The sequence below is a fragment of the Rhipicephalus sanguineus genome, chromosome 5 (assembly GCF_013339695.2).
Source record: "Rhipicephalus sanguineus isolate Rsan-2018 chromosome 5, BIME_Rsan_1.4, whole genome shotgun sequence".
Taxonomy (NCBI): Eukaryota; Metazoa; Arthropoda; class Arachnida; order Ixodida; family Ixodidae; genus Rhipicephalus; species Rhipicephalus sanguineus.
Window position 1 is genome coordinate 25,882,992 of NC_051180.1, and position 128,345 is coordinate 26,011,336.

Sequence of the window (128,345 nt, forward strand, 5' to 3'; positions counted from 1 at the left end):
CAGCAAGAGTTCATACCCAAAGCGTGCTCGACACTCACCAGCGCCTCTCCTGCGTCGAGCGATGTCTTACAGACAAGAAAAATGACCTCTACATCGCTCATTCCCGTGAACATAGCCATCTGATCGTTCCAGTGGCTTAGAACCTGTAAGAGTGCCATGACGTCTTAAAGAATCCGCGCTATACAACAAGGAGTAATAATTCTATATTCGCATTGTTTGTACTTATCAACACGAAACTTCAGATATCATTAAGCGACCGAGCGATGCTGGCCGGTGAAGGGCAACAAAACCTAATAGACTGATTGATTGTTCGTGCTTCAACATATTTATCAGGCGGAATGTGGGGCCACATAAATGCGGACAACTATTGACGTGAGTATATGTACACACTTCCGCTTCTCACACGAACTACTTCTCGCTCCCATTCATATTCACGTTCACTCACAGCTTTGAAATAAGCATGAATTAGTATAAGTGAGGCCGCTCATGAATGAATGAGACAACAGCGGGGCAATTAGGCAGCGCACAGACTCCTCCCTGCACCTCCCGCCGCTGCTTCACAACAAGCAACGCCAAAATCGGGAGAAATTGTTTCGAGGTTTCTAAAACATTTATTTTATCAAAGAACGAAGGCATTGTTGAGTGTATGTCCAACCCTCAATTTCAGGTAAATTTAGTTAACTAAAGCAAGTTATAGCTCAAAGCATGCTCGCAGGCATACTGATCAGGGGCGTAGCCAAGGGGGGAGGGGGTTGGGGGGGTCCAAACCCCCCCGAAATTTTTCACTTTTGCTTGCGTATACATACACGCACACATACAAACGCACGCACGAACATACGTAAAATATGGTAGAACCCCTCCACTGAAAAAAAATTTCTGGCTACGCCCCTGATACTGATTAAAGTACCTGGAAGATATGGTTGCAGTAGGCTCGAATCGCGGGTTGAGAAACTACTTACCAACTTCAAGAGCGGACTATTCAATTTTTGCTCACTTTTTTTGCGTGTAGCGCGACTACTACAAGGAAGCAGAAGAGAGAAACAGACACACACTAAGGCGCTCACTTCCAACAGCAATTTTCGCTGTTGGAACAGCCCATAATTACCCAGCATTCCCGTTACAGGCATGTTTCTACGAATAATTCTAACAGTGCTAACAGAGTGACATTCTGATTGTAAAAACATATGGCAAACAACACTAAGCAGTGACTATTACATCCCACGTTTAGCATGTTTATACTCAAATGGTGCCGCTCTGTTATCCCTGTGAGTATATACCCATGCCTGTGACGGAAATGATTGGTATAAAATTACCGCTTTTTCCACCGAAAAAGAAATTGTCCTTGGACATTAGTGTATGCATCTTTCTTCTGCGTCTTTGCGCTATAGTAGCGCTACGTGGAAAAATTATGCAGAAATGACACATTAACAAGCCTGCATATCTACATTGATGGATTATTCAAGCCGAGATATTGCCTTTTTTTTTTAAAGACAAAAACTTACCTTATCGGGCATATCGGCGTGCTCCTTTGCGCAAGTCACGAGTGTGTCCACCTCGTGGGAGTGCATCACTGAATAAAAAAGAGTGAAGATGTATGCACCCTGTATTCTACAAAGGGAACTGTTCGCTCCACTAGCTTGTCTATTTATTCCACACACTACCGTTCTCGAAAATGTGTCAGCAGTTCAGAAAAACAACGACAAGAAATTTCTTTCCAGCGTAAAAAAAAGCGGAGAAAGGATGCGTAGAAAGGTAGAAAGATATAGCATGGAATGGCAGTTCTTACTTAACAAAGCGGCACACTTGGCTCGTTCGTACATTTCAAACTAATACACTACGAGTGGAAAACACCACAGACCAGGTGAGGACAACGACTGCACTAGCTGAAACTTGTAACTAATAGCTACGTTTGATGGACTAATTGATAGCTTGCAGTTGACGTCACGGACGCGCAACATGGCTGCAACATGGCGGCTTAGATGACGTCAAAGCAGGATAATCACGCGGCGATTAACCTGCTTCAGTGTTATAGTGACGTCGCTGGAACGTCATTGGGCCTCTGCGCATGAATAGCGAAATAATCAGCATGCAATGTACTGATAACATTAACGTGACATCACAAAGTTCGCGTCCCACCACGTTGCTGCTCCAACGTGGCCGTTTGAGTGACGTCACTGCAAGCCATCTGCATATAAACCCACCGGCAAACTACGTTGCACATGTACAGATCTGCCTACAGGCAGGACACCGTTTCTTAATCTATCAGTGGTCAACTGTGACACTAAGGAACTTCCTTTTATCAGTAAGGCACAGACAGTACAGAGGCATGACAGTTGCGTAAGTGATTTTTTGTCGCATTATGTGAAATGCCTTCATAATTTCCCTTGCACTTATCGTTTTTCCGCGACCAAAAATCTTGCTAAACGCAGGTCCAGTCATCTTCGTCCCGAAGGCTTTCATCATTTTCGCTGGTTTTGTTTTAGTTTGAGCTAGTTCTTGTTGGTCACACCGTACATAAAGAAAGGGTAAAGGGGCAAATAGGCACGGTAACACTTTCTATGGGCACAACGAAGATCATTGCGCCTTGAAGCAATGCACGTTAGAATGCTTATCTTCACAACCGTAGTCTTGTGTGTTTTTGCCCAGCATTTAAATACGGTGAAACGCCAAGTACAGTCCTTTAGTATACGTGCGTCATAAAGGCGGCTAACGGGATCTGCTACGTAGGGACATTTGTACGCACAGTTTTCAGCAGTCTCTGCGAAATATAAACACAATCGGAGCAACTTTAAATTATATCAATACTCGAAAATTGATGCCCGTGTCACCTGGAATATTTTTTTATGTTGGCATTGCCGTCATGAATGGTATATTAAGCACAGCTTTTAATATTCGCCCCGTAACTGGCATACGAAAGTTAAACAATAATTTTTCCCTCGTCTTCTCCTCAAAGATTCATACGGCTCAAGTAAAACGTCTTTTTGTATAACTGTAAATTAGGGCTCCACGTTTTCGCATAAATCTGAAAAAATCCGATAAACACTCGCCCGTAAAATTTTTGACAATTTTGATTTATCCGATAAATTCCGAAACCAAAAGGGAGATACCAAATGGGAGAAGGAGCATTTCTTATGAGCCTGTTCCGCCATCTCGTGCATCGATGGGGCACCGGAATAAGACAAGTATAGACGTAAGGCGCCATCTAGCAACAATCGACGCAATGAACTTACTCGTCATGGCCTCCGAGAATGTAGTTTTATGGTTGGGCAAAACCGAGTTCGCCAAACAACGCCAGCTGGTCACGCGTTGGGTTTCATACTAAGGTTACTAGAAAGAACCCTGGCGCTGCGATCGTTAGGCTACCACGGAAACCGTCGCACAAAACACATGAAATTGTCTGGTATTCGCCTTTGCGGGCCTACTAGTGGCATCGACTGGAACAACCTTACTGACGACGTTATGATTCAAAACACAATGCTGTCCTTTGAAGCGCAATAAATCGGAATTGAAGTGTGCTTTAAGGCATATTTCAAACTGGCTTGTATTACTTTCATACGCTTTTTTTTACCTTTATGATAACTGCACCACCCTACCACTCATATCGCAGTATGCGCACATTCATTACTTTATTATTAATTAAAATGCGTTATTTTTGTCTTCCTTCACTACTTCTTATCAATTCCTCACTGGCTTAAATTTCCAAGCAGTCCTAGCAGTTTTCCGAACGAAGAGTGCAATATGGACGTTACTTTTGTCTAAGACCGCTTTATATCTCATTTATATTTGCGTAAAGCTTAGTATGCCGAGCTCTGGTTTCTACACAGCACGAATAATTGGAAAACTCTGAGGAGACCACTAAGCTTTCCCTGTTATCATGATACTAGTCATTACGAAACAACACCGATTTCATCCATCGATAGCGAGATAGCGACTGAAGCAGCCAGCAACCCTGCAGCAAGTAATTATTAATATGCCGGTTCCAGCCATAATAGAGCATTTTACGTTATTAGCATATAACGCTCAAAACCCCCTGATAAACTAACAGGGTTTCTGTTCCAAGTTTCTGCGCAGGTTAGAAAAGAAGAGAATGATGCAAACTATCCAATCACCTAGTCACAAAATTACGAGAGGCAGATTGTCGCGTATCAGCTAGCCTTGCAAGCGCATATTAGCAGAAAAATGTAAGGCACATGCTGTAAAACTGCGTTATTCCTCATATTGGGAACATTTCTTGGGCACTTCTCCATCATCTGCACGTGATCATCAGATGGGGTTATTCGTCCTCATCGCTTGTGGATACTCATCTTGAGAATGATCTGTGATTAAGTGTGGTCCGCCACGTCTTCAGCGCGTATTGAATGTCGCGTGAACTAGTGCGTCAATAAATTCAATTTAATGCGCGCGTCTGTAGAGTATTACGAGGAGATGTGCGCTGTGTATGCGAGGCTTGTTTGAAGAAATCCTCAACTTTATACCGGCACGCTGTCGTCGACGTGGCGCTCGTGATCTCGGGGGCCGTCCAAATATTGATCCGCATTCTCCACCAGCGGATGCCATCTGGCATCGGCTATAACAACTTTGCAACAACCTCTGAGATTGCTAGCCTGTAGTCGCAGCGTTTCAGAGGCCATATCTGTGCGCTTGAAAGAGATACTTTTTTTTTTTTTGATCGGAGAGAAACAGCCTCTAGCCTAGCCATCAGAGCTTCGGGAAGGACAGCGGTAGCCCCGGATGAGAGGTCCTGTGCAGAGTTCTTCAAAGTTCGAGAAACAAAATTTTCATCATTCTGTATTTATAAAAAAATGGCATGCGTGACGGCCGCACGTGTGAGCGTTAAGCGTCGGCTTACTCGCTTTGGCGCGGCGTCTGATTCTCTCATATGAAATTGGAGCACTTGTGCCAAACCGCCTGAAATTATACATGGGTAACGTTTAAAACAACTTTTAAAAACAAATTTGGGTCTTTTACGTGACAATAGGGCATTCCGTGATGAAGGGGTTTGGATTAATTTTGACAACTAGCGGTTATTTAACGTGCACACAAATCTAAGTACACCAGTGTCCTTGCTAATAAAAACAACGCAGTGGAAACGGAGCCCAAGGAAAAGTAGACGCAATACAAACGCTGTCTCTTCTTCTTCTGGTCTCTTTCCAGTGCGCTGTTTTTACTAGCCGTTAGTCCATACTACTCAGCCTAGTGTCCTATTCTGTTCAGTATTTTTACATTTCGCACTTATCGAAATTTATCCGCTGTGGCCGGGAGTCGCACGCGCGCCCTCATGCTGACTGGCGTGACACCACTGCCGCTATGCAACCAAGGCGAGTATCCAATAGATGTTAGCCTGGCTACAAATCTCTGAAGGAATGCCTATCGATTGGCGCTGCAGGATTTATCGACATGGCCCGTGTCGTATACGCACTTGTACTTACGGCAAACGTTAAAAGGTGCTTCACCACCGAAGACAAGCGATACGATGTGCATGATTGTTAGCACGAGCCTGGTCTGTGTCATAGCCGATATCAAGTTCTTGTCGGCGGTACTTCCAGGTAACCAGAAATGAGCCGTGAGTGCACCCTGCCGGGCTGACATGAGGCGACTTAGAAATTGCCAGCCGAAAATTTTACTGCACAGTCTCCTCTGCTGGGATCACTTGCCGTTGTAGCTAGAGGTACTTAATTAGGCAAATGCATTCAGCATAATTAGACAGGAAATAAGCACTTCTCGGCGTAATTATGCAACCGCTGCGGACCAAACAAGGTCAGAATAAGGAATAATTAGTGCGGCAGCATGTCTTCAGGTGGTGTTTTACCATACAAATGAACCAGTTAGTCATTCAGATTTGCGTACGAGGTACCCTTCAGTAACAGAAAGACTGTTTTTCTCTCTCGTTTTCTGTAAGTGCATGCGCGGGCGAGGGTGTGTGTGTCTGTGGGCGATGCTCTCTACTAAAATTCAGCATACAGGCACGAGCACTCTTTCTTTTAATCCTAGACTGACGAGACCATTGACGACACCAGTAAATTCAACAAGGCGTGACACTGCGTACAAAGTTGAAGGCGATGTTTTACTTTCTTGGTTAAAGAGGCGGAAAAGAGGGAAGTCCGGGAGGTTAGCCAGATGCGAGTATCAGTGGTTTGCTACCCTGCACTTAGCTGGAGAAATAGAGGTTGAGAGGAGGACGAAGAGAAAACGAAAGAGAGGAAGGTTACCTAAGGGAAGCGAATATCGAGCTGGCACAACATATAGAGAAATGGGTGGGACGGAACTTAGTCGTTTTTGTTTAGTCATTCGTTATCAAAATGAGTATCCACTGCAGAGGCCGCATTGTGGCCGCCATTATCAAACGGTTGCCCTGCAGTTGGAAGTGAGAGTTTCATTCCTAACAGCTCACTCGCCATCTACTTTATTTTTGTGGCTTTAGTGTGAACTTTCCTGCCACGCAGTCATCGTGAATGCGTTGCGTCATGAAACATTTCTCACAGGTCATAGAGGTGAAACAATCCCACCCCCTTGATAGCCATAACTGTAAGCACTAGCCGATATTTCCTTTCCTGGACTTTCTATCCTAGCGCAGCGAGTAGGGTCAGTCTGGCGGGCCGGGCTCAATAGGCGGCAATCACCCATATAGTTTCCTTGACTACACGAAGACCACCCACACCGAGCTGGCATAGATTAGACAATACTGCAATAACACCAGTCTATCGGCCCCGCCACGGTGATCTAGTGGTTATGGCACTCGACTGCTGGCCCGAAGGTCGCGGGATCGAATCCCGGCCGCGGCGGCTGCATTTTCGATGGAGGCGAAAATGTTTGAGGACCGTGTACATAGATTTAGGTGCACGTTAAAGAACCCCAGGTGGTCGAAATCTCCGGAGCCCTCCACTACGGCGCCTTTCATATTCATATCGTTTTGGGACGTTAAACTCCAGATATTATAATTAACATCAGTCCAGGCTACAGTGCATCAGTCTAAGATCTACATCAGTCCATGGTCTAGTTCACCTGGACTGGATTAGTACCCTTTTCTGCAGCGCTTTAAATAGGAGACACGTGAGGTTCATAATAAAACTTCAATTTTCGCGTCCGTGGATATCGATTTCTTTATATGATCATAACAAGAGACTGTCACAACTTTTAGCTAACGATAGTTATTGCTTCTGGAAAAATGGCGGTAGCCGCCCAAGAAAACTTATTTAAAACAACTGATCTCACTCGCTTAGTGCCTCTTTATGTTGGCGCGGTTTGCGTTCGCTTATTCAGCTGAGCCAGCCGACTTGCCATATGCCTCTTTTGCAAGTGTAATGTTCCCTTAGTGCGCGTGCCTGAAGCTACTAGTTATTTGAATAAAGGACGACTGTCAAAATATCTGGCGGCTTCTACATACGCCTCCATTTTGATGAGCTCTCTCACTTACGTTAACGTCATCATCATATTCAAATTTATGTTTGGACCATGCCTTACTCGAGTTCTGACTTTCTCTTTCGTTCTCTCTCTCTCTCTGTCTCTCCTACTCACTCACTTACCCACCCGCATAATCTATTTTGTTCACGTTTAAATGGACCGGCGACTGATGCGAAAAAGCAGAAATTGATCCTTTTTTTCCTATTTTAGTACATATTGCATCTTGGTGTGTCCTCAATTGATACCATGGTGCTGTCTTCGCGAAATAGTTAAACGAACGCATTAAATGCTTGTTGCGTATGAGCTTCAATTTCTTGTCTACCTGAAACTTGCGAAAGTCCTACATGCAATCCGTTTGGAAACAAAATGCTATAAACTGAACCATGTCTGCAGTAACACGTGACCTGACGTAGCTGGGATTCAATGCACCCGTTGGTACCCCTGCATCGACATATGCAAATATATATACAGACAATGTATCCTGCGCCCATTATGCACGGCATTTGACCAACGAACGCTTTAAACGCTACATCTCCTTCGCTGACCACTTGATTGAAGTAACCCGAAGAAACGATCCGGATACCACCCGAAGAACGATCCGCAAGCTGGACATGACAAGAATATGGATTTTGACATCGTTTCTTTTCTTTCCTAGTTTCAGCACAGCACAGGAAGACTTGTTCTTCAACATATGCCGTAAGTAAAACTTTCACGTTGCAGTTTCTCGTTGCATCAGAGCAATAACGATAGTCTTCATGGCATACCCCTCCTCTGGACATCGATGCACTTCATGTGACCAAGTTTCTTGACATCCTGCATATCGGAAAAGTACCGCATCCCGTTTTGAATACCGGTACCAGTGTGTACGCCCATGTTGTTTTATTCTTACCCTCTTAGAGCTAGATAGAGCAATATAGATAGTTTTCGAACGCGCCTGTGTGACAGCTAACATTCTTCGAAGGGTCGAGAATAGTGCGCAAAGAGGTTTCACGCGTTCTGTTCGTCACTTCATCGGTGAGGCTTCTTTTATGAGTTGGCAACTGTCAGCCCCAATCTAATGGCTAAGACTCAGACTGTTACTGTTCTTAAACCCACCGCGCTATCTTTCACTTCTCCGTTGACCAGCAAGCATGTGTCGTTGGAGATGTTTGTTTGCGTTGTCGCAAAATGAAATTTCGTGGTGACTTTCAGCTTCAGCCTGCTAGAGCTGTCTACCCACCTCGACGTGTGTAATAGAGGCATGTTCGTTGAAGTCAGGCTGTCACTTTGCTTAAGGCTTGTCACGAAGATGCGTTCAATTTAGGTAGCAACTGATACAGAATGATCAATCCCACCATGTCGATGCTGAAAATAAACTATAGAATCTAGGCTGTCACGAAGGGTGTCGTGAAGACTAACACCAACAGCTTCAGTGAAGTATAAGTCAATTCTCATTTACGGGAAAACTGATGTAGGTTGTTGAATAAACACATGTCAATGTCAGCATCGAACACCATATATGATTCGCACAGCAAGCGACGCTGTCGGTATAGTTCTTTAAATGCATTTGTTCTTGGCGATGAATCGTTGTACGCACTTCTCATATTGACAAGTTCTTAAGCTCAACCGCTGCGCATGAGCCTCTGTTCATATAGAAACTTCCTACGATTCCCTCACTGAAATTGACAAAAGCGGTGCCTCGTAACGGTGCCGAAATATATAAGTTCTATGATTTGGTTTTTGGCACAAAAAGCCTGCCAATTGCTTCGCTTCCTTGCCTTTTTTTTTTTTTTTTGCAGTGTACACCGAGGAACAACTCCAGTACTTTATGTCCTGCATTCATGAGCGTGCATCGAAAAAAGTAAGCTGCTTTAAAGCACTGATAAAAACTATGCCTATGTTTTATTTATTTACAATCCAGAAACCAGAAGGAAAAAAAAAAACCAGTGGCACCCTCGATAATATTTTAATGTACACTATCGGAGCGCTGCTAGTTCGATAATGTTGCACGCTCAATAATGTAATGAATTTCAAAATAAGCATTGTAAAGAGTAAAATCTCATTGTCTTTATTTTTAGCATTTCGTGTTGACTGTATAAACGTTCCTGCTAACTGTATAAAATTTCGTGTCAGCTGTATAAACTTCAGTTGTTAGACAGCCCGTCTCGTCTTGTGTCTCCGTCATGTTCGCATTGGTTTTCCAAGTATATGCATCGTTTCCAGCTTGCCCACCTTTCTACCTTAACTGTATTTCGTAGACAGAATTAGGCTGCAGCATTTACACTCTAGTTAAAACATCTTCGCTAAGAAGCAGTAATAGAACTTTCGCCGGTAATGCAACTGCTGGTTTCGTTATATATGCCGCGTTTGTTAAACCATGTTTTACTGATTACTGCAATATGTCCTGCCCACAAGGTTATCGAAGTGTGGGCCAGCCACAAAGCCAACTTTGGAGGGCTCGAGGAGTGGGAGCTCATATCTATGCTTTGCAAGGCAGCAGTCGACGCAGGTGACGCCTTGGTAAGAAATTGTGCACATTCCGTAATTCACATCTGTCAGGTTTCCCTGAGAATTGCATGCTGATAGAATTTGTTTTTATTCTGTTCTTTGCTCAGGAAAGCCATCAAACGCGTAATACATAGCTAATAATATACACACAACGTGATGTGCAAACATTAGAACATTGAATATATAAAAACGAAGCGCATGTACACACATTAGTCTAGACAGAGAGAGAGAGAGAAGCAAGGAACGGCAGGGTGGTTAAACAGACACACGTCCGATTTGCTACCCTGCACTGGGAAAGGAATAAAAGGGCAAAAAGAGGGACAGAAGAAAAGAGAGAGCTGAATAGAATCACGCGCACACTTGGAGGTGCACATCAAGTCAACACGCGGTCGCACAGACCTATTGACCTTAAATACTCCAGTAACGCTTTCGTTCTCTACTGCGCCTTCGAGGTACATATCCATGGTGCTGGAATCCAGAATCACTGTATTCCCTGGGTTGTGCGGTATATACAATGGGCCGTTCGTGTCATAGTAGAGCGAACTTACTCCACTGAAGAAAACAATAACCTTTTAAAATGACTTTAAATATAACCCATGTCGACACTCCGTTAAAATGCCTTTCTAGCTCAAACTGTTCTCAAAGTCTGAACTAACTACGACTGTCGTCTTCCTTGCAGTACGAAGAATTCGCCGAGTTGCTGCCGGTACGTTTAAAAACTTTCACGCAGGGACTAATAGTCCAAGATAAGTGCTTGGTCTGTGGTACTTGTGGTTTTGGTAGTTCTGTGATATTTGGACCATGAATAACATGGGAGAAGCTGCTATTAAAGCGTGAGTTTCTAAATACCCAAATGCATGTAGTCTGTGTCTCCACTGTTTCAATATTACCATTTCTGGCATTCCTTTGTAAAATAAAATAGCGCATGATTTCATTTGAATTTAGGATAATGAGAAGCCCCTTCTTGAGCAAACAAAGACGCAATGCTCACTGGAGACAAGGCGCAAGTATTATGGTGAGAGCTACCCTTACATTTATTATAATGCATAACATTATTTGCTCCATTTTTTTTTTTACCACTGCTCAAATGATGGTAGCGCACATGCAACGCAGGCTTCTTTCGGTGTTATCGAGTCTTTCTGTCATGATTTATTCGGAGGCTGATGTAATTTCTGTTAGCTACCTTCGATTTGCTTGTGAAGCTGCCACAGTGACTGCAGTGCGCCACAAGACAGGGTTTATCATGTTCACTAGATGGCTTCTGTCAAGTAGTGAAATAAATACTTTCATTTTTCTCCCAGGTTACTGACCCTACTCTTGATCATACGAGGTCCACTTTTCAAGAAATACCTGAAAATTACCGTGGCGATTATCGTTAACTCTAAATAAAGGCTCCGAGCTTCAATGGCAAAGGAAGTGTTGTGGTCCTTATTATTGCTGTGAGTAGTAGTAGTAGTTGAAAAAATAGATGATTACGGGTTGAAGTGATCCGAAGTGGTCGAATAAAGAACGTGGCTGGAAACGTTTTGACAAGGAAACCTAAGCCCCCTTGACGAAACGTTGGCTTTTTTATGTCATTTATTATTCTATTATACATTAAAATGGGGATACACAAAAATATATAGACGGGCTTCTTCGATGATTTCTAATCATGGTAGCGGTAGGAGCAGTAAACGATGACTACTACTACTACTGCTACTGCTGCTGCTGCTGCTTTGCAGCAGCAGTAGTAGTAGTAGTAGTAGTAGTAGGAGTCATCGTAGCAGCAGTGACTACTACATCGTAGCAATAGTCATCGTAGTCATCGTAGCACCACCACCACCAGCAGCAGCAGCAGCAGCGGCGGCGGCGGCGGCGAACTATCTACTAGCCACATTCTTTACATACACATCATGAAGACGAACGCATTGAAGGCAACCTAAAATTTTACTGCTACTGTCACAAATGACGTACTCTTTGTACCATCCCTTAAGGCCTAGGTGAAAGCCGTGTGTTGTATCTTTCGGAATGTAAATGAGGTGAGAAGCAAAGTAACTGTTAGGGACACGTGCGTCATACGGCCGTTCCTACGCTGCATATTACACTGATAATTTCCGCCTCGTCATACCTAGCACATTTTTCATTCCCGTTTGCCCTTGCGGCTCCAGAAGTTTACAGCGGCAACAACATTTACATGCCACAGTATTTTTGCATATACAACGACCACGCGGTGTAAACAGAGCCACGCTTCGTTTACACTGTTTGTAAATGCAACGCACCACTGCGCACTCGCGATCGCACGCTTCAGCGCGTCCTTGTTTCAGCTGGTAACGAAGATCCGGAGGCAGCTGAATAAGCTGCGCCGGGTTATCAATGCCACTATCGCTTCGAGTTTCTGCGGATGGGGGCTTTTTGTGATCGCGGCGGATGACTTTATTGCAAAATACCAGGAATCCTTTAACATTTTATGTTTCTGTTACTAAATTGTTCCTATTACCCCATCCATCACGTGTGTATGTTCCGCATTCGGAGCTTTATGACAGGTGATCTACAATGTATAGTGTCCTTTCCTGATAAATAGATATTGATAATATTGAGTATCTTATTCGTTCCAAACACAACATATTTGCAGAGAGAGGAGTCAACTCGAAGGAGCTACAGAGTAAGACATAAGGAAAAAACAATGCAGTTTATAAGAAAGCCTGGAAGAAGCCTAACAAAAGCAGGTGTACTTGGCTAGGATATACTCGACAATTATAGAGGCAGAGGTATATTTATATCATACGCGAGCGAATTGGTATACAACAGCTGCATCTTACCGGTACTTGCCTACGGAGAAGAAACCTGGAGGCTTACAAAGAGGTTTCAACATAGATTGAGGACGACACAGCGAGCAATGGGAAGGAAAATGATAGGTGTAACCTTAAGTGACATGAAAACAGCAGATCAGATCAGGAAACAAGCGGGTGTTAAGGACATCTTAGTCGAAATCAAGAAGAAATAGACATGGGCAGGGCATGTAGCGCGTAGGCAAGATAACCGCTGGTCATTAAGAGTAACAGACTGGATTCCAAGAGAAGGCCAACGTGCGAGGGGGAGGCAGGAAGTTAGATGGGCAGACGAGATTAAGAAGTTTTCGGGTATAACGCGGCCGCAACCAGCACAGGACCGAGTTGATTGGCGGGACATAGGAGAGGCCTTTGCCCTGGAGTGGGCGTAGTCAGGGTGATGATGATGGTGATGATGATGATGATGATTATGACGATGAATTGGTTTAAATGTGAACACTAACGAATAGCAACACATGGCACTGGTCGTGTTTGTCATGTCTGAGGTCTGGCCATGCATGTGTGATCGCCTGGGAGATAGCCCTAGTGAAAAAGCTTCTTGAAATGTCGATAAAGAGACCATGACGAAGGGTTCAAGGCTTGGAGCTGTCGAGTTTTAACACCTGTGTTGTTGTAGGTTGACTAGGTTAAACCCGCACCATGCCTCCTACTACCACGACGCATTAGTACTACATTATAGTGCACAGAACAGCTGCTGAAAAGCGCCTCATAAGTCTTAAATGGAGAGGCAAGCATATACCTACTGCTGCAAGGGCTTGTCATGCTACACAGAACGTGTGTGGTTATTCAAAACAGAGCAATGTTAGGAAAATAATGCACGCGCACACGCACGCACACAACTCGCAGCGTATGGGTGGGGCTGCTTGAAATATTTCCCGCAAATGAAAACGTACCTCATATTTTATGTAGTACATTAAATTTGTCAACACATGGACGAGAGTCACGCCCGTGCGTTGGAAGCATGACTTGGAGAATACAGTGAGCGGCCGAAAACTTCCGCGATGACCAAAGAACAAGCTGTCTTCTAATTACGCTCGATTGCCGTACATCAGCCACCGCGCTGATGTTACATCTTAAAATAAGCTTCCCGAAGGCCTCGTCACGTGGCCAGGTACCACGGCCTGTGCCCTGGCCAATACAGTATGAAATTGGTCTCGATCTTAAAACATGATCTGGATACACAGTCTGCACGTGGGATCTGTTCACGTGGTGGCTGCATGTATGTCTCCAGAAGGAACTTCAAGGAAAAAAGGGTACAGAAAATTATCAGTGATAGGTACATTGCACTAACCGCAACTGGTATCTTTGTGGAGCGTATTCAAAAGGCTACTACAGCCCATGCGTTTTTTGTGCTTAGTATCTTAGTTTTTTGTGCTTAGTATCTTAGAACGAGTATCTGTTCCTGTGAACCACGAATCCTCAAGTAAGAACTCTGACGCCCTACTAAGGACAAGCGTTACGGACAGCGTGCGACGCAGTTGCTTTTCACTTTGCTTTCTCCCTCCTCTGCCAGGGTTACAACCTCCATTTATTACAAACGTCGCCCGTCAGATATTTCCGAATGACAAATGACGCCGTTGAACAGTATACAGCGCATGCCTATAGTCCGAGCGCTTTCGGACTTCCCGCGCACGCGCCGACAGTACGGCTGCAAACAACGCGGGCTCTAAATGTGTTGTTACAGCTGCCGGCAAGGGAACCCCTCTAGCGACGTCGAGACCTCGGAGGCTGCCTACGTCATCCGGCGTACGCCTGCATGCCGCTGGTGTTTCTTCATTGTTCGCCTTCAGGCCGGCAGCTGTGCGAAGTCGCTTTTATCATCTCCGTTGCTTTTAACGTCTCCTTCCTCTCTTCCCGCTACGGAAGCCCTCTCGCCTTCTTCCGCTGTGTGTCGGCCTTCGTAGCCAGTTGAGCCCGTCGGAAGGCAAACAATTGCCCTAGCGAAGAAACGAAAGAAAGCCAGAGGCGATGATGCCAACGCCGAGTCGGAGCTCCCCGTAGCTTTGTCAGGGATGCCGAGGAAAGCATCGTAAACGCCTGCGCCCACCCCTGGAAAAGCGGCGGCCCTCTCGAGAAGTGGAGGCCCGGCTGGAGAATTCCGAGCGGTTTCGGGCGGTTTCCAGGGCGTAGGTTTGAACAGCGGATATCGGGAGGTAAGTTTGATTCTTTTAGTTTTTGTATTGTTTCCCATTCAGTTCAAGCTCGCATTTGTGTAGAATAGTGTGCTTAGAAAAACTTCTGCGTTTTTAACGAGCTGACATTCTCGGAGTTTCTTGTGAAGTGCATGAAGTTCATCGTCACGGTATATCAGCTTATTTTTTTTCTTTTTGCGGAGAGTATAGAAAATTTTGGTATGCTTTCAATGAAACAAATGTTTTCTTAAGTCCTCTTACGACGTACGAAAATTTTTGGCAAATGCAGGATAGTTGTCGCACATTATTTTTTCTACTTACCAATGTTACTTTGTTTCTTCGAGTAGGACCGCGTGTGGCTACGAAAGAGAACAATCCTGACAGCTACAAGCTCATATGACGCTAAAAAGCAGACATACCAACGTTCGAAACGGGCACATACGGGAGCAGCGCGAGCGCTCTCTGTTTCTGTCTAGCATCAGCGAAAAAGTCAATTTCTAATGTGAATGTTTCTACGTGCCAGTCGTCAAAAGAAGGAGGCGTAGTAAAAAGAATCTCTGAGTTCCCAGCCGCATTGTTTCTCTTGTGCATGCATGCACTTTATAAATATGTCATAGGGCGCTAAATAACTACGCCCCGTCGACAAACATGCACAGTCATTTTCACGGAAGCTGAGCCACTCCTGCTACTACAGACTGACCTCGAGCCTTCGGCTAAGGTAGCACTCACGATATGCGACATATCAAACCGACGTGAACATAGCCTTTGTCCGCACGTGCTGCTAGCGAGAATCGTATTGGCGCCAAGCCAGCTCGTGTCACTTGGACATTGCACCGACATACCCCTACATCTATTCCCATCGACAGTGTTATTGTTGTCATTCGCATGCAGCTGGTCACTCACCCCACAGTTGGTCAACCTAACCTAACCAAAAATGAGAGATAGTAAATATGCATTTTGTAAATGTAGATAAAAAAGGTGATTTATGAGGTCACCGCAGCCACCGACGATAACAGACTGAGTTAATGTCGCATATTGGGGCAGTCATGTAATCATGATGTAATCATTAATTATTGCATAATACATGATTCGTGGTGAACACCTGACAGATATGACTGAAGTAACGGATCTCAGCTTTCCTGATAACTCGGGGCACACTTCTGCCACCGTGCGTACATACATTATATTTGAGTGTATCTAGTCCTGGCTCTGTCTGGCTAACGTTGCCATCTGGAGTTGTAGAAAAGCGTAAAGGGCCCCTAATTACACAATTGTAGTATCTAGCCCGACGAAATTTTCTGAGAATATTAATCTTAGAAATTTGTTCCGGAAGCACTTCAGCTGTTCACATAAATCTCGCTTTCCTACCACCTGGCTTCTGGCTAAACCACCAGACGCGAGATGCCCCGCGCGATTCTCGAGCTGCGCAAAAGCACCCGCTGTCGAGCCAGAGCTGCCTGCATGTATGCGTGTACTGCGTCAAACGTCGTGCGCACGCTCAAGGTATTGCTCACCCACATGAAATTCCTATAAACGCGCTGTCAAAATATGTCTCTGAGCTAATGCGACGATAGCCCTAGCAACAGTACGATGACTCGCCAGCGTGAGGTGATGTTGGCAGCCAAACTTGACATATTCTGTCGAAACCGACGTAAGTGCGGTCAACGACCTAAACTAGTAACAAATAACATGTCATGAGTGTGCGCTTATGGCTGCCTGCACGCAGCCATTAGTATTGTATTGAGTGAACTCACCAAGTTCAGGACTGTATATATGTATATATATTCTTTTCCTTTCTCATATTTTATTTTTATCTTAACAACCAAGTCGAAAGGGGCAGCCGTCACTAAGAAATGGCAACAACTCCTCATTTATTGTTTATTTCAATAAAAAAAATCAGTATAATCGTTCCCGCACGTCCCAGCCAAACTGACATAGAAATTGTCGATGAGAATGACTCAAGCTAGCGCAAACAAATGTATGGAGTGTTTGAGCCACGTTCTATATGAGCAATTGGCAATTTCAGGTACGTTCTCTGAAATTACTAGTTCTGCAAAGCGTGCATTGGAAACCATGCAAAATACTCAACAGTGCGCCTTCTCAGAACTACAGGGCACCTGTCGCGAACACCTTACAGGAATAGTCAGTCTTTTATGAACAAGCAGTAGCAGGCACGTAGGCAAGGGCCCCTCCCCCCCCCCCCGAAATTCGTCCTACCTTTTATATTTCCGGGCAACTTTTTCTTCTTTTTGCCATGGAAAGACTTTCTTTCGAACAATTAGGCCTCGCCCCCCCCCCCCCCCGAAAAAAATATCCTGGCTACGTGCCTGAGCAGTAGATACTTCAAGGTATTGGCTCCTGTTTAAGTGAGTTTAAACCCATTAACGTTTCTTGAACATGCCACAATCTCGAGACCGTACAGCAGCTCATTGCTTCTTTGATTTCAAAACAAAAACTATGACGAGCTAAAAAGTTGGAGTAATCCTACTTGGCCAGGCCTTACAGTGAGAAAGCTTTTTGAAATGCCGATAATAAATTTCTTATCACTTATACTATTAAAATTTACCTTACCGTCTTATTCTCAATGTTCTCTCACAAACACATTTCAGAATGACGATCACCTTTGATCGAAGCGGCACCAATGGTTTCGTCAGCCTTGACTCGTACTGCGCAGAAAACGAAGTTCTGCGCCCACGAAGCTGCAATTCCGTTTCTCTAGAATGGAAGAACATAAAGTACGAAGTGCCAGTTGGAAAATGTAAGTTGGCCACACATAGACAGCGACTTCAACAGGAACTTCACACGCTGGACTGTGAGCGAACGTTTTCGATGGCGAAAATACTCGGGTCATGGCCGTCTAGTATACACCGCAAAGCAATGAAAGTGCTTCAACTGTTTTTTTTTTGAAGAGACCGTGATTTGTGATGAATATTGAGCGGACTACATTGAAAGTGCGATGAAGGCGAAATGCTAAAGGCCCGTGTACTGTGCGATGTCAGTGCACGTTAAAGAAAACCAGATGGTCGAAATTGCCGGAGCCCTCCACTAACGGCGTCCCTCATAATCTTATCGTGGTTTTGGGAAGTAAAACCCCAGATATTATTATTATTACACGGTAAGTGTGCACCACGATAGTATGTTTGCTCCATTCAAACGAGAACTTTTGCACTTGCCAAATGTAGGACTATATATATGTATATGTATATTATTTTTGTTTCGTGTTTTTTTATATCCTAACAACTAAGTGGAAAGGGGTAGCCGTCGCCAAGTAATGGTGAGAACTCCTTCATTTATTTTTTATTTCAATAAAAAAATATTTGGTCACTTGTCATATGTACGTCATAGTTATTAGGATGTTGTCGGTTATGGTGCCTACATGGGAAGATTCAGCTCGATGCTCACTGCAGGGACATTATTAGGGACAGTATTATTTGCATTCCGGACGTTGTGTTTTGCACTATCACGATCTTACATGAATTGTCTATCCCATGTGCAGCGCATCATTTATGTTCTCATGTTATTGTGAGAACACTGTTTTAAATGTTTTTTTTGTCCTTGTCTTACAGTGAGAACACTCACAGTTTTTTAATCGCCCTCTCCTGTTACTCATTTTAGTACTGCGAGAAAGTTGCGAGTTGTATGTTCGATCCCTTCATGAGCTAAGGAGTAGCCGGCGCCTTATTTTTGCGCTGACAGCTCACATCATATCAATAAAAAAAAACAAGTTTCCCAAGTAAACAAACCCCTGTAGATTCGCCTTCTCTCTGAGTCAGAGCTCTTACATTCAGTGTTGGTGCCGTTATAAGATGACTTAAAGTACCTAAAATAATGAATCACGATAAATTACTAATTCTAGCAAAGTAATAAACGCCGATAATAGCATATATTCCACACAGAAGATGCCGAAGCTGATCCAAGAACAGATTCAAGCGCAGTTGATCCAAGCACATTCCCCAGCAGTCAGAAACGAGAACAAATTTAAAAAGGAGATAGGGGGGATTTCTCGTTGTGCAAAAAAATAAAATTACACTCTTTTCCGAGCTACTCATTTCACGCATTCAATGAATGTTCAACGAAAGCTCTTATAAAGCCAACTGTGCAGGGTTTATCTTGTAAGTTTATCTTCGTAAGTTCATCTTTGTTTACTTCTCTTTCTCAATGGTAAAGCATCAAAACTGACCATAAGACGCGCTGAGTTGCGTGCGGAGTAAGGTTTCAGCAACCCTTCTTTACTATATCGAAATGCCAGGCCAATGCTTTTTAACTGCTATGATACAACTCAGAAATATCGCTGTGGACAAAATTATTTGCATGTCGTATCTCCGAAGAAAGTGTCCACGAAAACGCGACGGGGCGCCACCAGGCCATGTTGTTTTTTCGCTGTCACTGGAGTGGTCGACTCTCAATTTAGCCGTCACGATATGTCGTGAAGCTTTGCCAACTTCCCATGCCTGTTCTTTTCATATTCTAGGCAAGAAAGTGCTTATCAATCACATGTACGGAAGGTGTGCTCCGGGAACGCTGACTGCAATTATGGGACCTTCCGGTGCAGGAAAAACGACGCTCATGAATATCCTCTCGGGTCATATGTAAGTTGGCTTTTTTTTTACCAGTAAATAACATATATACAGCAAACGCATATTATGAATGCATCAAGCTTACTCTTAGATTCCCAGAATCTTGTTCGATTGACGATAATACTACTGTCATGGCTGTTCTGGTGTCGCTAGTATTAGTACTGCGACGGGAGAAAGCTCGTTGCAATAGGCATAACCTATAAATATGGATTACGGCCGTAATAAAGACGCATACAGCAATCCACAAAGCGAAGCAAGCGTAACATAGAAAATGGCTCGTTTCTATCCCACCTGCGCTAGGTTTATTTTAAAAGCGGAACTCTCCTAGGGCTAGTCCTTATGACAGATGAGTGTCCGTGTCGCATGTCACGCTCCCGTTCCCAAATACACCCACAGATGGCGTAACTGCCTCGGTCCAGAACGAAGCGGTAGCCGCACAGCGAATAGGGCCTAAAGTCACTGTAGCAAGGGCGGGTGTGGCAGGGGCTGCCACACGTGACTTCCCGTGCATCTCCGCTATACAAATAACGTAATCCCAGACGCGTATCACAAAACATCACATAAAACCACAAGGTAAGCACAGCAGGAAGGCAGCTCCGCTGTTTCTGCAAATTTCACACTGGGCGGAACTGGGGTAAGTTTTTTCATTCTCTTCCACTTCTATGTTTTATTGTTTCTACGTTGAAATTTAACTTAATCTACGCTTTATCTGGTTACATAATCTACTTTATCCATATATGACTCTAAATTTATATATGCCTAGCCCTTTGGGTCTCATCTTTTTTTGCTCACTGCCGACATCGAGCAGGACTAGCACCTACAAATTTGCTTTCTGTAATAAACGCTTCTAAAAGCAGTATTTTTATGGCACGAAGTCTATATTAGTGACGCATGTAGCATATTTTAGCTTCGAAGGGCTAAACAGCACATATACTATTAAATGAAAATCTATTTCTGGTAATCGTTACGCCGTAAAGCGTCTTCTCAGTAGACACTAAAGTATGTCTGCGGGTTCTGATCGGGTTGCATAATACTCCAACAATATCATGCAGCCCCAGAAGAATGGGCCATAAAAATCTATATTCTTGTTATAGCTACGATGTGACGTTAGCACAATAGCAAAGGAGCAGCATAGTGAGCTGTGTTCTGACGCGGTGTCACGATGCGGTTCCTTCGTGACAAGAGCCTGACTTGTTTTCTTGGGCTTGTGCCAATGCTTGCCCTCGTCACCCACCAACACGCGTAGCGGTTTCTGTGACTCACGAAGTCTGATAAACATGTATGAAGAGGCTCTGGAGGCAACAGACGTGTAGCTATAGGTGCAGTCAAAAGAACCTTCGTTCCTGGGACAAAAAGTTGGCCAATTCCAACCTCGATTTATTTATTTATTCGTAGGGATACAGTTTTAAGCAACGCCTTAAATGAGAGCCGCGATTGATCCGAAAGTGGTAGAGAATATTGGCGCAGATTTTAGTGTTCAATTCCTCACAGATTAGACGAGTAGCCTGGCTGGTGATTAACCCAGCGGAACCATTTAGCCTCCACAAATCCGTGTTTCCGCGCTTCTTCTACACACAACATATCTTGTGTGATATCTGGCATCCCAGTAAAACGAGCCTCGCATGGAGGTTGCCTCTATTCACATTCGGAGCAATACATCTTCCCTGACAAAAAACTATTCGAATTTGTTACACAAAGGCTTATCTTTTACTACAGATATGAACATGAGGAAAATTCACAGGTCTCATTGGCACCAAACCAACGAACAACGATTACAGTGGTAATTTTGTTGACCGCAGCAGTGGAGAGGGAAAATATAGTGCTACTTTTATTGTGAATAAGTTTGATAATTGCGGTACGACTTTTTGAAATTGGGTCGCTTCGGTCGTCATCCATGGCGCTAATGATTAATCTTATTGATTTTAAAGGTAATATTGACGTGACAATGAGAAGGCGAGATAGAAATGACTAGTAAAACGCAGGAAGGCATACTAACCAGACTGAGCCTTCTTGGCTGAATTATAGAATAGTTAGGTTATTAATGTCACATGACATAACTGAACTTTGTGTGGTGAGGAGAGAAGAGGAATTTAGTTCCTGTTCGTTTTTTCTTTTATTTTTTTTTCAAACTCAGCGAGAAGGGCTACGAAGGGGAAGTACAAGTCAACGGCTGCGTGAGGGACACGAAGCTTTTCAATATGCAAAGCTGCTATGTCATGCAAGACGACTGCCTCCTACCAGAACTGACGGTGCGAGAAGCCCTCAGCATGAGTGTCCAGCTACGGACGCCATCAACAGGAAGTTCGATTAGGCGTGAAATTGTAAGTTACGACGTCGCATCTAAGATTGTTTGTCATTGTGGCACTCTGGTAGTCATTCCATTGTGTTTCATTACTAATTACATGTTCTAGTAACCGCATGTCCGCCACGTTGGTACAGTGGTTACGGTGCTCGGCAAATGACCCGAAGGACGCGGGTTTGATCCCGGCTGCGGCGGTATTATTTTCTACAGAGGCAAACTGCTAGACGCCGATATGCTGTGCGATATCAGTGCACATTAAAGAACACCGGGTGGTCTAAATTCCCGGAGCCCTCTACTACGGCGTGCCTTACAATCACATTGTGGTTTTGGAACGTAAAACTCCGGAAATTAATATTATATTAACCGCACAGTGTAACAGCATGCATTTCAGTTAGCTATACGGGTTGCACTACTTCCTTAAAACATAACCCTAAATAGAGATATACCAAACAGTCGATCTGTAGGTGCAGACAGGTTTAAAGTGATGAGTTGGGCGTGCTGGTACATCTCAAAATACTACATCGCAAAATACTCATCCTTGTAATCCTATTTCATCCTTGTCTGTTCATTGTGCTTCCGTATTTTTAGCAGACCAATTGCTCTGAATGGCAGTAGTCATAGCATGTTTCAAGCATGCTAAGGATAAATTTTGTAATGTTCTAAAGTAGCGTACGTATTAGCGCAATTTAAGAACGTTGCTGAATACATTCTGATTTCACTGAGACAGCGGAAGACGTTCTAGATGAAATGACAGAGCAACTTTTCTGGGTAATGTAAAAAATAACAGAAAAAAAATAAGTCAGCGAGGTCGAATTGCCGGAGAGTACCTAATGATAACTTATCCTGTTTACCCTTTCTCTCGCTAAGCGAAGGTCGATGACGCCGTCCATCGATGGGGCTTGACAGAGTGCCAGAATACAAGGGCCAGCTACCTCTCTGGAGGTCAAAGGAAAAGACTCGCCATATCACAAGAGCTCATTAGTAACCCTCCCGTCATCTTCTTAGACGAGCCCACCAGGTAAGCCTGCAACGCTCATAGCAACGACAATTCTTTAATTTTTAGCGTTCAGCCGACACGCAACACCAAATTGAATTTCTATCTCAACTGCGGGAGACAAATTGCAACTAGATAAAAGTTTGGGCTAGTTGGTGCCTGATTCGCCCGTCGGATGACATGCATTTTATGACCGTTACGAAGGACGGGCTTTTTTCCCCCTTGTTTCCTGTCGAATACAAACAAAGCGTAAGAACAGTGGTCTAAGCGCAAAGAACGCCGCCACAACACCGCTCGCGTCTCGGGGGCTCGGGCTGGTTCGGGCACGTCATGCGCTCGCGACCAACGCACTCGTTACACTGTGTGCGCATGACGTGTTCATGCGTGCGTTATGTGATAAGGGCAGGAAAGGGATATGGCTTGCGAAGGCTACACGGGGCGAGCGGCAGGGGTTTGCAGCTCGCCTCCTCGCATCATGGTTTCGCGCCGCTACAAATTATTGTTTTAGGGGCGAAGCTCCTTAAGGCGGCACCCGTTCGTCCCTCGTAGTCGTAGTAGTGCGTAACCAGTCGTAACGCTAGTACCAGATCTTGACCTCCAAGGTGGTGCCGGTGGGAGATTTTTCCTGTGCGTTGTTGAACAATAAAAAATTCGCAGCGTGCGCGTTAACTAAAAGCCGAATTCTTCTGTCTCTCATTCCCCATTAGCAGCCATTGGCATGTTCCAGTAGGAAACGTTAGTAGAAGTAGAAGTGTAAGTGTTAGCTAAAAGCCGACTTCTTCTGTCTCTCATTCCCATTAGCAGCCATTGTTTACCTCCAAGGTAGTGCCTGGTGAGATTTCTCCTGTGCGTGATTAAACAATAAAAATTTTGTTCAAAACGCCGTTGATTGATGAAATAAACCAACGAAAGACGCCAGATGTTTTCTAAAAGCAAAACGAAAGAACGCCAGATGTTTCTAAAGCAAAACGAAAAGACGCCAGCTGCTTAACGAAAGACGCCAGATGTTTTCTAAAGCAATGGTTTTCTAAACAATGAAAATTCACAGCGTGTATGTAAAATTAAAGTGAGCTGCAAGTCGTCATAACTCATCGAACCTTTAGTATAAACGCGCCCGATCTCACGTCGGTGATGATGTACTGGGCAGAATTCACGGAAGATTCACGGTTTACCGATGAACCTCCGCCGCTTCGCCCACTCATCATCATTCACTCCGTGGATATGCTGTGATTTTTTTTCTCAGCTTCTAACGGACCGATTAGAAAAATTCTTGTGGCATAATGCTCTTTATTTGGCTCGCAACATCTTCCAATATCTAACTAAAATTCGCTATGTCATCTGGTGAGGAGCCCTTTAAGCGGCGCAGTGGCTATTAGGCCGAGTACGTGAAAACTTCTGGTGCGGGAGCCGGCAAACCGAGGATATTTCTTACGCAACGCTTTATCGCAAACTTCTGACTGAAGTCCCAATGTTACAATTAGAATTGAGAGTTGGGCGATTTGGTGTGGATCCATCTAGAACGAAGAAACATCGCGAAAAGACAAAAACGAAAAAGAAAACGACAAAAACTGGCGACAAACAGCGCCCGTCTTTGTCGTTTTCTGCCTTGTCTTCGTCTTCGCGCTGTTTTTCGCTCAAAGTGAGTCACAAAACAGTTGCACATGCGTCGAAAAGCCCTCACACTGCCGCGGTTTTGCCACACGTGACAACGCACGAAATCCGAAGCTTCATCCGACAGTTATTCTCGTGGCTGGCTGCGCGCTGCAATCCCACAGTGCGTACAATTTTCCCTGGTGATGCACGACCCAGTACTCGTACGCCGACCGGTTTCGCCGGATGCCATATGGAGTGGTGTTATCGCGATAACACCACGTCGGGCCACTGCCCCGCCTCCATAGCGATATCTCCTGTCCCGAGCAAGAACCCAACAGCGCGGGTTCGCTTTTATCTAGAGTATCGAAAGAGCCTTGGCACATGTCCGACCCAGTGAAGCAATCTTCTCTTTTGCTCTTTTTGTTGGCGGACGTGTGAGTCGGTGATCTCGGTGTCAAGGCTGGAAGGGTGCCGACCCCACGTGAATGTTACGTGCTGCAATTGTTGTTACCACACGCTGGAAGTGACGTCCATGGAAGACACAGTTAAGCAGTTTCACATGACAAATCAGTTCTTCGGAAGCCCACAAGGTCTAGGAAGGTTAATTAAAAGGCGAAATGGTTATTCATTCGTTTGTGCAGATTAATTTTATGAACAGGGGAAGTTCACTCAACAGGACCGACACCTTCGCCTGTTCATCAATTCAACTGTCCTTTTTGTTTCCAACCGTCGACTCCCACCTTGACTTTGGATTTCCATTTATTTGCAGCACGAAGCCAAAGGGCAATTCATATCGATTATCAGAAAGAACACTTCTTGGATGAATAAAAATTCATCGTGGTCCAGAAATTTTTCGTCAGTGAAAAGGAATTCATTCTGGGAAATCCGCATGGATTTGCTTTGTAGTCTCACGCTACAAACGAATGAATGACAATATTTTTTTTCCTTAATAGCCCACACCTATACACTTGGTTTCAGTAAAAGCAGACCGATCAATCACAGCACTGAGAAGATTCACAGCTTGGAACAAACCGCAGCAAATTGCTCACTATCCTGAAACAGTCAGGTCTGCGTTATTCGATCAGAAGATTTGACTTAGTCTTAGTTATGCCTTAATGGCCTGGTAATTAAACCTACTCGGTGCGGTCATTCAAGGTGACCGCCGGTGGTTTCGAGGGTCCATTTTATCGACAGCCATTTTAGTCCTTCCGCGAGATTAGTGCTAAAGAATACTGCTTCTTCTATAACAATTCGACAGCCTCCTTTTTAAGCGCTTCCTCACCCTTCTTCTTCGATGTGTGGTAATAAAGCGAATTCACCTGAAAGCTCTTAAAGCTATGCATCCCTAAACTTCGTCGCCTAATACTACGAGACGATGTCCCGTCTTCTTTCTATGTAGCTGTACGCCTATGCCATCAGATTACTACGTCTATGTCAAAAACTATAGGCAGGTTGGAATCGCGCAAATGATATTCTAACTATAGCCCCAACATAATCCTTAATCTAGGCACAGGGAAGCATGTTATTCTACTCGTCGAACAAACGCGGCAAAGCTGGCTAGTGATTCATACAGCTGTCCGGCTTAAAACATCAACATTAATCTCGGATAGCGCATATTTTTGATGCTGGTTTTAAATATCGAAACCCTGAATCATTACTTTGGCCGGTAAGTGTTATTGCAAGCTGAACCTGCAAAGTTTTATTTCTCTGTTTTTGCTTACAGTGGCCTCGACAGCAGCTCAGCACTGAGGTGCGTTCTGGTGTTGCGGTCCTTAGCCGCATGCGGGCACACAGTACTGTGTTCCATACACAATCCGAGCGCTACTCTCTTTTCGCATTTTGACAAGGCAAGTCGCTGCAATTAAATTCTCGCTAGAGCGCAGTAGTCGCTCCGCGTCCAAAAATAATAAGGCATTGGCACTGTGTACATAAGCTGCCGTGGTGTAATACAGTATGGATGACAGGTAGCTGAGAAGGGAAGGGTTGACCTAATGCACGAACGTTTTATAAACTATCGTTCTGGTACTGACATAACAAACGTATAGAATAAGAGCCATCTTTGTGCCCGGAAATAAATTAATAATACAGAGGCTGCTCACTGGCTGTATTGCCCTGTTCATGTGAGGAGACTTAAATATTGGCTGTTAGTGGACTATAGAGAGAGAGAACGAAGTATGGAAAAGCAGGGAGCATAACCAGACGATCCGGTTTGCTACCCTGCACCTGAGGTAAGAAAATGAGAACAACAATCTCTTGTATTCTCGTATTCTACCATCATTTGCATAGTCGTGAACAATAATGAAGATTTCGAGGTAAAACGTCCTTACTATATCAAACATGTTGGCTTTTTATGCTCGCTGCTGGCCCATACTTACTGCCGTTAGTGTGTATCAGGTTTAAGATATACAGGGTGATTCATTTAGAACTGACCAATTTCTTTGGGCTGCGGCTTTGTTACAAATTCTCTGATTTTATTGCGATTTGCGGCAAAACGCTCAGGAAGAATGGAATTTAAGTGGCCTGTCCCGTTTTTGATGTGTTACTCTGAAAAAAAAAAAAGAATAAATACGAAATAACGAAACCCGCGACATTCCGCGCAATTCCATACAATAGGGAGTGCATAATGTTAAGTCAGAACAATTTGACTTTTTGCCAACAGATGTATACCCGTGTCGCCTCCACAGAGCACGTGATCTGCTAAGGCGAGCCTTTACTAACCCCGTTTGGTATGCCGCACGGTAATCAGCGTCTGTAACGATGTTTCATAGGCGCAAGCCAAGCCATCTCTCCTTGTACAGTATTTTAGAGTTTTTGTTAATTTTTAATTATTCTTTTTCTTCCGCATTGCACGTAAAGAGACGGGATGGGCCATTTAATTTTCGTCCTTCCAGAATGTTTTGCCGCAAAGCGCATTAAAATCGGATATTTTGTAACAAAACTACAGCCCAAAGAAATATGCCAGTCCTAAAAGGATGACCCTGTATTTGCTTCGGCGCATGCGCATAGACGCGTCATGACATGTATTAGTGGAAAAAGACAGATTTAGTAACAACGCACGTTCACCTTTCAGCTGTACATGATCTCGGAAGGCATGTGCATTTACAATGGTCCCGTCGACAAATTGCTTCCCTTTCTGGCCGCTCAGAATCTCAACTGTCCGATACATCATAATCCGTCCGATTTCAGTGAGTCATACTTCTGACAGCACAAAAGCCTCACTTGAATCGCTTTGGGGAGACCCACTCGCACTCTTTTTTTTTTTTTTCGCACATACTGTGTAAAGTGGAGAAAGGCTCAGATATGCGCAGTGCTCTAATCTTTTTTTCTTCAACACAACGAGCACGTAGGCCTTAGAAATAAAACCTCAAGCAGCTTGAAGTACACTCACAACACAGGGTTAGGTACTGATAGAGTCCCTAGAAATTGTACCCATGTATTATGAATACAACCTCTTATACTCGTTCCTTCAGTAGCTTCTGGTTTATTCGCGCTGTTTTACATATTAGAAAGCTTAGAACAAAAGCTTCTCTTTTAGTGCCAGCCACAACAAAACAAAATGCGATTTCTTGTGATTTTCGAATTATTTCTACAAAAACACAGATATCACTACGCTATTCTTTGTCCGCAGTTCAATTATAAATAATCGAAGCACATCGGGCCTCTTTCAGTCGTGACGTTACGCTGTTATGCTTTAATTTAACTGCACCATATAATTCTTATATATCTCACAAATGTATTAGGACACATGATTATATTGGATGTAACGTCTCCTACCTGCTCGCTTGATTCCAAAAGAGCTTGCCTGATGCACTTTCTTGCACGCATCCCAATCACGACGCCATTGAACAATTGTTTGTTAATCTTATGCCCCCGTTCAATAAGTGAAACGTACGAATCATGCTTTATTATCTATATTAAGTTACAGAAATAGCATCCGGAGAGCATGGGGAGTTAACCAAACAATTGGCAAGGTCCTTTAAACCTGGTTTTCTTATTGACAACGGCGTAAATACGTTTGACCACCCGGAACTAACCCAATATGGCGGGAGAGTGATGACGGAAGTGGTAAGTCGACGCACAGAAAAAAAAATGTGCTAATTTTTGTCGCATCGCGATGTGACAATGACTCAGTCACAATTTACTAAACTATAACATTCTTCTGCTGTGCCAAGTTCGCAAAGGTCTCAAGCTCGAGCTGAGAGCTGTTCCCTATAATGAATGGTACTCAGAAAACTAAAATATGGTCTGTTCTTTTGAATAAGAGTGATTTGCAATAAGTGCCACCAACTAACTACTTTTCCGAATACTTTTCTCTTTTTTCCTTTTTTTCTTCTTTTTGAGGAGAGTTGAGTTTCGTGTTTTCTTTTTTTTTGTACGTTTTCCTCGGAGGAATAATTCGCGTTGTACTCATCCTACACGGAACGGTTTACTTTGTTTATCCTTAGTACGAAATTTGGAGGTAAATATGCACATAATTGAAACCAAGAAAGCAATGGTAGTACATCAACAAACTGAGATAACCGTTATACAGCTATGACACTGCCTGAGAAGTAGATAATCAGTGAATAGAGGCAATGATAGGGGCAATAAAATATTACACTGCAAAGTAATTACTTTCCTGCTCGTTCTCATCTGGATGCACCTTGCGATAACGCAGAAAGATAACTAATATATAATCGTTAAATTATTCCGGCTAGAAGTTTGGTTATAGCTACATGAACTTCATAAGTATATTTAACAAACAGGCGCTTCATGAGTTAGGATAAGAGTGATTTCATTTAATTATAGCGAATGCAACTATTTCTGCAAACCTCCACTCGGCATATAATCAGAGAATTTGTTCTAAGGGCACATTCTTTGGCGTAATATATTTCTTGCAAATACATAGATCCTCGCAGTTTTCTTTTAATTCAGAGAGGGATGTCGTTGTTCCAGGAGAAGCAACATGAACGAAACTTGTACAAAATAAACGCCAGCGCTTTTCTGCAGTTTGGCGTACTGTTGAAGCGGTGCTTCCTTTGCCAGATCAGAAATAAGGTAAGTTTAACACCGTATACTTCCTTTACTGTCCATATAATATGACATACTTAAATTGCGCAGCAAGTGTACACAAACTAACTGCGACAGCATGGGTAACTTACGAGACAATGGGAACGTACGCGTAAATATACAGCGAGGGCTTAGCTAACGGTGACGCATTTATCTGCACAATAACAGGATATAGAGAACGAAACGACTAAACATCTTGACACTGTCTATAGGTGCATTGGGTCGTCGTTTCTAGCAAAACGTTAATGTGCGAAGTAAGGTGCAACCAGACGCAATGCACAACTAGCGGAACTATACCTCATTATATTAACACAGAGCTGCAGCCAATTATATCTAGCCTCATTTGTGAGCAGTCAAGTGGAAACTAAAATTATATAATTAGGCCAAATGAGCTCATGGCACTGATGGACATAAATGTAATGAAAGACACCTCAGGGAAACTGTCGAGCACTACCGCAAGAATGTTTACACAGCGCACAGGATACGTAGTACGTGCGGTTTTTAAAAGCTATTGAGAATGATATAACCTATGTCAAACAAACAGGAAATGCCAGCCAGGAGACAATCTTTCTTTTTTTTTTTGGTTTCTACCCCCAAGTATGCTTTGATGCAGGCCCGTAGCCAAGAATTTTTTTCGGGGGGGGGGGGGGGGGCACTTCCTGAAAACCTTGACTATTTGAGAAAAACACCTATTTTCATTATTTAGTTTTGGTAAAAACACCTACTTCACCAAGATTCCGGGGGGGGGGGTCTCGTAGCCGCCCCCCCCCCCCCCCCCCCCGCTGGCTGCGGGCCTGCTTTGATGCTGCTGAAGAGATAACAGATTGACGGTCACGTAAAATATAACACTTTTTCGTTTTCCTTCTTTTCCCTTTCCCCATTAGGTTGCGTCGCAGCTCCGCCTAATAGCCTACTTGTTCTTTTCTGCTCTGCTAACTATGATGTACTACGGCATCGGCAACAGAGCAACCCGCGTCATGAACAACGCCGCCATGTTTCTCGTAGCTCTGGCAATCATACTTTTCCAGTCCATCATGCCGACCGTGTTGATATGTAAGTATGCATGCCTCGTGCTGCCATAGCTTTCGTTGCGTCTCGTCTTGACGTTCGTACTCTCATTACGCCCAAGAGAACCTGATTTTAACTCACTTTCTGAACTCATTTAAATTCATTTAGTCCCTACAGAACTCAGCGTCTTACTGAGGGAACATCGAAACTGTTGGTACAGTCCAAGCATGTACTACGTCGCTAGAATCATCACTGAGCTACCTTTTACGGTAAGAAAACACATTAAATATGCGCGTTTTCAGAACATTGTATGGGTCTTTCGAACAATATCAAAGTTACACTGTGCAACTTTCCTGTAAAAACCTACAAGCGGCCCAAATTATGGCTCAGGACGCGAAACCATTGTGATAAGACACACTTAGGCAAAACAAATAATAAGTATTTTCTTCCTGTTGTAACGACTGTATTAACCTAAGATGGCGACGTGTAGGAATTTGAAGACGTGAGGGCCGCTGTTTTAATATATGACATGAGCTACCAGGAGTAATATTATACAGTAAATATGTTAGAAATTATCCCACGGGGAATATTTTAAAGCACTAAAGCGTGTGCAACTTTGCGGGATAGTACATATAGCTATATTACGTTGCGATTAGTTATCTTACTGAGGTACGCTACGGATATTACGTCACTGAGTTACGCACATCATCGTTTGGAAATTAATGGGGCAATAGGTTTTCCAAGCGGCTCTTAACGCATATCCGTGACGTAGTTCAGGGTAGTTTTTCCGAAAGGTGAAGCCAGGGGCGAGAAGGCGAGGCGTTATTGTTTGTAAATTATCCCCTTACTTTTACCAGAACGCCTACATTTGCTTCCCACTGTTAAATGCAACAATCAAGTCAGCAGGCTTCCAATAAATGCTACAAAATGTCTGTTGGCACAGACAATTGTGTGGTGAGCCGTAACATGAAACATAAAGTTGCAAAGTTTGGACAACAGTGAACGTTGCGACATCTATAATTGAATCCTTCAATCACAATACATTCATGAAGTTGTTCCTGCATATGCATCGATAACTACATGAGTTGGTTCTACGTGAACATTTTTTTTTTCACTTTTTTAATTGTTTATCTTGTGCTCCACACAGATTGGCGGACCCCTTGTCATGATGTGCATCCTGCACTGGTCCACCGCGCAGCCATTTGACTTCCATCGCGTGGCTGCCGTTGTCCTGCTGGCTGTGCAGACATGCGCCACAAGCCAGGCCATCGCGCTGGTCGTCTCAGCCGCCAGCAGTATGCAGGTGAGCGCGATCGCGTAGCAACAGAGTTTGTAGACACAGCTGCGCATATAGGCGCTTCGCGTCGTTGCAGTCGTAAAGGCAAGCGCAGTCTCGAGTCCGGGGTGAAATCTATCTCTCCCTGGAAGTAAGTCAATAGCTCGAGATACTTCCCGCTCTGGCTCCCTGCGCGCGTGCCTCAAGGACACGAACATGCACGTGAACTGACGATCTACGATCTGCGATTGATCAGAATAAGAAAAAAATGCGACGAAATTTGGCACCGTCGTTCGGGCCATTCGAGAAGGATATAAAACAACATCAAGAATAGAAATCCTGAATCCACCGATTTGACAAAGGTGCTTCGTTCGCGTCTCTTCTCGCAGGAATTGAATTCTATCTCTTACTGAAAAAATAAAACGGTCGCGCTTATTTTTCTGTTTTCTTTTTTCACCAACTGTGCTTTACCCACAATTATACTTATCGCGGCTATTGCACTGGTCTATAATCTTTCGGCGCTGACTCTGTAGTATGGCAAATTGGTGCGGCAAAATTTTATTGGCCTATTGTTTCTCTGCGCTAACTACATGGTGCAATTTTCTGTTGTAGCAGCTGTACTGTACTGCTTTCTTACTATATCAGAAGTTTTCTGCTTATCTATAGTTTGTTAGTTGGCCAACACCAGAAAACATAGACAGCGCAAATCAGTGCTGGTAGCTCCGACTTCATGGGATAGTTACTTGTTGCGGAAACTGTAGAGGTTCTGTATGCTTTCCTAAACAAAGCCAATTAAATCTCCTGTTGGACTCCTGTTGGCACGTCCTTGTTCACGCACCCTTACACACTCACACATGCACACGCGCATAGACTCATAAAAACACACGCACGCGCGCTTTTTCATGCAGTTCGTGCCAAAAAATTGTTTCCGTATTAAAAGATAGTCGCAATAGGTCTGCCAAAAGTATATAGAGAGTAGGACAAGGAACGTAAGCAAGCAAAAAACGGGAGACCACGGTTGTAGCTGTCGATCGTGTATCGCCAACCATATAGACAGGCTGAGTAACAGCGTGAAGGCACGAGGAAATGCGAGTGCGCGCAAACAACACGATGCAGCCGGAGGTGCCCTTACGGTTGCTTCCACTCGCGTCAGTGAAGGGCCCTGTCACATAACTGTCTTTTGTGACAGCTCGCGGCTGTGTCATCAGCCGAGCTTGAGGACAGTTCAGACAGACGCTGGCACCGAAGCGCTCGCAGCAGCATCAGTATAACAAATCCAGCCAGCACGAGGAAAAAACGCTTGCTGTTCACACCGAAGTGTGTGCCCGGAGCGATAACCTGCCCACTGTCATATCTCTAACTCATCGGACATTACTCGCTCCACTGCTCCCCACAAAGGCATGTGCACGTGTGCATTCAGCCCCGCATTATGCGGCCCTAGAACTTCACAAGCATGTTACGTCTAAAAACAAGCTGATAACGAATTAACAAAGCACCACAAAAATACCTTCCTAGACGGAAGCAGAAAAAACATACGATGATGTAAACGAAAGTCAACACTACAAGAAAAAAAAAGTTGCTGTTGACTGTTGCACCTACAAAGCACTATTCAGTCAAGAGACGAAGGCGGCATCTGCCGGGAACGTCTCTCCACTCAACGTTCCACCTTGACTGGAAAATGGCGGCAGCGCCTTGTCTAGACAGAAACGGAAACTGCGTATGAGCGATAATCGGCAGCAGTAGTTCATAATCGCGGCGTCATTTCCAGTCGGCTGATGGCACTCTGATCAACTCGGTCGAGTAAAGGATGTGTATCGAGGCTCATGTGAGACTATTTATAGGGATATATCAATAAAGGGCAGCTGAAGCACCGTTTAAAAAAATGACTTTGGAGTGTGTAGTCATAGGTTGATCCCTGCTGAATTCCAAAACCAATGTAAGAGTTCACATAAGTGAACGCAAATAGCATTTCTTAGCAAAAAACAGCGGCTGCAGCCGCAGGGCTTCCTGAGATGCTGAGCGAACGTGGCGACGTCATCTTCGGTGGGCCGCGTCGTCGGCAACATCAGCACTGTTAAAGCATGGCCTTTGCGATCAGTTCCACCAACGCGCGCAGCCGGAACTAGTCATGGAGGCCACGATTCAAGATGAGACAGTGCTGCGCGGCTCCGCCAAAGCTACCAACGATGACGTAGTTCCGGTTAGTTCTTTTCCACGCGCGCACTTTCGGCGTGTTCGCGTGGGCGGAGCAAGGCGCACTTTTCTTTCGCGTATTTTTAAGCTCCTGCTGCCACAACAGCGGAAAAAATTACGCCATTATCAACAATAATGTCGGCCCGTGTTCACAACAAAGTTTTACCGAATTCTAAAACCACTTCAGCTTCCTTTTAAGATACTTTTAAAATAGAGGCTAAAGAGAGGGCATTCCTACTATAGACAAAAGATTTCATCGCTTGAAGGGGGCAGCCATATTTGGCGGTTTGCGAGTCAGCTGGAACCAGCGGACAAGATAGCACCCGTCCTGTCTTTATCGCGTTCTTGACGCTAGTGCCCGCTCGCCATCAGCTGTTAAGTAACCCAGCACGCAATCCGTACGCTGGCCTCGCCGACTAGATAATTGCAGTCAAGATTACATACGCTTTCTCTAAAAAGGGTTGTGCGAGCAAAGGAGTATTATTTATAGAGCATAACGACCCAAGTGACAGTAGCGCACTGAGCGGTAGAAAAGAGAACTAAACCCAAATACACGTTTCGGTGCTACGAGCGCGCAGTTTGACGCTAATACATATTGCGTCTGCATGCGGTCGTCGGCGCTCCCACAGCGCGTTTTCTTATTTTGTTGCTCAACTGCGTGCTGTTGGTCATTTTATTTCTCTGTAAAAAAAGGTGCACCAGCTTACTTTTGATTCAGTAAAACGATAAAAGAGTCACGATTGCTAGTTATTTTTACAAGCCATCATCAATGATCCTTAGGTGCGACGTAAAATTCAGAAAAATGAACGCGAGAAGCACTGTTAACTAAACTACAAAACTTATTTATTGCTACATCAAAGCAACAGGGCCATCGTTTCTTGCGAAATACAAGCAACGCTGTTCCTCTATAGTTGCGCCGCGTTATACAAAGCGGCATCGTTGCCGTACGAAGCTTCATCGGGCGCCCTCGGCTGACAAGCGTGAACTACAGGCACTTGTCTCATTTTGGTATTGCAACCTTACCGAAAATACCCTTTCCACAACACAGGGTACCCAGCCAGCATGTACATTGGTTGGGCTCTCTGCATTTCGCTTTCTTTCCATCCTTCTGGACAGCTTGAGCATGTGCAGTACACTTTGCGATACCATTCAACTCTAAACAGTTAACTTTAGTCCGGCCAACATCATTCCTTTAATGTTGCCTTTTTTTTATTTTTGTCACGCAGAAATTAACCCAAGGCCGCCGTCTCAGCGCCCCCTTTATTGACAAATAGCCAAACACAAACCGTCTTTGATTTTGCGCTTCCACTCACACGCCCAAGGACGTCCGCAGAACTTTGTGCAAGGGGGTGCATCTGCAAAAGTGGAGTAAGGGGGGGGGGGGGGAGCATTCAGCACAGACATCCTTTCTTTCACTGCCGTTACATGTCCGGCAAGATTAGTCAATAGTGAGTAACGTGCGGCGTTGGCAGGCATCCTGAAGCCCGTTTCACGCGGATATACAGGACCTGATTGTGCTAATCAAGCTGTGTAGCTTATTGCTACTGCACATACAAATATTATCCGAAATTCCAGGGTGGGTGAGGCAGCCCCCCCCCCCACCCTCCTGGCGCCCGTGCATACACCTGCCCTTTTTTAATGAGTAGCTGAGCGCTATGCTTGTACACCTAACCACACTTCTCGTACGTATGGGTGTATTTCTACTCATCGTCCTACTCCTCTCCCTCTCTGACCCTTTGTTGCTTTTCTATCTCCCCTTACCCATGCCCCTGTGCAGGGTAGCAAAATGGATATTTATTTTCCGGTTAACCTCCCTGCCTTTAGGCATTACATTTCTCTCTCTCTATCTCAGCCGATCTAAGATGGCTAACCTTTTTGTCTTTCCGCCTGTTCCTCTCTCTCTCTCTCACTTGCCGGCATCGCTTTCTTGCAGACTGCCCTGTTCGTGGCCCTGCCGGCGGCGGCGCCTTCGTTCCTGTTCTGCGGTTACTTCGTCCAGGTGCGCCACCTGCACCAGGCCTTCGCCTGGATCACGTACACGTCGCACGTCTACCACGCCCACCAGGGAATGCTGTACGCCATCTACGGGCACGGACGTGAAGAGCTCGACTGTGACGACGACAGCTTCTGTTTCCTGAGTGACCCGCGCGAAATACTGGCCAAGCTGGACGCCGAACACGCCTACCTCTCCGTAAAGTTCGCCATACTGCTGGGCATGGACCTCTTGCTCAAAATCATCGCTTTCTTCGTTCTCAAGTGGCGCCTTCGACGAAAACGATAATGTTACTGCTTTAACTGAAAACTTGTTCTTTTTTTGTTTTTTTTACGAAACAACAAGCACTGTTTTTTTTTCTAAAGCCTGTTCAAAAACTCATGTTGTTATTACAGCCAACGTTAAGGTTGTTTGCTATCAAGGTGAAAAAAACGCCAGGCCTGCGCTGAAACCGCAGCACAGTCACAGCGAAAGCTGGAAGAGCGGCGTTTCTAGAGCCCGTTAAGCTCTCTTGGGGCTACAATACAAGTACACTAGAAAGGTACCCACTACGCCACAAATCAAACTTTTTGTGAAGTTGGGAAGCACCCACTAAGCCATTATTCGTCATTCTATGGAGAAGCGAGGCACCAGCTACACGTCTGTAAGGCATTATGTGCACTTTGTTGACGTGACGACTGATGACGATGAAGAATTATGGCTCAGCCCTTTGTAATGGGTTGGAATCTTTAAACGGCCCACCAGTTATGTAATTTGCATTGGGTGACGCCCGGTCGCTATTTCCCTCTCCCGTCATGCTGTATACGTTGACGTGGAAGAGAGACGGGGGGGGGGGGGCGAAGAACGTTATTGGGACCCCGAGGTAATGGATCATGCGCTTATGGGCTTCCTTGGCAACCAATACAAGTGCACTTGCGAGGAACCCACTACGCTATAAATCATTGTAATCTTACTGAGACCCCGAGGAAGTGGATCATGCGCTTATGGGCTTCCTTGGCAACCAATACAAGTGCACTTGCGAGGAACCCACTACGCTATAAATAATTGTAATTTTTTAGAAGTAGGGCAGCAGGCACTGTGCCATTTTTCGTCATTCTACAGAGAGCGTTGGTACCTGCTAAATGCATGTAAGGGATTATGCGCAATTTGTTGATTCTGCGCCTGATGACGATGAAGAATTATGGCAGAGCCCTTTTGTAATGGGTTGGAAGCATTCAACAACCTACTCGTTGCGCAATTCGCAATTGTTTGACGCCTGGTTACAGAATTCGCGTTGTGCGACGCTTGGTGCTTATTTTAATCTTCTACCACGCTATATTGCATATGCTAATGTGGTTCCTTCCCGACATGAAGCCTGTATAGGACCTTTTTGCAAAGCAGTTTCAAGCACCGGCATGGCTCAGAGGTTGAATACTGGGCTCCCACGCAGAGGGCCCAGGTTCGAACCTCGTTCCATCCTGGAATTTTTTCTTATTTAGTTTTTTTTTTCTTATTTCGAGCGATACTGGTTACGGACACCGGCGGCGGCGGCGGCAGCGGCGGCGGCGGCAGCGGCGGCGGCGGCGGCGGCGGCGGCGGCGGCGGCGGCGGCGGCGGACAACTACGGCGCCAAAAACGGCCGGAGAAATGATCTCATAACAGCTTTCGCTGTAAAACAAGGGCACCTGGAGTTAGAGACTGACCAACGTCACAAAACCGAGCGCTCATCTTTCCCATATCGTGCGCAAGCGACCTTGCATCATAAATTGCTAGCACCTCACCCAATCCTACGCATTTCGAACTTACGAAAGCAGTAGGGCATTTTCTAATTCTAGGGAGATGCCACCCACAGGGGCTCAGGAGGCCCTTTACAAGTACATTAAGTACATCGGAGCTGATCATGGGGGTCGCTGCTGAGTAGCATAGCCTCCCACTGGTCAGAAGCGGCAATGGTGAGTGTAGGGTAGGTGCCATGTTCGCGAGTGTGCGTAGAGAGAACACGCAGTCACTCGTTCATCTGGGTGACGTAATGGACCGCCGTGCATCGTTCCTTGTTTTCCTGCTACCACGGTACGCCTTCCAGACAGCAGTAAACGGCTCGCACGCAAACCGAGCGCTGCTGAGGGGCCGCTTGGCACTTGCCATCTGAGAACGTGACTCCAAAGTTGGAAAGGTCAATGACCACCGTAGCAACCAATGCTGCCCAACCTCAAGAAGCTCAGATATTGAGCAAAAAGTTATCAGGCGACCGCTACAAACCGTGGCAAGACTCTGTAGCAGTGACACTCTCTTCACTGCTCTGGCCGATTTTACTTAGCGCCTCGCTAAGTGTTTGTATTCCCCAGGCCATATGCCCTACAACGCAAGTGGGGCGGCGTGACGTACATAAATTTGCGAAGTTACGCCTTCCTATGCAGGATGTCATGGTACATCCAAAGACGCACAGGTCCTTGGCCAGAAATTATCAGAGCTAGTTCAGGCTCTCAGATAAGAGTTGTAACAAGGTGTCATAACAGGCATACGCTTCAATGCTCGGAACTGGCGATGGTTATCTTTATTGACATTCCCTTCCAAACGGCGCGGGGACCAACACTCTCCCAGCCTGTCTACTCAGAATAATTTGTTGTTTCTTGTATTAGGCTCGATTATCTCTTTATATTTATTTGGCTTAGATTAGATGGCACCCTCGAAAGCCAGCTGGAGGGAACCTTATCGGTCAGTGGAGTCTGCGTCTATGTACTACGGGATACGTAATAACTGTTACTTGGCTGGGTGACAACAATCAGCTAGATAACTTGGCGGAGGCCGCACAACTTAAAGAGAGATACATAAGAGCGATGATAAAGTCGATGACATTAACCTAAAGAGGAAAAAGAAATTCTTGATTTCGCACAAATTGTTTAAACAAGGAGGAACAGAAAGACGGAGAGAAAGCGGAAGACATACTTGAGGATTTGTACAATGTGCGCACAAATGAAGATGAAGCAGAGTGATAGACTACATAGAAATACGAAAAAATAACACCATCTCCCGCTAAAGGGGACCATGAGGCGATGCGAAGCAGCGTTTCCGCATGCCGAGCCCGAGTTTCAGAGGGGGAGTGGAAAGGAGAGTGGGGGAAAGATTGAGTGGAGAGGGGGAGGGGAGAGGGAAAGAGGAGAGGGGGAAGGGGAGAGGGGGATGGGAGAGGGGGAGAGGGATTGCGCATGCGCAGTAAGGGTGGTCACGCCGCACACCACCACCACCACCGGTTTGAACTCCGCTATAAGGTGCTTCGCATCTAAAAGAACGAGTGTTCATATTACTTTGTCCGGCCATCCTGCCCGTGTATTGCACTGTTCCATCTCTGAAAACAGTACAGAAATCGTCGTACATTTATAACCTTGTACGCAAGCATTCCGTATGTAGCTACCAAGTCTTAAAAGAAAGGCCCCCTGCGCTATAGTATCGTGTGTACTCTCAGCAAGTTTCGTTCTTTCAGTTTTTCGTATTGAAGATTATGAAGGTATGTATTGAAGGTTCGTACGGAAGGTACGATCAGTGAGCATCATATATGAAGTAAAAGTTCGTTAATTCGGATTTCACAGGACCGGCAAGACTGTCTGAATTAACTAAATGTCTAATTATTGGAGGTATCAACAAAATAATAAATAAATGTCTATTACATCAATACACTTTAATCTCCTTGAGGAATTCGTAAATCCAGTAAATATTTTGCATGAGAGCAGCGCAAAAGTCGCAATTTTCTTCAGCTGCAACATCGTTCACATTACGAACGCGGCTCAAGACCTCGTGTCTTAATCCGAAACATGCTCTGAACCGTTACCTTATTACGTACAAACACAGTAATTGAGGATGGCGACCACGCCTTTCTGAAAGCCCGCGTTCGTTTCGGCTGTCCGTGAACGCCGTTTTTATTCCTGCGCGTCGCACATTTGCGGCGCTTGCTTCGCGCTCGGCGTGCTTTGACGATCGTCCGAATTATCCGATATATATATATATATATATATATATATATATATATATATATATATATATATATATATATATATATATATATATATATATATATATATATATATGGAGAGGAACAATGTGCCGCAATGGGACACTGCCTTAGCAGGAAAAGCCGAGCGCGAGCGAGCTGTTGGCGCCAGCGCTGTCATTCTTGTGTCGGTTGTTGTCGCCGCCCGCTTTCAGCGTGTGCTCATGCATACACTACCACACTGCGCTTCAGCAACACGGGAGGCGGAAATTCATAGCTTCGGCCGCGAACACGTGTAGGCGTTCCACGTCCCGCTGGTCTCTGTCTCGCTACTAACGGCCGTGGCACGACATTCGCCCGTCGACATAGTTGCCTTTCAGCGGGACTTATTGCAGCAGTTTTATTAGTCGGTGCTACTACACTCGAAGCAGTAGGCGGCGGAGAAACACCGTTGGTGCATGTGGAAGCTGCACCACTCCGACAACAAGCCGTAACACGCTAACATGAAGCGAAAGGCAAAGAACATAACTGCGTCTATAGGGCACGGTCTAGGGCGACTGACTATGTGGCATCGCTGGCATCGAGACGCTTTATCTGCATCGTCGCCAAATCGCTCCCTATCGGCGCTCGTTAGTGTCATGACGCAGTATACTTCACCGCTCAGAGACAGCGGCACCGCCCCGCCATGCCTAGCCCCGCCAACAGAGAGCACCGTGCGAGAGAGAATGTATTAGATAAAAGGCGCGTTTGTGAAACCTCGCGCTTGAGGTTGTTTGTTCCGTGGAGTTATCAAAACTTTTTATGTCGCAAACCAGATACTAGTGAGTATGTCTTTCTGGAATGCTGGGTTCTTCTGGGATGTCCTGCAAAGGGCATTAAAGAAAGACTTCGCGTTGGACGCACAGAGAATAAGGTACCGGATGACTGAAGATGAGGATGGTTTTCCCTATGATATTGGAATGTTATTGGCGCTGCACAGTATTTGGAGGTCCCGAATGGCTGTACGTAATCCTGATGTGTTTGTTCGACGAGCCAGAGAGTACTTTCGCGAGTCAGCGACTTGGTTTCATGAATTGCCAAAAATGCAAAAGGATGTGTCTGATTGGGTATCTCGCTTGGAATCTCGTTGTATATACAGCGCCTGTCCTGTGCCTTCTTTTACTTCGTCGTCGTCTAGTGAGCGCTGTTTCAACAAAGATGAACGCATACCAACTCACTCAAGCTTCCATTCTTATGCATTTTCAGCGCAGCTTAAGAAACTAGGGTCCATAAAATTACGTATGTATGCATTTTCTATTAAAGGAACACGCCACCTAATACTTACCTTGTGATGTTGCACCTCAAATATGCATGATATTTACTTTCTGATCGACAACGTTCACAAGTATGAACAGCCGTACCAGTTCAAAACGGCTGGCCTTGGGCAAGTGGTTCAACTTTGGCCGAGTGGCTGAATCGAGGGACGTGCCGACAAACAGAAAGACAGACAGACAGAAAGACAGACCAAAATTTCTGCGTTTAAGTTCCCCAAGAAAGACTATTTGAGTGTGGTGGGGTCGCGCGGGGACCCAGGGGGCCTGGGCGGTCCTGAATTCCCTCGCAATAAAGTTTTTTCGACTCGACTCGAAACAACTGTAGACAGAATGTGCTTACATGCCACTGTTGAAAAGTGAAGCCCTGCAATAAAGGCGAAAAAAGCGTCGGTGTCATAGTCAGTAGAGCGCCGGGCACCTATCGTTGCGGACAGAGAGGCCGTGGGTTCGAATCCAGCAGCCGAACTTTTTCTTCTGGTTTTTTCTGCCTCATCAGTTAGTGTGTAATTCACCAACGTCATATCCGTGACAGAAATAAGTCAAGCGAAGTCTTGGTGGCTACCGGCAAAAAACACTCTGGTATTAAAAAACATGGTTGATCCCTCCGTCATAGGAATCGGAATAACACGAAAGTAAAACGTGCCCTTATAGAAGTAACTGAATGTTTACTGTACATTGATATAAGAGAGCTTGCACAATGTATATTGATCTCTTGCAGCTATAGCACCGTTTAACGTGGATGCACCCACTTTGATGCTTGGTGGTACATCTCCATGCCGACGACTAACGTCCATGTTCAATGATTAAACAAACCCTTGCCGTAGCTGTAGAAGTTAGCGGTGAAAGCGTAATCAGAGAACGAGTTGTGATAGCCAGAAGAGCGTCGCATATTGAACGCAGAACTTGGTCGCCATCCTGCGGCATGTTAAAGTGTGATTGAACACTACGGCCGCACTAGAAGGAAACGCAAAGCGCGTCGTGCGGCCCGGTAGCCCGGCCGCAATTTTTCTCGGGGCGAGCGCGTAGGCGGGGAACGCGGTGTTACAGCCAGGTGAGGCAGGCGCGCGTCGCAGAGCTATTTTAGGGGCGCAGCTCCTCTTAGTCTAACCTTGTCACGTCTCCGTTGTCCGGCGTATCTCCCGGCAGCCGGCAGTAAACGGCAGTATCTGTCCAGTGGTGGTGGTGGTGGTGGTGTGCGGCGTGACCACGCTTACTGCGCATGCACATACCCTCTCCACTCCCCCTCACCATTCCCCATGTCCTCTACCCCTTTCTCTCTCCCATTTCCCTCTCCCATAACCAGTCTTAAAAACGGAGGGGGCGTGCACACATGAAGGCTCCCTAAAGACAATGCGCTGCGACAGTACGTGATATGTATCGCCCTCTCCTCTCCTACGCTTCCCCCTCTCCTACGGTCCCCCCCCCCCCCATCTTGCCTCGCGGCGCAGCGGCGCCGACGCAGGCAGCGTCGCGAGGCAGCGTCGCGGCAGCGTCTTGATTGAAAAAAACCGACCGCTCGCGCTGCACATCCGTTCACTGACCACCCCGTATATATAGGCACTGGATTTTGACCTCCAGGGTAGTGCGTGTGTGCGATTCCTCCTGTGCGTGATTAAACAATGAAAATTCACAGCGTACATGTAAAATTAAAGTGAGCTGCAAGTCGTCATAACTCTCATCGAACCTTTAGTATAAACGCGCCCGATCTCACGTCGGTGATGATGTACTGGGCAGAATTCACGGAAGATTCACGGTTTACCGATGAACCTCCGCAGCATCGCCCACTCATCATCATTCACTCCGTGGATATGCTGTGATTTTTTTGGTTTGGATTAGCGTGGTGCTGTGAGCGAGGCCCACGCTTTTACGACGCTTGCGCTAAGGTCGCCACCTCGCGGTGTGTTAAGGCACTGACCAAATTGAACTTAGAAGTTCAATTTCAAAACGCGCCGAATGGGACGAACATGTAACGCGTTGCAGGTACTAATCGCGGAAGCCACAATAATGATGAATTACTTTACTTTGCCGCTCCCAGAGGGCAACACCACCCCACCGACCGGGAGAGTGGTAGATATAAAAGGCGCGTTTGTAAAGCCTCTAGAGTCTGTGACCGTGGCGCAGTGGATAGCGCGCCCGGCATCTGTTGTTGCGGACCGAACGGTCATGGGTTCGATGCCCGGTGACGCAATGCCGGTTCGATGCCGGTGAACCCCGGCATCAAACACTTTCGCGTTAAAAAAACTGTTGTACCATCTAAGGGCTTAAAAACGATGGCGCACTGTACCCATATTCACTCTGACGAAGACCGGTCCACCGGCCGCAACGTTAGTTATTAACTACCAGTTGTTTTTGTTTGTGAAACGTGCGTATCTTCAATTGGAAATATTTACTCGGGTTCAGTGAGAATACTTCCGACTGTATACATGCGTGCGCACGCTCGTTTGTGTGTGTGTGTGTGTGTGTATGTTGCTCTTATTGCAGATAACATGCTCTTCAATGCGGAATGCGCGATTGAGCCTCTGTAGCACAACTTGTTCCCAGCGCAGAGCTTGCAACGGGTAAAAAAATAACGCTTTTTCCACTTATTTTCATGTTTCAAATGGGCCCTGCACCCAAATTTCACCAACGCAGTTTTACGTTGCACCTCGTTCCTTGTATCGTCCTGAGATTATTGCAAGGATTTTGGAGATAGAGGCACGCAAACAGAAGTTATTGAGCTTCCAAATTCAGAATAAAAGCGGACGACAGAAAGTGGCATACCCTTTCATATTTTGCTCACCCAGCCTGGTTATGGCATGCTTCCAATCAAAACGTGGCGTACATTTTGCTATGTCGGAACGATGCAGCATATGGTGGCCTTCCTGGCGGAAGCAGGCCCCGCACTTTCTGACGGATTCGGTGCTGTACTAATTAGCAGACGACTCTATGTTGACAAATGGGAGGTCAAAACGCGCCAGAAACGATGAGCTGCTGCGAGTGCACAAACTTTGAACGCGAGCTCCCACGAGGAAGCAACTTGCCATGCGTTGTTACGTACGACGAGAAGCCGCTAAAAGCTCCATGGACACCGCCGTGATCGATGCCTCACGGAATGCAGTGGATTGCGCACACTGTAGACCAGGGGTTCTCAAACTTTCTGGTGTTGGGGAACCCCAACGGCTTTTCCAGAGTACCACGAAACCCCTAAGTTTTTGTTGAGCATGAAGACAATCCAATGGGGGGAGGGGGAGCGGGAGGGGGGGGGAGGGCATCGCAAGCTTACGCAGTACATTCTTTATTTTCAACCAGTCTAAGTGAACAGCGTTGACTTGAGCGATACCTGACTTCCGGCAGCAGAAATCGTTGATATACGACGCTGCAGTCGGCGCGGAAACCCATTTCGGGAACCATATAAAATATCAAATGCTTTTTTTTCTCGCCGTTTTCATTGGTGCTACAGCACTCATCAATACTCATGGCCAGCAAACGGCTCATAAAAACGATATGCGTAGTGTAGGGTGCAGGGCCACTTTAAGCTTTGCGCCAGCAACAACATGTTTCGCAAGGCTATGTAACTGGTTCTTCTATTTCTGTGAAACATCTGCAGTGCAAGCACCATTTTGAGTTTGCACTGTTTTTCTTGTAACGCTAGCTTCTAAATTGGCCCTGGAACGTAGACAGAAAGTAGGTAAGCGCTTTAGCTTCTTAATCATTGCTCCAGGGGCGTTTTGATTAATGCACCCCGTGTATTGCAGACAGCGCCAGATGTCTTCAGCTCTTTTTCTCTCGTCCCGTTCTACGAAAGGGCTCTTATCGCTCCGAGGTAGATAAGTAGGCGGTCAACGTTCTGTACTTAAGTGGGTATACATATACACAAGTTCAGAGCGGAAAGACACGCACGCAATAAACGGCAGTGGTCCAAAGGTTTCTCGCTCTAAAAGTGGTGACAGGCCAAGTGAGTATTGTTCTTTTGTTGTTGTTGTTGCTCTTGTATATATCAAATGTTCTCAACGGCGCAAATAAGCGGCAGTGCACGTAACAAGAAAGCACATTCTGACTGCGGCCTCGTTGTCACTCGTATGTAACGTGCAAATCATCTTTGGGTATGTGAAACAATGTTTAATTCCCCTAATAAGGCAAGCACAACACACGGAAGGAACACAAGTATGTAGGCATGGACATTGTGTGCGTCTTATTAGCGGCAGTCTTGTCTTAAAGCCATTGCCTACTAGGCTGAACAAGTTCTTTCGAGGTCTAAAACAAGGCCGTGGTTGCAGGCTCCCAATTTAATTGCACTTTTTCCTTAATGTGCAACCGATACTTCTCAGTAGAATGTTCTTGCATTCTGCTTCCATCGTATTGCAGCCCGCAAGACAGGGAACGAGTGGAGCAAAGGATAACTTTTTTTTTTATTCGAAACCTATAGCGCAAAAGATTTTAAAAGTGGTGCGCTTGCACGAAGTTATTCGCATTGGTTTCCAGGTCCCTAAAACACAGGTTGCTATTTATTCCAGCTTCCTAAAACCATTCTAAAGAAAGAGAGCTTGGCATTTGGTGAGAGTTCTGGCACTCGGCATGTCAGTGATAAGCGATAAAAAATGTCAGTGATAAGACGTACCTGTGACAGAGAATCTTTTAGAAATTCGTGCCAGGACATGGAGTATCAAACAAAGAATTTCTGTAGTCGCGTTTGCTGTATTAGCTGTTGTAAGGGAGTTGAGATAGTGGAAATCTGCGTTTAAGCCTAGTATAATCGTGTCCAGTTGCATTAATTATGGTCTTTAACGAAATAACTAACATGTTGCGCATTTCTGAACCAAGGTGAAAGTCCGCACGCACTTGTAACTTTAGTTCCATGTTGGTCAGATATAGAAGAGCAGAAAGTTCGAGCAACTTGGCTCAGATTCGTGCTTTAGATTCATGACTGTAGGAAGCGCAAGGAAGAGCGTGACCGAAAGTGAGACTACAAACATTCCGCTGACAAACACGACAAAAAAAGCAGCATCAGCAAACACGACTGCAACGTCTTTCACCAGCCGTGTTAGCTTAGCAGCTACGGCATGGCGCTGCAAGCTCCTCGTCTGTAACGCACTCGAGGCGATACTAATGCCAAACGTCTTTTGAATAAATAGTTTTTACTCTTCGCTCATCTCGCGTATGACACGACCTGTATCCTTTGCAATGATGCTACAGTATGTGAACTTAGGTGTACAACCACGCGTGCTACAACAGGCAGAAAAACCAGCCTTTGCTATTGTCTTTCCATCAATGTCTGGCTCTCTCTCTCTTTCCCGCTCTCTCTCTAGTGAGTGAGTGAGTGAGTGAGTGAGTGAGTGAGTGAGTGAGTGAGTGAGTGAGTGAGTGAGTGAGTGAGTGAGTGAGTGAGTGAGTGAGTGAGTGAGTGAGTGAGTGAGTGAGTGAGTGAGTGAGTGAGTGAGTGAGTGAGTGAGTGTGTGTGTGTGTGTGTGTGCGTGTGTGTGTGCGTGTGTGCGTGTGTGTGTGCGTGTGTGTGTGTGCGTGTGTGTGTGTGTGTGTGTGTGTGTGTGTGTGTGTGTGTGTGTGTGTGTGTGTGTGTGTGTGTGTGTGTGTGTGTGTGTGTGTGTGTGTGTACGTGTGTGTGTACGTGCGGGCGTGTGTGTTTGTTTCTGTTATAGCGTCGTGTTACAGCATTTCTTCGTTCCGCGTAGTCTCAGGTCTGCAAGGTTTCGTAAACAATTCACAAGCACGAACTTCTTAGCAGGTTTCCAGATAAAATAAAAGAGAAACATCATCCGCGTTCATACATTCTAGAGTAATCAAGGCCACCGCAGATAAGACAGAACGTTTAAAAACAGCCCCCTGAGGCAGTTTAGGCACTAGTACTATATATGTACTAGCCGCCGAGAGTCAACGGCTTCGCATTTGATAGCAAAAGAAGCAAAACTATTTTCGGAAATCTGCCTTCCATTATCCTTGCCGCCTTTTAAAAAACGTCAACACGTCGCTGCATCTACAAGCAAGCAGTGATAGTCCCAAGGCAGTATATGGCATAAAATTGCCTGTTTGTCGGCGGGTGACGTAATCCCGCGTATACGTGCCGGCCTTGGCGGCATCAATATCGGTTAAATTCCTTCACCCGTTAGAGAACCTAGCACAGACATATGCGCTACAGAGCTGGAGGCTGTCTTTAGTTGTGCTGGCGCTTACACTTGTTGTTAGATTTAACGCAGTGATGCAATCGTGAATAAGAAAGCATACCAGAGTGCAAATCGGCTTTACAGTGTCAACATTTCTTTAAGACAAGATACATAGGGAATGACACAGAACAGCAAGTGACTGAAGGGTATTTACCGAATTAATTCGCTCATTAAGCTACTATACAGAAAAAACGAGTCTCCTAATCCTTGTCTTGGCTGTAATTATAAATAATATGCGCTATGAGCGTAGTAATAGCGATCGTACAGGTAATCATGTTGGAAAGCTGTACCATTAGTATCGCTGTTATGTGTAATAGCAACGGGATTGCAGTTTGGAAGTATTATTGACTATTACGCATGAAGTGCTCTTATTTCCACCTTTCGACGACCTACAAGTGACCTTGAACCAAAAGACCAGGGGCGTAGCCAAGGGGGGGGTTGGGGGGGTTCAAACCCCCCCCGAAATTTTTCAATTTTGCTTACATATATATACATGCACACATACAAACGCACGCACGAACATACATAATGTATGGTTGAACCCCCCCCCCCCCCCCGAAAAAAATTTCTGGCTACGCCCCTGCAAAAGACATCCGTTATCTGCGCACTCAAACGAGAACATCCAGGCATCGTTGCAAGAACAAAACTAGCTCATGCGGGCAACCAGTGAGCACTCAAAAGTTAAGAAAACGCGTTTTTTTCTTGCCCCGAACCCTTTGTACGGGACCATATTACATGCGCTAGTTACTGCCCAAACAAGTTGCAAAAAGTATTGCTTCCGAGTTTTTCTTGGTGTTTGTTCGCAATATCCCTGAAGCTGTAACTTCTAGTACGATGAAATACTGTCATTTTCAATAGCGACGTTCTAAAGGCAGATACAGGGCCAAAATATTATTGTCATCTTTTGGCGCTGAGAATGGGTTGCCCGTGCTCCTTTTAACGCCAGCAGTCCGTGAGTTTTGTGGCGCAGGTTTTGCGCCGCCTCCTTCAAGAGATGGCGTCACGCTGCGTGACCAGTTTGCATGTAACCATTCCATCTTTCCATCCACTTTCAAATACGCGAGAACCAGCCACTTTTAATCTTGAAGTTTCATAGTTATTAACACAATCGAACATTTAGGGCTCATACATTTTTTCACGGCACATCCAATGAAAATCCGAAAAATATGCATGATTATTACTTTCGCCACAACATAAAAAACCTTGCAATTACTGCAATGACCTTTTTTTGCTTTTTACTTATAGAAATTTGTGCTAGCTCCGCAATGCTCACTTGTAAGAAGCTGTTAATATAGTAAACTCGTGAGTGAAATTTCATACCTCATCCCGTTAGGTCGCAGGTTCAGTCCGTGCCAGCGGCAAGTTGTCTTTTCGTGCATTATGGTTAAAGCAGCGCAAACATGGACGAATAAGCAGAAACAACGAGCGCTGAGTCGCGAGAAAGCGCTCGTTGTGTCTGCTTCTTCGTCCGAGTTATTTGCGCTGCTTTAACCATAATGGAACCTTACCAACTAGCCCAATTGTCCACCTTGCTGCAATATATGTCTTTTCGTACACTTTACTTTCTTCACATGTATATCACAATTGTTGCAATGCACTTAAAACTGTACAATTAACGTCCCCCTATACTGTCATTGGCTTCATTATGTGCTGGTTTTCGTTAAGGTTGTGTCAAACAAAGAAGTGAGCCCTCACAAATTCCCTTTCTTCATTCATCCTTCGAAGGTAATAGGGTAAGGCGAGGCAAAATGCGACAAAAATTTGAAAATAGTGAATACTTTTTTTATTTCACTCGTTACCATAAAACATCAATGCATTAACTTTCTTTTGTGTACAAGGTATGTGCTACATAAATATGGCGATGTTGCCACTGTTCAAAAGTTTATTTTAAAAAGAAACAAAAAATGCACCAGATATCTCATTTTGCCCCAACCTGCGGGGCAAAACGAGACGCTGCTTGGGGCAAAACGAGACAGTGTGAAAAAATTTGATTCCTTCAGTTCTTACAGTAGAGCACATGAAATTCACTCCGTGGGCCCCCACGCATTCTTTGTGAGCCCACTCTTTGCACTCCACGCATTGAATCGAGACAGAACCCGGCGCTGTTTTAATCCAATACTCCTGAACAACATTCAGCGTTTTTTTTTTCAAGCCGAATTCCGCTCAGGAAGCTCTAGATAATATTCTCGTGCACGTCGGCACCATCTTAAACAAAAATATATTATACATATTAATTGTAAATAAATGGTTCACTTAATAAGACATATTCTAAGGCAGTTTAATGCCTTTTTGTTGCGTTTTGCCCCTCTCACATGCCCGAATTCAAAAACATCTCCTCTTTGGACCACGGCACCAGGTTGAGCTAAACTTTTGGTGGCATGTAGCTATTAGTATAAAGTAACAACATAAATACTTGCATTGTTGTACTGACGCCGGAGTAGCTTCGTGCACGCATGCGAAAATTTGGCCGAGCAGAATTTCGCCCCATTTTGGCGGGTCACAAACACACCGACATCAGCCGCGCAATTTTTCCCGCGTGAGTGCTGTGAGCAATCGTCAACTTTTACACAAAAAACGACGAATAATACCGGCACCTATCGCTGAAATAGAGAAACAAAGAAAAGTTACTCTTTGTATTAGCTATAGAGGGCAGCAAAGTCAAAGTGTCGCGTTTTGCGCCGCGTCTCATTTTGCCCCTCCTTACCCTATATAACGTATCAATTCGACACTAAAAGAAAAACACTCGGCGAACTTTTTTGACTTGGCACCATTACTCGACTACAGCCGATTCACGTAAAACTATATACGTGCAACATAAGGAAGCTCAAAATATACAAGAATCTGGCGTCAATTTGCCACTGTTTCAAGTTTATCTTCCCGGCCAAAATTATCACACGCGCAGCCTTCTTGCGTAAAACCAAGATGGCCTCGTGAAACCACGGTCTCGTGAAACCAAGAGCTCACATGTGAATTGCCGAGAGCTCGTCGTGTACTAGCCACCACAGGAAATACGTGTAATGTTACGTGAAGAAAATACGTGCCCCTTTCGTGATCCCAATGTACGCTGCATAATTAAGGAAGCGATCGTAACGTGCACCGCACACAACGACTTTCAGAAGGCATCTTGTCTGTGTATTTTCTTCCCCTGTCAGCTACAAAAAACATACAGTTCTTGTCATTTTGTCTCGAATGTCAGCAACAATTCAACATGATCCTCGATGCATAGAGGATAAACGAAACTAGCAACCTAGAATCCTTTCTCTCTCTCTCTCTCTCTCTCTCTCTCTCTCTCTCTCTCTCTCTCTCTCTCTCTCTGTTTTGTACGCTTTACCATTTTTAATGATGTCAGAATTTCAGGCAGTTGCTTGCTCATGATTCAGACTGCAAACGGCGTAAAATACGATAACGTAGGAAACGCACAGAAAGACACGCGCATAATAAGAGACAAAGAATGTGAATTCATGGTTGTTCAGTTTTCTTAGTATGGGTGACCAATTACAAATTCACCTTCTCTATGTTTCTTTTTGTGTCGATAACGCTATGTGTGTGTGCTTTTGTGTGCCTTTTAAATATTTTGTGTGCCTTTTAGGTATCGCTTAAACTCGACATCTGCGCTTTTATAAGTACGCCGCTCGTTTTCCCTTCTTTTGTGATTGCCTTCCCCTGGTGCTTCCTATTTAGAGACCGTTGTTGGGAAATAGTGAGCCGCCAGCATCTTCTGCAGCCCTTTAAGGTAGCTAGACTCGGCGTCCTCTGCCGGTTTTCCCAGTTTCTTTGATGCTCCGCTCTTTTCTTAGTCGTGCTTCTCGTTTTGTTGTACCGCTTCTCCCTCCTTCCCTCTTTTTTTTCTTTTTTGTTTTCCTTTCAGCTCCCCGTATCTCTGAGATGAGATGCCTGAGCACCGGTGCAAACTTTCTTGAAATGTGGCATCGGTTACACTCTTCTGCTTTATAGCTTTTCCAGGCAGCAATTACCAACAGCGACACGCGCCACCGCTGCACATGACGTCAACACTAACCCCTTAAAACTAACACGCCAAGGATGACAAGGCGCCTGTGACAAAGATAGGTCCTCCTGTCGAAACGTCGGCCAGCCTGCTCTGAGGCACTTTCTCCTGTTTCTTCAACTTACCCACTCCGTGTTTCCATATGTCGGCTCCCATCGTGATTTTTCTTCGTTATCGTATTTTACGCCGTTTTCAGCTTGAATCACGAGCAAGCAACTACCCGAAATTTTCACTGCTGCTTGTGCTTCTTGCAATTTTAATTGCTATATTTTTCTTTCGTAGTTTTTCTCGTAGTTTTTTTTTTCGTTACGTTGTGCTGCAGCGCATTCGCGAGAGCTCGTCGTAAACATGTGTGCTTCTACTGCAAACTTGGAACTCTACGCTTGTGGCATACAGCCGGTAAAAAGGTAAAAACAGCTGTTCAAAGTTATACGCCATTTTAGGACTTCGGTATCACTGGAAAAGCGCTCGTCCTTGACGACTAAAACGAAGCTGAGTGCTCGGAGCGAACGCGACAGGAAAGTGCGACCGCATAATCAAGACGTGTTACGCAACTCTAAGCCCTATCGCCCCCCCCTCTCCCCCCCCCCCCCCTCACTGTCTCTCCGCACTCTCGTTGCGGACCAGCAACTCTTGCCAACGGAGATGAGTGCCAAGAAAGTCATGGAGCTCACGGTGCAAAGACAGAGTGAGTAGACCTTCGTTTTTTGCCGGACTTTCGCGTCGCTTCTGATGCCTGACTTCGTGTAGTCTTAGGCAGAATTCATACGGGCGACTCACAGTAGTATGCGACTGGTGATCGAGCAGCTGCTCACGGCGACCGATGTTTGCACCGGCGACTGCGACGGGCCTTTCCCCACACGATACTTGAAATACGATAGCGCAACAAAGCAGCGGCACAAGAAGACAGGGACAAGCCCATGTACTTGCCCTCTCGTGTCTCCTGTGTAGTTACGCGCTCGTATTTCAGGCGTCATGAATTCCCAACTCGCCCAATCAGCCCATCTGACTTTCCTCGCACCCGCTATTGGCTTCTGTTTACATCTGTTTCTCGTGTTCGTCGTTGTTAGCCCAACCGTGGCCACGTAAAGTAATATTCGGCGTTTTGTAACAGGCATTCGGACGTCGTGCTTCTGTCCAGCAGCATTGCGACTCCGGTCGTGGAGCCGAAAGAGTAGAAAGTGGACGACTTCCCTTAAAACGGTCTATTGCCTGCCAACATGACCATCCGTGACCAATTTGGTCACGCGAGACCTGTCAGTGACGGGTCCTAACGCACCTTTACACTTTGACTGAAGCAGTGCCAACCCAGACAAACACAGAACACAAGACAAAAACATACATCACACGTTTACATCTTGTCTCTTTGATGGTGCTCCCTATATAATGATGTTAATTTCAGTGATTCTATATAATAGAACTACTGAGTCTGTACTCTTAAACGTTCCCTCACTTAAAGCGGCAATTCAAATTCTGAAAACAGGGGGTGGCGCTGTCACTTCAGTGAAGAGCTTCGTAGAAGGGACACATGTTAGCGCAAAGAGAGAAAGAAAGAGCTGTAAAAAGAGAGATCTGCTTCCTACTCTTTCTTCCTTTGCGCTACTGTATTTCTTCGACGTCGATTAACGCGCCCCGCAACGGGCCTTATTCGGCTGCGTACAAGTTGCTCGGTAATTAAACCATGTCTATCTGCATATAGGAGCAATTTCTCCTCATAAGCATTTCCAGCGGGAGGCCAAAAAAAAATTGCCCACTTGAGAAACACGTGAAGCACGTATTATCGAGTACCGTTGTGAAATACTGCGGCTAATAAATATATTGGACAAGTGTTCAGGCATGCACTGCGTTCTCTGAGCCCTCGCAGCTCTGATATTATTCAGCGCACGCACGCTCAAATATTGGAGGCTGTCGCTTTTACTAGCGCTCAGAGAATAACGAGGCGTTCTCCAGTTTTAAGCGACTGCTACTGCTGAAAGTGCCCCACGCTCTAACGCATCTTTTACTATTACCCGCTTTCCCGTTCACTGTTGAGTTCTTAACACGGAGGATTCAAAGAAATTTGTTTGGTTTAGAACAGTCCCTGCTGGAATAAACACGCATGATTTCCACGTGGGCAAGTTCCTATGCCGCTGTTGCGTCCTATTTTTATCTTAACCCGGCTAATGAAAGCACAAAGAAAAAGCTTGCTATTCTTGTGTCGTTCTTTTAGTAAAGAAAGCAGTGATCTACTTGGCAGCGTTCCCACGCTGCCCGTTGTAGCGCAAAACAGATTCGAATGAAGCTGGAACGTTTGTCATAATTAAGTGAGAATTATACGCGATATTGTTTTTGTCTGAGTTTTGTCGTGAGCTATTTACACGAACATGGTGCGCATGCGTAGTTTCTCTCACCTCACGTGATTTACGCCTCCTACCACACCGCTACAGACCGCGAGCAAACGTTACACAGCACGCAAGATGACGCAGGCATAAACTCCATTATTTCGGGCTTTTATTGCATCCGCTACACGCGACCAAGATTTCGTAATACTTGCAGGTCAGCACCTGCGTTGTCCCCGATAAGGGCAAGTTATCGCGTCAGTGTGTGCAAAAATTATCTTTCCGGAACACGTACGGTGTTTCTCTCTTTTCTTTTCTTTTTTTTTCTCAGTATGTGCACTTTCTGTAGGATAAGCGTGAACTTTCCATACCTTTTTGTACTTCCTTGTCATAGTTGGCTGTCGGTTCTTCCTCTTTCTCAATTTTTAATTGTCACGGTCTTGTGTAGTGAAATTCATCTATAATTCACGTTCGAAAGCTATTAACATTACTCTTTATGCATCACAGCGTATGTTAGTGTTAAAGTGTTTTGCAATATAAGCGCACGCAAACTGCATGCTGGTCCTTATACGCCTAGGCGCTCGTCCATGTTGGTACTAGCAGTTGGCGCCCGACCGAGTTGGTTCCAGATGTTATCTTTGGTCTATGAAAAACTTGACAAAAACAATTGGTCGGAAATATGGCTCCTAGCTAGAAGAGTGAAGCAACTATTACCTATACCTTCACTTTGGCGCTCACTTTTGGCGCTAAGGCTCGGCTGGCAGCTTCAACTTTCTTTCCGGACATAACACGTTGAGAGCTTGTGCCGGGCGTAACGCATACTCATCTTACCGTCCGTTATCGGAGTATTAGTAGTCAAACCCGGCAATAGTGTCGCAATTTGAAACAGAGCCAACAACAGAACGAGTTCTTTAGTTTCATGCATTGGTCATTGTATGCGATGCTGGCGTGAAGAATGATTTCACGTGTAAGTACGTCCTCTATTCATTTTCATTTCACTCACCACACAATGTTAGCGACAGACTATAAATGCAAGACTAAGTATAAACAACATGACAGAAAATCAACACTAATCTGAACATGGTACGTTTCGTTCCGTTCAAATACTAGTAGCACATTAAAAACGCAAAATAAATATCGAAAACGAGAAAGAACTGCAGGCATCGCGAAACGTCTACAGGGAAAGCGGCTGACGAGAGCTTGACGCAGCCGTGACGTTTGGCGCTCTAGCAGCGTGGAGGCGCACTTATAACCAGTGTGAATACCTTTCAATTAAAGCAAAGGAAATTATGAGGTCACTGCAACTGGCGTTTTAACTTCACGGCGGTTTTAGCGCTGAATGTTTCCGCTCTTGCTGCAGGTGCATGCGTAGATAAGAGAGCTTTTGTTTGACGTCATGTGATTGTTTGTGCGATGTAACTTAAACAACTGCGAGGTGTGCTGCAGCCACAAGCTCATTTCACTATTAAGGTGAATTCATTTAAAACCGCTGCACTTCTTTAAGGATTCCACAATTTGCGGCTTTGAGATTCCTGCGACTTCACTTCTCGACAATCATAATTCTGTTCACACGAGCGGCCTTGTCAAATAACTTTTCCTTTTCATAATTATCGCTTTCATATCCCTTCCGTCACCTTGCGGCATTCCGGAGAACGCATTTGCGATATCGTGCGTCCATGTGCTCCGAGTTGACTATTTCGCCCTTGTGCTGCCAATTGCTAGCATCCTGGTGTTAGCTCAATAGATATAGCGACCGCCCCGTGAATGCGTTGGTCCCGGGTTTTATCCCTGGACCAGTACGAGTTGTTCTGCAACTAAGAGGCTTTTCTTTCTGAAAAATCTATATGGATTTCCTTGTGGCTTCGTGCTACAAACGGGTGAGAGAGAGTAACGAAGAGGAAAGGCAGGGAGGTTAACCAAGCTTTGGCTCGGTTGGCTACCCTACACTGGGGTGGGGGAGAGGGGTGGCTGACAATTATCCCTTTCATAAGATCACCATTGTGAGGCATCTGCTTCTGCTTACGAGCCGACCATTTGCTCTGTTTTTAGGCCCCCATCAAAGATCACAGAACATCATCGAGCATGCCAGCATCTTCAATGGTGGCGCGTCGCCGCGGAACCTGAACGGTGCCGTGAAGAAAGTCACAACCTGCTTATACGCCGGTGTCAATGGAATGGAAAACGGTGACAGTGCCCCTCTTCAGCCTGAAGGCCCTCGTAACAGGGTCACACTGGAGTGGAAGAATGTTTCATACGCCGTCACCCACGGAAAAGGTAGTGGAATTTAGTTTTACAGGGGAAAGTTTACGTTCAATCAACTGTTGACTTCACAGTTTGGTTTCTTAGGAATGATACTCTTAAAATCAGCGTTTTATAATGACGCTAGAAGATTTAAAGCGGCACTGAACACTCACAGCTACCAATTTCTGGTCTAGTCTGAGATGACCTCTGCGTACTAAAGACAGTTTCTCATTGTGTTGACAGCAGGGGCACTACTGTGGACAAATGTGATGACCAAAATTACAGCTGGCTCCTTTTACACAAATCCTTTTACACAAATAAACATTTTGAGCTGTATATTAGGTTATGTTGTTTTAGTTTAGGTTACGCTGAACTGGCGATAATGTTGTACATAAAGGCTGTACTCAATAATTACCTCAAGCTAAACTTTACGAATTTCACCTACAGCAGCTTCCAGCTACACGTCCGCCACAAATGCTTTTCGAATGTCGACTTTCGTACTCTTTCTTCGTTTTACTTTTGTACTGTCGTGGCGTGCCTCATTTTACTCTTCATCTTGCTTTTCTTTTATGTGTCTAAGCTTTAAATGTGTGATGAAGCTATGTAAGCATAAATAGGCATGCATCTTGACGCCACGGTCTCGCATGCCTCGGACCATTCTTCAGAACAGAATACATTGTTTTTGCATCGCGCGTATATCGATGATCTGGCCCTTTCTTTTCCTTTGCTTATCGCAGGAAAGAAACCACTTGTCAAAAATATGTACGGCAAAGCGCTCCCCGGAACTATGACTGCTTTAATGGGACCTTCTGGAGCGGGAAAAACAACATTGCTCAACGTGCTTTCCGGGCATTAGTGAGTACCTCGTTATTCGCCAGCGTTACTCTACACTGCGATCGCAACAATTGGAACCTGGATAATAAGGCTTCCGGTTACAGTGGCATCTCCGAAAACGAACCGAATAAATTTCAATAAACTTTACCGTTACCGGCCGTTAAAATCAGTTAGTACCCAGCAAAAGCTCTCGCATTTCTACTTCACAAGTGTAGTAGACGTGCACGGGTAACGTGCCCACGTTTTGAAAAGAAACAGTAAAGCAACGCGATAATTACAAAGCCTCTGACGAGGCACAACTTGGACAAAGAGTGCAAGAGTTGTTGTTGTTGTAGTTTTTCTGTGGGAGATATCTGATAAGATCAGAGATTACCTTGTTGATGCCGACGTTTTCTATGACTTCGATTGCAGTGACAAAGGCTACGAAGGTGAAGTCCAGGTCAACGGCTGGATTCGGGACACAGAGCTGTTCAACCGACAGAGCTGCTACGTCATGCAGGACGACTGCCTTCTCCCAGAGCTGACCGTGCGAGAGTCTCTGGACATGAGCGTGCGCCTGCGAATGCCTTCTCTCGAGTCCGCCAAGCGAGCACACTTGGTATGCAGATCTTTTGAGGCATTGGTACTTCACAGTTCAGTATGGGCTACAACGCGCGAGTCGTGGCTGCAGATGCAACGTTCCAGAGACACAAAGTGGATAGAGTTGAGCTATTCAAGCGATGCGCATACCCCAGCGCTTTTCGTCGTCGTCGAAGCGATAGCGCTATAATGCAGTGGCTCGCCGAGCGGCGCTGTCGTTCTTCAGCTGTAGCGCATGCAGCACGCTTCGTCATGATGTACAACTGCTTTAGCGCTGGAATAACATTCCTTCTCTCTGTCGCTCGCTCGTTTGCTCTTTCTCTGGATGGTGGAGCGATATCTGCTCACTTGGCCGGTGTTATAATGCTTCGCAAAAAAGAGCGAATGACGGAAAGCTGGGCGTGAGCGTATTACTGTGAAACAGCAAAAGCAGGTCCACCTTTTTAACGAGAGCGCCATATTCAACACAAAATGTAAACGTAGATATTATAATATTAGGTAACGTTCCGCATGTCCTGGCAATAAATATATAAATAGAGAAAGAAATGCCAAGTGGAAGGCATGGGAGGTATTAGTGAAACCAGTAAAGGTTGGGGGGGTCAAACACCTTCCGAAGTTTTGCAGTTTTGCATGTGTTTCGCATGCAGTCTTCCGTATTTTCCGTTTGTAATCGCTCAGCGCAGGTGAACGAGGCGCTGTCGCGGTGGGGGCTGGAGGATTGCCGGAACACGAGAGCCGGACAGCTGTCCGGCGGGCAGCGAAAGAGGCTCTCAATTGCTCAAGAGGTCGTGAGCAAACCTTCCGTGATTTTCCTCGATGAACCAACCAGGTTGGCGACTTGCCACTTCTGCCACTTTGATACGTTTTAGCTGTTTGTCAAGGTTGCTTTTTGTTTCCTGTTGAGTTTCTCAATATAGTCCCAACTCAGACGATTACAATATATGATCTATAGTAATATATATATATATATATATATATATATATATATATATACTATATATATATATATAGATATATATATAATATATATATATATATATACATATATATAAAGAGAGAGATATTAAGCAGAGGCTGTCTTCAGTTGCCGTAACACCAGTAGGAAATGGAGGATACACGATAGGAAGGTCGACAACCTGGGCTATTGTTGTGTTGTTTGTTGTTTGTGTGTGTGTTGTGTGTGTGTGTGTGTTGTGTTGTGTGTGTGTGTGTTAGTGTGTGTGTGTGTGTGTGTTGTGTGTGTTGTGGTTGTGTGTTGTGTGTGTGTGTGTGTGTTGTGTGTGTGTTGTGTTTGTGTTGTGTGTGTGTGTACAGTCCAGCTTGCTACATTCAGTAGCACGGGGCGTTTTCCCTTTAACCACGGTAGCATATAGGGATACATATGCTGCAACATAGCTCAATTAGTACCACGAACTCGTATTACCTACACGCCGAAAGGAACTGCAGTTCGAAGACCAATTTATTTTGAGCGAATTGTATTTCGAATCATGGCTTAGCCAGCGATTTTTTTTTTTTTGTTACGTGGAAGGCCTGGTAAATAGCAAACTAGAATTTCCAGACCGGGTTTCGGACCGCGTGCCGACTCGAACTTTAGTAATTTTAGGTCGTAGTTTAAATTTTCTTCATTTTCTCATGTGCGATTATCGTTACACAAACGACTCCCGTGATGCTATACATAATACCAAGGGCCCAAATAAAGGAAGGGCTTACCCCGCTACACGCACCTCTGAAACTTGGAGAACGAGGGGGAAGACGCACTCTGCCTCCTTTTTAGATGTCATCGTTTCAAAAATCAAAGGGGAAAGTGCTTCAATATTTTATTCAAAAAGTTAGGAATACCACAAAGTACTCTAAATATCCTCTCATTTGGGGCTGCTTCATTGGAATGTAGTTACAGGAACGTCTGCGGGACCCTCTCCGAATTCCTGGACGACACAAAGAGATTACCTTGCTAGTTCATTGTCTCTCAATTTATTCTTTCCCGTCCCCTAAAAAAACCTTATTCATTTCTTTATTTCCCATTTCCGTATCACGACAATCGCCTTATTCTATTTGAAAAAAGCCACTTTTCCCTTTCTCTGACTTTTGCTTTTTGTTCCAATTTACATTAACCACCGGCTTCTTGGCCAATCCCCCGTTGTGGGTACGAGCCAAAGGCAAGGAACAAACAAGCAAGCAAGCATGCTGTTTCTCTATTTAGGATAAGGCAACGAAATTTCAGTGATTGCCGTAGCATCCCGATGCCTCGCTTTCAAGCCACTGTTCTGATCACAACGCAACCTACCTAGCTAAAGAAAAGGACATCTAGTAATGCATGTTTAATGCATGGTTGAGATGACTGAAAACTTTAGTTTAGATAGCCCCATATGTGGTCAATAAAAAGCTTCGGCGTGACAGTATCCACTCAAGCGAAACAGGAGAAGTTTTATGTTTGGCTACCACAACCTCTTATGCCACACTCAATCACTGATCTACATAGTTTTCTATTCTATTCTTAACTATTCACTCCTTAACAGTGGCCTTGATTCAAGCTCTGCTCTTCGCTGCGTTTCTGTGATGAAGAGCCTGGCTGCATCTGGACATACAGTGATCTGTTCTATTCACAATCCGAGTGCGACGCTCTTTTTCTACTTCGATACGGTGAGAACGGCCACGCTATTCGAGTTTATCACTTGTGAGGGTAGAAGAAACATAGCTCCACCGCTATTTGATATCCCTTGCGTGCTTTAAAACACAACTTTTCTTTTTTTACTTTTCAGTTGTATATGATATCAAGAGGAAGCTGTATCTATAACGGTTCTGTGCAAACGCTTCTGCCGTTCCTTGAATCTCAGGGTTTGAACTGTCCGGCGCATCACAACCCAGCCGACTACAGTAAGTGTGGAGACACGGTCAAGTCACTGTATGCAAAATATGAAATATATATTTAACACAAGGCGTGTTATCAGAAGACCTGTGTTTCACGATACATCGCGATGAACTCTATATACACGGTCCTTAATGCTAGACACAACTGTATTAAGTTTAAATAAAACATGGCAATTGTTTTCGCTTATCTAATTGTAGATCATGCAGATGTTTAAGCAAATATTTTCACGAATATCGCTGAAAGATATATTAACATATAATATACAACATATAATAAAACGCAGATAATACTACACCTGCGCAGATACCGGTGCTGCTGCAGGTTATCCACTTAGGAGTTCAAGCATTATTAAGTAACTAGTCAAACAAACATCGTAAATATGTGTGCAAATCAATACAAACTACGCTAGACAGAAGCCCACTTCCACATTTTGGACTTACAATATATTTTAAATGAAGGCCTGGAATTATTCTGCGCCACAATCGGCTGGTGCATCTCTCGGTGCCTTAACGCAAGCGTACTCCTTTTATCATTGTTACCTGTGGCTCTTTTTTTTTTTTTTACATAGCCACTGTTTTTGAAGGTTCTTATCATCCTCAGTCACCGAGATCGCTTCTGGAGAACATGGCGACGTGCAAGCCCAACTTGCGGCACACTTCACGCCATCAGGCATTGACGCTGTGTCTGAGAACGTGGTACTTTCTTCGGAACGTCGAACTACACGATACGGTGGTCGTATTATGACCAAGCAAGTGAGTTAACCTAGTTTTTTCTTAAAGTTTCATCATGGTTCACACGCGAGGAAAGAGTTGTAAAGGAGGGGCAAGGTTGTAATGTGTCACGCTAGCTGTACAATTAGGTGCTGTAACCATAAGCATTTAGCTAAGTCATCAACAATCTAATTAAGAAGAAATACAAGAGTTCGGCCAGTTTAAGTAAAAATACGTTACCAAGAATGCTGCACATTTAGAGCCTCTGTAACAGCTAATAAGGGCTGGTACTTTTTCATAGCATAGACTACACCTGCAAAACTCGTGCTGTCCCAAGACAGTTGTGGATCTGTATTATACTATTTAGCCTAGGAGGCACAGAAACGAACTGGTATATATACCGACGCATGAAGACACCCTGACTCCTTCACATTAGCAGCAAGTGAATACAATTCTATGCATGTATGTTGTTCATAGATACAGCATAGCGATGAATAGCTCACATGCATGCTTGGTTCGGAGTTGGAAGCAAAGGCAGTATGGTTAAATTTACTTCCTCTCACACATTTATCTTGGCACTAAAAATTTTTTCTCACAGTTATATGGTGTGCATGTTCTCAAGTCCACCCACTTGAAGTTTATTATTTCATCTTCAACATGATGTACACTGCATTGACTTCCGAAACATTGCCAGTAACCGGACTTTTTACCGAATATAACTTATGCTTGAAATTTCCAAATTGCGTTGCATCGAAACCGCATAACGAAATTCCGTCGTCCTACATTTTAAGCATACGTTCCTCTCATTTAAGTTGTGCGTAGTTAAAATTGAATTGCACTTATCTCCATCGCAGCGCTGATAGATTAAATATATTTTACGGTAGATGCTTGATAAAAAAAGCTAAATATGTATTTAATTTTCTAGGAACTTGAAGACGCACTGGCACAAAACAAAGAAAACGTTAACTACGCTATTCAGTTCAGGGTGCTCCTGTGGAGGTGTTTCCTCTGCGTTGTCAGAAACAGGGTAAGTCGGCTGTGCATGTTTACTCCTGATATTTGAATTCTCAGCCCTTATATATGCAACCTAAATGTTATTTAGACGAGTGATAAGTCTCCTCCACTGCAACTGAAAAACATATGTTCATTTCGTAAGCTTTCGCTGCCGCTACTTGAATGCACTGCACAATCTCTGCAGCACATAACATTCGTCAAGTAGCTTGAACTTTTCTCGTGAGGTTCTTGGCTGCATCGAGGTTCGCATTGTTCACTTTGGTAATTACAAATGTGTTGCACCACAAGTACGTGTGTTAAACAGCTAGTGTTCCTATTTTAATACTTGATAATAAGGCATGTATTGTGCAAATACACAATTATCGGCTTGCCTTTTCTGGGCGAAATATTCATTTTAGTGTAAAAAATGTCATGTAGTTTCACCCTGAAGGCGAAGTTTTGATAGAGATAACAGTGTGTAATTTAAGTGCATGAACTAAGTTCAATAATATTATCCCCCATATAAATTGCGTTTCACGGTTTGAGAATTCTTACGGCAGCAACACTTGTATAATTAGCCTTTAACGATTGTAACACTAAAATAAAACTAATAATGCTAGCTCATAAATAGGTATAATTAGTTATTTGTGAATTAAAAGTGTTTGCCGCTCAGCGAGAAACCTAACACAAGCTTTCCTTACCGTACGACAGGTGGCCACACATATGCGCTTCGTTGCCTACATTTGCTTTGCGGCAATGTTAGTAGCACTATTCTACGGCATCGGGGACAACGCATCTCGAGTAATGAACAATTTGTCCTTCATTATACTGATGCTTTCCCTACTGCTTTTCCAATCAACAATGCCCACAGCTATGATCTGTAAGTACCACTCATGTGTTTTTCTGTTGTGTTAATGGTACTGAACTATGACGCTCACCCACTGGGAATAGGGTGATTCGATAAAGTAGTAACTAAGAGATAAACAGTGAGCCGGGAAAAAAAGAAACTCAAAGGGCCCCTCTTACAGTCGCCTAAGACGTCTCGAAGGCAAAAGCCATCTTCTCCTTCTCAGTCGATGTACTGATCCTCCCCAGACCCCTTCCAAAAACTTTCTGCGCCGAACGTGGTTTTGCACTGCCTCCGTGATCGGCCGATCTTTGACCAAGCGATATCATGTGATGACTTCACCATGGGACCTCACGTTACGTCACGTCGTGAGGACATTATAGTGGCGCCACAAATTTTGGCGATCTGTGTCGTCATGATGATGTCACGTGGTGACGTCATCACGTGATGATTTTTTGACACCCGGGATGACACCGAAGCGGCGGGACGCCGCCGATGCCGGCGGTCAATTTTCCCGTTTGATAAGGCATCTAAGGCTCTCTCTTTAATAAAGACGCTTAAAAATAGCTAGATATAAGGAGATAAGATGTTTTATAGTATTCGTTGTGATAAGGATTTCCCATAATTGCGAATTGGAGGTAATGAGTGCGCCGTTTAAGACAAAGAGCGTTTGAATGGTGGCAGTTTTATATCCACATTCTGCATGAAACAACGCACTCGAGTGGCTATTGCTCCAGTTTGTGACCCCGAGCGACCGATGTAGATGTAGTTTTTTGTGACCAATGTCGCGTACCCTTTCTGGCATGTAGTTGAATAACATAGTGGACCAATGCAACTGGAGTAAACCAATGTGTAGGAATAAGTGGGTTATGATATATCCATTTAACTTGCGTTTTTGTTTCTAAGGCTTTCATAGAAGTTTCAACAAACGCACGCTGTGATGGATGCACGCTGAAAGGGATTCAAAGAACACCTAGACGCTAGATTTAGGGGTCCGTTAAACAACCAGAGGTGGTCGAAATTATTCCGAAGTCCCCCTCATGGCGTGCCTCATAATGGTATCGTGGCTTCGGCACGTAGAGCGCCAAGTTTACATATAAACAACTGAATAAACAATCGACTGCACCACTGCAAGCGTACGTTGTCACTCATGTGGCGAACATCACATCACATTCTAAGCGCTGCCTTTTCATTTCGTTTTTTTTTTTGCAAGGAAGTTTTAATGGAAATAAAAAAAGCACGTATGGGTATTTAAAATGAGATCAGGTGCTTTGCACCATCTTGGAATTATTTTCAGAATTTTTCTTCATGGTACTGTAGAAATCAAATGTTTAAAGAATTATGACGACCTTCAAACATTCGAGGTTCATTGACGCTTTTACTTTTCTTTTTTCATTGCAGTTCCAACTGAACTGAGCGTTTTGCTGCGCGAGCACCGAAACTGTTGGTACAAACCTGTGATGTATTACATCGCCAGGTTGGCGACTGACGCCCCGTTCATGGTAAGCACGCTCCGCGATATTGTTAGCCAGTTCGCAGTATATTAACTACCCACCGTGACAGCTTAGTGGATAATCTGGTGCTCTGCTTAGTCCTAGAATGTGGGTTCAATACTTAGTCACTACGGGCCTTTCAATGGGGCGAAATGCAGAAAAAAGAAAAACGCTGTGTATTTTGATGTACCAGCACGCAAAAGAACCCCAGGTCGTCGTAACTAATCTCCAGTCTCTCACTACGGCCTGCATCATAGTGATATTGTTATTTGGGCACGCAAAGCCAAATTGTTTTTGTTTATTTTTACGTCGCATCCTCGGTTTATGGCAACTTCTCTTTCATTCAGCTCGATTCAGAGTAATTAACAAACGGGCAAATAATTTCTGTGTAGCCTGTTCTCATTCCCGTGGTACTAATATAGTACAGTGAAATGTTGTTTCGTTTCTGCTACAATAAAAGTATTATTGTTGCTTAAGAATAAAAACGCTCAGAAAATTTTATGCCTTACAGGAAGGCATGAATAATATATTTTCCATAGTTTACAGCAACCTTGTTAATCTGCCTAACAAGATTAAAGAAATTTATTCTATTTTTCTTCTCCTCTCATCAACGGGACAAGGAAATTGGTAGAGATTGCTTCTATACACGTACATCAGCAATGCTTTTGCGTGGCGCCGCCTGTTGATATAAGCGAACCGTACAGAAACACCCCCAGTAAATCACCTCTTAGCTTGTGTTTTGGAAAATCATCGGTAACATGTACATACATATAACTAAGAGGGCATTTTCTTTCCTAAAGAGAAGTTTGCACTCGCCATTCGAAGTATTAGCACATATCCGAGATGTGAATGTTAGCCTATGTGTAACAGTAGGCGGTCTATTCTTGTAGCTCCTTGGACCAGCCACAATGGTTGGGATCGTCTACTGGGCAACGTCACAACCGGCTGAATTGTGGCGACTAGCTTCCGTGCTGCTCTTGTGCCTTCAAATGTGCTCAGTCTGCCAAGGCTTGGCTCTCGTTGTGTCAGCCTCATGCAGTGCTCAGGTGAGCTGAATGGGCAACATCTGTTACGCACCCATATGATTTTCCTATATCTATAAAGCCAGTCACTGAACAATCGAGGTATTCAACAAATGTGTCTTCCAGCTACGACGGGCTTCTGTGTACGACCCGATGACGATGCGCATCCTCATTAAGCTGTATGTGTACGTATACTTCTGAGGCAAGTACCTCGGGGTGTTTAGATAACCTCACTAAACCTACCGGCCACTACAATGTGTAAAACTTTCTGGGATACAAACGTGTCACGTACATTCAGCCGTGCACTCTTACTCATTTGACATACATTCCACTAAGTGAAACATTGTCTCATATGTGCTCTATTTACTTGCCGGAACGTATGTTGAACAAGACGCGTTTTATGTGTTAGATTTCCAGGCGAGAAGCCTGGCACACCATTTACGTTTTCTTCATGTATTTCAATTCCAAGTGATTAGCATATATCACAGACCTCTGAAACGCGCAGTATATGCCTCATTTCGCTGTGGTGAACGTATCGCAGCTTTTGAGTGGTGCAAATTGCGGTTCCTTAAGTTCAAACGTTCTTGAAGAACACCTTGCAAGGTATTCTTCCACATCCTTGAACGTACACACATGTAAACCAAATAATTGGCATGCTCTTTCAGACGGCTCTCTTCGCGGTGCTACCTGTTGCATCACCGCCATTCCTATTCAGCGGTTACTTCATGCCTCCGAAGCTGCTCCACCCAGCGGTGTCCTGGCTGACGCGGTTGTCCCAAGTCCATCATGCACTTCACGGCATAATGTACGCGATATACGGCAATGGTCGTGCCGAATTGCACTGCGACGAAGATACGTTCTGCTTCTTCGCCGACCCCGAACAGGTCCTCGTGGAAAACGGCGCTGAGGACGCCTGGCTATCCGTGAAGTTTGGTATCCTACTTGCCATGGATGCCTTCTACAAGATCGTCGCTTACGTCATTCTCCGGTGGCGTCTGCGAGTGAAGAAATAGTTTTCTCCTCGAGGGAGGTTTGTGCCGTCAGCCCTCGTGTCTGCACTCTAGCTATTGCTGACTCAGAAGGCACGCTTTGGAACGGTTGTACATTAATGTGATATCAGTTTCGAGGAACAAACTCTACATTCGTCGTCAATTCTTGACAAAGGTGAATATGCCGAGTGGAAAGCTGTACGCAAGAATACGAAGAAATAGAGACTGCAATTTTTTTTACAGCGACAGCAATTACAAGGAAATACCGAGCGAATTTTCGCCGTTGTCGTGACGTTCCTTATATCTCCATAGGTGTATATACGTAAGTAAATAAATAAATAAAAATGTTTCGACCGCTGGATTGTAACTGTGGCCTTCTGCACAGAAACTAGGTGGTGTAACCACTAAGCCACAGGCTTTCTTTCTTTCTTTATTGCCCACTTGCGTTACAAAACAATGTACAAGAAAAGTTACAAGACATCAACCAAGCTTTGGTTAGAGACTAAAGTTTAAACTCGCTTCAGTTTAACTAAATCATCGAGAATAAGCATCCACTCAGGAGGCTCACTTCGCGCACGATATATTTTCCGTATGAACGCGACACTCTCAATGAAGTTGAGTTCGCATCGTATGGGTATCAACATCCGCACTGTCATTCTCTCTTTTCGCACACTAGTGAGGCCTTGGGACATGAGCATATCGTATGGTGCCCATCCTTCAGTAACTTCTGGCAAAAAACGAATGCCTAAAGAGGCAGTACGTAGTTCATATTTTAAATAAGCGTTGTAGGATACTTCAATGAACCGTACGATTAGTGCAATTAAGCAGAACATTGGCAAAACTGCCACTTACAAAAACGAGAATAATTTTTAGGCCCTGGCCCTAACTATGGTCAACTGGAACGGCTCTAAAAGCGCTAGTGTGTTCTTAAAAGCTTCTTGACTCAATAAAATACGGCAATGTGCGCACAGGTTTCCTTTTTCTTCTCTTAGACCACCGGACTGCTAGCATGTTAGTCTTTGTGCATTCCTCCTCTCACTATTTTTTTCTCTCTCTCCGCTTTCTCGTTCCCCTTTTTAATAGTTCCCGTGCTCTTCTCGTATTGTCTGCTATTAGTCCTCTGAGCCGGCGTCACCTGCTTGCAGTCTGTAAATTGTGTAACTTCTAACGAGTTTTAGCTAGCACCAGCCCTGTATCACTTTGCGGTCGTCTATTTCTTCTATTGGCTCCAAAATGGCAGCGCATGCTAGTTCTCACTGCTAGCGGAGCTAAACAAATTCCAGACGTCTCTCAAGAAAACTTCCTGACCCCCTATACTTTTTATTATTGTTAACAGGTTCGTGAGAGAAGTGTTCAAACAAACCAGAATGAAGTCATAGATTGAGTGGTACTCTTCCAACCGTTTTATTTACACGTGGTTGTTTGCTCTTCACTAGCTTCTAAGTTCGCATACATCGGCAGCATAACGAACCCTGTATATTTACTCAATTCATTACGTTAATAACATGTGTGGGAAAGTAACGAAAATCGTTTTACAATCACTCTTCCTGGCCTGAAGCAGCAGCGGTTTGTCTCCGTGACACTTTGAATGTAGTTACTCATCCAATCAGATTCCTCCGAGGCGCCCTCAGCGGTTCCGCCACAGCCTCCACTTGAGGAGACATAAGGTGGCTAGCTTCAGGAAGCCGTCTATCGCCAGTAACGCTCCGAAATTCACGAACAAATTCACGTCGCTCGCACTTAACCTGTCCAGCACGTAATTGCCGTCGACCGGCACGCAAATCTTGTCGTTTGTGGACTCGTCGCACTCGATCTCACCGCGTCCACCACCGTACACGGCGAACACGATGGCCCGATGTGCGTAGAACATGTGCGATACGCTCGGAAGCCACGCGACCGCCGGGAGCAGGTACTGGATCTGGACGAAAAAGCCGCTGAACACGATGAACGGTGCGCACAACGGTGACGCCATGAAAACCACCGTCTGCGTTAAGGTGAGAAAAAGGAAAACGCTTGCAGATTAGACTGTCGTGTCTTACGTTAAGCGAACTTTTCTACGAGAAAACGCGTCTGCTGTCATGAGAGATTTCTGCATCACCTTCTGAACCTGACACTTGCATTGTTGCTGCAACTGCCACATTGATTACTGCCACCTTGACGCTTTGTGATTTCGAGTTGCCATTCATCTCTGAGCTTTCATCTCTCTCTCTCTCTCTCTCTCTCTCTCTCTCTCTCTCTCTCTCTCTCTCCTCTCACTATTTGTGTTCGCAGTGCAGAAGCACCAAGTGTTCGGACACGGTCGTACAGTAAACTTCTGTACGGACGAAGCATATTGCATTCAAGAGTGCCTATTTCTTTCTATAAAGTCAGAGAAGCGGATTGTATTGTTTGAAACGCCAGTGTACAAGGCACTGTACGATGGGGAGCTTGAAAAGAATACATACATACATACATACATACATACATACATACATACATACATACATACATACATACATACATACATACATACATACATACATACATACATACATACATACATACATACATACATACATACATACATACATACATACATACATACATACATACATACATACATACATACATACATACATACATACATACATACATACATACATACATACATACATACATATACAAGGATTGTTCACATGAAAAGATACGAAACGTCGTAACAACATGATCGTTGATATAGATGCATATGCCGCTATGGGAGAATGTAACGAGACATCTAGGGATGCGATTAGAGTCTCTGTTGTTGATCGGAGCATGCGGGGGCGCCCGCATGCGCAGTAGAGAGCAGAGCCTCTTATAAAGAGCGCCGTCCAGTTGACGTGACAGTGCGTGTGAGGACAGGATGACGTTCACATTGCAAAATTCGTCGATAGAGGAGTAGTGGGGACTTATCCGATTTCTGACAGCGGAAGGTGTTAAACCGACCACCATTCATCGCCTGGGATTTCCACATGTTTGGTCCCCTGAAAAAACGCCTGAAAGGTAAGCGCTTCAACTAGGACGACGAACACAAGGACACTCTGAAGGACTGGATCTTGTCACGGCCACAGGAATTCTGAAAACAAGGAATCCTTCGGCTTGTTCATCAATGGGATCGTTGTGATCAGGCACATAGTGTATACTTTGAATAGAGTCTTCATTTATACCCGCAGTGTTGTTTCGTACCTTTTAATTTGAACAACCCTTGTATGTATGTATGTATGTATGTATGTATGTATGTATGTATGTATGTATGTATGTATGTATGTATGTATGTATGTATGTATGTATGTATGTATGTATGTATGTATGTATGTATGTATGTATGTATGTATGTATGTATGTGTGTGTATGTATGTATGTATGTATGTATGTATGTATGTATGCATGCATGCATGCATGTATGTATGTATGTATGTATGTATGTATGTATGTATGTATGTATGTATGTATGTATGTATGTATGTATGTATGTATGTGAGCGAGCTATCTGGGGAGCACAGGTCAGCACTCACGGAGGAGACAAATGGAACTCCTTATAGTGAATATGTATACGTGCATGATAGAATAGAACACGCCCAAATGCGTTTATAGAATAAGCTTACACAGCAACATCGCTAAGAAATTTCTCACTGCCGGCACGACAATAAGATGAACAATAAAAATCAAGTTAGTCATAGCTCATTCAAGCTTTCAAGTTTAACTTCGAAATAAAAGCTTTCAAATTGACGTCCGCAGTTCAATTTCAGTAATTTAAGACCCTGTACAGTAGAAGTTACATACAGCTTAGAAATTATCTTGAACAATAAGGCATATTCTTCTGAAAGTTGAGCCGAGATGTGTACATGAAACTCGTGGAACATGGTACATAGCAAGATAGATTGACAATGCAAATCCGACAAAGTAGCATTGACAACAACACTGTTCATGCATGAATAATTTTTCCTTCTTTCCTGTTTCGGTTGCACTGCCCAATTACCTCGAGACTAAATATTGTCGATGTGACGTAGCTGATGCTTTCGCAGGCAGAACAGAACACGATGGCAAATAGCACTACGACGGCTATTCGATAGAATTCCATCGGTTGGCAAGTCATCCAGTGCACGATGGTCATTATGAACAGGGCACAGCCAATCTGCAAAGATGTCATTCCGGTTACCTGCTAACTTTCAACTAACGCAAAACTAGAAGTATATTACAGTTGCGTTTTAAAATAGGCAGCGAGGCACCTGGTTGAGTTGAGAACTCATAGTAAACATACTATACTGAAAGCCGCTCTAAAAGCAATTATAGCGAAAGAAACCACTTTGTTAAGTCCACACTAGATTATGTCTTTGCTGAAGGAAAGCGCTACGTTTTGTCCGTTTTTCTGAACAGTAGTATATGACACTGAGTAGCAAGGCGAAACAATTTCGGTTGTTTCATTCCCCATGTTGCGTTCCGGGGTTGTGTGCTGTTTATGTAAAAAAAAGAGGCGCTTAAGCTCACTCGAACCAAAATCTGTGCTATAATGATCATCGTAGTTGGGTCTTTTCGTTAAGTTAAGACCCCTCAGGTTGATTATTGTGCGCCACCATACGAGAAAAAAAAAAGCCACTGCATTTCAACCCAATCGAAATCCAGGTGCCGCACTGGGAAGTTAAAGCCGTTAAACGTCAACAGGCGTACAATTACAAAATATATGAGTATAATAATCGTGCTTGATACGCATGTGGGGAATCATAGGTTTTGTTCAATCGTCAATTATTTGATTGGCCAATAGGCAGCTGCACCAAATCAATAACTGAAGGTATTGAGACGCGAGGAATACGTAGAAGGCAGCGCTAATGCGTGCTGTTATTTCTCATGTGCCTATAGTAAAAAAGCAGGAATCACAGAGCACAACACGTCTTTCTAAGATACCGCAAGACGCATACAAATAAGCTGAGTGAAGAAATACTCACCGTGAAAGGAAGTTCAGAAATTATTCTCGCACTCAGGTACAAGCTAGGACTGTAGCGGCAGTTTCGCTGTTCTCTTAGAAGGACTTTAATCTCCAAGGGAACTGAAAGGCATGACATTTAAATAACAGTGTTGTCGACAGTGCAATGAGAGTCTTGGTAACAAGCAACACGGCACTATACACTAAGTTAGCGTACAAAAACTTAACCAGCGAACTACGTATTTATTTGTTCTGGAATACTCCCAGGCCTTGTCGATTGTGGGGAGAAAACAGACTGCTCGACCATCGCAGTTTCGAATGAGAATAATAAAGAATAATTCACTCACATGTCAGCAGAATGGGCGTTACAGACTGGTACATTAGTATGATCAGGATCGCAAAGTACATGGCAAGTGTGTCACGAACCCGCTCTGTCCGGTTTCCTGAGCAGTAGTACGTGACACTCAGCAGCAAGGCAAAGTACAAGCTCGCACCCACTCGAGCAACAGATGTGAACTGTTTGAGTAAATAAAAAAAAATTGTCAGGCAATATTCATCGAAGCTTGTAATATATATCTTGTAAGCAATTTTAAAGTGTCCAGAGCCCGTCGAATAAACGGGTCTACTTGTGCTGTCTCGCTTGGTCATGCACCATCTCACCAACTTTAAATAATAATAATAATAATAATAATAATAATAATAATAATAATAATAATAATAATAATAATAATAATAATAATAATAATAATAATAATAATAATAATACATTGGGGGACGCTTAAGCTTCGCCTTTAAGAGTTGAACGCGATAGCGATGTCCTGCCCCTAGTGCTTACTTCGACCACTTAATGCATAATTCTTATTGTATGTTGTTTAAGAGCTTTTTCGAAGTATCAGTGCACCCACTACGTGTGTGTAACAGAATGAGCGCACTAAGGTCTGTGCCTTATGTAATGGGTAGCATGCTTTCAACCAGGAGGAATTATGCGCGAGGAACTCTTTCGAAGCTGCGATGCACCCACTACGTAGTCTTAAGGGAACACGCGCAGTAATGCGTGTGCCTTTTGTAATGGGTGGCTGCCTTTAAACCACCAAGTCGTTATGATATTCACATGGTGTGACGCCCGATAGCAATGTACGCTTGTACCGCGCAATATTACTGCGATATTACATCTCCTACCGTGACACCTGTATACAGGACGCGTGAAGCATGGAAGTAAGTTTCAGTGCAGTTCCAAGCAGAGGCGTGGCTTTGTGGTAGAACACCTGCTTGACACGCAGACGGCCTGAATTCGATTCACACTCGGACCCAACATTTTTATTATTAAATGCGAAGCATTTCTTAGCGAACCTCAGGCACTTTGGCCGTTTCTATCTACGTATCTATCTATCTATCTATCTATCTATCTATCTATCTATCTATCTATCTAGCCGCCTACGTCTCGGCGCTCTCCTGGTCGTCTCCATAACTTGTAATATGCCAAGATTGGCGTAGCAGGGGATCAGTGTATGACGAACACAATTCACTGGTCATGACATGAATAACGCAAAATACCTGTCGCATACGTCATGAAACCCTTTCTCTCAGTCACGTGTGGCACATACCCGTACACCAGAGTTCATGTTATGCGGGTATGTGCCACAGGTGATACAAAGTCTCAACCAACACAGTAACCACGAACACACACATTGACACGCAAGGAAAGTGATAATATTAATAATTGTTGGGCTTTTATGTCCCAGAACTACGATATGATTATGACAGACGCCATAGCGAAGGGCTCCAGAAATTTTGACCATTGGGTGTTCTTTAACGTGTACCGAGATGTCTCCATCGAAATGCGACCGCCGCGACCGGGATCGAACCTGTGACCTTCGTGTCAGCAGCCGAGCACTGTAACCGCTACACCACCGCGGCGGACGCAAGCGAAGTGAGGAAGCTGAAGACAGAACACCCGTGGAAGACGCTCAACTACCATCCACTCGTCCAAGTCGTCCGCAACGTGGACCACGTGGATTACGCAAAAACCTGGGTCAACGATTTCTACAATAAATCTGCTGAGAAAACTGGGCCTCTCATCATTACCGGTGACTGCAACATTGATTTATCAAGACCCAACAATGATTGGTGCTTATACTGTGTGAAAGACGGCCTGGATGTGGACAGGGCATCAAAAGACCTCGCTGCCACGTCCGCGACAGAAGGCATCATAGATCATTTCATCGTAAGAGGAATCCAGGATTTCCACCATCTTCACAATATCTCGCACTTCACTACACTTAGATTCCTCATAGCCGCGATCACGAACGGATCCGATTAACAAGTCCGGCCCAGCTGCTGGTGCTCACTGATCACTGTAATGGTGACCTTGTTCAAGAACTGTCAAGAACCCTTTTACACATACACGCGGGTTCGCGAAACGTGCGTGCGTTCTTCGCCATAACAGAAAAGTATAAGCATAACAACTGTAACTGTGACTGTAACGTACGTGCAGTGCGCCTGCGCGTGGCACTCGGCTATGTATATATCTAGGGAAACTATCCTGAATGAAGCTTAGTTACGAGTAACGCCTGTCCTGTGCATCTGTGTTCTTTCTTTGTCCTGTTCGGATTCGTGCTATCCAGTATTGAAGAATATAAGCTTACCGCGTCTGGTGTTGGTAACACCCATGTTGCTGTTGGCATCGTTACGCAACTGTAAACAACGGGTTATATAATACATATGCTACTCTTGAACATATGAGTGTGCGTATACCACTTCCACATTTTTCTAGCATCATTCCGTAACGTTTCGCTCAATGTGAAAAGTTACGCCACAGTCACCATCTTGCGCATGCTTCGCATCATGTCGATTCCCACGGCAGGTGGGATCTGCCGAATTTTTTTTTATTTTATTTGCAGCTTTCTTGATTATTCAGTCACGGACGAGATGAGGATTTTTTGCTCACAACCGACGACGCCGACACCGACGTCGGAATTTCTCAGAAACGAGCTCTTTAACACTATCGCTTTAATAATTGTTGGCGTTTAACGTCCCAAAGCCATGGTATGGCGATGCGAGACACCGTAGTGAATTGCTCCGGAAATTTCGACCGCCTGGGGTTCTTTAATGTGCACCAAAATCTAAGCACACGGGAACTTTAAATGAGTTCATCGAGTTTAATTTATTACAATAAAAAAATTGCTCTGTAGTAAAAGAGCTGAGACCGTTCGTTCACCGCCTCCATCCATGGCGGATTATGCGCGTCGTAGTGGATAAAGAAAGCCAGCGGTGACAAAATAAACCTATCGGTTTTTGATTTGTGACGAAATACACGGGCCAATCCCGAATTACAGTTGAGATCAACAAAAGGCAGACTTTCGAAAATAAAAAAAAGAACGCCTCATTAAGTCACGTGACTTCAAGTACCGCTTTTACTTGCATGCTACAAGGACTCGTTCAAACTGGCAAACTGTGTTAGCTAATCTTGGCTAACGGTAGCTAAATTATTGTTAAAATTCTCTTTATTCAATCTCAATGCAATGATTGTGTTTTTACAAGGAACCAACGCTTCAATAACATTTTCTTATGTATTATTTATATGCAGTCGGAAAGAATTGCGTGATAAGCCCACCTTATCTCTTATATGGCAGTACCAAAACCTTTTCATCAATGTCATAAATAGTCGGAGGGCCTTTGCATCAACTTCGTGTTGACGTCTCTCGTTATCACTTTCCTGCAAGAAAAGAAGAAGGGCTATCGAACGCTACTGAAATTCTATGCTTAATGAACAAGGAGTGAACGATGTCTCTTGCATGAGTGTTTTCACATTAATACCAAACCCGGTATAGTTATAACAGCAGAAGTTAGCCACAATGCCCTATAGATTTTTGTAACGATAGCTGTATGAACGATTAGTACATCAAAGTGAGGACTATTTCGAAACTCGAATAAAAATAAAGAGGGACGCTATGTGAAGTGACCAATAAAGTAGTGAGTATATGGTACTTAAGCGATCCTTTTAGATGCGAAGGAGCTTTTGCGCTGGGCTTTGTCTGTAGTTCCATTGGCGACCGTCCGCTTTCTAAAACCTACCATCGCCACCTGTAACATATTGAGCGCGCGCTCGTGCAAAGGAGAAGTCTTCTTCGTCTTGTTCTTCGACCGACCTGATAATGATACGTGCAGATGACTTTAGGGGCCCGGGCTGCCTTATGCTGTCCTAGCTTGGCGTAACGCAGACAAAACCACGTGTTCTGGCACGCGCTAGCGCGTTCGGGCCTATGTAAGGGGCTGAGTAAGACGCTGTGGCCTCTCCCCCTTACACTCTCTCAGCAATCACATGATGGCGTCGGGGAACGAGATTCTGCAGACGCGCGACGAACCCGCGTGGCGTGCTCCAACAAGAGTTCGGGACGAGTAACAGCAACAGCAACTACAGTGAATTCATGGTGTGCTCCACTTGCAAGGACGCGTTAACACCGGGCAAGGTGCCCGTGATACACGGAACTTTAAGTCGACCCATGCGCTCCTTCGCATCCCCACATGGTTCCCTTTAGTGGGAGATGGTGAAATTTTTTTAATTACATTCATAATTTGGCTTTCAATAGCACCAGTTCAATGGCACTTATCTGTGTGATAACGCAACTGCATGTTGTATTGCTACACACGCTGTTTTAGTTTGCGTCACATGCTTTCTTCAGCAATGTCCTGAAGTTCTTTAGCTTGTATGTGGTACAAAACATTTTTCTTCTCTGTACCCCGTATTATCGTCCTGGTGTTACATTGAGAATAGTAACTGAAAGGCTATTTTGAACACAGTACGTCTTATGTTTTATTCTTCAATTATGTGCCAACATCTCCTTATTTAATAACAATAATAATAATAATAATAATAATAATAATAATAATAATAATAATAATAATAATAATAATAATAATAATAATGTCTCAATATTGAACTTCGTTAGAAACGCCCTTGTTTGTAAGATGTGTATTGGCAAGGTAGATTATCAATTGTTTAGATGTGCTATTTGATCAATGCGATATTACTGAAGCATTTAATCCCTTGAAGCTTTGGGAGTCACGTGAATATATTCAAAAAATGATGTCAGTTAACTCAATGAAAATTCTCAAGAACACAGTTTGGGGATCATTCTGCTAAAAGAGAAACTTTACGGGCATTTGTACTGAGAACTATAAAAACATTTGAAATTATTTTGCACGAAGTAGACCGCAACGTTGAAAACTTGTGTGAATAAGAAACCTTGCGAGACATGAGGCGTCCGCCGTAGACCGTCACCAAGCTCTGTTCGCCGTGCTCCTTTTCCTTGTTCTCGGGACAGTCTTCAAGGGACATAGAAGCTTGAAAGCTTAACTGTCAGCTCTCCGTGGACGCCAGAGGCAACATCTGTGACTGCGCAACGTGGATGAGTTAAAATTTCAAAAAAAAAAATAAAGAAAAAACTACTGCGGCAGTGACTGACCAGTGTCAGTTGTCACTGCGAACAGCATAACGGCGACTCGGCGACTTCATCAGTGTGCCTAAACGCACGCGCGCGCGCGCGCGTTTCTCTCTCTCTCTGTGTGTGTGCGTCTGTGTGTGTGGGTGTGCGTGTGCGTCTGTGTGTGTGTGCGTGCGTGTGTGTGTGCGTGTGTGTGTGTGTGCGCGCGCGCGCGCGCGTGTGTGTGTGTGTGTGTGTGTGTGTGTGTGTGTGTGTGTGTGTGTGTGTGTGTGTGTGTGTGTGTGTGTGTGTGTGTGTGTGTGTGTGTGTGTGTGTGTGTGTGTGTGTGTGTGTGTGTGTGTGTGTGTGTGTCAGGCCCGTAGCCAGGGGGGCCTAGGGGCCCGGGACCCCTCGAAATTTTGGTGAGGTAGATGTTTTACCAAAAATGAATAATAAAAATAGGTGTTTTTCTCAAACAGTCAAGGTTTTCAGCAAGTGCCCCCCTCCCGAAAAAAATTCCTGGCTACGGGCCTGGTGTGTGTGTGTGTGGGGGGGGGGGGTAGGGGGGGTCGCTACGGAATACAGCTGATGTCATCAGCTGCATCATGGAATTAGGCATCGTAATTATTCGCACATACCTGTAAACACAATGCTCCACAGAGGCCAAGGACTTCAAGTTGCGATATGCTTCTTCGTCAATTTCATCAATGGAAATATGTGCCACCTGCTCAAGTTTTACACAATGATTGGCTACATTGGTCGAAATTTCTTACAGTGGCCTCACTCTCACACCCTTACATCAGTGTTGCCATTTTGTTTTGTGACAGCAAGGGACAATGTATTCGAATGGTTGTATAGGCGTTCATCTGTGTTTTCAGCACAAGATCGAATAGCAGTTCAAGATGAGTGCAGCATCTGTACTTACTAAAGTCAGATGGGTTACTGAAGTCTGGGCAGTGCAGGTTTAGAGAGTTGAGAAACGGAACCAAATGCTCCGTGAGGCCGTTATAAATGCACATTCCATTGGAGAGCATATACAGCTGTGAGGTGAAAGTTGAAAAGGTTGCGGTTAGCTGTAGCGGGATAACTTCAGCGAATAAACTTTGCCGAATAGGCGAAATACGAAAATTTTCTCCATGGCATGGAAACAAGTTCATTCACAAAAACATCAGTGTCATATTTGTATAGGAATCGGAAACATCATAAATATACTAAGTCAGATTAAAATATTGCTCCCATGGTTATTATTAACCGGCTTTCTCGGCTACATGTTTATTATATTGGATCGTTCAGCATTTGTTTCTGCAAACGTAACTGTTGTAGTTAGAGTGCGGCACTTAACATGCAATTTGAGAGTGCATAATGATTTGCTGTGAGAACATCTGGGGGAACTTTTATGTTATGTGTGGACATTTTTTTACAATAAATCTATTCCATGAATACAGTGTCGCCTATGGAAAACATAGGGAATCGTCCAACATTAGTTCGGCCGGATGGCGTCGTTGCCATAAGCAAGTTTTACAAGAACTGAAACTTTAGACTCCTGAAAAACGTGTAGTGACCGCCCGTCGGCATATTGTTTCTATACGCTGTAGAACCTAATTTTTTTCTAGAGCCTAAACTGTACATTTATGCTTCCAGTTTAACAGCACTGAGGTGGCATTGATAAATCTCATTCTTGCACATCTCCGTGTCAAAAGTGCTTACCCTGTCAAACTGCGAGAAGACACTCGCGCTGGGGTTGTGCAGCGAGCACAGCACCGTGCGCCCATTGTCGGCAAGTGTTTTCAGCACCCGCACACAGCGAAGCGCCGAGCAACTGTCCAGTCCACTGCACACCACAACCAAAACTTAGTGAATTGCCGAGAGAGGTACATCCCAATTATATAAGCGTTTGACTCATGAGACAATTTCTCATGAGAAAGTATGCCGCTACAAGAAACTTAAGAACTTATAAAAATCCATCCGATAGTTTGCCAGTGTAATCTGGTAATGACTAGAAACGGAATACAATTAATACACCTAAAACTCGATTTAACAAAACCCTATTTCACGAAGTCCTCACACTTATGAAGGAACTTCCATTCCCCGTATGGACCTTTAGAGTTCGATGTTGTCATCAATCCGAACTCAATGAAATAATTGGAGCGTGGTCATCTCATCGTTATATCGGAGTTGGACACATTGAGCTAAACGTCCCCGTCACTTTCATCACCTCGGCGCCGTTCTTCCCGTCCGTCAACGGGAAGCATATAACAGAAGAGCTGTTCTAGGGCTGGGCTTGATGTCAGATGAGTGTCCGCCTGTCACGCTCCTGTTGCCAGATACACCCATAGATGCCGTAACTGCCTCGGTCGCGGACGAAGCGGTATTTATAGGTGGCGTTCGCCGGTGAGGCGGTAACCAATGTGAGGCCGCGCTGGGCGCGAGGAGGAGAGGGGCGGTGGAGACGAGGCGACCGACTACGGGTGTAAAAGCGGGGGTTTATGTGCACCACGCACTTTCCGAAGATGGGCAAGACTTCTCGTACTCCCGAGGAAGAAGCCGCTCGTTGCGAGCGCCAGCAGCAGTTGGCACGAGCGCTCCGCTGTTTCGGCAGCTGTCACTGCGTGAACTGGCTTTATTTTATTATTTTAATTTTTGCTATACATTATGCTTTACGCTTCATATTCCGACAGTCAGGGCCTCTTCGCTGGGTAATCCGAAGTGACTCGCAAGCCTCATTACTCTTTACAAAAGATATCAGCTTAGGAAACACACAGATAACACACTGACATATAAAATTCAGAAGAAGTGCACCATAGTTAAAGACTGATATCCCAATCAATTTTGTAGTGGATTTCAAGTCACTGTGAAATCGTAGCAAATGCCACAGCTTATCGCATGGCACATGCAATGCTTCAAGAGAATGATTTGTCTCTAGTGCTTCTCGCGGCGAGCGATGCGCGATATTTGTTAAACAGACAACGCGGTTGATTGTCCAAGGAAACTTGGTTCGTAAACGATTCGAAGAACTCCCAATTATAAAGAATTGATGCTGGCTGTGGGAGTGTCCCGTCCAGTACCAGAATGTTACCACCGAGACCCTCTCGTCGAGATGGTGCGCTGCCCTGCGCAGCTCCCACCTCGACGATCAGCTATGGGCCATCCAGCAAGCCCGCGAGGCGGCGAAGAGGCAAGGCCTCGACGTCCCCACGTGGGAGGCCTAGGCCAAGGCGCTTAAACTGCTGGTTGACAATAAAGTTTATTCCTCCTCCTCCTGGAATAGAATTTAACATTCCCATTAAAATTACCCGATTTGTCAAAACTACAATTTGTAGCCTTCGAAGAAGTAATGCCTATACAGAGAGAGAGGGGAGGGGGGATAATAAAATGAGGGAAAGGCAGGGTGTCTATACTAAGAGCTTCCTGTGTAGGATAAGGAAAACTAACAGTGCAACATTCTTATGTGAAAAGGCAGAAGGAGACATAGAACGTCTTCTTCCACGTGGTAAATATTATGATTTTTCCCTTTAAGAAACCCTTAGAAAAACTGAATGGTTGATGGTCGCGCAGCGCGCATGCCCGCGCCCGCGCGGGACTGCCGCGTCTTCCGCGACAGCCAGCGCGGGCAGCACCTGTTCGTACCTGTGCGCTTGCGTACGTTCGGATCAAACGTCGCTAGGTGAAAGTCGGTTTGCAACAACCGCACTCCACTACATTGCAGGCTAATGGGCCTTGGCCGGGACCACAGAAAAATTCGTATCACCCCGAAATTCGTACAGGCCGTGATCATATAACCGAGGTTTTACTGTAGGTTGGATAGACGGCCACTATCATTTTGGGCCCATGACCAACAGTAAAGTTTTCCAAATAATGCTGCGCGCGAAATCAGAAATATTAGAAAAATACTAAACAAGTTAAAAATTATTGTTCGCCAGTAGTATAGCCAGACATTTTTTTCGGGGGAGAGGGGGGGGTGGGCTGAGGGGTCCACCATACTTTATGTTTGTTGCCTGTGTAATACACATGCAAAATAGAAAATTTCAGGGGCGACGGGGGCGAGGGGTTGACTGGCGTAACGTCTCTGGCGTCGCCTCCCGGCGTAGCCTCCCTGGCGCTCTACGCCAGTGTTGTCCAAGTTGTTAATTATTAGCAGACATTCCTGTTCACGTGTTTTCCATGTTTTTCCTGTTTTTGTACCTGTGCGGCATTTTGTTTCCGCGATCATGACAATTGTGCTTAAAGTGCGGGCAAGTGCCCAGTGATTTGTGCGATCATCTTGATGAACGTTTCGTGATTACAACTTGAAGATGTCAACCATTCGTAAGAGAAGAGGAGCAGCCGGGGCCACACATAGGCACGAAACTCTCCTTAAACACATTTATTTAAAAACAAAGATAGGTAGGCGGAAGAAAGACAACTGAGCTCGAGATGAAAACAACATCTGTTTTACATTTTAGACAGAAGCGAATGGAAGTTGATGATACGAAGGCGGTAAGTTTTATAGCGACATTAGGCAAAAATGCGTGTCTTGCCGTGATGCACCAAGCACGCCAACATTGAGAACTAGCACCTTAAGTTCCGCATAATCATTTCTTTCAGTATTTCTCAGAATGAAAAACGCTAGAAGAAATGTGAGAAACATTTACAGGACCGTACCTTCTTTCTTCAAGACCTGTAAACACTCATCTACCAGGCTTCCGGTTACGCTGGACTTCTCGCGTGAACAAATCGGTGAGCTCTACATTGGATCGCTAGATGCGATGTGGAAAAAAAAACATTTCACGCCTGCCTTCAACGGTTCTGGCGGTTATCATTCTTAGCACATTTTAATTGTCATTACGTCTCATCTTTCTTCAACCGTACCACAAGGGCCCGGGCAATGACTCGCGAATGGCATTGAGTAGTCCGGGCATTACCTTGTAGGTTCATCGAGAAAAACCACTGGTACATCGCTCATCAGCTCCTGCGCAATGACCAGACGCTTCCTTTCTCCACCAGAGAGAGATCTCGCCAGCGTGTTTGCGCAACCTTGTAAGCCCCACAACTCTAGGGCGTCTTCCACCTGCGATGGAGATAGACTGTGCAAACATCCGGTTGTGCAAACACAATTGTACAAACACAATATTGGAAACACAATTGCAAACACAATTGCAAACACAATTTTTGCAAACACAATGTTGGAAGGCCAAAGCCTTAAGTACCATTGTTTCAAGGTTGCGTGAGGCCCTAAATATATGGACCAAAACGACAGAAGCGTAGGTGAGCGCGCCAGTTTCGCGTCTATTTCGTGCACTTCGTCATAGCGCCGTTAGCGTGAGTAGCAGCGCAGTAGGGGCGAGAACTAGGGCGAGACGCATGCTTCACACCATAGAGTTTCCTAAAATGACCTAGAGGGAACTCTGGCGCTGCGATCGTTCAGCCACCATGGGAATGATGGGTAGTACACGGATTTGCCTAGTCTTCGTGCTTGTTGGCTTCGAACGCACTTGTGACTTTGTTTATTGCTATGTTTTGGTTTTCTTTCGGATAAAAGAATGGATCGTTGTGAACTTTGTGACCAGATTTGAATTGGTGAGCCTAAAGAAGTTAAAGTGGTGAAGTGAAACTGCTGACTTTTGCTGAACTTCGTTTTGCGACAAAGCGGATGGAGGCGACGCGGAGCCAAACGGAGCCGAAAGAACGAAGTTTAGACAAATCCGTGTACTACCCATGATTCCCATGCTGGCTGAAGCGCGATGTATTGCAGCTCCCATAGACACTAGCGCCAGAGTTCCCTCTAGTAAGTATTGTAGGAAACTCTATGCTTCACACCGGTCCTACGGGCGCGGCCATCGCTATTAGTTCCGGCAATGCGCCGCTGCGGGAGCCAGTCGCAGAGGTCACGCTAGATATATATGGGAATGGCCCTGCCAAGTATGCACGGTCTAGACGTGGGGAGACGTGCGAGTCGCGTTCACTTCTAGTCGGGGTTGGGCCCAATTTTGCTGCTTCTGCTTGCTATGCTGTGGGTTCTTCGCATTTCGAAACGTCCATCGTACGGTGCCCATTAATCGATGCGTTGGCTCAGAGCTTCATTCCACATCGTTAAGGGTGCAACTAGGCCTTCACTGTCACATTCTTAGAAAGGTGTAAGAATCCATCGTAATTTTTGTAGCGCCAGCTACATTGGCCGAGCCAGAGCGGTTTCGCATGCGCGTACAAGAGCTGTGCTGCGCATGCGCGAGGAGCAGTGACGTCACACGGCGCACCGGAGCCGCCGCCGCTCGCGCCTCGGTGGTCTGCGCATGTGCATTTAAGTGCACTCGGCGTCCCTTCTTCACGAAGAGACGCAGACGTAGCGAAGTCTGGGTAACGTCGCCGGCGCGGAATGCAGCACGTCGCATCTCGCGCCGGCTGCAGCCGGGGCGCGCTGACGGACGCCGGAGGCGTCGGTCGCGCCGCGCGTCGGACTATCCGCCTCGTGCGCTGCTGCTTTGAGTTGTACTGGTGGCGCCACGAACGGCGAACGGTGGCGAAAGGTGGATACGCGCGGCTCATAGAAGCCGTGGGCAAAGCGCCCGTTACTCGCCGTTTTTCTATTAATTTTTCATTCTGGTTTGATATTTGTACTGCCGACGCTGCTCCACTAGACAACCATGCCCAATGCGTTGGCTGGGGCAAATGGCTGGGGTACAGCTGGGGGAAGGCCAGTTACGATCACGTGATCAAACATGGCAGCGCCCGTGCGCCGCTGCGGAAAATCGTCTATAGAGTGCTGCGCGTTTGTTAGCGTATACCGTCGCTGTGCCGAGCGTGCGCGCGCGTCGACGTTACGATGTTAGGAATTTCTGTAACGGCGACAATTTTTGACCGAATTCAACTTTATTATGTCCAGTAGATAACCGAATAGGCCACGTTTATTGCTTGCTCAAAAAAAAAAAAAGACTTACTTACCATCTCTGATATCTTTCTCCGTCCGCGCGTCGATGTTCTAAGCTCGACGCTCATCGCGAGGGTCTCGCGCACTGTCAGGTAACCGAGAAGACAGTCGTCTTGCATCACGTAGCAGCTCTGCAGGTTGAATAACTTCGCTTCTCTTACATAGCCGTTCACTTGAACTTCACCTTCATAACCTCTGTCGCTGCGCAATCAAAGAACGCTTCAGTCAAGCAATGAACAAGATTTCAGCGTATGCGTAGCAGAAGCAGAGCTGCTTTCTTTGTTGTTATAACGCAGTGAATGCGACCTATAAGTAATTTACTACTTAGTGAGATGGTCGCTTCTTGCCTGTGTACACTTGTCGAGCGTTTATTTTATTTTATATTTATTAACATTCATGTGTTATTGTCAAGAACACAGTGTCCGAATTACTACAAATTCAAACCTGCTCCTGTCAAAACTCTTGTTTTTATCACAGTACGTCGAGTTCTCGCTGAGGTCGTATTCTTCTTCAATTAAGTAGAGCAATAAAATCTCGCAAGAATCTAGCAAACATAACTTCAGTAGGGAAGCTTCGAAATGAATAGGTTCCAAAGAACCTGCTCGTTTAATCAGGCAGCACGAAATGCAAAGTGAGTAGCCGAAATCTGTTGGTGTTTTTCACTGGGATATAATGTGGCCGCCAAAATCCTGGAGAGAGTACTCGGACTGCATAAAGCCGATTTTACCAGTGGAACACGGGAATTCTCCGCGTGAGATCCCGCCACAAGTTGTTTACGCACACGTCACGTAAAACGGTTCCGGAAACTATTTCTGCTTCCGCTGCGTATGTCTTCATGGCAACCTTGGTCGCCGCTGCAATGTTTCATCACAGCAGCAAACGCGTCCACTTTCCGCAGCTGGGGCCTCGCACAATGTCCGAAGCGACGTATGTCCTATTTCCGCCCTAATCCGCGAATAGGTGACCGGCAAAAGAGCGAGGGATCGTGGGTTGCGTCGTCTGCTGCCGGTTTCTGATCCGAGGCATGCAGACGGCGAACCGCTCCGCCGTAGGCCTCTGATTGTTCGGCATTCTCGCACGCGGCATTATCGCCCTGCAAAACCATGGTAGGCTGTTCAGCCGTCGGCTGCTCCAACTCGAGCGTTAAAGGCGAACGTATGTATAAGTTCCCGTGGAACGAAGAAAGAAAAAAATATTGGGGCGCGGTGAGGCATCTAGAGAAGGGTGTTTCAGCTCCACTAACGTGAAACCTGTGGAGGGGCGAAGCATGCAGTGTGCGCCGGTGTTTACCACAGCAAAATCACTGCTAATGGGCAATGAGAGACAGAAGAAAGATTAGACACAGAGACCCGCAGTCCGCTTCTTGTTAAGGTGCACACTGTGAATCTTTATTGTTTAACTACGCACAAAAGAAATCTCCCGCCGGCACTACATTGCAGATCAAGATCCAGTGCCTATAGGGTGGCCGGTGAACGGCTGTGCAGCGCGAGCAGTCGATTTTTTCTTTTTTGAATCGAGAAACTCGCTAGTAGACGCTGCCTGCGTCGGCGTTGTCTCCCGCTGGCGAGGTTCTCGTTCTTTGCGAGCTGGTAGTTCAGCGTTCGTCGCAGAAAAAGCGTTTCCATAGTCAACGCACGCCGTTCGCTCTCTCTCGCCACGCGGCGAGCGCTGAGGCGGTGTCGCCCTCTCTCGCGCTCAAGCAAATGGACCGTCCCGACAGCAGACGACGATGCACGCCGTGACAGCAGACGATGCACGATGCACGCCGACACGCTTAGACCCTAAGGTGCTTCGCCCCTAAAATGAAATGGGCCGTGGCTGTGAAGCTAGCCACAGCGACTGGTAGCCTTTGGATACCGAACGTTGGAGCCAGAGTGTGCGAAGACCATTTCATCACTGGTACGTGTGTATTCTGCGCTAATAGCAAGCTTGCGCATTTATTTTTTGCAAATATTATATCGAGAACTGAATTCTCGCGGAGGCGCACCTAGCAAAAACGTCGATCTTTCTTTTTCCTAGCGTGACACTTTTCTGCGTTTTTTTGTTGCTCACACCCGGGTTCCTTTCTTTTTTTTATTTTTTGGCTTTGTTCTCTTGCTCTGTGTATATATGTGTGTGCGCTTTTCGAATAAATTTTAGTTGGAAGAATGCGCTGCGTCCTTGTCCTCTCGCTCGTCTTTTGTCTAGTGTTTATGCTCAATACCATTATGAATGACATGTTCCAACTCGCCCAAATAGCAACGTTGTTAAGACCTTTAAAATGATGCTTCTCACGTGCAGCAATGTATTATGCAATAAAAACTATTCTCTGTATCGACTGATCTGATAGCAAAATAGTTACTGTACCCGCGAACAGCAGAAAAGCATTGCATACTATTTGTGTGCAGCAAAAATATCCTTACCTTTCATGGCTTGCGGGACTTTTCATCGTCGCAGTCACGTTTAACCAAAACTCAAAATCATCTTCTAAAGCGCTCACATCGCTGAAACGTCGACAGAGATGTAGACTTTTTTTTACGGAACGGAAAAAGAAATAATGATATCTGAGGTTTTACATCCCAAAACCACGATATGATTTCAGAGAAGCCGTAGCGAAGGGCTCCGGAAGTTTCGACCATCTGGTGTTCTTTAACGTGCACTGACATCGCGCAGTACACGGGCTTCTAGCATTTCGCCTCCATCAAAATGCGACCGCCGCAGCCGGGATCGAACCCGCGACCTTCGGGTCAGCAGCCGAGCACCACAACCACTGCTCCACCACGGCTGACGGAGCGGGAAAAAAACCGTGCGTGCCGCTGTTCACCCGCGTGGTGTGTCGAAACGGAAGCCACTGCATCCCATAGTTCCCTGCGATTGCTTATTTTACAGGTCACCTACTGGCGGCGGAGCAAGTGAGAGCGATTCGGCGCGGAGCGAGTTGCTCTGAAACCAGTGACGTAGCCAGAGGGTGGCACACCGGGAACGTGCCCCTCCCGAAATTTCTTTGAGCCATGGTATATGCAGAGCACGAAATGACACTCGAGCACACTTGTCTGCCTAGCCCCTATTCAGGATCAAGGGTGTACGCCCCCCCCCCCTTCCACCGAAACAAATTTCTGGCTATGCCACTGTCTGAAATGACCGATGAAATGCGCGAACCCGCTCCAGATTGACCATTAAAATAAGTATTCGCTGCCGCGGAGCAAGAAATCCTGCTCCAATCGATCAGTGAAAAACGCCATCAAAATTTTATACCTACAATACAACACTTGCAGATCAAAACGTCAAATAAAACTTTGCTGTTTCCGGACACTGTAATTGAATTAGACCTCCTAAAATATATTCCACGCGAATAAAACTGAAATGAGATGAAAAATGTTAGGACTCACTAGTGACCAGAAAGTATGTTGAGCAGCGTAGTTTTCCCGGCTCCTGACGGCCCCATGATAGCCGTCATTGTACCTGCATTTGCCTGCCCGTACAAGCGGTTCAACAATGTTTTCTTTCCTGGAAATTTCAGAACACGTTGGAGTATTTTATGACGGAGCTCTATTAAAAACAGCCAGCATCTAAAAACAACAAAGGCTGTAACAGTGGGCAGAACACTAGTCGTATAGATCGCTTAGCAATTATTCGGCTGGCTAATGCATGAGATATAATTCGATGGACCCCGTCAAAGAACTTGCCTCAATGAATATTTACATTTAAATCTATCTTGCTTCATTGAAATGCCTACTCCCACATCATCGCTAACTTTGTTCTTCACCTCCTAAGTAAGCAGGCATTGGTGAGCGAAGTTGAAATTGCTTGTTTTTCTTCCTCTCTAGGGTTATATAGCCCAAAAAAATTAAAGCAATAAGGTTATACAATATTTATAACGAAAGGAAAAAGGCAAACCTTCTTCGATGGACATGCTGCTTTGGTCTCATTAATAAACACACGTACAAAAATACGAAAAGATTCGGACGAAGAACGCAGAAATTTATTTAATCACGATTTTTCTACCGGTCAGAATTAGCTGTGGGCACAAAATGTCAATGAGTAAATATGTGCAATTCTGGGGTCTCGATTTTCGTATTAGTCATAACCGTGCTAAGCAAGATCTGATGAAATCAGTGAAAGAGTAGATAAAGATAGGTGTCATGGCTTCTTGAACTGTTTAGGTAAATATAAACGAGAGAGGTCAAATACATAATAACCCTCCCTAGGAGGACCGAACTCACGTCTATACCAGCTTACATGCATGGCACTTTGTCAATTAGGCCAACGAGGACGGCATCCTTCCGCCCATTTTCTTTGAGCGTTGATGTATGTGTACAACTTAAGCCCTAAGAATGAGTGAAATTGCCAGCGCCGTTCATAACCATGACGGCGGATTAACGTCCTTTTAACAGGCGTTTTTCGGGATCTATCTATCTATCTATCTATCTATCTATCTATCTATCTATCTATCTATCTATCTATCTATCTATCTATCTATCTATCTATCCTTCTATCTATCTATCTATCTATCTATCTATCTATCTATCTATCTATCTATCTATCTATCTATCTATCTATCTATCTATCTATCTATCTATCTATCTATCTATCTATCTATCTATCTATCTATCCGCTTACGTCTGGGTGCACTCATGATCACCTTCTTAACTTGGTGTAGACCGAAATTGGCATTTGGAGGGTAAGAGGATCTGACGAATATGAATGTCGGGTCTTGACATGAATAACGTGAAAATCCTGTCACGCACGTCGTCAAACCCTTTGCTACGGACACGTGTGGCGCATAACCGTTTACCACGGGCCACGGCACTCGGGTATGCGCCACAGACGACTGAGAGTTTATATCTACCCAGGAACGGCAAGAACAGACAATGGTAATTTAAATGCAAGAGCGTTAAGAAAAACCGACACAGCTTTGACTTGGCGAATGCAAAGATTAAAAATTAGGACCCCAGCAGCAATCGAAACCAAGTATTCTGCGTAGAAGTCAGGTATTGGTACCACAGAGCCACGCCAGGTTTAGAAACTGCTTTGGAAAAACACCTTATGCAGGCGAAATATCGGTGCAACGTCAGGAGTGGTTGGGGTGTTGGATATCTAATCTTATGACAAAGCAATAAACTCCACACATATACTCCTACGAGACAGTCGTCATCTCTAGTTAACATCTGTGGTTCCAGCGTTGGCTCCGCTTTTATAGCAGTCTAATAAACATTGCATTTGTATCGCTATGATTCAGCAAGCTAAATTCAAGCGTTGCTCGACCCCGGATGAATACGCTAACTAAAGTTACGTATGATATTCAGGTCATCGCACCGTCGTTTCAATAATACTAATGTATGGGCCCTAACGTGAGTGCTCACGTTACGTCACACCATAAGTTACCCTTTAAACGCCAGTGTTGTCGACGTGCCTGGTAAGCCCACGATGTGCACACAACTTCTACAATTACAAAAACACGTCGATCCACCTTGTAACGCTTCGCTCAAAGCCGAAAAATGCAGCATAGAACTATTCGCTGACTGCTCCGCATGATACCGATTCCCACAAGGCGTGGGATCTGCCGAATTTCTTTCTTCACAAACAAGAACAGGTTAGCCACGTGGCGGCGGGGCGTCTTGGTGTTGGGATCTTTGTTTCGTTACAAAGAGGAAGCATCGTGGGTTGGCGTACAGTACTCACGGAATGAAACGCGACATCATTTTTTTTTCCTTTGGTATTGGGGGCGAGGAGTTACGGACTCGACCTGAATCGGATGCTTCTCGATTGCGTGCTATAGTTAGGATACCGCCGGCGCGCTCCCCATACGTTTTGCTGTCGGCGCTCTACAAAAACACCCCGCGGAAGCCCTCCAGGACATTTCGGTAAGCACTTTCGAAACGGAATATGTCATTTACTGTCAAAATAATAATTTTCGGTGAACAGAAAGCAGAAGATAGTTTACAGTCGCTGTTCCTTTGCAAAAAACATAGCGCCCGCTTCGCGCGGTCACCGCGATGGGGACCCCTGAGCCGGCTACTAGCGTCAAAGGTAGTCAGTTGTTGAGTGCAAGCTATGCGAAATATCTTGTTAGAGTAGACTGCCTGTATAACCAAATGGAGCACAACAGAAAGAAGCCTCAAGGCAGCGATCGCACGGGTTCGCGGCGACCGACGCTGCTTCTGTATGTATGATGCGTCTGAATGTATGTTCGTACTGATGGTTTCGCTTTCATACGAACGCGTTTTGGCACCGTGCTGTGAACTTTAGGCCACAAAATATGAGAACTTGTGGGTACACAAACAACCATAAGCGTGCGCAGGGTTCCCTATCAGGGGGGGGGGGGGGGGCAAAGGTTAATCGCAGCGCCCCCCCCCCACCCTACTAAGTCAATGTATGGGGCAGATTTTGCGCCCCCCCCCCCTCTTAGGTGACTAGAAGGGTCAATGTACGGGGCAGATCTTGCGCCCCCCCCTCTTAGGTGATTAGGGGTAGGCGGCCGCCCCCCCCCTGCCCCCCCTATGCGCACGCCTATGCAAACAACTGTTGCTGCGCGGACGCTATCAGAGCAGTTCAAGAACAATTTCTTTAGACCTACGACTTCGGTCTACGACCTACGGCAACGACCTACCGCAGCTTGTGATGGGCCGTCCTGTCGATTAAATATTTTTTTTCTTTCTAAATTTGTGTACGTTTCAGTGTCATTTGACAAGTTGCCTCGCATTGCATATTGCTCGATCCTCTCAGCGAGCAATTGCCGCTGCTTCTGTTTCTTATTTCAGTGCGTTCGTTTCGTTTGGTGCTCACACAAAGCGTGAGCAAGTTCGGAGCTTTTTTAATATGCTCCTTAATTATCGTTCCCTTTGCATTCCAGTGAACTTGCCGCTCTCTGCCGTCAACAAATTCATAGACCATTAAGTTTTGCCACTTCGAGACTGCTGGTGGAAGGAGAAGCGATCTATGAGGCCAAGCATGTAGGAGCATGCAACGCGAATGAAAAGAAAGAAAATACAGTATAACTGTCGCCGGACTTGTTCTGCAAACGTCGGCTGTGAAGGAAATGAACTTGAAATAGCGGTGAAAGAAAGACAAGTTATTGCAGCAACCTGCAGCTGCAAAGCAGGGAAACAACAACGCGGATGCAAAATTTTAATGCGCAGCATTATTTGGCGAGTTGCACAGCAATTTAAGTGTCGTGCCTAACGTCAACAGCGCGGCATTTTTCCCGCATAAATTAATAAGGCTCCAAGAAAATACATGGGGTTGGAGAAGCCCAACGTGAGTTTGAGAGTGGCACAAATCAATTTGGGCTTTTTAGCACGTAGTGTTTGCATAGGGAGAACTCAAGCTTGACTGCAAGAATGTTATTGCCAACATAAATGCAGCACACATCAGCCGCAGCATTTGACTTGCTCGCTCTGTACATCCACCAGCAAACGTCGTGTAGCTCATGAAGTGGAAAGCCTTAGATACCTCATCAAACGGGAAGACTGACCGTCAGCGTCCCGTGTCGGCGGCGTCAACACGAGGGATGCAAAAAATAACCATCACGTGATGTCGTCATCATATGACGTCATCATGCCGTCACAGATTGCCAAAATTTGTGACGTCATTTTGACGTCACTATAACGCCACATAACGTGACATCAAACGATCACGTATTCTCACACCATGGTCGCTATGCCCAGCCACCGTGATCGGTTGGCCGATCACGGAGGCAGCGAGGAACCGCGTTAGGGGCAGAAAGCTTTTGGAGGGAGGCGGGGGAGAATCAATACATCGACTGACAAGAAGAAGACGGGGAAGATGGCTTTCGCCTTCCAGTCATCTCAGGGAAACGCATAAGCTACCCTGTGAGTTTTTTAATCCAACGTATCTAAACAATGACTTAAGTATCTGCATGCATCCGATTTTGTTGACGCTGAGCATGGAGTCGGCGATCAAGAGGTCACACGTGAAGGTTCTGAGATGGTATCGCACCGGTTAAAAGGTAGCGCCTTTTCCATCCTGCGGGAGATGAGCACCATTAGCCGGCGGGAAGCGCACCCGAACGATCGTTTTAGTGCGCGCTTTCTGATACACGTCAAACATCGCAACCCCGACGCAGTATCTATAGCGAGTCTTCGTCGCGAAAGGGATTGTTCCACACACGACTCGTAGCCCGTGGCTCCTTGCCGGTTCTTAGCTTCAAAACCCACGCTTCACGCAGCTTCTGGTCCCGCTGGTACCGGTGCAAGCTGATATACCAAGCTCCGTTGCGTAAGTCCTGCGCTGTGGCATCTAGAAGTAGAGCAGCGTGTTCGTCTCCTGCGGAGTCAGCCACTCCTATTACAATGGGTTCAATTGTGTTCAAAATGCGAGAAAACCTCCGCATTTGAACAGACCGCAGCGCAGGTGGAACTTGAAACCCGTTTTCAAAGCACGCGGCAGTGCTCACAAGCGGCCGACGCGGCCGCTGAGACCACGTGATCCTCCCAAGTACGTCCCGCAGACGGTGGCGCCGGCGTTTCCAGTGGTGGACCTCGCTCCCAATAACGACAGCTATGAGCAATTGTGCGTGATAACCATGCCATGTCGCTGGAACGTAATGATGGCTCGGATCTAAGGGTTTTAGTCAGAATTACTCCAATATGGCACGAACTGCAGACAAAAGTACGTGCTTACTTAGCCCTAAATTTTCGCGTTTCAATTCGTGAGTACTGCACAACGCACCCGACAGCCGGATAACGGGTTCAAGTGAGAAGTAAGAGCGGGGGAAACTTCGCGGTATTGTTCTAAGAGAACGCTGTGTCGTCGAAGTGGCGGCCACGGATACTCGATTTCTCTATATAAAGGAGCGACAGACGGTCGATATCCATTACTTACAATGAGAAGACTGTATACATGATTCCTCTACAAGGTACACGTAACATTATCATTATGTTTGGGTGCTTAAGGCTTAAATTAATCACAGAGAGAGGAGAAATAGAGCTAGCTGGCAGTTGCCACCAGAACCGGCCCGACACATTCCGTCTCTTTAGAATAAAATCCGTGTATGTAGAAGTGATGACGATTTAACAAATGCACAGAGCATGGAAAATATATGACGTGACTGCCTTACTCGCGTGAATGCCCTAAGGGAAACGAATAACAATGGCTGCGTCATTCTTGTACATGCATGCCAGGAAACAGCTGCCATGCCACCGATTTTTCGAGATACATTGAGATAATACTCACTATTGTTCTCTTGCAAGGTGAAGGAGATGTTCTTCCACTCAAGTTTGACAGCTGATGAATGGCGGGGTTGCGAAAGACTTTCATCCTTATCACTAACATGCAAATCGACGAATTCGCTTCCTCCGTTCTTCGCGAACTCCTCCTGATATTGCAACCTAAAACAAAAGACATCACATGCTTAAAACACTCGCATAGATAAAAAAGCCCCAGCAATCGCTCAGTCAATTGTGTAGATAGCGACACATAGATATAGAACTACACGATGAAAAATGTCATGAATGTGCAGTCTTCCATGAAGAACAATGCCGCGGAAGACAGTAAAACTGCAAACGTCCGCACTCCTAGTCGTGTATATTAATTACAATTGAGGTGTTAGCTTTAACTGTGTATTCACCATAGGCGTGCGCAGGGTTCCTCATCAGGGGGGGCGAAGGTTCATCGCAGCGCGCCCCCCCCCGCCCTACTAAGTCAATGTATGGGGCAGATTTTGCGCCCCCCCCCCCTCTTAGGTGACTAGAAGTGTCAATGTACGGGGCAGATTGCGCCCGCCCCCTTAGGTGATTAGGAGGGGCGGCCGCCCCCCCCCCCCCCCCCCTGTGCGCACGCCTATGGTATTCACTCATATTCAGATCCAGGAAACGAGAACTTTCCATCCGCTTTCTTGGCTATAGAGAGAGAGAGAGATAAGATTCTTTAATGAAATGCCCGGAGAGAGAGAGAGAAAAGGTTTGTTAGCCTGGTTTGTCGCCTGGCTTGCTACTCCAGGTGTCGGGTGATTATGGTATATACAATGATCACATATACACCATATACACACAAATAGTGCATACAGTCACAAACACACATATATACATAAGAAGAGTCCTTCACAGGCTTTGGTTAAGCTGAGTGTTCCTCAAAAACGCCAACAGCGCTTTTGTGCTGCGCATCGCACAACTGCTGTCTTGCCACGGGCCGAGAAGGTGCCGCAGCTCCAAGCTCGAGCAGCTTGGCTATAGGTAGCACATTAAATATGTCCTGAATAAGCGTGTGCGGCTGGGTTCCTCTACAAAAATACTTCCCCAAAAACCAACTTGGTGTGAAATAATCGCAAAAAAATTTAATTTTGTTGCACCTCAATTGTAATTAATATATACGACTAGGAGGACGGACGTTGGTTGTTTTGTTGTGTTCCGTGGCATCTTCCTTCATGGAAGAATGCACATTCATGACGTTTTTCATCATGTAGATCTATATCTATGTGTAGTTGTAATAATATTCTCTATTCTTGACTGCACATTGCAAATGTAGGTTCAATAGTCCACACATTCTATGCTTAACGCTAGCTCCTGACACTGACCCAATTTGGTAGCATATAACAATAGCAGAACGCAGTCATCGTTTGCTCTGTCCTGCTTATTATCTATTTATTTCTTATCCTTTTGTTTCGAACAGCAATATTTATCGTATAAACGACCATTTAAGCGGAAATATGTGAGACAAAAAATACCTGGTTTCCTCGAAAGACGAAAGAAGCCTTCATTTAGAGACACTCGTTTTCATGTTAAGTGCGCTATTTGGTACGAGATACCGATATGTGTTAAGCAAATAATGCGAGCAATTGAGAAAAATAACACACGGCGTGCTACAATAAGGAATCACGAAAGTTGGGAAGTGTTGAAAAAATAAACAAGCAATTCAAGAAATGATTCACAACTTGAGTACCAGAACGACAAAAAAACAACAAATATTTCAATCGGTAAACAAAAACATCATTCGGTAATTAAACTTATAAGCTAGCGTTTCTCGATAATACCGCGGGTCAAAGTCTTATCCTACAGAAAATAGGGATTACTGCTCAAACAAAGGCCGCCCAGCTTTGATGTCGAAACAGTTCTTGGCTCATTACTGCGTCAACGTAGGTCGTTGTATCACGAGCTAGCATGAAACATTCTCGAAAGTTTTCTCCTAGACCACGTCGCCATGGTAAAGCCACAGTATCGGCCTTGAGAATACTACGAACACAGCTTGAGCATTATAACTGGTACTGAACAAACAAAGGCTAGTGTGTCATATCATAGTGGATACAATTCCGTTATATTGAGCCCGATGTCGTAGACACTTGGTAATGTAGTTTCACTGACCCATTTGCATAGTCAAGAGGTAGTCGAATACAACAATAATATTAATTTCCGGGGTATTACGTTCCATAACCACGATAAGATTGAGACATGCCGTAGTGGAGGGTTCGGGAAATTTCGACCATCTGGTGTTTAAAGTGCACTGACATCGCACAGTACACGGGACGTATAGCATTCCACATCCATCGAAATGAGACCGATGTGGCTAGTATCAAACCCGCCGCTTTCGCGTCAGCAGCCGGGCGCCATAACCACCGCATCACTGCGGCGGACAGGCAGACGAATATGAGCCTTGTACTTACATTTAACTGGGCGATACCATTCATGGTCACAACTACTGATTTCAGAATCGCCCGTCCCCATATGCAATAATACAAGAAGACAAAATCTTGTTCTGCTTTATATATAGCTTTAACACAGAGCCTCAGGTTAAGATTGGACTCATAATGAAGATCATACTGCTGTTAATTACATGCACAGACTAGCCACAATTCTTGCAACGATAGCTTTAACTGACCACGCGTGGGCGCGTTTTAAATGCGAAGCATGCGCCCATGCGCATTTTGAGCGTTCCTATCTATGTATCTATCTAGGCGCCTACGTCTGGGTGCTCTCGTGATCGCCTCCTTAAAGGCACACCGAGCGCGGATCCGGAAAACGGCGAGGCGGATCCGGAAAGCGGACGCGGATTATCCGCAAAAGCGAAAAACCCGCGGCCGCTTGCCCGGATAGCGCCCGGGCCGATTTTCTCCGCGCGGAAAAGTTGGCCACTTTGGCCGCAGCCAATCAGGGTTCGAGACGCGCGCGCGCAGTGCCGCGTAGTGCCGCAAGATGGCGACACGTCCACCGTCGATTGGTGGATTGCTCCGCTCCCGCGGTGGAGCGGCAGAAGGCAACGCGGTCGGTCTGAACAGCCGCGCGCCTACGCTGCCTCTCCGCTTTGAAAATCCGCTCGCCGGCTTGAGTGCTCCGCATTCGGTGTGAACACGCCTTAACTTGGTGTAGACCAAAACTGGCATGGGAGGGTAAGAAGATTTGACGAATATGACTGCCGGGCCATGACATGAATAACGTGAAAATCCTGTCGCGTACGTCTTCAAACCCTTTCCTCCATACGCGTGTGGTGCATGCCCGTTTACCACGGGCCGCGGTGTACGGGTATGCGCCACAGGTGATTGACAGTTTATATCTACCCAAGAACGGCGAGAAGACAGATTGGTAATTCAAATACGAGAGCTTTAAGCGAAACCGGCATCGGCAGCGTTGACCCGACGAATGGTAAGAATAAAAATTAGGATCCCAGAAGGAATCGAACCCAAGCATTCTGTGTGGCAGTCAGGTATTCTACCACAGAGCCATGCCAGGTCTATAAACTGTTTTGGAAAAACAGCCTATGCAGGCGTAATGTCCGTGCAACGTCGATTGTGGTGGTGGCGCTGGCTATCTAATTTTACAAGAAAGCAATAAACACCACATATGTACTCCTACGATACAGGCGTCATATCAGATTAATGTTCGTGGTTACAGCGTTGGCTCCGCTTTTATAGCAGTCTAACAAACATTACATTTATATTCCTATGATTCGGCAAGCTATATTGAAACATTGCTCGACCCCGGCGGAATATATTAACGAAAGTTACGTATGATATTCCCATGACTGCACCATAAAGCGCATTTAGTTTCGATAATACTGATGTATGTACTCTAAAGTGAGTGCTGACGTTACGTCGCACTGCAAGTTACCCTTCGAACGCCAGTTTGTAGACGTGCCTGGTAAGCCCTCGATGTGCACACAGCCACTACACTTACAAAAAAACACGTCGATCCACCTCGTAACGCTTGGCTCAAAGCCATAAAATACATAATAGAAGTACTCGCTGACTGCTTCGCTGAAACCGATTCCCACAACGCGTGGGATCTGCAGAATGTTTTTTCGTTTGTGTACGTAAGGTAAATCGTTTGCAACACAGCCCTGGGCGTTGAGAACAGCAATAACAGAAGCAAATGCGTACGAGAAAACACACTTACGGTGCTTGCACGTCCATTTTCTCTTGGCTTGAGCGCCCAGTGCAATAGTGAGTCGGGCTTCTGCTGCTCTTTGTGGCACAAAGGTTTTAACAGCGAAGCTGTTCTTAGTCGAGGCTTTCATGTCCGGGTTCGGCGTAGAACTGATAACGTGGCCTTTGGCCTTACAGTGTTGCGGGAGTCAGGCTCGCTGCGCCGTGCTGCGGGAGGCGAGGGCGTGTTGTGAGAGGCGAGGGCGTGCTGCGATATGCGAGGGCGAGGGCGGAGGATGTCGAGGGGTGAACCTTCCAGAAACGAGCCAAGATGGGGTGACGGTGAGGTGCATTGGAGTGTAAAATAGAGTGCTAGTGTCAGCGTTCAGGAGTTTGCGCTTTCAGAATGGCGAACATTTCTCGCTCTCCCGCTGACACGAGAGCGGGCATGTCGTCGCCGAGCCAACCGCGATGTTCGCGCAAGGGAGGCCGAAGCTAAGCGCCAGCGAATGGAAGACTTGAAAAGCACAGAAGTACGATATAGCCTGATGAATGACGGGCATAAGCTTCGGTGTTTCGACAGTGTTGGCGAAGTGGAGCTGGCTGGATTTCTTTTGCTTGCACCAGGTATTTCCTTTCGCAGAGACCTTCTCTCCACACAAATTCCGATGTGCTGTTCTTTTTCAGGCACTGATTACTAGGCTTTTATCATGTGCTTAGGCTGCCCATCTCACAGACAACGCCTCCGCGCATCCCAAACATGAGCAAAATCAACAAGCATTCCCTTAGTAAACACTTTTAGTTATTTCTGGAGGCGTCCTTTGACTCTGAGCGAAATAATGGCCCAGCTTATCTCAACGTTAATCTGCCCACAGGTTTGATTTAGTATGCTAAGTACTGATAACGCCGGTGGCGTTGGTCACTCAGCCTTTGTAACCTATTATGTATAGTGCGAGTGAAAACAAAACACACAGATGTCCAGTGGCCGTCAAGTTAGTGACAGAACAATTCATATGCAAAACATTACTTATACTGATCGCTGCTGCATCTTTTATGTTATGTGTTATGGGGGGAAGGGCATATCACACGTGACAAAAAATTTCTATTTCTTTATGTCGGTTCCTATGGTTAATGCGTGGGGTTTTTTCAATGTGAAGAATAGTGGGAAAGGTGAGAGCACATCGAATTTCTTAATGTATTTAGATAAGCCTTAAATTTTCTGATATTGTAGTATACGCTACCGCTTTATCACAAGAAGCGTCACGTGACTCGCGTTCTTCCGTTGTAGTTGATTTTTCTAATTTTTTCACATCATCGCGGCCATCAGTGAAGGTAGGCAGAAATATTTTTCACGGCGGTAGGGGGGGAGGGGATGTTCACCTCCATGATCTGAAGTGGGGGCAGGGCAGGCAGATGTGGTCGGGTGTCCTTTTGTGCTATGTATGCCATGGGAAGAAAAAATTTCGGGGGGGGGGGCACGGGCCCGGTGTGCCACCGCCCCCCCCCCCTGGGGACGCCGCTCTCATCAGTATACAATTCATTGCCGCGCAGAAAAAATGTGGCATGAGGTGAGACCAAATTACACAAACGAAGGCACGAAGTCAAACAAACAACCTGAGTTTTAATTTCTTTTTTCAGCGCACCATTTATTTCTTCAAGGCGACTGCATGGCAAATCATGGTAGGAGGCCATTCACAACTAATACCGTCGTATATTGATCAATCAAGAGCTTATTTCGTCAGAATGTCACGTGAACTGTCACGTGAGCTGGCGTCACAAATTGTGCCGAAAAGACAGGAAAACGCTATAGGAGAGAATAAAGCCCTTGTTATTTGTATTTTTATTTGTATTTTGTTATTTGTATGTTGTTTAGGGGCCCTTTAATGTTCACTGCATTCTTGTTGTATTGTCTGCTATTGTTTCTGTAAGCCGGCGTCATCTTCTAACAGTCAACTTCTAATAAGGAAGTTTTAGTAAGCACCCGTCTTGTGTCGCTTTTTGGTTGTCTCGCTCTGTTGGCTCCTATGTAACCGCGCATGCCAATTCCTCACTGTAAACAGAGCTAATCAAATTTCACACGTATCTAATGTAAACTTTTTGACCCTGTACGCTTCTTATTAGTGTGAATGGGTTCAAACTAGCAGTATTGAACTCACAGAGAAAACGGCTGTTCTTTTGCAACGTGGTACTTGTGTGCTCCTCAAGAACTTTCAAGTTCGCAAGCACCGGCAATATAGCGCCCCCTGTGTCTTCGCTCATTTCGTTATGTTGATAACACGTGCATAAAAAGTCACCGTGAAGTTTCCTGTTCGATCAGCCATTTTCATTTCCGTGTGCTTTTTCTGGTGCCAAGTAGCAGTGATGTGTGCCCGTGACATATTAACTCTAGTTGCTCATTCATTCGCATTCCTCCGAGGGCTCCGTACGAGACGCAGGTTCATCGCTTCCGCCAGAGCCTCCACTTGAGGAGACAGAAAGCAATTAACTTCCAGAAGACGTCTAACGCCAATATCGCTCCGAAGTCAACGAACAAATTCACGTCGCTCGCGTCTATCACTTCGAGCACGTAATATCCGTCTACTGGTACGCAAATGCCGGCGTCTGTGGAATCGTCGCAGTCGAGCTCGCCGCGTCCACCACCGTACAATGCGAACATGATCGCCCGGTGTGCGTAGAACATGTGCGACACGCTCGGGAGCCACGCGACCACCGGGAGCAGGTGCTGGGGCTTGACGTAAAAGCCGCTGAACACGATCAACGGTGAGCACAGCGGTGACGCCACGAACACCACCGTCTGCGTCAAGGGAATAAAAGGCGGTAAGCGTTTGCAGAGTCGACTGTCATGCCCTACGTTAAACGAGCTAATCTTTGAAAAAAAAAAAAAAAGTTATATTTGCTTTCGCAAGAGCTTTCTATGTCACCGTTTTAACCTGAGGCTTGCAAAGTTGTTCCAGCTAACACATTAACTACCGCCACCTCCATCGATGCTCCGCCATTTCGAATTTCCGTTCACCTCCGTGCTTACTAAAAGTTCAGAACATGACCGTACGCTACAGTTCTGGCCTCATTGAACTTTTTGCATGGCAATGGCCTATTGGATGGGCGATAGTACTCCTGATTCGCACTTCTTTTTCCGCACACCTGCTCTCCTCTCCACTTTCCTTTCCATCTTTCTTTCCCTTTCCCACTCCTCTTAGTGTAGCGTAGCAGACCGGATTTCATAATACTGGTTGGCCTTCCTGCATTTCATTTTATTACTTCTCCCTTTGGACAGAAAAAGTATTCTGTATTCTGAGCATAGGTTGGCAAACTCACTCTTGAGTCGACTCACTCAGTCTCATTGAGACTCAGATCGGGCCGTGAGTCTGAGTGAATCCGGGTGAGTCATATTTTGGTGAGTTTGAGTTCGAGTGAGTCCAGCTGAGGAAAGTTTTAGTGAGTCTGAGTCCGAGTGAGTCCGGTTGACAAAAATATTTGTGAGTCTGAGTCCCAGCGAGCCCTAAGTGCAAAAGATACTTCTTGAGTGAGTCTGAGTGAGCTCCATCTTTCTGTAAGAACATACATACATACATACATACATACATACATACATACATACATACATACATACATACATACATACATACATACATACATACATACATACATACAGCAGTGAGCTCTCTGGGAAGCACACCCGAGCACCTATCGACGACACTCATGTAACCCCTTTTAGAACCTATGTAGACGTGCGTGAGATGATATCATACGCCCAAATTTATTATTACATTAACCTTTCACAGCAACATGATGCAAGAATTTCCTAGTTCTCACCGGTAATCGGATGTACAATCAAGATTAATTTAGCCGTTTAAGCCTTCAAGTTCTATGTGCGAAATAATATTCTCGCCGCAGTTATCTTTCAATAATCCACTACACCGTAAAGAAGAAATTATATATTGCTACAGAAATTATCTTGCAACGTAAGGTGCGCTCTCCTCATGCTGTCGATGATGGATTTTACAGCGAAAGCTGTTATGAGATCCTTTCAACGGCCGTTTCGGCGCCGTAGTTGTCCGCCGCCGCCGCCGGTGTCCGTAACCGCTATCGCACGAAATAAGAAAAGAAAGGTAATAAGAAAACATTTCCAAGATGGAACGAGGTTCGAACCTGGGCCCTCTGCGTGGGAGCCCAGTGTTCTACATCTGAGCCATACCGGTGCTTGAAACTGCGTTGCAAAATGACCCTGTACAGGCTTCATGTCGCGAAGGAACCAGATTAACATATGTAATGTAGTGTGGTAGAACAGTAAAATAACAACCAGGTGTCACAGAAACGCGAATTCTGTAACCAGGCGTCACACAACGCGAATTGCGCAACAAGTGGGTTGTTGAATGCTTCCAACCCATTACAAAGGCCTCTGCGATAATTCATCGTCATCAGCCACAGCATCAACAAAGTGCACATAATGCCTTACAGGTGTTTAGCGAGTACCACCGTTCTCCGCTGAATGACCAAAAATTGCATAGTGGCTGCTTCCCTAATTCACAAAAAATATGATGACTTATAGCGTACAGGGTTCCTCGCAAGTGCACTTCTACTGGTCGCCAAGGAAGCCCATAAGGCTCCCATGATTCACTTCCTCAGGGTCTCAATAAAGTTAATTCTCTCTCCCTCTCTCTCTCTCGCTCTCCGTTTCTCCGGTTAACGTATGTTATAAAGCGTGATGGGACAGTTAAATAACGACCGGGCGTCACACAATATGAATTACGTAACTAGTGGGTCGTTTAAAGCTTCCAACCCATAAGAATTGGCCCAGCCATAATTCTTCATCGTCATCAACCGTCGCATCCAGAAAATGCACATAATGCCTTACAGATGGTACCTCACTTCTCCGCAGAATAACGAATAATGTCGTGGTGGGTGCTTCCCAACTTCCCAAAAATTATGATTTGTGCCGTAGTGGGTACGTTGCTAATGTATTAGTAGCCACAAGAGAGTTTATAATGGGCTCTAGAAATGCCGCTCTTCCAGCTTTCGCTGTGACTGTGCTGCGCTTTCCGCGCAGGCCTGGCGTTTTTTTTGTTTTTTTTTTTTAACATGCCGAAACATAAAACTGAAAAGTCGAGTCGAGACGTGGGTGCAGAACATAACATTGCACGCCACATAACAAACAGAGTGACAATACAAATTTGACAACGTGACGTCGACTACAACAATGATTACGGCGCGAATAATTTTTCTTCCCTTCTTGTTTTCGTTGCATTGTTCAATTACCTCGAGACTAAAGAGTGTCGATATCACGTAGCTGATGCCTTCGGAGGCAGAACAGAATGCGATGGCAAACAGCACGACGATCGCTATCCGAGAGAATTCCATCGGTTGGCAAGTCGTCCAGTGCACGATGGTCATCATAAGAAGGGTACAGCCGATCTGCAAATATATCATAAGGGTTACCTAATCACTCGAATCTAAAACTATATAAACGTTTCACCTTAAAAGAGGCAGCAAAGCATTGTGTTGAATAGAGAAAATCATAGCGAGCCCTTACGTTTACAGCCATTCTTAAAAGCAATTATGTATAGCGAGATAGAAAAAACCGTTGTTGAGTGTGCATTAAGTTGCGTATCTATACGGAAAGACACGTATCATTGTCTTTACGCAACTTGACGTAAATTTTCATTTGTTTCATTCCCGAAATTGCGTTCCGGCATTTAGTGGTGTTTAGCTAAGAATTGGAAGCACTGAAGCTTACTTAAAGCAACATTTATGCTGTAAGGATCGTCATGGTTGAGTCCTCTGATTTTGTTTAAACCTCATGAGCTTCATTATTGTGAGAAAAAGAAATAGACGCTGTATTTTGACCCAGTCATAATATGGGCACTGTGCTCGTGAGTTAGTTATCAAACTTGTGTCTAGACGTACACTTGTATGAGTGCTGGATAAAATGTTGGGTACAATAATCGGGCTAGGTACGCAGGTGGGGACTCGTAGGTTTTGTTCAATCTCCGTCACTTATTCGATTCTCTAATAGGTAGCGGCACCATATAATAATAATATCTGGGGTTTAACGTCCCAGAACCACGATATGATTATGAGAGACGCCGTAGTGGAGGGCTCCGGAAATTTTGACCACCTGTGGTTCTTTAACGTGCACCTAAATCTAAGTACACGGGCCTCAGACATTTTCGCCTCCATCGAAAATGCAGCCGCCGCGGCCGGGATTCGATCCCGCGACCTTCAGGTAGCGGCACCAGTCGATAGCTGAAGGGGTTGACACACGTGGAATGCGTATAGGCCAGAGCTAATGCATTGCTGTTATTCCTTAACTCCGTCTGCAAAAAGCAGGTGTCACAGTGTACAAGACGTCTTTCAAAGATACCGTAAGACTTAAGGCCCGAACACACGTACGCATTGCAGCGCGTCAACGCGTGACTTTTTGACGCGGCGCTGCGCCCTCTCCCTATGGAGAGGGAGGGCGCGCAGCTGCGCGTAGCCGTGCGCCCTCTCTCCCCATAGGGAGAGGGCGCGGCGCCGCCTCAAAAAGTCACGCGTTGACGCGCTGCAACGCGTACGTGTGTTCGGGCCTTTACTAATAACCTCCCAGTGAGCTCGTACTCACCGTGAAAGGGAAGTTCAGCAATTATCCTTGCAGTGAAGTACAAGCTTGTACTGTAGCAGCAATTTCGTTGTTCTTTTAGAAGGACCTTAATTTCCAAGGGAACTGAAAGTGATGGAATCAAAATAAATACGTTGCCGCCACTGTAGTCAGAGTCTTGGTAACAAGCCACAAGACACGATACGCTAGGTTAGCGTAGAATTTATACGTTCTGCATTATTTTCTGTCTATTTAAAATATGGGAGAGTGTCCTCGACAGCCATATATTTGAATAAGAACAATGAAACATAACGCACTCACATGTCAGCAGAATGGGAGTTACAGACTGGAACAGTAGCATGAACAGGATCGCAAAGTACATGGCAACTGTGTCACGGACTCGCTCTGTCCGGTTTCCTGAGCAGTAGCACGCGACGCTCACTAGCAAGGCGAAGTACAAGCTCGCACCCACTCGAGCAATAGATGTGATCTGTTCGAGTAAATATAAAAATTGCTTTTGAAACAACTTGAAACCGTAATGGTCATCGACATTATAAAGATAGATAGATAGATAGATAGATAGATAGATAGATAGATAGATAGATAGATAGATAGATAGATAGATAGATAGATAGATAGATAGATAGATAGATAGATAGATAGATAGATAGATAGATAGATAGATAGATAGATAGATAGATAGATAGATAGATAGATAGATAGATAGATAGATAGATAGATAGATAGATAGATAGATAGATAGATAGATAGATAGATAGATAGATAGATAGATAGATAGATAGATAGATAGATAGATAGATAGATAGATAGATAGATAGATACGTACACGAACAAAGACGAACGTTTCATTCGACATTGTGGCCAGGAATAGGCCTTGAAGATACAGGTCTGTGTTCGAAAAAATATACTACTCATACGCCAAGGTTTCAGAACACTCCAAATAAGATCTTAATAATCACTGGTGAATATAAAATATGATGGTTCCTTTTCATGTATATGTAATGTTAGTACTGGTGCTACATGGTACAGTCGCAAAGAAAACCAGGCAAGTTGTGTGTTTGGAAAGTCTACCAACAGGGAAGGGTCTACTATTACATTGGAATTTTTTTACACGTTATGATCGCAGCAATTCTCTATGCCAGCTGCTCCCTTTATGCGTGGGTAGAACTCGCCTGCTCTCTGTCAAAATTCGTCACAGCATTCCTTGAAAGCACTCAAAGCTCACAACGTAGTCAGTTTTGTGTCAGGTTACCGTTTGATTTTGGTGTTACACACCTTTAATTTATTGTGTTCCCTTCCGCCACCTTGCGGAATTCCACAAAACTCATTTGCAATATTTAAAAAAAAGGACCTGCTGCAATCAGAAATTTGCTGAGATTGTTCGTTCGCCACCCTCAACAATAGTAGATTACGCACATCGGATCAGATAATGAAACTCAGCGGGGACATATAGAAAGCTACAGAAAATGTTCAAAACTAGAATATCAAATGGAAAGCGAGCATGCAAGCTGGCAGTGTGGATATTTGCTGGCAATCGATATTCATGTTCTAATAAAACAACACAGTCTACCAGTCTTATTTGAAGACTTGCTTCTTCCTCTTTTTTTTTCTACACTTCCTTCTTCTCTTTCAACCACGGAGTATGACTTCTGACGAAAAATGTGGGCCAATACCGAATGGCAGTGCTGTTAAACATATCGCCTCACTTAATCACGTGACTTCGACTACCGTATTTGCTTGCATGCCACAAGCACTCCTCCAAAGTTACAATTATTGGCAACGTAGTCAAGAGTTCGACGAAAGTTCGTCTGGTCAGGCATTGGATGAGATGATTCATGGTCACTGACCAAGTCGGAAGAGATGATCTGACGTTTCGGAACCGAATACGGGTTCCTTGTTGACTGAGCAGCACTCGAAGTCGTTGTCAATTATATAGGCAGAACGTGACGCAACGAGCATGCGTAGACGGCAGGCATCGTTCCTGGTGTCCTGTTCATTGTAGCTGGCGTCGACTGAATGATTAGTGATTCCAGAAGCCGGCGTTATAACACGTTCTTTTCCTTGGCGACGATGGCAGCGTTATCCCAGTCAATGGCATGATCATGTGCATGCGCATGCGCATGCTCAGCGATGGCGTTTGTCATGTGATTGTTTTTAGTCACGTCACGTTGGTGCTCTTTGAGGCGTCGAGAAAACTTTCCTGTTTTGCCAATATACACTTCACGGCAATCCGCGCACGGTATCGTATACACGACACCTGGAAACGATTCACTTGGCAGTCTGTCTTTCACATTGACGAGCTGGTTCCGGAGCTTGCTGGTCGGGACGTGAGCAATGCGCCAAGTGAATCGTTTCCAGGTGTTGTGTATAAGATACCGTGCACTGATTGCCGTGAAGTGTATATTGGCGAAACAGGAAAGTTTTCTCGACGCCTCAAAGAGCACCAACGTGACGTGACTAAAAACAATCACATGACAAACGCTATCGGTGAGCATGCGCATGCACATGATCATACCATTGACTGGGATAACGCCGCCATCGTCGCCAAGGAAAAGAACGTGTCATCACGCTGGCTTCTGGAATCACTAATCATTCAGTCGACGACAGCTACATTGAACAGGACACCAGGAACTATGCCTGCCGTCTACGCATGCTCGTCACGTCACGTTTTGCCTATATAATTGACAATGACTTCGAGTCCTGCTCAGTGAACAAGGAACCCGTATGCGGTTCCGAGACGTCAGATCATCTCTTCCGACTTGGTCAGTGACCGCGAATCATCTCAAATATTGGCAAGTGCTAGCTAATTTTAGCTCACGGTGGATAAATGATTGCTAATATTGCAGTCGTTCAACTTCACCCCAAATGCTCGAATTTTCCTAAGCTATCACCGTCTCGCTAACATTATCATATGTATTATTTAACTGCAGTCGGAAAGCATTGCGACGTAAGTAAAAATCTTGCACAAGGTTAGCTGAAACCTCACCTTGTCTCTCATACGGCAATATAAAAACCTCTTCATGAGCGTCATAAATAGTTGGAGGGCCTTTGTCCCATTTGCGTGAACTTCGTGTCGTCGTCTCTCCTTATTACGTTCCTGTAAGGAGTGAAGAAGCGATATTGAACACGACTTACCCATGATGCTTTGTAAATGAGGAGTGAACGATATCTCTCGTATGAGTTTTGTCGCATTAATACCGACCCCTGGTGTAGCTATAACAGAAATGTTGAACCAAATGTCTTTAAAACCAATATAATGCTAGCTGTATAGATAATCAGTAAATACATGAGAGCGAGAACTACTTCTAAACTCGAATAAAAAAAAAAAAGACACGGACACTATGTCAAATAAGTGACCAATTTCCCACGTTATTTCGAACACTGTGCGTTCTATGTTCCACATACACAAATGCCAAAGTGTAGTCGGCGAACGATTTCTGTGCTAACATCTCCGTATATTTTGTCCATATAATAATACCATAGTGTCATGACATGATTTCTGACACTGACGGAAATTCCCTAGTTGATTAGCAGTTGTTGGCATGCTCGAGTAACAAGGGAAAGTTTGAAGGCGTCATTTTGCCTTTTAATATTTTTTAAAAAGAATTTAGTGCTATGAACTTTCGTGAGAAAAGATGAAAATCTTTGTGCAATGATGTCATTTAGTTTCTCATTATTGTGTAACAAGAGCACAACAGCGGGATAATTTCGTAAACGTGAACCTTTGCAAGAATTAGGTTGCAGCAATACTTCTTTGCAGATTAGTTGGTTCATATTTGTAAACTCGACTTGCTGCGCAACCAGCAGGAAAGAAGGAGGGAGACAGGAAAGAGCGCAGACTGCGCTCTTTCCTGTCTCCTTCCTTTTTTCCTGCTGGTTGCGCAGCAAGTGAAGTTTGCAAGAATTAGTACTGTGAGCTATAAACGTTATCGGAATTCTTTTGCACGAAACACATATAAACGGTGAAAACTGGCGTTGTAAAGAAACCTTGTGGGTCATGAGCCGTCCACCGTAGATGGTCACCATGCCCTGATCATCACGCTCCTTTTCGCTGCTCACGGGACAGCCTTCAGGAATAAATAAGCTTGACAGCTTCACTGTCAGCTCTCCGTGGCCGCCAGAGGCAACTTCTGTGACTGCGCAATGAGGACGCGTCAAAACATCTGGAGTCCTCAGCACATGATGGAATAGGATTTCAAGATCTGCGCAACATTTGTACTTACGAAAGTCAGACGGACTACTGAAAGTCAGGCAGTGCAGATTCATAGAGTTGAGAAACGGAACCAGACGCTCCGTGAGGCCACTATAAATGCACATTCCATCGGAAAGCATATATAGCTGTGAAATGAATATTGAAAATGTTGTGATTAGCTTTAGGAAAACGAATTCATCAAGTTCACTTTCCTAGTCAGGATGAAAAGCGAAGAGTTTCTGCATGGTATGGAAAGAAGTTTATCCACTCAGGACTTATATACTTAAATTTTTTTAATTCTTGTTTACAGTGAAAATAAAGATTGAACTTCCCATGTCACCCTCATCGCTGGTGAAGAAAGTTAGCATCGTTCAATGAAATTCAATCCCCCTTTCAGAATGTTCTTTCTTTTTTCGCTCTCACCGCTCTACATCGCACATAATCAGAGAAGCAGCTTAAGCCCGTATTATGTAGACGGTGTTTTAATTTAATCTTTTTTTTCTGTTCTGCCATTACCCCACGAAATAGCAAGATCAGTCCCTCAGCACGAGGGATGACGGTAATTACAAAAAAAGTAATACATTTGGCTTTTTTCCTGTAATTCTCTTGCCGTGGTAAGGTGCTACTATGCTGAAGACAAGGGCTACATATCTAAAATGATGCACGATTGGGTTTGATGCTACAGCATGCTTTAAATTTCAATAGAGAGCGCAATAAAAACAGAGGGAAGAGAGGGTTTTGTTCTTTGTCTCCTCTGTACGTACTGCGCTCCCTGTTGAAATTGAACTCATGCTGCAAATCACTTTTCTTGCTACAATATCTGTTACCAAACGTTCTTTATGATTCCCATTGTATTTGTAGCAAAAATATGCACGGTATACCGCTACCGAATAACACACAGTCCATCGTACCCAGTATGTCCGGTCAACTGTTACCCCAGTGAGACCCTTTTGTACAAGGAATTACTCCAGATTAAAGCATAATTGTTAGCGTAGCATGCGCCAACAAAACGAACATTTTTTCTACTTAAAACGCTTTGCTGTCGATTCCATGTTCGGGCACCACCACCTAGATTATTGGCTCGGGCCCCTGTCGGACCCGATCTGCTCTGGGGCCAGGCCGGGCCGAGTAGGTGAAATTTTTTCTCGGCTTCGGGCCGGGCCTGGGTCTGGCTTTTGCATCACCGGGCCGGGTTCGGGCGTGTAAACTTCAACGAGTGCCGGGCTCGGGCCGGGCCCGGGCCGAGAATCACGGCCCGTGCAGCGCTCTAATCGATAGATCTCATTCTTCCACATTTCTGTGTCAAAAGTGCTTACCCTGTCAAACTGCGAGAAGACGCTCGCGCTGGGGTTGTGCAGCGAGCACAGTACCGTGCGCCCATTGTCGGCAAGTGTTCTCAGCACCCGCACACAGCGAAGCGCCGAGCAACTGTCGAGTCCGCTGCACACCACAACCAAAACTTAATGAATTGCCGAGAAAGGTAAATCACAGTTATGTAAGCGTTTTTCTCACGCTAAGAGTGATTGAAAGCGTTACACTAGAGAAGATGGGGCTACTAGGAACTGAAGAAGCCATAAAACTCCATTGCAATAACTTGCGAGAGTAAACTGACCATAAATAAAAATTAAATAACATTATAATTGTTATTTATTATTATTATTATTAGATATGAAAGACGGGTATGAAGGACCAAGATGAAACACGAAGAGAGCAGGCTGAGAACCATCAGCCTGCCACTCAGAGAACAGCGTCTGTTCGTTATCCTTAGGAACGAGCGAATGACAGTTCATGGTATGAAAAGGAGAGTTTAATAAGGAATCTGACTGACTGAGAACGTCGAGGTAGTATAATGCCTGTCTCTCTCACTATGGCTCATGTTGTCCAAGAAGTCTGGTCCCGATCGTATAATTTAATTCATTATTAAGTGTACAGCAGCCTTTCGTCTTCAATAGTTACAGAGGGGGTAACATGCAGGGCTTAAAGTCAGGGGGCGCCCAAGGGTCCCGGCCCCCCTCCAATATTTAAGGGAGGGCTCCCCCACCCTCCCCCCTTGGGAGGTCAGCTGCAGCACTGCGGCACCCATGGATGCCCGGGGCGTCAGCAAAACAGAAAAAAAAACACGTATCGTCGTACTGCTGAATGCAGTCTCCCGGGACACTGCATACCACGGATCACCACCTTGTTCGACTAAGCTTCTTGGCGCCGCATATTGTTTCACGAGGCACCTGAGCCTGAAGATCGTGAAACAGTGAAGGTTCACCTTGGTCTCTTTAGGTTACCTGTTAATTTTCATTCGTTTAGTGGTGCACTACAAGTCTGGTGTAATGCCAAATACGCATGTATTTTGCCTAACTTTTTAAGGCATGTAGTGAAAAAATAAAATGTAGCATTAGCGACTCGCAGACGGCAGTGAGAAATTGCACGAGGGCTTACATAAAAAAATCGCACTAAGAATATCGGCTGAACACAAAGACTAGCGAACAATGGATATAATCTGGGCACCCGCTCACTTGCAGGATCCAAATAAAGTTTTTCAACCAACCAACCAACCCGCTCACTCCTCTTTGCCTGGCAATGAGGCTGCACACCAGACAGCTCGAGGACTCACAGACCGAGCACAGACCGAACACGGATTGCCGTGTTCGAGCTGGGAGGAAGGTTTGAAAGGATGACCAATTACAGATAAATCGCGCAGCATTATAGGCTAAGCAGGAAAACTTATCCTCCAGCACACGCGTCATTGAACAAAGGACAGGAGGTGGTGTGGCGCCTACTTCGGACACATACATTCCCTAGTCCGGTAACGATGAACCACTGCGCACCGGAACTTTATTCGGACAAGTGCAAGTTTTGCAATAACAGGGAGGACTTGAGCCACATGCTCTGGGCGTGCCCGGAGGCTCCCATGAGGGGCGAATTTCCAGACGGGCGCGGGTGGAAGGCCGCGCTCCTCAGCTCCGACTCACAATTACAAGCACGCTTAGTACGAAGACGCCGCCAGGGCCCACGGGATCATGGCCGACGTCTAAGTTGCCCCCCCCCCCCGAAAGGGGGTGGAGAATCTATCTGCTAATTAAATAAAGTTTGTTCATCATCATCAGCATTGCCGTACCTGAGGTTCTCAATGGAGTGGGTCAACTAATGTTCTTTGCTTTGAATTCCAGCATTGAGCTCACACATCTATATCCCTTTAAATCTCGAGCTATTTTTGAAAACTCGTTTCTAAAAGGCCAATTTCCTTTAGTGCCTGACTGCGATCGACAGATTACCCGCCACGGTGGTCTAGTGGTTATGGTGCTCGACTGCTGACCCGCAGGTCGCGAGATCGAATCCCGGCCGCGGCGGCCGCATTTTCGATGGAGGCACAAATGCTCGAGGCCCGTGTACTTAGATTCATGTGGACGAAATTTGCCGAGCCCTCCACTACGACGTCTCTCATAATCATATTGCGGTTTTGGTTTGCATCGATCAATGCATCGACTGAGAAGAATAAAAAGAAGGTGGCTTTCGCCTTCGAGTCATCTTAGGCGAGTGCCCAAGGGACCCTGTGTGTGTTTTATTAAAGGGGCCCTGCAACACTTTTTGGGCATGGTTAGAAAACGCTGCTGATCGGTAGTCGAGGCTCCCGAAATCACGCGAGCCAAATGTTATAGCGCAGCACGCGGCCTGAAATTTACAATTAGTTCTCAAAGCCAGCTAGAAATCGCTCCTTCTTCTCTCTACAAATGATGCCATATACCCAAATTATTGCACCACATGCCGAAGTCCGCTGCCGTTGGCTGATTTGAGCATCGTTAGCTGCATAGTTACCGTGGCCGCCGCGAGATGCCGTCACTTGCCCGCAGGCGCGCTCGCGATCACACTGAAAGTAAGCCGCGCGTTCGAAGAAAAAAAAAAGAAAAGAAAGTGTTCAATATCATGACGCACGCTGAAGAAGGTACGCATCTTCTTACCCCCTTGTCATCCCTCTTCCTGCGTAGCTTTCAGCGCGCTCGCTGGTACGAGAGGAGAGAGAAAGCGCTTGAAGCGTGCGACAAATCCCTGTAACACCGCTTGTACTTGACGGATTCTAAAAATTTTTGCATCATGTGATTCGTGAAGCGTCATGCTGAAATAGTGAGAGTATTTCATTATAATGAGGGAAAAAAACTAGACGCCTAAAACACCGAAAGAAGGACGAAGAAGCACAGGTAAAGAGCGTCATGCGCCACGCGCTCCTTTAGCCACGCTTGAGTGGTCACGTGCTTTGTTCGATTTGGTGTGGGCGCCTTCTTTTCTCTCAAGGCCAATTTTGCACGAGATTTACAGTCGCGCTCAATATGACTTGCAGCACGGAAGCGCGTGGCCTCTTGAGTTCAAAGACTGCGCATGGCTTCAACTTGTTCTCATTTCCCCAAATAAATAATACTTTCTTATTTGAGATCATCCCCAAGTGAGAGAACAGTGTTTAGTTGTGGAAGCCATGAACAGCCTTTGACTCGCGAGGCCACGCGCTCCCGTGTGGCAAGTCATATTGAGCGCGACTGTACATAAGGCTTTCGCCCCAACAAATGCCGCGAAGGCATTAGCGGTGCGTGTATTACCTCGTAGGTTCATCGAGAAAAACCACTGGTACGTCGCTCATCAGCTCCTGCGCAATCATCAGGCGCTTCCTTTCTCCACCAGAGAGAGATCTCGCCAGTGTGTTCGCGCAGCCCTGCAAGCCCCACAAGTCTAGGGCGTCTTCCACCTGCGGCAGTGATATGTTGTGCAAACATTTAAAAAAAAAAACGTCGTTTGACAGTCGTATTATTTTTGCACTTCCTGACAACACCCTAATTAATACAATGGCTTCCATAGTCTTTTCCACTGACTTTCTGTCAAGTTATATGTTGACGGTGGCGATTTCTCAACGAACTCAACTAGTCTCAACAAGAAGCTTTCCTTATTTATGCTCTAACCAACAGCAAAGTGAAAGTGCTGTAGACCGGTGAGCAGTGCAGGCCGGAAATGAGCAAACTATAATGGCTATTTGTCAACTATAAGAGCATAAGATCAGAAACGGAAACCGGTCGTTAAACTAGGGCAGGAAGTATGTTACCGAAAGATAAGTGTCGGAAGTGATGTCAAATTGTTGAAGCTGGCGCGAAGTAACTGCAGCGTTGTCTTCGTTCCATCTACATCTGAGTTGTTGTTGCACACTGTCATGCAGAACACTCCCTGATTGTCTCCCTTTAATGTTAGGAAAAAGACTATATTAGGGGAAAAGCTGCTTTAATTGGGGAGCGCACAGGTTTCTGCAAGTGGTATTCGATGTAAGCGCGTGCGGCACAAATTGTGGCTTCACAGTGACTTGCGCTCTTAAGAGGTAACTTGCCCTCCCATAGCAAAAAAAAAAAAAAGAACATGCAGACATGACTCAACAGCTGTGTGCATGTCTGAGTTGACAGGCGCGAACGAATGACAGTTTTATCAAGCAGAACGAGTGAACGAGCAAGATAACACCTTGTTAGGCGACCAGTCTTATTCTATGCTGCATTATTAACAGGCCAGGTTAAGCCATCACGTCAGTAATCGACACAGTGAAACATTTGAATGACAGAACGTTTGGCTACCTGGTAGGTATTCACCATCGAAACAAGCTAGGCGTGCAGAACGCGGACATCCGCTCTGCCGCGCCATGACACATACAAGCAATTAGTCCCGTTTATTGTTCCCTCAAGATGATCAAACTTACAAGCTCTGATATCTTTCTCCGTCCGCACGTTGGTGTTCGAAGCTCAACGCTCATGGTGAGGGTCTCCCGCACTGTCAGGTATCCGAGAAGACAGTCATCTTGCATCACGTAGGAGCTCTGCAGGTTGAATAACTTCGCCTCTCGCACGTAGCCGTTTACTAGAACTTCACCTTTGTAACCCTTGTCACTGCGTAATTAAATAACACTTCTATCAAGCAAGGAACCAGACTGTGGCAAAGCCATAGCTGCTTTTTGTTATGGCACTGTGAATGTTACCTATAAGACATTACTGCTCAGTACGACTTTCGTATCCTGCGTGCATGTGCATACTTTACGCGTCTTCGCTTTCTTTTCTTAACATTCATCTGCTATTATCAATGATTCAGCGCCCTGTATAGCACTTAATAATTACTATAAACTCAAGCATGGTGCAGTTAGAACCCTCGTTTCTGTTATCATGCCTCAGTACTTTTTCTTGTTCAATACATCGAGACTTTTTGTGTTCAACTTCTTTTCGAGCTAAGTAGAGAAAAAGAAAATCCTCGCAAGAATTTCGCAATTATAAAATCTGTAGGGATGACTTCGAAATGACCATCCTCTAAAAACACTCCTGCTTGTACATTTAGAGAGCACGAAATGCACAGCAATCAGCCGAAAGCTCAGTCCTTTATACCTAAAATATTTGCACAAGAACTGACAACAAGTATACTTTACTTTGTTTTCTTTTAACAGTGAAGCTTTTAAAGATTGAGGTCAAAGGAATGGCCACAAAAAAAGTATCATCATTAACGGGTATGTGCCACAGAAATTGGGCAAATCCCACTGCTCACCGCGGGTCCACTAAAAATGAAGACGGCGACACACGGGTGGCAAGCAGCGATTAAGATTTCTAGACAGCCGTAACCAGTAATTGAGCAAAGCTTTAATAAATTGGCGGGATAGCGTCGTAACCACTCCTCTATCCAGGCAAGCTAGCAGAGGATAGCATAGCTTTGTATAGTATAGTATAGCAAGTGAGTGGGAAAGGGAAGTGAGGATGAAGAAGAGAGAAAGGAGAAGGGGAGAGAGTAAAACTTAGAAAGAAAGAGGAGGAAAGAGAGAAAGACAGAGAATCAAAGAAAGAGAGAGAAAGAGAATGATATGGAAAGAAAGTAACCGGCGTTAGCCAGAAGACTTGAGGAACTACCAGCTTCGCTCTGCCAAGCTTTGTGCAACCTAATGCAAACTTTCAGCATTTTTTGTCTCATCCGTCGTTCCAAATGTAAACAATAACGTTTTGCTGTTTTCGAATTCTGTTATATAGTTACACCTCTTAAGACATATTCAACGCAAATAAAAACTAAAATGAGGTGAATGAGGTTAGCACTCACTAGTGACCAGAAAGTATGTTGAGCAGCGTAGTTTTTCCGGCTCCTGATGGCCCCATGAAAGCCGTCAGTGTGCCTGGATTCGCCTGCCCGTACAAGCGGTTCAACAGTGTTTTCTTTCCTGGAAATCGCACAACACGTTGTAGTTAACTTTTGACGGAGTTCTAATAAGAACGACAGCGGCGTAGCCAGAAATTTTTTTCGGGGGGGGGGGGGGTTCAACCATACTTTATGTATGTTCGTGCGTGCGTTTGTATGTGTGCGTGTATATATACGCAAGCAAAATTGAAAAATTTCGGGGGGGTTTGAACCCCCCCAACCCCCCCCCCCCCCCCCCCCCATGGCTACGCCCCTGAAGAACGACAATCTTCTACAATGAACAACGAAAGTCAGCAGCAGTGGGCTGCTGGCCACATCAGTCCCTTAGCGGTTTATCGGCTGGCTAATGCATTTGGTATCAATCGATGGACCTAGCAAAAAAATATATACTTGTCAACCTGAATCTTTCTTTAGATCTCTCCCGACTGCTTTACTGAAATGATTTATTCCCCATCATCGTTCAACTTGTTCTTCGCATCTCTAAGTAAGCAGACATTTGTGAGCTTCAAGTCGTTGGCTGTTTTTCCCATACGGGGTTGCATAACCCAAAAATGAAGCTATTCTGTCTCGCTTTTCACCCCTTTATCCCTTCCCCCGTGCAGGGTATCAAACCGCACGTGCGTCTGGTTAACCTCCCTGCCTTGCCTTGCTTCCCTCTCTCTTTCCAAAAAGGCAGAAGGCCAGCTTTCTCCATTGAACGTGTTGTTTTGGTCCCATTGCTAAATGCAAATATAGCAATACGAAAAAATTCGCACGAACAGCACAGGAATCTATTTGGTCACAATTTTTCTATGTGCCAGCATTAGCTATTGACAAAAAATGTGAATGAGAAAATTTATCGGATCCTGTGGTCTTGACTTTTGTATTCGCCATAAATGTTATAAGTAATATACAATAAATTCAGGGAATAAGACGACGAAGTTAGGTGCTATAGTTCGTTGAACGGTCGTCATATTAGGTAAATTGAAGTGAAAGTGGTCAGACACATAATACCATAAGAGGAACCGAACTCACGAGTGCTGCATTATGTGGGCGGTGCTTACCAATTTCGCTAACGGTCACCCGTCTGCCCATTTCCTTATGCGTTGATGTATACGTACGATCTAAGCCTAGGTAGGAGTGATACTGCCAGAGCTGTTCATGTCCAAGACGACGCATTAACGACCTCTTAACGGCAGTCATTACTTAAAACGTGATTGCTGCACTTGACTTCTCTACAAGGTCTTATTATTATTATTAGGTTTGCGTGTTTAAAGCTTAAGTTAACTGCAAGCAGAGTTGGCTGGCAATTGGCCCGGCCCAATGCCTTCCCTCTTTAAAGAACAGGAAACGTGTATAAGAAGACGATCACAATTGAACAAGTGGAGATAGCATGAAAAAAGTCACAGTTTCGCCTCAAGGGTGAAGTAAAGAATACGATAGCAAGAAATTGGAATGTCGCACGAGGAACGGCAAGCAGCTAGAAACTTGCTGCACGCTGTTCAAGCACAAAGAACGCAGGAAAAGAACACACACACAAGGCGAGAGCGAACTAACAACTGTCACAGGTCGACACTTGCAGCGGGCTGCTCAAACACAAAGACGCACGAAAAGAACGCACAGGTATTCCTCATAGAGCATTTTTGCGCTACGTGCTCTATGACGAATTCTTACAAACTCGCCCAGATTTCCGTTCTCGTAAAGCACAGGTATACGCAGGACGAGCGCGAACTGTCGCAGTTTTTACTTCAACTAGCCCGTACTTAAGCTCTTCTGGCAATAGAAGTTCACTCTTTTCACAGACGGAGCCACTGCAGCGAGCAAAGTGACCTTCGTGCGGTCTATAGCTTCAACGCAAACTTTTCGGTGAAAGCACAAGACGTACATAAATCCCTTTCAAGAGATAATCGCGCGAGCACGGTCTACCACGGCCTGTATGTCGAAGTACAAGCCGGTGGCGCACATCCCAACTCCGGCGAAACACTAGAGAGTTTTAGAATTGGTGACCCAAGAATTTTGCGAGCCGCCAGGACACATGCGCAGAACGTCAGCCACTCTCGGACTCTTGCGCTCGCGTTGTCCCAAGACCCTGCAGCGCCTTCGTTCAGGCGGCGAACAAAACCGGAGAGCGCGCGATCTCAAGAGAAGAAAATAAAGAAGGCGCTTGGCAGTGGCACGTGAAGCCACGGCTCGCTTTCCCTGCTGGCGTCGATTCTGGTAACGAAAATAAAACTACGTTTGCGTCTAGTTGGTACATATTCCTGAGGCTAAAATTACAGCGCAAAACGCACTTCTCGGCCCTTCTTACTTCTTCTTCATTCTTTGTCCCTGCGCCCATCTGAATATGATGGGCGCAGGGACATGTCTTCGCTTATCTAATACACTATCATCCTTGTTACACGTTTTGGTTTAGAGCTATTGTTGTGTGCGCATGTTCTGCAAGTCTGCCTTGGGCTTACACGTGCATTGGCGTATAAAAGAATAAAGGAGTTGTTAGTCAGCGCTTGTGTCGTACGTTTCTTTTCTTCGTGGGTGTCTTGTGCGTTTGCGCTGTAATTTTAGCCTCAGGATACTGGTCACGGTGAAAGATATATACTGGGATTCTGGTTCAGCCGTCTCGTTTCTTCCCTCCTGTGGCATAGGCCTACAAGTGCTAAAGCGTTCCCACTTGATCGCGCCACCACGAGCCACGGGACGCTCTCCTTTTTCCCTGGCCGCTGAGAATCAGCGTTGAAACGACCTAGCATCACCTAGCTAAAGCCTAGCAACGACCTAGAAGCAACCGATAAGCAACCTGCATCATTTAGCTAAGGCCTAGAAACAACCTAGAAGCAAGCAGATGAGTCTTCAGAATCATCGAGTTTTGCTGTTTCAAGCCTTGCGCGGCTTAGTGCAAGCTTCGCCAATTTCATTGCGAAAGCAATTATATGGAGATTCTCGGCTGGTTTTTGCCGTTGCCGTCGCTGTCATGTCCCAGATATGTATATGTATGTATGTATATATATAAAAAAGCTGCAAAGAAAAATAAATCTGAAGAAAAAATTGCGAAGCGCGAAACCGGGGTTCGAACCTTCGACCCCTCGCGCTCCGCAGCCCGCTGCTTTAAATAACTCGGCCACGCGCCACTGGGTGTTCAGCATAACAACGGCGAGCTATTTATATACACCATTTAAAGCTAACGGCACGCAGAGCTCGAAGGTGCTTCAATATGTGTAGTATCATCCGCGAGATTGCTTGAAGGGCACGCTTTAAAGCAACGACCCTACATTTTCCTTCAGAGGCGCAATAAAAAGTGGCCCATTTCTGTACCCACTGATGATGTGGAACGCCGAGTAAACGATGCGTCGAACGCCACCGCGCGGCAGGAGACGCGGAGGGGTCACTCCACGCGCCGCAGTTTTAAAGAAAAAGAAGTCTAAGAGCGTTGGGTTGGTGCGCGCTTATCAAACACGAATAAATAACCGGAACATCTAGTTCGCGCTCGTCCTGTGTGTGCCTGTGCGTTCTTTTCGAGTGTTTTTCCCTGTGTTTGAGCAGTGCGCTGCAAGTGTCGAGCTGTGGCCGTTCTTAGTTCGCGGTCATCCTGTGTGTGTCCTTTTCGCCAGTGCTTTGCGTTCGAGCGGCGCCTTGCAAGTATATAGCTGCTTGCCGTTCTTCGTGTGACATTCTAATTTGTTGCTATCGCATTCATTGCTTCGCCGTTGCGGCGAAACTGTGACTTTTTTTAGCCTCGGGATTTTGGTCACGCTGTAAGATATATACCGTGATTCTGGTTCAGCCGTCTTGTTTCTTCCCTCGTGTGGCATAAGCTTACAAGAGCCAAAGCGTTCCCACTAGCTCGATGATGAAAAAACATTTATTATAAAAGAAAAAAAAAAAGAGAGTTTGGGGGCCGAAGCATGACCCCGCTACATGGTCGGCGTCCCTAGTCCGGGACACCGCATGACGAGGCCCCGTCTCGCGCCCGTCGCACCAGAGCCCGTTGCGACTCCAGTGAGGAGCAGTTGAGGAGGGCAGTCTCCCATGCCTCTCGTGAAGGGGTAGGGGAAGGGGGCAGGTCGGGATTTTTAGTACATGCCCACACCATGTGGAAGATATCGCAGGTCTCCCCACAGTGTGGGCACCGCCCATCCGTGTTTGGATCGTAGTGCTTTAATATTGCAGGGCAGAGTAGAGTACCTGTCTGCAGGCGCCTTAGAGTTCGCTCATCCGCCTTACTCAGCCCCTTTGCAGGAGCCGGGAAAAGGCGGTGAGTGTCGCGATAATATGAGAGAATTTCTTTGAACCGCAGAAGCGGTGTATTGGCCTCTGAGTCATAAGAGCCAGGGTGAGGAGCCCGGTGGGTAAGCGCTCGGGCGGCCGCGTCAGCGGCCTCATTACCTCGTAAGCCCTGATGGCCAGGAGCCCATATAATGCGTTTCGGGGTCGGATCAATGGCAGCCCGTTTTAGAATTTGGCCGGCTAAGGGGGATATCTCCCCTGCCAAGTAGTGAGTACATGCTTTACGGGAGTCCGTGATGATGACTTTCGAATTGGGATCCGCGGCAGCAAGCGCTATCGCTACTTCCTCAGCTCGCTCTGAATTTTGTGCTCGGAAGGAGAGCCCATTGACGTGTTTTTCCTGGTGAATTACAGAGGCCGTGTAAAATCCCTTGGGCGAAGGCCCTGCTACGTCCACGTAGAATACACCAGGTCGAGAGCCGTGTTGTCTTTCAAGCGTCCGAGCCCGCGCTTTTCGTCTGCTTTCGTGCGTGTGCGTATCCATGTTACTGGGGAGCGGAGAGACCGAGAGCATATGGCGCCACAGTTCTGGAATACGCTCCGCCTCCTCTGCAGGGCAAACGTGTTGGATCTGTAATCGGTTTAGCAGGCGGCGCCCGGGAGCCGTCTGCACGAGCCGCGTGTATTGATTCACAAGGTGGGCCTCCCGCAACTCCTGGTAGGAGTTGAGCACGCCTAAAGCTCTGAGTTTGGCGTTGGAGGTGGCCACAGGGAGATCCAGAGCTCGCTTAGTCGCCTTGCGAATGATGGCATCTATTCTGTCGTCTTCGTGCTTGTTAGTGCGAAGGTATGGGACGGCGTAGAGTATCCGGCTAGTCACGAAGGCATGGGCGAGCCGAAGCGCGTCCCTGCCCCGCAGACCGCCCCGCTTGTTGGAAACACGGTGGATCATGCGCCCTACCTGTTCGCCTACTATCCGGAGTTTCGCAATTGTGGAGTCCGGTCTGAGTCTGTGGTGAATGAACAGGCCGAGAATCCGAAGCTCCTCCACCTCTCTGATGGGAACCCCAGACAGAAAGATGTGTATGGCTGATTTATCGGTTGGCTTCGCTCTAACATGCAGAAGCTCTGATTTGGTTGGAGCACATTGGAGTCCACAATCGTTGGCATACGCCTCGACTATGGATGCGGCCCGCTGAAGGCGTTCCTGCATTTCCCCAATGCTCCCTTCGGTGGTCCATATTGTAATATCATCGGCATATACTGCGTGTTGAATGCCTTCCACCTGGGCCAATTTGTTTGGAAGGCGCATCATAGCAATGTTGAACAGGAGCGGTGATAACACAGCTCCCTGAGGGGTACCCCGTGTTCCCATAATGTACGGGCCATATTCCTCGTCCTCGATCCGAAGAAGGGCTTGGCGTTTAGAGAGGAAATCTCTTATATATGCAAAGGTCCTAGCCCCGCAGTCGGTGGAACTCAAGTTGGCCAGGATGCTATCGTGTTTAACATTGTCGAAAGCGCCCTTCAGATCAAGGGCGAGGATGGCTTTGTCATTGTGTTGCATAGTTGTGGGTTGTATGACGGCCCTGTGCAGCTGGAGAAGGACGTCCTGTGCAGACATATGTGGGCGAAACCCAAACATGGTGTCTGCAAAGAAGCCCTTGCTCTCCAGGTATGGAGAGAGGCGATCCCGTACCATCGTCTCCATAAGCTTGCCCGTGCACGAGGTCAGCGATATGGGCCTCAGATTTTCCGTATTCACGACCTTGCCTGCTTTGGGAATAAAAGTCACAAGTGATGTTTTCCACTCGGGAGGGAGCGGACGTCCGTCCCAGATGTGGTTCATGTATTCTAATAAATGAAGATAGGCTGTGTCAGGGAGGTTTGCCAACAGTTTCACTGTTATGCGGTCCCTCCCTGGAGCCGTACCCCGTCGCATTTTAGCTAAGGCAGCTTTAAGGTCATGCAACTGAAAATGGGCATCGAGTTCGTGGTTAGGCTTACCAGAGTACGTGTACGCCGGCCCAGTCGGGTCCTCCGTGCGACAGAGATATCTATCGCACAGAGCATCCGCAAGCTGTGCCGACGTGCCTTGGTACCCATGCAGAGCTCGCCGGAGTTGCTTTTGCGTCTCCCCTCTCGTTTGAGAGGGATCTATGAGACTGCGAAAGAGACGCCATGTCCCCTTCGAGCTCATCTGACGAGCTGCGGCGTCGCAGCGGGCTATCCAATTTGAATCGGAGAGCTGGGCAGCATACGCTGCAGCCTGCTCCGTGAGTTGGGCTATACGGGTACGTAATTTGCGATTAGTCTTCTGTTTTTTCCAACGTTTTGTTAAGCTGCGGCGCGCCTCCCACAAGTGGAGGAGGTGAGTGTCCACTGCGGGGATCTCTTCGTTGGTTCGAAGTGTAGTAATGTGTTTTTTCTGAATGTGGTTTATGTGTGTAGCCCACTCCGCGTAGCCGCCAGAAAATAATACGGGGGGAATAGTTTCATTACGGAATTGTTGCCAATCGGTCAGCTTGGCCTGACCCCATTTTTTATGCGCTGGCTTTTCCAGGAGTGTAACTCGGAGAAGGCAGTGATCACTGCCTAGAGAATCGCCTAAGTTCTCCCAGGTAGCATCCTTAGCATTTTTTACGAGAGTGAGGTCCGGACACGTGTCACGGGTTACGGAGTTCCCCATTCGAGTGGGGTACGCCGGATCCGTGAGCAGCGTGAGGCGAAGGGTGGAGATAAGCCCCGCCAGCTTACGCCCTCTGGCCTGCTCGTAGTGATAGCCCCAGTGAAGGCTGGGAGCATTGAAGTCTCCAACAATCACTAAAGGATCTTTGTCTGCCAATTTGATTGCACTAAGGAAGATTTCGCTGAAAGTTACGCGCGGCTTACGCGGGGGGCTGTATATATTTAGGATATGTATTGACGGGTCGCGACGTCTGAGAGGCAGTACCCTGACCATTGTGTATTCTTGATCGGTACTCAAGTTTAAATTGACCTGAATCGCTGTATATGCCTTATTCACCAGGATGCACGACGAGGGGCCCCCCTGGAAAGTACTGTACCCAGGGAATTTAGCGTCCATGCCGGGCTCCTGCAAAGCAAGCAGGGCCGGCATATTTCCAAGGGACTGCAGGTAGAGCTGGAGGTGCGACCGTTTTTTCCAAGCTCTAAAACCCCTGCAGTTCCATTGGATAATCTCAAATTTTTGTAGGTTTTTAGCTTTCTTGTTAGGTCGGCTAGCCATCTTTTAGTATTTATTTACGGTGCAGGAGACCGGCCCACCAGGAGCCAGCCCCGAAAAGTCTTCGTCCACTGCCTGACGAGAGGCCGTCTTGCGTTTGAGCTGCGGGGAGTCGCACTGAGTCGTGTTTTTAATTTGGGTGCTAACCCAGGGCTGCACGGCTTTAAGAACTGAGTCAGAGACCTGGGCCACAATTTCGGGAAGTGCTTGCGTTAAGGCTGCCGTGAACATGTCCTGGAAGGACGCGCGCACTGCCGACATGATTTGATCGGGGAGGGCTGCCATGCGCTCCTCTAATTGCTCGGTTTTACGCTCCAGGGACTCGAGGCGACCGGTGGCGCCAGTAGCGGAAACTGATCCAACTACCGTGTCCGCGTCCCGCCGCGAGACGCTAGTGAGGTCGGATGTTACGGAGGATCCGTCATCCCCGTCCTCTACCTCGGCTCCCTGCTCTGGCTCGGATGACCCGACCTGCTTGGCTTCTAATTCCTGAATTTTGCGCGCAAAAAATCGGTTCTGGCGCCTGAGCTCCTCTATCTGCTGCTGTAGGGCGGTTTCGGTAGGGGATGGAGAAGGGGAGGGTCCGGAGACTGCCCCACCCCAACAGCTCACCTGTGCCTGGACGGGTGTCAAGGGTGGAAAGTCCTTGACCATGAGGACAGGAGGCTTCGATGGTGTCCCAGGCTTTGCATTGGTGGAGGGCCCAGTGTGGGCCTTCTTGGGCTCTGGCTTATTCGACTTGGCGGCTGGCGCTTTCTTGGGGCTGGTCTTGGGCATCGGAGGCTGTTTGTGCCCCCCCGCTGTCTTCGGCTTGGATCCGCGTGGGGATCCCGACTTTATTGGCTTCCGGAACCGTCCGGCACAACCGGGAGCTCCAGTCTTGTGGCCACCGCCGCAGAGCAGGCAGCTCGGGACGCATTGATGTTCTGTTGGGCCGTCAGGAGTAGCAGCAGGTACCTGGGCCCCGCAGCTTATGCAGCGGCCAGGCTGCGGTCGCGGACAGGTATCTGCTCGGTGGCCCACTGTGCCACAGAGGGGGCATGCAGGCACTGTCTTCTAATATAGGTGAACAGGGAGCCGCTCGCAGTTGTATAACACCGTCCGTGGCACCTTGGTCCCCGCGAAGGTGATCACTGCAACCGTGGTGTCGCCCAGCTTGCGCACAGTCACTACATTTGGTTCAGCACTGAGTTTGCTTTTCACAGTTTCGGACGTTTCGTCTTGGGAGACATGAACGACGCCCCGACAGAACTCGCCGGAGAGCTTGGGGTGTCCCCGAAATGGTAGCTGGCGGCCCCCGACCGGCAGCGTAATGTCCCGGAGTAGTTTCTCGGCGGCGTCCACTGATTTGAGCGTGCAGGCAAGCACGTTTTGGTCCCAGATGGGCCATACCGCAAGGCCCACACTTGCGTCGGCTCCGAGAATGCTGCGGACTGCAGCGCCGGCTTGTCCAGGACCAAAAGTGGCCTTGATGTCGAGCGTCTCACGGGGTTTCAGCACCACTATGATATCGTCTTTTTCGATGCGCGGCGTGTTCTTCGGCCGCCACTGGAGTTGCTTGATGCGTTGCGAGGCGACGCTCGGCGCGCTCTTGCCCTGTGCATGCTGAGAGCGAGACGCTGTGTGTTGTCCGGCTGCAAGAGCCCCTGCGTCTCTCGAGGCCACCGCTGAGTTCTTCTTTCCGCGCCAGACGCGGAGCATATCCTGGAGGTATTCTTCTTCAGTTGGCATAGGTGCCTCGGTTTGAGCGGTATCCATGCTTACGATCCGTAGAGACTCCGGATCGTAACCGGTGACTTGATTTGGGGCCGCCATAGCCGGGGAATCCCCGGGCAGGGCCAGCGCGGCCCTTACCGCCGTTAGGCTTAGCTCTGCGGTGGCGTGGCGAAAGCTTCAAGTGACCGAAAAAGGGTCAGAAGACGACCCACCTGGACAGATATGGTGTCCACGGTTGCCGCTGACGTTCTTGGAGACGATGGTAGAAGGCTTGTAGGGACACGAGTTGAAAAAACGCAAATAATTGCGATCGTTGCCGGAGCTGACGTGGTATGTGACTACTCCCGTCGCTCCCCTGGTGTCGATCCCCACTAGCTCGAGCCACCACGAGCCACGGGATGCTCTTTTTTTCTGGCCGACAGGCCACGAGTGGCACGGCGCTACAACCCCAAAATGGAGTACGACGCAAACGCCGGGCGGGCAAAGATGCAGAATTGCCCGCGTCTCGCATAATTTCAATTTCACCACGTGTGGCGTCCTGTACATTTAACCCAACGCCGCGTGCGTTTCTATTTTGCCGTTAGTATCCTAGAGAACGAGTTACACAAGCGTAATGGTCTAAGGCAGCGGGCTGCTAAGCAAGGGGTCGTAGCTTTGAACCCCCAGTCGCGCGTTTCGGAATTTTTTTTCTTCTGAATTATATATACATACATATACATATACGGGACATGACGGCGACGTCGTTGCCAAAAATCCACCGACAGTGTCCATGTAATTGCTATCGCAACATCTTATGGCGGTTTACTCGTGTGAAAGCACTACAGGAAAGAGATAGCAATTATTGCACCTCTTTTGTACGTGCATGCTACAAAACAGCTGCTATGTCACCGAGATATTATAATGCTATGAGGTAATACTCACTATTGCTCTCTTTGATGGAAAAAGTGATGTCCTTCCACTCAAGGGTGACAGCTGATGAATTGCGTGGCTGCATAAGATCTTCATCCTCATAATTAACACGCAAATCCACTAGTTCGCTTTTTCCGTTCTTCGCAAGCTCAGCCTCATCTTGCGACCTAGAACAAAAGCTATCTTATTCTTAGGGCAGATCATATAGATAGACAGGCCGACAGTTATTATTCAGTCAACTGTCAATGAAAGGCATGGGAAGGTTCAGTCAATGGAAGGCACAGATATTTACACGCATTGTTAGAACAGTGAAACTTTCCCGAAAAATGGTTTCTCGAACACACCGCCACCTTAAAGCCACGGTATCGGCCCAGCGAACACTACCAGCTTGCCTGGAGCATTATAACTGGTGCTGAGCACACTAATACGCGTACTAATCTATCATACCGCGATGGATACAAGACCTGTATTTTTGAGTCCTTTGTCGTAGTATTTCGTAGGTATTTGTCGTAGATATTTGGCAGCTACATTGACCCATTTGCGTAGTCAAAGGGTGGCCGAAAACGAGCTCTGCACACATTTTTGAGTGTGCGATACGATTCTAGGTCGCTGCTGTTGCTTTAAAGTGACGCTAAGAAAAAACTTTTTTTCGTATTAGTGAATTACTCTTTAACGATACCAAAAACACCACGCTTGCTGCGAGAAGATGACTGATAACGAGAAAACGCGCAGAAAGAAAATGTGGGTGGCGACGCCACACTGACGTTCCCGCACCAGTCACCGTGACGTCATAGACTTTGGCAGCGTATACTAGGGCCTACGTAGTTCCTAATCAAGAAACATTAAGTAAATTATCTTCTGAGGGAGCCAGAGACTCAACTTACCAAGTTTCAGGAATTCTCAGTTTCGTTGAGCCAATGTAGCCAAAATACGAAAAAACACTTTGATATCCGTGACGTCACCACTGGAGATTCCGGTGGAAAATTTATGAGTGAAACTTTTGACATTGACTTTCTCATCCATTATAAACCCATGGTGGTAAAATTAACGGCACTTGAATTTTCAGAGCATAATTTATGAGTTTAAGCTAAATTATTATTTTTGTTTCACTTGAGTCTTTTTAAAATCACTTGTCCCCATTTCCCAAAATTCGAGCTAGAGAAACCATTGTGTTCAGCAGTAGCTGTAACAGGGAGCCTCAGAACAAACTAGTTACACCTCCGGCCGTCGATGCTTTAACTTATCACGCATTGGTAAGCTTCTTTGCTTACGTGTACAAGCTCATCCGTACAAACACTACGCTACAAACACTGCTCTGGACGCTGCGAATACCAAAACAAGCAGCAAATGCGGCTGAGGAAAACACTTACGGCGTTTGCACGTCCATTGTCACTTGGTTTGAGTACTCAGCGCAAGCTTGAGCGGCGCTTCTGTCGCTCTTTGTGGTAGAGCGGGTGTTATTGCCTTTCGCTGCGCGGAAACCTTCTCCTCCACACGTCGAAGTTATGTTCTCTTTTTTTTTTCCTTTTTCTTCTCTTTTTTTAGGCGCTGATTAGTGGGGATCTTTTTCCAGCGTGCTCTTCAGTTGCCCATCTCACAGGCCACCCCTTCGCGTATCTCAAACATGAGCCAAGTAAGCAAGCCTCCTCTTCACCGACACCTTCCAGTCTTTCTGGGGCCGTGCTTCAACGCTCCGCAAAAGGATGACCCAACTTATCTGGCTGCTATCGTGCAGCTTAGAGTTCATTTGGAATGCTAATAACTGACAATGCCAGTGGCGTTGAACCGTCAGACTGATAATGTCTGCGGCGCTGAAGCGCGATTAACTCGTGGTCACTCAGCCTTTGAAAGCAGTTGTGAATAGTGCAACTGAAAAAACAACACTCACGCATGTCCAATGGTCATCGAGTTAGCGACAAAACAATTTATATGCAAAACAAAATTTGCACTGACCGCTGCTGCATCTTTCCTCTCTCCTTACCTACTGTCTTTTAATTTTCTAGGAGGGGGAGGGGTGCAGAAGGCACGCGCTCAAACATTTTCTTTTTATGTTCATCCCTATATCACTATTGCATGGGTTCTTGTAAAACTGCCAAAAGCATAGCTGATAAAATTTCTCGATCTACCTATATAAACGCTGAATTTTCGGTGATGAGACGCGTCTCGACCTTTCACGATAGTTAATTTTTTCTCGTTTTTCTACCTAATCGTGGCCCTCAGTATAAAAATCATTGCCATGCAGAAAGAATGCTGAATACGATAACATTAAACTACACAAGCAACGGCACAATTTTCAACAGGTGATAAAAAGATTTTTTTCAGCCCGTGATTTATTTGTTCAAGGACACGTGACAATTACCAATCAAATTCCGAAACTTTATGATGATGATTATAATGATGACGGTGATAACAATAACAATATTTCTTGAAATAAAAAATTACACCATCTCCCGCTAAAGGGGACCATGAGCCGATGCGAAGCCGGACCACATGCACGATCGCGTTCCGTTGGCGTTCGTTGGGCATGCTACGACCTCGCGTCGCGGAACGCGAAGAAGGACGCTACGCGCGTCGTATCTTCCATCTAGCCTGGCCGTTAATTCTCACAGGGCGAGCGGAGAACGCGGTCGACAGGCGGGCAAGAGGGGGGCAGCGTAGGAGAGGAGAGAGAAGGGGAGGGGACGCGCATGCGCTCGAGCTCATCGCGGCGTTGCGCAGGAGAGAATTTCGGCATGTCTAGCCCGCGTTTCAGAGGAAGAGTGGAAAGGGGGAGGGGAGATGGAAAGTGGAGATGGGTATGGGAGAGGGAAAGGGGAGAAGGGGATGGGAGAGGGCGAGTGGAGAGAGGAAAGGGGAGAGGAGTAGAGGACAGGGGGAATGGTGAGGGGGAGGAGGTGTGTGGGGAGGGTATGCGCATGCGCAGTAAGGGTGGTCACGCCGCACACCACCACCACCACCAACGTATTGAGCTCCGCCTTAAGATACTTCGCATCTAATAAGGAAAGGACGGTGACTCAGATGACTGCAAGCCCATAAGAGCCGCCACTTGGACAGCAGGATCAGAGCTGTGCGTCGGTGTACCCCGCTGCAAGCATACAACAAAGCGTTTCTGTTTGTATAGTGCTCCCGTGGATTGAAACGCTTCAAATTAGGGCTATGTAGTGCACGCACTTTCGTTTTCACTGTCCTTATAATTCGTGTCGCAATATCGGCACATATACACTTATACGTACATCAGATCCAACATTACTCTCAACTACCAGATACGTGGCGATACGCCGTGGTTATATCGAACGGTTGCACACACCAGTCATTATGTTCAAAGGTTCTGATGTCAAGTATGATTCATTGAGCACTGCACTCTGTTTTGTTTTTAACAGCGGAGTCGTTTAAGCTCGAAGTTCGGCACTGAAGTGTGCGCAAGAAACTATCATCATCATGAACGGCCTGTACTTTCGAACGCCGCAGCTGCGCCTAGCGCTTGTTGTTGTTGTTGTTCCTCAGACATTTGGCGCAACCCACCTCGGGGGATAGGCAAGAATTGGACGGTGCCTTTCTTAAAGAATTAATTCACTTTCTGA

The 128,345-nt window shown here is 45.7% G+C and overlaps 6 protein-coding genes across 6 annotated transcripts; 1 reads left to right on the forward strand and 5 right to left on the reverse strand.

Annotated features, from left to right (window-relative positions):
• The first annotated feature begins 17,421 nt into the window (after positions 1 to 17,421).
• On the forward strand, positions 17,422 to 66,529 carry LOC119393950 (uncharacterized). The gene is made up of 24 exons (XM_049415878.1): positions 17,422 to 17,606; positions 19,320 to 19,437; positions 21,560 to 21,746; positions 22,600 to 22,745; positions 26,038 to 26,165; positions 27,371 to 27,499; positions 28,234 to 28,379; positions 29,250 to 29,351; positions 30,248 to 30,416; positions 30,540 to 30,640; positions 31,519 to 31,674; positions 35,774 to 36,118; positions 55,572 to 55,863; positions 56,568 to 56,685; positions 57,076 to 57,262; positions 57,927 to 58,072; positions 59,760 to 59,883; positions 60,003 to 60,117; positions 60,713 to 60,864; positions 61,748 to 61,849; positions 62,527 to 62,695; positions 64,064 to 64,164; positions 65,046 to 65,201; positions 65,843 to 66,529. The coding sequence occupies exons 1-24, from the start codon at positions 17,459 to 17,461 to the stop codon at positions 66,188 to 66,190; spliced, it is 3,885 nt and encodes a 1,294-aa protein (XP_049271835.1). The 5' UTR covers positions 17,422 to 17,458; the 3' UTR covers positions 66,191 to 66,529.
• A 1,060-nt stretch (positions 66,530 to 67,589) lies between these two features.
• On the reverse strand, positions 67,590 to 70,274 carry LOC119393375 (ATP-binding cassette sub-family G member 4-like). Its single transcript, XM_037660352.2, has 2 exons — positions 70,164 to 70,274; positions 67,590 to 68,150 (listed from the first exon to the last, which is right to left on the reverse strand). Exons 1-2 carry the CDS (start codon positions 70,263 to 70,265, stop codon positions 67,794 to 67,796), a joined length of 459 nt encoding a protein of 152 aa, XP_037516280.1. The 5' UTR covers positions 70,266 to 70,274; the 3' UTR covers positions 67,590 to 67,793.
• A 746-nt stretch (positions 70,275 to 71,020) lies between these two features.
• Positions 71,021 to 88,047, reverse strand: LOC119393951 (ATP-binding cassette sub-family G member 1-like). Its single transcript, XM_037661149.1, has 10 exons — positions 88,032 to 88,047; positions 86,801 to 86,918; positions 83,447 to 83,633; positions 81,430 to 81,575; positions 78,236 to 78,359; positions 77,454 to 77,568; positions 76,351 to 76,430; positions 71,453 to 71,621; positions 71,128 to 71,228; positions 71,021 to 71,035 (listed from the first exon to the last, which is right to left on the reverse strand). The coding sequence occupies exons 1-10, from the start codon at positions 88,045 to 88,047 to the stop codon at positions 71,021 to 71,023; spliced, it is 1,071 nt and encodes a 356-aa protein (XP_037517077.1).
• Positions 88,048 to 98,903: 10,856 nt separating this feature from the next.
• Positions 98,904 to 102,130, reverse strand: LOC125756209 (ABC transporter ATP-binding protein/permease wht-1-like). Its single transcript, XM_049416228.1, has 2 exons — positions 101,980 to 102,130; positions 98,904 to 99,517 (listed from the first exon to the last, which is right to left on the reverse strand). Exons 1-2 carry the CDS (start codon positions 102,115 to 102,117, stop codon positions 99,161 to 99,163), a joined length of 495 nt encoding a protein of 164 aa, XP_049272185.1. The 5' UTR covers positions 102,118 to 102,130; the 3' UTR covers positions 98,904 to 99,160.
• Positions 102,131 to 103,020: 890 nt separating this feature from the next.
• LOC119393962 (ATP-binding cassette sub-family G member 1-like) lies at positions 103,021 to 117,421 on the reverse strand. Its single transcript, XM_049415879.1, has 11 exons — positions 117,343 to 117,421; positions 114,600 to 114,717; positions 113,230 to 113,416; positions 112,097 to 112,242; positions 108,830 to 108,953; positions 107,545 to 107,659; positions 107,309 to 107,457; positions 106,308 to 106,418; positions 103,622 to 103,790; positions 103,325 to 103,426; positions 103,021 to 103,037 (listed from the first exon to the last, which is right to left on the reverse strand). Exons 1-11 carry the CDS (start codon positions 117,419 to 117,421, stop codon positions 103,021 to 103,023), a joined length of 1,317 nt encoding a protein of 438 aa, XP_049271836.1.
• Positions 117,422 to 118,587: 1,166 nt separating this feature from the next.
• LOC119393377 (uncharacterized) lies at positions 118,588 to 120,618 on the reverse strand. Its single transcript, XM_049416227.1, has one exon. It carries the CDS (start codon positions 120,604 to 120,606, stop codon positions 118,600 to 118,602), a length of 2,007 nt encoding a protein of 668 aa, XP_049272184.1. The 5' UTR covers positions 120,607 to 120,618; the 3' UTR covers positions 118,588 to 118,599.
• Positions 120,619 to 128,345: the final 7,727 nt, after the last annotated feature.

Coding starts and splice junctions, on each gene's coding strand:
- LOC119393962 (XM_049415879.1), bottom strand. CDS start 117,421: ATGCTAGGTCGTTTCAACGCTGATTCTCAGCGGCCAGGGAAAAAGGAG. Junction 113,417..114,599: donor AACATACTTTCTGGTCACTA/GTGAGTGCTAAC, acceptor TTAATTACGCAG/TGACAAGGGTTACAAAGGTG. Junction 103,791..106,307: donor ATTGCCGTATGAGAGACAAG/GTGAGGTTTCAG, acceptor TTACTCGAACAG/ATCACATCTATTGCTCGAGT.
- LOC119393375 (XM_037660352.2), bottom strand. CDS start 70,265: ATGGAATTCTATCGAATAGCCGTCGTAGTGCTATTTGCCATCGTGTTC. Junction 68,151..70,163: donor CGACAATATTTAGTCTCGAG/GTAATTGGGCAG, acceptor ACCTTAACGCAG/ACGGTGGTTTTCATGGCGTC.
- LOC119393950 (XM_049415878.1), top strand. CDS start 17,459: ATGACGATCACCTTTGATCGAAGCGGCACCAATGGTTTCGTCAGCCTT. Junction 17,607..19,319: donor CGAAGTGCCAGTTGGAAAAT/GTAAGTTGGCCA, acceptor TTCATATTCTAG/GCAAGAAAGTGCTTATCAAT. Junction 62,696..64,063: donor AATGCCCACAGCTATGATCT/GTAAGTACCACT, acceptor TTTTCATTGCAG/TTCCAACTGAACTGAGCGTT.
- LOC119393951 (XM_037661149.1), bottom strand. Junction 77,569..78,235: donor TCTTCTCGCAGTTTGACAGG/GTAAGCACTTTT, acceptor TTCACCTCACAG/CTGTATATGCTCTCCAATGG. Junction 71,229..71,452: donor AACGCCCATTCTGCTGACAT/GTGAGTGAATTA, acceptor CATGCCTTTCAG/TTCCCTTGGAGATTAAAGTC.
- LOC119393377 (XM_049416227.1), bottom strand. CDS start 120,606: ATGGAGACGATGGTACGGGATCGCCTCTCTCCATACCTGGAGAGCAAG.
- LOC125756209 (XM_049416228.1), bottom strand. CDS start 102,117: ATGATGACCATCGTGCACTGGACGACTTGCCAACCGATGGAATTCTCT. Junction 99,518..101,979: donor CGACACTCTTTAGTCTCGAG/GTAATTGAACAA, acceptor CCCTTGACGCAG/ACGGTGGTGTTCGTGGCGTC.